We start from the raw sequence: 136,674 nt of genomic DNA on the forward strand, positions 1-136,674 counted from the left end.
GGGGGGGGGCTCAGGGGAGACCTTATCGCTCCCTACAACTCCCTGACAGGAGGTTGTAGCCAGGTGGGGATCGGCTTCTTCTCCCAGGTAAAAAGTGACAAGAGAACATAGTCTTAAGCTGCTCTAGGGGAGGTTTAGTTCGGACATTCGGAAGGATTTCTTCACAGAAAGGGTGATTAGACACTGGAATGGGCTGCCCAGGGAGGTGGTGGAGTCACCGTCCCTGGAGGTGTTTAAGGAAAGACTGGACGTGCCACTCAGTCCCACGGTATAGCTGACATAGTGGGCTTTGGTTGCGGATTGGACTCGATGATCTCGGGGCTCTCTCCCAGCCTGACTCGCTCCGTGTATATGTGAAAATGGCGACGATCTCCGCTCACCGCCACCTCCCACCGCGTTCGCCAGCGGCGCGCCCGCGCCTCCAGCGCGCGGCCGCGAGGCGCGCCCGCGTTTCTCGCGAGATCGGGAGAGGCTCCCGCGCCTGGTTTGAAGCCCCGCGCGCGCGGGCGCTGCGGCCGTTGTGTGTGAGGGGCCGGTCCTGGGGCCTCCGCCCGGAGCCTCCACCCGGCCATGGGCGTGAGAAAGAAGTCGCTGCAGGTCCGGGAGGCCTTCCAGCTGGCCCAGAAGCCTCACCAGAACCACGCGAAGCTCGTGGTGGCTCTGAAGGGCACCTATACTCAGGTACGGCTGCCCTGGGGCGGCCCCGAGCCGGGGGGAGCTGGGGGCGCTCCGCGGCTGCTCCGCTGCTCCCTCGGGGTGGGGGCCTCCTCCGCAGTGCTCCCCTGAAACTGAAGCCCGTGTGCCTAAGGAGAGCCCCGCCACTTAAAAAAAACGGAATAACCTCCCACCCCCCTCCCCCCAATCCTCACAAAAAAACCCCACCCAAACCAAGCCGCTCAATTATTCTACGCATTTGCCTCCCGCGAACGCGGCTGTGACAATTGCCTGCGGCAGGAATTGATGGTGTTTGGATCCTCGAGATGCGGATGTGACCCCCGAGATGTGGGTGGTACTAGATGGGGGTGTCGATTGCCATCCCGAAACCTGTCTGCAGGTAAATGTAAGCTCCAGGGTGGAGCCCAGTGGTCGGGACGTGCCTGCTGTGCACTTAAAGAAAAATCATCAGTGAGGGGTGCACGGCAGCGGGTGTGCCCTAACTGCTGGCTGCAACCCTTTAAAAATTTAAGTGAAAGCTGTCAGTTATATGCACATTTATTTTATTTTTCTGTGATACAGCTTTTGAAAGATGAAGTGGGTAGTTATCTTTTGTTGTGGTTTGATTTTTTTTTTCCCCCAGGTGGACGATAAAGAAGACTTTCATGAAAAATTCATTCATTTCCTCAAGTATGCTATGATAATCTACAGAAGGGAACCAGCAGTGGAGCAAGTGATCAATTTTGTGGCTAAATTTGTTACTTCATTCTATCAGACTGAGAAAGAAGATGATAGTGAGGAGGGAGAAGAAGATAATTTACTTCTGAATTATGTGTTTAAATTTCTGCTTGAGGTACAGTAATGGTTATTATTAAATCTTTGACGTAGCAAACAAACTTTCTGCAGTAGGGAAAATTTGCTGGTGCTCGAGATGATACTTACAAACTAGAACTTAGAAAGTGAAAGCAAGGCAAAGATAGTGCTATATGAGTAACACCACCTCCGCTCCCCCAACCCTAAAAAATCCACCACATCCTACACAATAACCCAACAACTGGATTTCAAAAGTTAGGCTTTTGAGCAAATGTGAACTGTTCTCTTATTTGGCTGTCAGATGTGTCACTGTAGGCTTTACTATAGGTGCATTTATAAGCATGAAATTGGGGAGGTGGTGTGGAAACGAATTTATACTGTTTCTTTGATAACAAAAAAATCTTAAAAGATCTTCCATGCAAGTAGGCTGACATGTATTAATTCCTTTCTGCTTACTGGAAGTGTTACATAGAAAAATCAATGGTTCCAATAGCATGAACACAGAAATACAAAAATTAAGAAATGTGGGAAATAGAAATGTAATTAAGAAAATTACGTTTTCTTAAACTAATGTTTTGTCATGGAAAGATTACTGATCGGGCCAAGTTCACTAGTTACCATTGCAAATGTCTTTTTTCCTTGTAATGTTTATGGAGGCAAAGCAGTAAGTTGGCTAATACACTACAGGTTTCGTGGAATGGTAAACATACTGGTTCCTTTGTGATTTTCTAAAGAGCCACTGATACAGGCGATGTGCCATAATTTTTTTCCAGTTCTGTGACTTTAATCTTATTAAATACGAATAGGAAAAGCTTTTGAAACATAGAAGTCCATATTTCATTTACTCTATTAAAATATTAGCTACATACATGTGTGTATTAAGAGCTTCACGTTGGAAGTGAGAAAGAGTGATTATAAGAATACTTTTTTTTTCTTTTCCTAAGTCTCATGATGCGAACAGCCACGCAGTTAGATTTCGAACATGTCAGCTTGTTAGTAAGATTTTGGGAAATATGCCAGAAAATGCCCAGATTGATGATGACCTATTTGATAAAATTAATGAAGCTATGCTGATTAGACTTAAAGATAAATTTTCAAATGTGAGAATTCAAGCTGTCTTGGCCCTGGCGAGACTTCAAGATCCTAAGGATGAAGACTGTCCTGTTGTTAATAGTAAGTAGTAATGGTCTTTTTCTTTTCTCTAAGAACATTTGTTTATTTACATTACTTTAAAGCATTTTTAAGCTTCTTTTTTTAAAGCATCAAGTAAATGAATATTAGAGAGTATTCTTGTGATAATTCATAAACTGGAACTCTTTGCCAAAGGAGGTTGTACATGCAAGAGTTGCATACATTCAAGGGGAAAAGACAGAACTGCTTGAAGGAGACATTTTCTAGACAATCATATTGGGCTTGGGCTGCTCTGTGAACTAAATGTAGAAGTAGGATAGTGATAATAATGTGTTCAGTCCTCTAAGGACCCTTTGGTACTATTAATTGAACTGAATTAGTAAGGAAACTCTAAGAAACAGTAGGGATGGTAAAGAAAAACTATTATTACCTTGAATTATGATACTTTCTATAAGAGATCAGCACCTCTGCAGCACAGGTGTCTTGATGCTATGTGTGGGTTTCTTTGTATATGGTGTGATTCTTGACTAAGCTTCTACTTCTGTTGCCTCCAGGCAGACAGAGTGTAGGTTTGTACCAGCACAGCTGTTATGTAAATTGTGCCCCCAATAAACTTTACACACTGTCTTTTGTGACGATATAGTTAGATGGGGCTTTCTGTTCTTAAGGTACCTTCTTTGAAATTTTATTTTCTAAGTGTTTATTTATAGGTTGCTTATTTAGGAGTACCTAAATTTCATAGTCAGTCATTGTCTCACAGAGCAAGAAGATGAATTCATATATACTCTGAGTAAATTAATTTTATACTTTTAATTTTGAGGAAGGGTCAAGAATATAGTAAAAAAAAGGTGCAAGGGGGATTTACTCTATGAGTTTTGGTAGGCTTAATGGAGGTTGCAGTTTTCCATTTATAGGAAAATTTGAGCATCTACCTCAAAGGTAATGAGGATATACAGCTAATCAGTAGAGATCTTAAAGGGCTAACATTTGGAAAATTTTTTTCCCCAGTAAATGACAAAACGGTTATTTATGAATGGGATCTAGAGTAGCAATTTTTGGCGTTATTAACTGAGGTTCCTACTTACGATTGTAAACATTATTTCTTTTGAGATCATAGCTCAGCATGTAATTGCCCTGAAATCTTGAGGTTGTGACCCTGAACTGTTTCCTAAATTATCAGCTCTGCAGGGGCAGGAGAGGGATTTTAATAACAGCTGCTGATTTTTTGTTTTGTTAGTATTTTCTGTTTTCCTATAATGTTTCAAACTCTTAGGAAAACATTATTATTACTATTTTGTTTTCAGTTTACACCGCATTGCTTGAAAATGATTCAAACTCAGAAGTGAGACGTGCGGTGCTGTCGTGTATTGCTCCCTCAGCAAGGACTTTGCCAGTAATTGTAGGCCGCACTATGGATGTAAAGGAAGCTGTCAGGAAGCTGGCATATGAGGTAAATTGGATCACTTAACATTTATTTCAAGGGCTGACTTAATATAAGATTTAAAGCCTTTTTTTGTATTTCACTGTTTAAACACTAAGAACAGTTAGATAACTTATTTTCATTTACAAAAATTTGGAGGGACAGTGATCTAATACAAGTTTTCTAGTTAAAACCCCTGAACTTGACTGCAGAACTTGCTTGATAGAAATTACTTTTGTGATAGAACTCGTCTCTCGAGGATCAAACAGTAAAAGTATAAATTATGTATGCAATCTGTTGTTTTCTATCTATGCTTTTTGTGATGTTTATGAAACAAATTTTCTTCTCTGTTATTACATAATAGATATTAAGTAAAGATAAGGTCACAGCAGTAGTAAAAAATTACATATTTTTGCTATTCCAATTTTGAGAAGTATGTAGAGTAAGGGCAAGAAGGTGTGCTAACTTGTCTGTTTCTTGTGCAGGCATCTTAGGCAAGATCTTGAAACAAAATGTTCAACTTTTTCACGCAGAACAATCTTCTGCTCTTTCTTAATTTAGGTTAAATTATGTTTTTTAACTGAATCTGTCTTATTAGGATTTAAGAAAAGTACATACTTCAGTAATTTATTGCAGGTATTTATTGCACTTGGTGCTTTAAAGAGAGAGGATAGTTTTCATATGCAGTTGTTGCATTCAAACAGAGCTGACAAGCTTCTAAGCTGTGTGTTAACTTTATTTTATTTTACATTTTCTTCCATGCACAAGGGTCTGCTTGTTAATGTATTGTTACAGTGCTGATGGTATAGGTATTACAGACTTTTATTGACTTAGGATTTCTGTGAATGGATAAGTGAGAATATAAAACAACATGTAGTTAATGGATTCAGTTGTTATCATTCGTAGAAATGTATTTTCGTGTCTTAATTCTTTTTAAGGTTTTGGCAGAAAAAGTTCACATGAGAGCTCTGTCAATAGCACAGAGAGTAAAATTGTTGCAACAAGGACTTAATGACAGATCTGGTAAGAGATCATCTTTTTCAACATCTTGATACAAATGTTTGAGAGAATACTTTCTAATGTTTTTGGGCAATTTATGTGGAAACTGTGATGGCAATAATAGGAGCTCAAAGGGAGTAGTGAGATACCAGGAAATGTTTAAGCACATGAAATCTGCTTGCTGCTTTGATTTTCTGGTCCCCTTATAGTGGACAAACCAGAAAAGGATTGCACTTTTAAAAAACCTGATAGCCACTGAGCTTTAAAATAGGGCAAAGTGCTATTAAAATTAAAAAACAATGTAATTAAACACAGAATTAGAAAAATGTAATTAATTTGGTGTATTTGAAAGCTTTTAATTATAGATATTTTTGTAACTAATACATTAACGAATTTAAATCAATATGTTTCCTGTTTGCTTTCAGAGAGAAAGCTCAGCTGGTTGGTTTTTCCTTTAACTAGCTTGAATTTTCTTTTAATGAATCTTCGATTGACCCTTATGCATTTCATCACGATGCAGCTTCATTCCTTTTAACGTCTTTTGTATTGTATCGTTCAGAATGTACCTATAATTGGGTGTGGTATTGTTGCCAAAAGATCAAAGGTCATATGCATCTGAGCTAGACAATTTTGGCCTGCCTACATAGAAGGAGCAATTATATAGATGAACTTCACAGTAAAGCTGCCAGTTTTGCTAAATGCTGATGTGTAATCCATATACTTTTTTTGAGAAGTCTGTACTAAGCCCTGTTGAATTTTACTCTGAGAAAGTTACTTGCTGAGTGATGTGCTGCTTGGGAATGGTAAGAATTATGATCTATGTGGATATTCACTTAGAAAACAAGAATATGTTTATTAGTAACTAGAGCTCTTCAAGGTATGTTATGCATGCATGTGTTTTTGTTGATCTACCTTATTTTTTTGTTGGCTACTTGGAGAACATGTTAGTAGGTTCTTGATGGGAAAGGGAGAGAATCAGCTGAGTGCTTTCTTATGCTGTGTAGACCTACACTTAAGAAGAAGCTCTCATTCTGTATGTTTGAGTTAGCACTTTGCCCACCTACTCTAAATTGTTCTTTAGTAGTCTTATGAAGTTTGTCCTGTTCTGTTTTTCAAGTCTAACCCTCAAAAACCAAGTTATGACTTACTATTTCTTATCAGTATATTAGTTTGTTGTTTGGCCTAACTAGTTGCTGGTTGCCACCTCACTCAGTAATGCTTGGTCTTGACAAATACTTCTTTTTCTTAGGGTGAATGTGCTCCTGTTTTAGTAATCTTTCCAAAGTGGGGAGGAAGCTACCTGCACTAATTTTTCCTGTGATCCTTCATGTGTCAGGAACAAGGATTTGTTTTATTCCCTTAAAAGAGAAAGTACAGCCTTTCTGCATGGCCTGTTTTTCAGTGACATTGAGGTGTTCAACCTTAAAAAAGTGCTGCCTTTTATGATCCAGGAGAGATACTTTCTGTGTTAGTGTCAGTCTCTTCCTTAGGATGATTCTGCATCCCAGCTATTGAGAACTTGCTCTTTTTGTTGACACCTAGAATCACAGGGAAAAACATCTGCCAGGGTATGTAGTTTGACTGGTGTAATGGATATCATGTGCTCTTTGCTGGGTAAAATGGGTTTATGCTCCAGAGTGGCTATTCTTTATTACAGATATGGCACATCCTATAGCTTTGATTATGTGTATCTTTATTGAATTTGCTTATCTGAGTAACTCCCAAGCTAAGAAGTGAGGAACCTGCTCATTCAAAGTTTCTATATTGAAATTTTGAATGTCTTTCCATATTGACTTCAGAACGGGGGCTTATAATTATGATCTGGAATACATACTCCAGATTCTGCTTAGTTCTACTTTTCAGGGCGCATTCAGCTGGCAATTCTCCACTCTCGTTCTACTGTGTTCTACTAGTTTATGCTTTTCACTTTTTCTTGGAGCAGTTTCTCCTTCTTAGGATCTTAATTTAGCTCTTTCAAGGCCTTTTTGCAGCTCTTTTTGAACTCTTGACTATATTTAAGTGCTGTATTTATTATCATAAGTTACATATAAGGGAAAGATGAATCTTGTCAGTGTATGTGGACTTTGTTTCCCTTATATTGGCTATTGTTTTCTAAAAGATCCTTAGAACATAGTTGTATTGTTCCTGAGTTATGTTTTTACTTCTACCAGACTATTAGCCTTTCAACTTCCCTGCTTAAGTCTCTGTGAATGTAGTAATGGTGTGTATTCTGGATGTTCCCATAAATACTTTTTGCCTTGATTAAGTAGTACTTCATTGATCCAGGAACTGTTTGTTCCTTGTGGCAGTGGGGAGGAGGGAGTTGAAGTGTTATTATGTAAATTTCATAATCCAATTGCATAATTGAATTAGCGCAAGAATTCTGTGTCAATTCAGTTGTAGTATCCTGACTCCAAAAGCGGCCAATTCCTGAAATAGAGCAAATTTATAACAATGCTTACTTAGAATATTTGGGACTGGAGTATCTCTCCTACAAGGACAGGCTGAGAGAGCTGGGCCTATTCAGCCTCAAGAAAACTGAGAGCAGAGTCTATAAGTATCTGAAGGGAGGATGTCAAGAGGGTAGAGCCAGGCTCTTCTCAGTGGTGCCAAACAATAGGACAAGAGGCAATGGGCAGAAACTGATGCACAGGAAGTTCCACCTGAATATGAGGAAGAACTTCTTTTCTGTGCAGGTGACCGTGCACTGGAACAGACTGCCCAGAGAGGTTGTGGAGTCTCCCTCACTGGAGATATTCAAGAACCATCTGGATGCAATCCTGTGCAATGTGCTCTGGGATGACTCTGCTTGTACAGGGAGATTGGACCAGATGACCCAATGTGGTCTCTTCCAACCTGACCCATTTGATAGTTCTGATTCTGTGAATATTTCCTTGTTCTACAAGTGTTTGTGATTTGTAGGTTTTCTGAGTTGAGGTGCTGTCTTTAGGTGTACAAGTTTTTTTGAGAGGTTTTTTTAGTTCCCTGTGAGAGGGAAAATTATATTGCCTTAAAAATGTATTGTGCTGTAGGTAGTTCTTGTTAACCTCTTGTTTTTGTTTTGTTTTGGTTTTTTTAAGGTAATGTTACATTCAACTGTATAATAACTTCTTTGCAAAAGGACTTCTACAGAAAATTGTTTTGTGAAAATATGTTGAAAACTTGATATTTTTTGGTCTTTGTTTTAAACCATTTAAATTCCTGTATTATTAGATGCTGTTAAGGAGGTAATGAAGAAGCTACTTCAAGTCTGGTTACGAGTCACTGAAGGGGATGTTTTAGAATTGCTTCATCGGCTGGATGTAGAAAACTGCCCAGAAGTGGCCATCCCAGTACTAAATGCTCTGTTTTCATTATCTCCACTTCATGATGTTGTTCAGGACTGTAAATACCTTGACAGCAGGTATCCAAAAGATGAATATTTGGCATAACAATATAAAAGATTATATCTTAATGAGGAGCAGAGTAACTACTGCCTGTGATAAAGACTGATTCTGTGGTGTAAGCTCTGTTTGTATGCTCAAGTGTTTTGGATATGCTTTTTTTCTTTTAAAAAAAGATCTGTAAACACCAGCTGTGTTCACCAACTTAGCTGTGCCCAGATAAGCAAGAAGAAAAAAAAAAGAGAAAAATATATTTGACTTCTCATTTCCAGAATACCCCAAAAGTCACACTCTTAAATTCTAAAAGTAGGCAGTAAATTAATCAGTTAAAAAAGCTTTTATATCAGTAACAGCTTAGAGTCTAATTTGTTTTAAGTGCTCCAGTTTACACCTACAACTCTGATTTCCTCTCTTCATTTAGCATGGGATACTGAAAAGCTCCTTTTTTTCCTTTCTCCGTCTCAGTAATGCTTCTAGTCTTTCTCCCACATTTCCTACTCTTTGACTTCCCGCTATGCTTTTTGCTGAGCTAAGAGGCAGCACAGTTTGGGACTGGTTCACTTTCCATGACCTGTTTGGCGAATCAATCAGAATGGAATTACTGGACTTGTGTGTCAGTCTTGTTTTGGAGGTATTTTACTTGTTTTAAGAGCTTGACAGAATTTGCTTAGTCTTCTTTTCCTGTGTTAATCTTTGGTAGAATACTGAGTTCCTAAGCCTTGAAGAAGATAGTGTGATGAATATTAAGATCCATAAAGCAAAAATGAAGAGGGGAAGAAAACTAGAAATTTAAGGTGTAGGAAATTGCTAAGGGGGGCAAAAAGGTGTGAGAAGAAATGTGGCACATGATGTGTGAGATGATAAAATTAAATGAGAAATTGTCACTGATTAAAAAGTGATAACAAAATCTTTGTGCTTTGGGATTAAATGCATAATATGATTGTATGAAGTGTCTTGCATTCTAGTAGTGGCATGACAGATGTTTTGAAATCAGTAGATGCTATATGCATTGCACTCCAAAGCTATAGATGTGGGCCTGTTTGCCTTTAAAAGGATCAATAATGATGAAATAACTTTCTTGCAGCCTCTGGAAATGTGCCAATGTCTTAAGAGGTTAAAAGGAGAACTTACATATAGTTATGGGCTTCTCGGGCTGACTTTGATCCTGCACAAAATGAGGCTTCCATTCTGAAAAACTGGGCTGTCTGAGAATTTTAAGTTGTAGGTCTGTTAGACTATTGACAATTTGAGAAGTTAAATTATTCAGCTCATAATGAGGTTATTTAATTTATGGAAAATATTAGGGTTGTTCTTGTGTGATGTTCCTGACAATAGCTTGAGTGATGCAGTATCAGTATGATAAATGGTTAGATTTTTGAAGTTCTGTGATTTCTGTGTGTTAAATAAAGACCTCTCAGGTTAATGAGAAGCCATCAAATGATCAGTTTTCATCTACATGTTGCACGGGTTTGTTTGTATGTGAGGGACCTAAAACAAAACCAAAATTTTTGTTGATAGTTTGCCAGTAAAATGGGATTCAAGAGAGTGAAAAGTACCACTGCAGTGATACTGTACTTTCTGTTTTGAGGTAGAATTGGTGCACAACTTAATGCTCTGCTTCTGAAAATGAAGACTAATTGCCATTCTTGGCATGGAAAAGACTTGAATCTAAAGAGGAGCAGGGGTCCTGTGCCTAGTAAATGGAGGATGAGCTTAGAGATATGCTGAGAAGCACTTGTATTACTTTTTGCGTTTGACATACTATGTTTGCTACTCAAATATTGTGTGAAGGTCTTGTGTTAAGAATGGAAGACGCAATTCATAAACAGAAGCTGAAAAATATTTTAATGCAGTTGTTGCATTTCTGCAGATAAATGGTGTTCAGTTTTCCAGACTTGTACAGTGATAAAAATGTTTCCTAGAGTTAAAGTACTGGGTGGTTGCTCTAGGAGATCTGAAGGGTTGAGCAGAATGTTTATGCAAACTGATATGAATAGTCTTGAGTTAAAATACTGAGAAGGGCAATGTACTAAGAGGTTTGGGGAGCTCTGTGTCCTCACTTAAGAGAGGAAGTTTTTTGTCAATCTATAAGTAATTCTGTGGGAAATACCTTTGACAGGATTTTATTTTCATCTTAGGAAGTAATCTTTATTTCTAATTTTCTAATATTTCTGGACATTTGTTGTCCTTGACCCTATTTTATTTATCTCTTTGTATTTGTTTGTTGATTTTTGTTTAGAAAACTGATTCCACTGGAAGACTTAACAGCTGAGAATGTGTTACATTGGAGATGTCTTTGTGAAAATCTAAAATCAAAAGGTAAAGAAGGTGAAGATTTACTAGAGGAGATGTTGCCAGAACCAGCTATATACGCAGATTATTTATTAAGGTATGTTGCATTTAAAAATAAATTGCTTGCCACTAAAATTGATTTTTTTTTTAAGCAAAGAATATTTCTTTTATTCAAACTGTTCAGGTGTCCTCCAAACCCAAATTCATGCTTGAACAGTGATTTTAATTTTTCTTCCCTTTTTTAAAAAGACTTTTGAGAGGATTTACTTCTTTTAAACAAAACCTGTAAACATCAAATTTATAGCCTAAAACCAATGTTTGGAATGCCCTTTCTCCTGAATTATCAGCAAGATGGGACTGTTAGATCAATAGAACATAATTGTGTAATTTAAGATAATAAAATCATTGTTCTGAAATATGCAGCTATCCTTTGTGTACGTGTTATTATCAAGGTCACTGTGTATTTGCAGAAAGATTTTTAGAGGCTGCAGAAACTGATACTTTTTTCATTGTAATTTGTGAAAATAAAGTAAAATTTGGCTGCTGTCTCCAGGAGAAGTAGTTTTGTAATTGAAAGCTCCCTTCTTTTTTGCCTGCTCGGGCAGGAATGCTTCCCAAAAACTTATGTTTGAAGGCAGTGACAGAGCTGCTAAATGAACCAGTTACAGAACATTTATTTCATTGAGGAGTGTGTGTGTGGGGAAATGAATGTTTTGTGAAGTCAGTCTTTTCCTCAAAGTGAAGGATTGTATTTTTTTTTTCTTGGTGAGATTCTATAGTCTTAACATAAATTTTGAACAGAATTCACATTTGTGAGCATGGAGAATGCTGAGAAATCTTAACTGAGGTATTGTACTTGTGAAACGTAGAGTGAAGCTTCCTGAAATGATTAAAAATCGTATCTGCTGAAAAATGCATTGTATTGATAGGTGTTTGCAATTAAAAATATGCATATTCTTTTCTCACTTCACTGGGTGTAGTACACTAGTGGTACTTACAGAAATCATTACTACTTTTCAATGGGGAATGCGTTAACATGTTTCATAAATATTTAATAAATGAAGCATCTGTGCTTGCTTAATTTTGAAATGTGTGTCCAGTCTGGTGGGTGTAAATTCATTCATAATTAATTTAACAGTCTGTAAAATATTCGTTCTCCAAAAAATTTGTTCTTCAAGAGAGAACATTTGTTCTCTTTCCATCTGATCTTACTTAAAATGCCTTCAGTTACCTTCCTCTTTAGGGTGAGGCTGAGTAAGGTTAATTAGGTTTGCTAGAACTTGTTTGTGGTATCAACTGAAAAACTATTCATTGTTGAGCTTTGCTACTAGTTGTTTCAGGTAAGATTTGCAATTCTGCAGTCCTCTGGTGTCCAGTTGTGCAGTGCACTGTGAGTATCAGAAGGAGCAAGAAAATACAAGTCACTGGTACTTATAAAAAAAATGCAGTATTGCAAGCTGCTTTTAGGTATTTCAGTGTGATCTGGTGCAGGTGACGTTACTGTTAAGTGATCAGAAACACTTTCATTTCAGATGTCCTAACTCTGAAGAAATTTTTAAAATTTGTTAAGAATAATGAACTGCTGCTGAAAAGTATCTGTAAAGCTAGGGTAGAAAAAAGCATCTTTTTCTCAGCTCATATCAATACTTAAATTAGATTTTATTACATTCTATTCATTACTGAATTTTCTACATTATACGTTTCACTCCCGATTTTCTGACCGTGCGTAACTCAGATAGAATTTTGATAAGAGAACAATGATTCTAGAAAAATAAAGAAATGGAACAAACTGGTTACACTTCCATGCTATAAGGCTGAGTGCATAAGATAACAGATTGTTCTTCTGGGATGACATATTTGATCATGTACGCTTTCATGATTTTCTTGTATTTGGTCTTGCAGGCAATATAACACTTCTGAACTTGTAAAAAATACATAATATTTAAATACACAGAAAAATAATAAAAAAAATGCTACATCTATACATTTATTCCCAAGATGCTGGCTTTATGCATTTGTACAGAACTGAAATCACACTTAGAAGCATAACTTGTCATTTTATGTTTTTTACTGTTTAACATTGACAAAAGGAATTTCTTTTTAATGAAGTGCTTTATTTTTAAACTGTAAATTATTTGGTATAAATAGCTTTCTGAAAATAGTAATCTAGAAAAAGAACACAAACATTGAGTTTTAAGGTTTGTAACTAGTGTAACCACTTGTTTATACAGGACAAGAAAGTGGTGGGATTTTTTTGGGAGGGAGAGGAGTGGTTTTGGGTATTTGGTTTTGATTTGTTTGGGGTGGTTTTTTTTTTTAATTTTTTACTGTCCAACAGTGATTCTGAATGTAAGTATATCTATTCTGTTTGGATTCAGTTATCTTGAAAATATGCCAGTTCTTACTGAAGAACAAAAAGAAGACTTTAATTGTTTTGAAAACCTGATGACAAAAGAATTTATAGGCCAGCAACTGATTCTTATCATTGGCTGCATGGATACCATGGAAGAGGGAGGAAGGTAAACTTAAATATTGAATCTGTGTTATTAAGCTTATGACACTCATGCCTGTGTACAGGCATAGAACCTCTGGGAAATGAACCTGATCAGTCAGACAAAATACAGTTCTAATGCTAGCTGGAAAAAAAGCACAGTCTCTCTAATGGAATTAGTCAAAAAGTGTCTGCTTACTTTTATGGAAAAGTAAGTTTTAATGCAGATTCGACATTGTTTGTGGAGAACAAATTCAGTTGTTTTCATAAAGTGTTCGTGAGATTATGAAGTTACAAGACTGTTTATTTGGAGCATAGTATATAAAAAAATAAAGCATAAAAATGGATTACTTTGCAACAGATGACTTGTAGCAAGTATGTTTGTTTCATATGTTTTTAAGTTATATTCTGCTAAGGCCTAAAGGGTCTTAGATGCCACGCTAAATTGGACTGTGTTAACCGAGTCATTTCTATAATTGAACAGCCTTTTGCTGTGAAGTAAGAAGAGTGAATAAATTTGGAAATTCATACCATCACAGGCATTTTGTGAAAAATTGCAGTTATGATAGTATAAACACAGCAATAATTCCAAACTCTCAGTGGAATGCATATATGTGTGCCAGACTGGCAGGATAGTTAAACTTGTAATTTTTTTTGAGTTTTCAGACAGATAATTTCCATGAAAGCATTCTACAGTATTGATTCTGACTGTTTTCTGCTGTTTTTTTGAACAGTAAAAATCCAACATTTTCTAATCAAGAAAAATTGGGTAAAATCAGGAAAAGACAAACATTGCTAAGCAACAAAATATATTTAGCAGCTGATATAGCCATGGAGAAATTTCATAACATATTATAAAGTTTTCATCAGACTAGCTTGAAGTTGGTAAGCTTAACTCATGTCTTCCATTTTCTTGAATAAGCAAACATTGTTTGTGCTTTTTTTTCTCTAATGCAGAAAGCATCTGTTAGTTATTTTACAAAAGATTCTCATTCTACCTGCAACTTCAGCAGCACTTATACCTCTGCTTGTTGAAAGATTGCTCAGTATCGTTAAGGATGATGACACAAGGATTCAAATCGTAAGTAGTTCTAAAAGCTTATAGTGTTCTAGACTCTGTCTTCCCATATATCAAACAGCTTTTGTGAAGCATTGTAACAGAAGTATTGGGAGGTCAAATATTTTAGCTTGGAAAAGCATTTATGTCTCCCTCCCTCTTGTTGTTTTTTTTTTTTTTTTTTAGCATACCTACATTTTGTGGTTGTCAGAGATCTTTATCTTTGGAAATTTGACTGGTGTTGTAAATGTAATGCTCAAACTAGGAAAGTGTTACACTTCAACAACCTGTTCCATAATACTTTATCGTATTTAGATCCAAAGTGTTTTGACTAAAACGTTCAAAGTGAGGATAATTTGCATTTTCTGGTTTCATATTTCTCTTCCCTCCTGGTAGCTCAGATAGATACTAAAACCCATATAACAAAAGTATTTTATATAGTCGTCTCTTTAAATATAGTGCAATTATTTAAACTTGACCCTGGAAAAGTGGACCCTTGATTTTACTCAAATATTTTAAATGAACCTGGGACTTGAGGACAGAGATCATTTCTGGAAAAACCTCAGCCCAGTGGGTAAATCTGGATATAGGTCTGTTCCATGGTTGTGATGGAAGAACTATGGTAATTGTAGCATTATGATGCAATTGTAACGGTAAATGTGTGCATTTCTGATATCCTTGTGAAATACACTGATTTGATACATTCCATTGATTTAGTGCAGCTTGAGAGAAGGTTAAACTGAGGTGATCTGATACAAGATAAATTAAGACTATTCTGTCTCATTCAGTCTTTAGTTTTCATCATGTTTCATCTCATTTTGTATTTACATAATGGGACTGACTTTAAAGGAAGCCCCCAACCCACTGAAAAACTCTCAGCCTAGTTCTGCTTCTACTTCTGTGTGCGTATTTGGCTTGAAATTAAATAGCTCATGTTCCTTCTTCGACTTCAAGTGGTGGTTTATAGACCTTTAAATGATGGTGTTCTATTTTGGCTGATGAAAAGCCTTACTCTTGTTACCAGCAATTCTTTTTAAAGCTTGTGTTCATATCTAGAGGAGAAATGTAGTGCCAGGGAACTGTTGGTGTAGAAACAGCTGGACTTAATGGATAATGTGGTCTTCTCATTCTTTGCTTTCCCAGCTGATTGGAAGAAAACACCAGACTTATGGTCACACTATGTATTGTCAAATTGAGGGTTTATTTGCAGGGAATATGAGCTGTTAAGAGAAGCTGCACAGATGTGCAATACTTTTTCAGAAGGATAGTGTATTAAATTTGGAAAAGTTAGATGCTTGGTATATGACATCTGAGCTGAAATTAATGGCATTAATACACTGTACCAACAGATTGCAGAAATTATATCAGAAGTTCGTGAGCCAATTGTTGCAGTCGAGCAGCCTGTTGGTGCTGATGAAATAAGAAGGAGGGAGCTTAAGGTAAGCTAATTAATAAAAAAAGTATTCTTTTAAGCTTATGCATCTAGAGTTTTATATAGTAGTGTCAATAGAGTGTTGTTGGCTAATACCACAAAGGTTATTATATTAATTTTCTTTTTACTTTGTATTTCAGTTGGCTGAAATAAAAGTGAAGCTTTTTGAAGCAAAGCAAGCTTTGGAAGAATGCATTACTCTGCAGGATTTTAATAGAGCATCAGTATTAAAAGAGCAAATAACTGAGTTGGAACACACAAAAAATGATCTGATAAAAGCAGGAGAGCAATTTGAAATTAAAGAAATGCATGTGGAGAAGGTCTCTTCCCTTCCTGTATTCCTAAGTGCTGGTTATGTTTTAACATTTATTCTTAGTTTTAAATGAAAGTGTAGCTTGGCCTTATCTCATCTACATTTTTAATATTGAAAACAAACATTTATGGTATTAGTATTCTCTTTCTGCGAGTATAGAAGCTGATGGTATGCCCTAGCAAAAAAATTAATTGCAGTTAAACTGTTCTTTTGTCCTTAAATAACTAAAGCATTCTAAAAGGGTCATGTTCTTACTGCTTTTACTCTTGACTAGCTGAAAACATGAAAAAGGATCTATTTTCATCATCAGATGATGATTAATATTCTTGCACAACAAATGTGTAGTGGACATGTTTATTTAGGTAGGGACAAATTATGATTAATAGCCGCATTCTTCTTATTACACCCACCATTTGTATTGATAATGTTTCTCTTTTCCCTGACCCACTTGCAGAGTGATCCTGAAACACTGTTGAAGTGTCTGATGATGTGTTATGAGCTTCTGAAGGTCATGTCCCTTTCTAAAGGAATCGGTCCAACCATAAATGAAATCATTCAATCTTTGGTATGTAGGAATAAAAATACTGTTTACATTATAATGAAAATGGATACATTGTAGCTGGCCTTTGGATGCTGGCAGGATGGTTTGTGAGATTTCACAATCACTTTGCTGTATCTGTAGTGCTGTGCTTGGTGCTTTTAAGCCTTTTGAGAATCCAGTGTCTTGGAGGTGAGTGCAGATAATGCTGTTCTGAGCTCCTATGCCAGAACTGGTTGCGGCAGAGAGATACTAAAATACAATAAGAATATAATAAATATTTGACTAATGTGTATGACAATGCTGGACAGGGCTGAGGTATACTGTGCCTAGCAGAGTGCTTAGATGTCTGCTTACTGCCTCTAATTACTTGGATTTTCTATCAGCTGAAGTTATGAGAGCTCTAATAGAGAACTTCTAATGTTTTGACGGTTTTTTTGTTGTTGTTGTTTTGGCTTTTAGTTTGTTTCTAGTCAAAAGCTTTTTTATCTCAGAAAGACTGGAACTCATATAGACCTTTCTTTCTTTTCTTCCATGTACAAGAAAAGATTCCCCCCTCACCCCACTGTTTTCTTAGCACCTTTGAAAAGCAAAAGATTTTTGTATTGAAAAATAAAGCAGTGGCATTATTGGCCTCTTGTAGTCTACAAGATATACTTCCTAGTTTCCATTATGAAGACTATGGATTTGAAGACTAACATTTCTAAATATCACAGCCTTTTAACTGTTACTGAGAGTGCAAACAAAAAAATAGAAAAAAAGTAATACACCATTGTATGAATGATGTACCCACATGGGAATACTCTGTGCAATTCTTATCTATTTAGAAAGTTTATATTTGAAGTTTGTAATGGAATTAGTCAAGATCAACAAGGAAAAGTATGGAATGGCTTCCAATGAAGAATGTTTAAAGAGGTTACTGCTTTGTAACCTGGAGAGGACTTAAGGGTAGGGCTTGAGAGAGGGCAGAAGTTGTAAGACATTGGAGAAAGTGAGTAAGGATTGGTTGATCACCCCATAAACCTATTCATTAGCAAGCTCAAAACAAATGAAATGAGTTGCTTCGTCACCTAATGTGTGATCTGTGGAATTCCTTGTTGTGGGATGGTGAACACTTGTACAAATTTCAAGGAAGACTGAGCAAGTTCAAGAGAAATAAATATTATGGAATGATTCCGTTATTCCTATCTCAGCTGCAAATTCTTGGGACCTTGACAAGAATTCTTGGGACGTATCTATTTAGTTTTTTTACTTGGTCTTTCTTTAATTGTCACATTTGTTGTTTATTCCACTTTTCCTTGTCCAAGATCCTGCTTTTGTATTGATGTTCCTGCTGGATTTTCATATATTAAATGATTTGGGATACTTATTTGTGTTTTACTAAACACAAAAATATAAAAAGATGCCAATGTGGTGTTCCCACTGTATCTAGTCAGGCTTTTTTATTGTGTAGAGTTTTACAATTGTCTTCTCAAAACTATTCCAAGTACATCGAAGTGGCATCTGTATTTGATAACTTGGGTACTGTTTCTCTGCAAGAATGCTAATGTCTTTTATAAAGAAATATGTAGGTTTGTTGTTGTTGTGTGTTGTCTTTTTATCTCAGAGCGATCAACTCCATTTTGTTTGAAAACAAATATTTATTAAAAACACCCATAAAGGAAAACACTCATGTGACTTTTGCCATTATTTTATTGCTGATTTCAAACAGCATACCCAATCTGCTTCTGTTTATATCTAGATAAACAGAGTATTTGGTAGTTGCCACTTTCCAAACCTGTATCAAACTAAATTATTTTTATTTCCAGGGTAAACACATTTTATTAGTCAGTTTTTTATTTTCAGTTGATATACTTCAACCATAAAGTGTAATATTTTTCTTTCCAGATACTTCCTGGCATAACTAATGTTCATCCAGCTGTGAGAAATATGGCAGTTCTGTGTTTGGGTTGCTGTACCCTTCAGAACAAAGAATTTGCCCAAAACCATCTTCCACTGCTGTTACAGGTAAAATGTCTGATCGGAAACAGTATTTGTAACTTAGTAAATAAAACTAGTCTTATATCCATAACATATGAACTAATGGTCTTTGAGAACCAGTGGTTCCTGATTTTCTGGAGAGTGTGGTTTCATTTAGGTTTTTCTGATGTCTAATAATATTCAAGCTTATATTTTATCTTGGTAGTAGCATACCTTTCCTTTGTAAGGTCATCTGTTGTCTTGAAAGTTTCTTGGAATTCCTTATCTGAAAGGTCTCACTTTCTTTTCCAAATCTGGTTGTAATCAGTCATGTATTTGTTATTTGATATAGAAAAGAGAAGCTATAGTATTCTTTAAGCCTTCCTTGGGAAACCAAACTAAAAATGGGACTGTGATTGTCTTCACATTTCTGTTACACACCTGTGATCTTGGGTGTCTGATATAATTTCCGAATTACTATTTTTTTTTAACGGATTAAGGAAGAGTTGTTAAGTAGAGGATAAAGCAATATTAAATCCAAGAAACAATAGCATGGCCAAACATCTATGGATATAGAACATGTTGGATGCCATAATACCTGCATCTCCCACCCTTGTGGTACGTTCTGATGATGAGCTAATTGTATCAAAGATGACACTTGTTAACTTTTTTGACTCTGGCTTTGAGAGTCGTGTAGGTGGCCATTGTGCTTTATTAAAGGTGTGTTCATGTAGACACTTGAGAAATGTTAGCAGATGCTGAGCTGAGATGCTGGGCTCAGAAAAGATGGTAGAGCTGTCAGGCACCATAGTAGGAGAACTTTGGGTTCCTAAAAAGTTAGCGTATATTATTGTTTTTAATTTGCTTTTGAGTATGTCTCATTAGAAAACAAGTTTGTTTAGGAAGGATTACAGTTGTTTTAGTAACTTAGATTTTAGACTTGAGTCTTATTTCTGTAGGTACTAAACCCCCCAATCTTTCTGTAGGCTGCTATATGAAGCAGGGTGTGGGGGTAAACAGGATTAGAATCTCTAGGTTAACCAACCCATGATGTATGGTTTTACTTGAATGCTCATTTGAACTCTAATACATATAGTAACCTATGCAACTTTTTTGTTATCTTGCTTCCTGCTGTCTTTTTAAATACTGTTGATTTTAATTAAGCTGTACTTTTTTTAAGCTATGTTTCTGTAGTGCCTAACACTCTGGACTACTACAGGCAAACAGACTTTGTTTGTCCAGTGTCTCTTTACGAGTTGAACAGTAAAATTACATCTCACACATGCACGGTCACTCTGTGAGGGAAATTCAATTGATTTTATGTAATGCAAATTGCATAGATAACGTGATAAACTATTTCCCAGACTGTATTATAAATCCAGGTTTAAACTTGTATCACACCTTCCTAAAATCCGAAAGTTGTCTCAAATACAATAGAAAGTTTCCCAAATTAATAGTTGTCTTAGAGCAAAAAGTCTTATGCTGAATTTTAACATTGGTGATCTACTGGAAGATGATATGTGTATTTTCCTTATTAAACCTAGGTTTTACAAATAGATAATATAAAGATAAAGCTCAGTGCTTTAAAGGCAATCTTTGATCAACTAATGCTGTTTGGAATTGAGCCTTTTAAAAGCAGAAGAGACAATGACTCTCGAAGTGAAAGTGCACACATTAGAACTGAAAATGGCGAGGATGAAAGCAAAACAATAGAGGATGAAGAAGACGCTGCCACTGTTCACAGCCTTCTGAAGCTACTTTCTGGTTTCTTAGACAGTGAGGTAAGGAATACTATAAAATTTGCCTTAGTTTTGTTTTAAAGTTATTATTGCAGATGGCTTACCATCCCATTAGGTTGTATGTGAATACTATGTGATGTGTAACTGAAATTAATGGTCTTATGTTAAAATAGTTGTCCTAGAAAATGACTAAAAGTTTTTCACTGATACAGACTAATGATACTCTTGAGCTGGCTTTGAATTCTGTGCACGTGCAAATATATGAATGTAGAGAATTGATGGAAAAGATAGGATGTAGACTATTACTAGAAAGTATTAGTGCAAAACACTGTGGTTGGTGCGTTGTGTTTGTGATGAGTTCTTCCTTCAGTTTACAGAGCTTAGGACAGAAGCTGCAGAAGGCATTGCCAAACTGATGTTCTCTGGGAGGCTGATCAGTGCCAAGCTCCTTTCTCGCCTTGTTTTGTTGTGGTACAACCCCGTGACTGAAGAGGATACTCGGCTTCGACACTGTCTAGGAGTATTCTTCCCTTTATTTGCGTATGCAAACAGGTAATGGTCTTTGTAATTTGTTATGTGACAATATACATCCATCTAGCAGTTTTAGGAACCTTTTTTGGTCTTGCACAAGTAGAAATTGCAGAAATGCAAGTTAGACCTAAAGGTTTAATTCAGCCTCCTATGTCTATTGCTTTTGAAAGTACATAATCTCAACCTGTGACTATTCTGACGACTTTCCATTAATTCCCTTTTACCCCTGTGGCCTTCCACTTTTTTTTTTCTTTCCTAAGCCTATAATTGAAACTGTTCTCCAAGATACTGAATAAAATATTAATTTAAAAAGATGTGCTTTACTTATTTATGCTGTTGAGCACTACAGGTAGGCTTTGATGTGTCACTAAAAAGTAGCTAGCAGGAATGCTTCAAAAAAAAATAATCAGTGCCCAGCAGATATCAAAGCAGCAGGCTGGTGGGCTGTGGCTTGGGGTTTGGTTTTGTTTTTGAACCAAAGAATACTCCAATTTAAATTCACAGCAGATTCAAAATCTCCTGTTTATTTTGGTAGTGGACAAAGGAGGTAGAGAGCTTATGTAAACAGCAACTCTCATCTCCTTTCAACTGCTGAATGAAAAAATTGTTTAACTTTTTGTTAAATTTTGTTAAATTGTTTAACATTTGCTGGCAGTGGTTTGAGCGAGTTAGAACGATCTGAGTATTTATCTGGTTGTTTTTATGGTTAATTTACTTCTATTATGTGTTACCTTATCTATTTTTCCAGCCAAATTGAATTAAATTTTTGTGGCTAATACATTGCTACATTAAGGAGTGTAGTTCAAACGGGAGTTGTTGGAGATGCAAAAACCGCAACAAATGTATTTTTGCTATTGTCAGAAAAAAAAAAATAAATATAGTCTCCTCCAAAATGGGGTTTTCCCTACTTAAGTTCTTTTGAAAATAAGTAACAGAAAAACTAATTTCATATGCTTCCAGTATCTCTGATGTGAATTAATGAATTTAAGCTTTAAAACATTGATAATCTTTTACTTGTGAATGTCATCTTCTGATGCTGTGAATTTCTCTTTTGTAATTTTTTTTTAATGAGTTTTAATGATTGTCCACCTGAGTAATTCTGCGTATTTCCAAATCATTTGCAAATGAGGCAACTTCTGGCATCTCACAGATGATCTTTTTCTTGAAAGAATAACATGGTGTATGTTTTAAGGAAAAATCAGTGGAGAAAATAGTCCTAAGTCCTAGTCTGGCTCATTGATTGGGAATCTCTTTAGTTAGGAAATCTCATTTATTTTCTATCTCAAAACATTATCTGTGTCCTGGATAACAAATGGTCCATTTTAAGATGAATAATTTACTGTTTTCTGTTACCAATACTGTATTTTTAGAAGATAATTGTTAAATACCGTGTATAATTGAGACCTGTCTGCAAAGTTGCCATTCAGAAAAGGAGAACTCAGGTAATAAATGAGATTTGGCTGAGGTTCATACCTAATTTTGCCAGTGATCTCTTACCAAACCTTAAATTTCCATTTGTTTTCTAGGTGCTGCTCCATTAACTTCTCCATCTGGTCCCAGATGTAGTTGAGAGGCTTATTTTTGAAATTAAATATTTGAACTCTGAGGAAAAAATGTTAATGCTGACTTTTTAAAATAATCTGTCACATCAGGACAGTGTCATGCCTTGCTAGAACAGGGACAAGATCCTGTAACCAGTGAACAATTCTTATTCATGGAATGTTTTCTAAACAGTATTAAACTCTCGGGCAGCCTAAGAGGAGAAACTTCTGCCTGGTGCCTTTATGTTACTAGACTTTTTTTTTTTTTACTTTACTTTTAATTTACAGGAAATAATCTGAATGCTACTTCAGTTATGCTTAGCTAAAGCCTTAAAGCTGCTGGTGAAAGGGAGAGTTTTTGATTGGGTTCTTTTTTGTAGTGCTCAAAAGGTCTTTTGGGCAGTTGGTTTGGCTCAGTAATCCAGCAGCAAACAATCTGCTATTTTGACATTATTTACTTTGTTAGTTTTCTCCTGTAGTTATTTTGGTTTCAAATAGGAAGTTAATAAATATCAGAAACAGCAAAGGCTTCACTTCAATTAGTACCCTGTACTTTTCAGCACCTTGTCTTTCAAATTGTTTTGAAAAATCTTGTGGAACTACACTTTTAGACAATTTGCTGCAGAGGCGAGTGCAACGTGGTTTTTTTAGGCTTGCTTAGCAGGAATGATGAGAAAAAAGCATGAGTATTTCTTCCAAAAATCTTGTTAGCCACTGCATATTTTTTTTGCCAGGCTTCCTTGCTTTCTTGCACAATGAAAAGTACCCACAAAGAAAAAGGCTAGCAGGAAGGAGGAATGAGCAGAAGACAAGATTAATAAAAAAAAAAAAAAAGAGTGAAATGTATGTATGTAAATGTATTCTCTTGTCCCTTAAGAGCAAATTTGTCTGTATATATCAGACATATCAGTTAGGTTTTCAGTAGTAACGATGAATGTTCAAACTCTTCAGAGGCAAGAAGTGTTACTTAAAACTTGCTTGAAATACCATGTGCTAAAACTTTAATCAGTTCTGTGAAGCAAGTTTTGATATCTTGATCTTGCTGGCTGTGGCTACTAAGGTTGGCTGCTCCCACTTTGCTTTGACTGATGTGTTGCAATGGGTCGGGGAACTTTCATCCTGGAAGAGAAAACAGTTTTGTCTTGTTATGCTACTAATATTTGACACCACTGAAACAGGTCTAACCAGGAATGCTTTGAAGAAGCTTATCTTCCAACTCTGCAAACACTGTTAAATGCTCCTGCAACGTCACCTTTGTCTGAAGTAGATATCACTAATGTTTCTGAGCTGTTAGTGGACCTGACAAGACCAAGTGGACTGAAACTTCAGTCTAAAAAGTCTCAGGACTACCAGGTACAGTGTGTTAAACTGTAGGAAAATAGTATTTGTTTCTAGAGATTAAGAACTGCCCCTCCCCCTTGCTTACTGGGCCTCTGAGATTCCCAGTACCAGCAGTTGGATTAAATGAGGTAATAGCTTGACATTTTCCCTCCCACTTCCTTCCCCCCCAGTGTCCCCTCCCTCTTACAATTAAAAAGTGCTACTAGGACCTTGCACCATGGCTAATTGTCTATACTGGGAAAAGTATTTATAAAAATCATTTGGTGTACATACTAAAAGTACTGCATTTTAGGAAGATGTTTACTCTGTAAAATAAGACAATTAATGGCTTAAATCGGAATGTTCTCACTGCTGTCTCTTGTAAATAGTTCCCAACAAAATGTCTGATATCTAATTTCTTTCCTTTACAGGAGTTAACAGTGCATGATAGTTTAGCCATGAAAATTTGCAATGAAATCCTGACGGACCCAACTGCACCAGATGTCCGTATTTATGCAAAAGCTTTAAGTTCACTGGAACTCAGTAATTCTTCCACAGAGAATCTTCTGGTGTTGCTCAATGAGATTCTAGAGGTAGTACATAAATAACCTGGTTCTTACCTTTTTATTCATTAGCAATCTAATATTCTGATACGCTTAAAAATGATGTGCCTTTTGTTTACTATGATGATGTGACTGGAATTTCTCTTTTAACCAGGCTTTGAAAATTAATTTTTGAGTAATTTATAAAATTAGCTGATATCACTGCATAAACTGTAGACAGTATAACCAGGGTGCAACAGTGTGCCCAATTTGATATATTGCAGTACAGTGAGATCTTTGTGATGTAGTTAATTGTTTTAAGTTAAAATAAAATTCAGTATTAAGTCTTTTGCAGTTTGGATGGCTTTTCTCTAGTTAATTATTAAGAGCTGAAATTTTACACCTAAACTTATGATGTAATTGGAAGATCATTAGCCATGATCATGAAAAGGGTGCTTGATTTAAGATGAAGTGGGAAGGGATTGGTTGCAAGAGTTTTTACTTCGGTGCTTTTATTAATATGAAAAAAAATAAAATTTGGGAGTATGACAGATGAACACCATGGTATATAGAAATGTTGAAAAGAATACTGAATCCACTATGGGTATATCATCCAGAGGTAACTATACTTCACGTCCAGTTGCTTTAATGTTTTTCATGTTCCCTTTAAAAAAATTATTAAAAATTAAAAAATGTGGGATTTCAAGGCCTGGTGTTGATAGCTATAGAAAGTGTTTCTACTTTCAGCTTGACTGATCATTTTCATGTCACACATTGTGTCCTTTGTGCAGTAAATTTAAATAATCCTATTAGTAGGTAAGTTTAATGGATAAAATAAATAGTTGTAAAATTAAGTAGCATTTAACGTTAAATGTCTTTTCTCCAGAAAGTGGAAGATAAACTGTGTCAAAAAACTATTGAGAAGATCAAGATGAACTTGACCAAGGATCCTAATGTAGGCAAAAACCACTCTAGACAAACTGAGGAAACAGGTCTCTCTGGAAGGACACAGGATACTGACATCTCATTGCCTGAAAATACTGTTCACAATGAAGAAGGTAATTCAGAAGAGATGTAGTAGCAGGTGTACAATTCAGTGAATTGTTTGGATGTCATGAAAATGAGTTTTAGTTTTCCTTTATTAAATTAATCTACTTTTTGGAAAAAACAGGAAAAGGTAATATCTGGTAATAAATATGCACGCAGTTTAAAATATTTGTACTGAAGTATTTTCCATTTTGTAGTGCTGTTTGACCAAATTCTGTCATGTTACTCTGGCATGAATAGTGCTGTATTCTGCTTCTTAAGCTCTACCCTGCAGCTCTTTCTTTTTACCAGTATTAAGTATTAATACTGTATTAAACAAAAACAGTATTAAGATGTTTTGTTTTGTTTTAAATGTCTGGCACACTCCTGTGCCTGCGAAATACTGATGCTGACTAACTCATCTTTAGAACGAGAGTTGCTAACTTGGAGGAAGAAAGAAGTGCTGGGTGGGGTTCTTATACTGTGTTACAGCAGGATAGAGCTGATACCTTCAGTTTTCACACCAGTCTGTCCTTGCTGCCAACTCATCTGTGGGAGCCACATTTCCTTCTATTGCTATTTGAGAGCTTGAAGTGGAAGTAGCTGGAAGACTCTGCCCTGCTGGCAGAGCGGGCGCAGCTGCACGTGCCAAAGCAGCGTACAGTGTGCTGGGGGCTCACAAAGGAGAATATTTTATTCAACAGAAAAGCAGTTGGATGAAACTTACTAGGTTTGCTTGCAGCAGCAAAGCAAAAGTATTGACAAGCAGTTGTTTGAAGCAGATCATGTGCTCTTTTACATTCTTTTAATTTTTTATATTTTTAGTGGGTTATTTAAAGGCTTTAATCTGTTTTTTTCCAGAAGTGCCAAATAGTTTAATTTCTTTTATCTTCTATGTTTATGTCTTTAAATATTTCTTGGATGAGAAGTTGGAAGTATGCTTTTGAGCAAATAGTTGCAATGTTTTTGGCTAACATCTGATAATCCTTTTTGGTGTGAATTTGTCACGCAAAAGAATTTTTGAGCACTTTTTAAAAGCAGACTCTAGGAGAAAAGCATTGTTCCCTTTCCTTCTCCCACCCCTCCCTCAATACATTTGGGATCATTAAAAACTAAGCAGCATTTACCGCTTCAAATTTGTGGGATTTCAAATTTTCAAAGGGTCTGGAACATAAGTCCTATGAGGAGTGGCCGAGGGAGCTGGGGTTGTTCAACCTGGAGAAAAGGAGGCTCGGGGGGGACCTTATTGCTCTCTACAGCTCCCTGAAAGGCAAGGTGGGGGTTGGCCTCTTCTCCCAGAAGAGTGGGAGTGCATGCCTTAATATCTAGTTTCTGGTTTAAAGAAAAAGTGGGGTTAGATTGTGTGGCTTCTTTATATAACAGCCAAAATTTAAAATATTGGTACTTAAGATAATCAACTTTTAATTTATGACTTCTGTTTGTGCTATTCTGTTTAACAGAAAATAGCAAAGATGCTCTTCATACTCCAGTTAATGAAGTTAAAGAAACGGCAAAATTAAAATCCACAAGAAACAAAACTGGCAAAGGTACATGGGCTACAATATTAGTTGCTTTTAATAAAAGAATTTCGTGCTAACTTACTCCGTTGTAGTTTTTACAGTTTTATTTGTTAAAAGATTAAAGTAGTCTGTTCTGTGGAAATTTTTGTGCAGTTAGCCTCTCCCAATAACACAGATTTAAAAAAAAAGAAAGACTGACTACAGGATTTCCAGAGAACCTGGTCACAGCCATTGACAGTAACAAACAGGTGTTTCTGGGAGAAGTGGTAAATTGTGGGTTTTTTGTTGTTGCTTTTGTGTTGTGATCACATTCTGTCTGTGCTGACTGCGTATTTCTGTGTTTCAATGCAATATCAAACACTGAAGAAAGATACAAAACTAGCTTAAGAAAACAAATGGTATCATGATATGAAAAGAGACTTTTGCTTATACTTAGGACAGCGCAAAGCGGCAGAAGGGAGGTCTGTGAGCAGAAGAAAAGCTGGCACAAGTGTAAAACGTGGTAATGAAAGGTAAGTCCTTGACTCTTCATCATCAACACCATGATGTCCCTTCCACAAGGAAATTTAATTCAAATGTTTTTCTTTCCCAGAGTTTTACCTTTGATATCCTCTGTTCCTAAAACACAGATAAATATTTTAGAAAAAAAAATTTCTTTGAACTGGTACTTTTGAAACATTGGCAGATTTTGTCAGAGAGCTTGTAGCCTTTTACCTTTGGGGTGTAAAGTCAACATATATTCTAGCTGACAAAAGTTAGATTTTTGGTTTACATTATTGCTCTTCTTCCAATCACTTTTTCTGCTTTTTTTATCTGTTCTGTGGAGGAGTAAATTTTTTTTATTTCTTTTTCCCCCTCCACAGTTTTGTTGCTTTTTTCCCCACGTGTTGATAAGCTTCTGAGAAGTGAATATAGACAATGGATTTCTTCTCTTGTGATCTCATAGGTTATGAGCATTAAAACAACATTATCTTTGTAATTTTTAGCTGTGCTCACTCTTTCTCAAGCAAGTAATCCATGGACTTCAGGGTCACCAGGGTCAGTCCACTCCCTTTTGCCTATTTGGTGTATTTATTTTGATTTCACCTAATTTTTGGGAGTTATGCTTATTTTGCAACTGCTATATCACTTGGAAAACAATATATTCTTCTCAAAAAATAAAAAGTTTAAAATTGGTAAGACCTTTTTTTGCTCTTTAAGACCATGTTCCAAGTTTGTTAATATAAAAACTCTTGAGTTTGGTTAGTCTTTTTGGCCTTACTTTTAAATATTCTGCATTTCAGTTGTGATGAAGTTCCAGAATCAGTCCCAGTGTCAAGTTCAAGGCCTCCAAGACGAGCAAAAACATTGGCACTTGAAAAAACTAGAATGAATCTTTCAAGACTTTTGAATGAGGAAGTGGAGAATTGAAGACAAAAGGAAAGAAAGTGCCCTTTGCCAATGCTGGTAGTTAACATCAGACTTGAAAAATGAGATTTTTTTTTTCTTGTTAGTAATTTTTTCACTCCTTTGATAATTTTAGATTTCTAGATTAGTTTTTTTTAAACAATGCTTCTTATTATTTTCCCAATATGAAGTCCCTCATTCATGTATTAAAAACATAATAAAGTATTACCTGAACAAAACTTGGAGTTTTTTTCTTTTACATTATAGAGAATGCTGCTTCTTATCTCCAGATAAAATTGCTGTTGGTGCTAAGTACTCAACAGTTAAAGCTGTTTTGGTGTTTAACATTAGCAGAGGGTTTGACCTGTAGTGGTTGCTTGTGATGGCAGCAATTTTGAATGTACGTACCTCTGTGGCACCGACTTTCTTAATTTTTATAAGGTTTTATAACAATAAAACCTGGTCAGCAGATGCACATATTTACTGTTCACGTTAATGTAAGATAGAGTTGATCTTAGTTGTGAATTCTGCTTCCTGCAGATACGTGTCCACTTTTTTGAAAAATGTAAAAGTGGTAAAACTGAGTAACTGATTTTATAAACTGAACTCTGGAAGTCTCCTACTGATCTTCACCTTGTTATATAAAATCAGTGGTGTACTTTTAAAAAAGCATAAAAACATCTGTTGTACAAAATAAGATCCAATAAGGAAAGGAATATTTAAGTACAGAAAGGTGTAAAAAATGAAATACTTTTAAGGTCCATGTTCTGTCTTTTTAAAGTAGCATCCAATTATGGGTTCTTTGTAGCTTTGAAGTTCAAAATCTTTTTCTAAGGACACATCTAGGAATGGTCGTGAGTTTTACAGGACAACAGAAGATTACACTGCACGTAGTAGTTGCTGGTGGCTGAGCAGATTCACTCTGGAGATGGAAACACTTGGTCAGTCATGTCTGTCTGTGTTCCATTATGGATAATTTCAGAGGCAGTGGGAGAAATCCTGATTTGCTTGACAGGTACATCTCAACTATTGATGCCAAATGCAGCTTTCCATGGAACTTGCATTTGAAATAGGTAAATATACTATAAATGATCTTTGGTAATTCTCAAAAATTACTAAGGAACACAAGTGAAAAGTAGCGTTCCCAAAGTGTAATGCCCAAAGTATTATGCTATTTCCAAGCTTGCTTATAGGAAACAGACAGGATTGTGTTGCTTTTCCTCCTTTGCAGTTTTTGCTGGAAACTTGTCAACTTGCAAAATGCCACGACATGCTTTTCTGCTGATATTTGCTATTCAGAAGCTTCTGTAAATGTGATAAATTATTTATATTTGTAATTTTAAACAGAATTTTGAGGCCCTGAACTCCCTGATAATTCTGTTCAAATCCCCAAATTGTGTTGTAGGGTGTTTGTGTACATGCAAGCACTTGAGATCAGAGATGCTCTCTCTCCCCTTGAATGCTGCCTGAACATAGTTCAAAGGGGCAAAGTATATAGTTCAGTTTTTCTCAGTTGATTGTCAGTCAGTTTCCCTGGGGCTTTCAAGTGTTGTTGGTTGGTTTTTTGTTTGCTTGTTTTGGGGTTTTTGTTTGTTTTGGTTTTTTTCAGTTACAAGTTCTCTCTCATCCTCCTTCTCTTGAGTGGTTTGCTCTTCAACCACTAATACACTTTCAACAACTGGTGCCTGCATTATCCATAGGTGCTGTGGATGTGGCTTCACTGGTGCGTGTTAATAGGAAACAGACTTTGCCTTTGGCAAACAGCAAATACCTGGGCTGGTGTGGGGCTGTAATGCCTGCCCTATGGGGAGAGGCTGAGGGAGCTGGGCTTGTTCAGTCTGCAGGTGTTGGGACGATCCTCAGTTACTTGCAAGGAGTCTGATGAAGAGATGGAATTGGGCTCTGTTGCATATGGCGGGAGGATCAAAAAAACAATGGGTATAGACTGAAACTCTGACCAGAATATAAGGTGAAAAAGGCAGTGGAACAGGTTGAGAACTGCTGGAACAGGTTGCCTGGAAAGGCCATGTCGGCTCTGTCCTAGTTTAAGACATGACTGAATGAAGTCTTCACAACTGTCTGCCTTTTTAGCAGGATCTTTGTGATGTCCTTTTATGCCTGAATTACCCTGTGATCCTTTTAGGCTGGAAACCTGACCAGCAACTGGCACTGAATTTCCAGCCCCTCTGGGTGATTCACCTGCCCAGCTCCCTGTAAAGGGAAGGGATTTCTGTGCGATAGAAAATGTGGTGTGCTCTGCAAAATTACTTCACTTATTGAGGAGAGGGTAGCTGCATAATTGCACCATGGGATGATCAGATGTTTGCTGTCTTCTTCAAAGCTCACAATTACTGATAATCACAGTTTAAATGCATGCAGCTGACTTTCTGAGAAAGTCACATGGTAGCAAAAGTACATCCAAAGGTGACAAGAACCCAAGTCGGGAAGTATCTTACTACTTGCAGTGAAAAAATCTTGACTTGGTATGCATTACTCCTTCTACTAAAATAATATTATTTACTTTAATTCTATGGGTTGAGTACCTAACTTCCTGGCTGCTTAATTAAGGAGTAAAATTTTAATCCCTAAAATATTCTAATTGGTTTAAAAACAGCCTCTTTGTTGCTCTGGACCAATTACGGTGTGACTTCTCTCTTTTGCTGGCTAAACACAACAGGTTGTGAAACATGGCCACACTAGGCTTAGACTTGATTCCCTATTAATGATAAAATAGTAGCGGTCACTTGTCAAACCAAAAGCAATCCCCTGTTAATTCCCACAATGGTTTCTGTTTCTTAAAACCAGTTTTGTGATTGTCTCTTCAGACTACACCCTAAAACACTTTCTCTTGAGAACAGGCCTTTGGCTGGTCACTCTCCCAAGCTGAAGGGTGAGGGCTGCACCAAGAACATTTCTTTTTCTAGTGGTGGTGGTTTTTGTCTGACTTCCAGCAGTGCCTGGGGAGCTTGGGTTGTGCCTGAACCGACTCCCCTCTGACCGCTTTTGCGTCATCAGCCAATTAAAAGTCAGTGTGATTCAAATAATAATAATTGCTGATAGTTAACAAAACCAGGCTGCTGCTTGGAGCTAAGGGAGACATGTCCAAAACAGAAAAGTTCTGGTATTTACTGGGTCTTTGAAATGAGAAAATCCACATGGCATCTCTTCCCGTGGGCACATGAATAAGATACTGGCTGCATTGGCTCTGATGTCCCTCCTCACTCCTTACTGTTCCTTGTGCTTTGGTGGGGCTGCACTGAGTCAGTGCCTCTCCCCTGGGAAGTTTAATTCCCCTTTTGGCTTTCTTGCCACATAGAATCCACACGCATTAAATAGCTGAGATACATGAAGACCCGCTAGATGGTGCAGTGTGATGATGAATGTTTATTCTTTTAATCATTTTCTGCGCTGTGTGATACTTCAGTGCCTCAATATCCTATTAGGCTCTTCGGGAGACTTACCAGAATTTGTAACAATCTTTTTATTTCAGTTACTGGATTGTACCTGCAAACCAAGAAATCTCTGTAAAGAGGAACTGCATCTTCACTTTCAGGTGAATCCTTAAAATCCTTGTTTTATAAAATATAGTGTCTTCCAAGGAAATTTCCTTCTGGAAGATTAGTTCTTGGCAAGCAAAGGACAGAGAACTTATGAAGTTGAATTAAGAAACCTCTACTCTAGCTATTGAATGTATGACTCCAGAAAAGAGAAATATATCATATGGTTTTATTCTAACACTTTTGTTATAGCTCTATTAATAATAAAGTTTTGATGAATGAAGTACATGAACCTTGCTAAAGATCATCTAAGCATGGAATGTCTACAATGTAGTCAGCTACAACCATTTACTACTTCTTTGAGTAGAGTTTAAAACTTTGATTTTACATTGCATTTCCAAAGTACACAGAAAAAATGAAATAGGAAGAGCATTTACATCCATTTTAATTGGTGGCAGGCATGAATTCATAAAAACAAATGGGGAAGAAAGACCATTTAGCAGAAACCTCAAAAAGTGCAGATACAGATTTGTTGAATGACAATCTCATGAGATTCTCCAGCAGGCTTGGTCTTTTAGACATTATGGTCATTAAACACTGTCACACAGAAGTTCTCAAGGTAAGTGAAGATGAAAGCAGAAACAAACTGGTGCTTCCATACATTTCAATCCATTGGTAAAGGAGATCTCCTCAGATAATTTACCTTTGTACTGCTTTGCTTCGAGGTAGTCGGTCTCCACCTGTTACAGATTTGTTTGAATTAATACCATAAATCTTTACATGGTGACCTATGCCACAAATTACATAATATATTAACTTTCGTGCACAAAAATAAAATTGGGAAATAATTAACTTTAAAGAACATAGAAAAATCACAATACTATTAAAGGGGAACATCCGATTCTGATATAAATTTGTACTGCAAGAATTTCATGATGGTCAGATGTGAAACTTTGTATTTAAAAAAAGAAAAAGTACATCAAACTGAATAATGCTAGTAGTATATAAAGCCAAATCACACAAGATCATTTCAAGATCAATGTAATAAACGCTTATTATTTTGCAGAAAAAAAAATCAGGAACAATGTACAAAATAATAGTGCAAGAACAGCTGCAATCTATTTGTTCTCATCAGTTTTGAGATTTTGGTTAAAAACTTTACAGCTGGCGAGAGATGCTGCTGAAAAACTCAGATTCCACTCAGTGGGCTGATTAAGGCACATCTTTATGGACTTCAAATGTTCATTTTCTGTGTTCATGTCTATTGAATTCTGCGGCTCCGAGACTTTCACTTGTAGTGTGCTGTGAGAAAAGAAGCGGGGGTAAGAGAGGGGGGGAAAAAAATGACAAAAAGTTTAGTACACTTTCCTCTTCCCCTGCAAACAAGCTGATAAAAGGTAAGATGAGGTGGTGGCAGATTGTGCATTCTGGTGGGGTTTTTTTGTTGTTTTACTGCACTATGTTCCAGAAACACTGAGATTAGAACCTGACTGTGCTGTGCTCTGTGTTGTAAAGTAGACTGGGCTTGTTTGTGTTGGGATCTCAGAGCCCCTCCCACGTCAGTCTTCTGCTCACACTGTTCCTTTGCAGAAGTGCAATAACAGGATTCTGTTGCTTAAATTATCTCCAGCTGGCACTGTAAAGGCATAGAGCAGGACCTGGGCAAAAGTTTGGGGCTTGTTTCTTTCGCTGACAATGTTCATTTGGTACAGCCATGAAAGGTCTAACACATAGACAGTATTTTGTTTCAAATCTAGGAAAATAAGTAATACAAGAAGGGAAAGAAACCCAACCCTTTGTAGGGGTCACTAAACAGACTAGGACAGACATGTGGATTGAATCACTGAATAGTTTGGGTTGGAAGAGACCTTTAAAGGCCATCCAGTCCAACCTCCCCCTGCAATGAGCAGGGACATCTTCAACTAGATAAGGATGCTCAGACCCCTCCCAGCCTGACCTTGAATGTTTCTGGGCAGCCTGTTCCAGTGTTTCACCATCTTCATCATAAAGAATATCCTTCTTCACATATAAAGCACAATAAGAAGACAATTTCAATCCTAATTTCAAACCCCTCCATCCCTACTTTTTTTTTTATTGTCTACCTCCTGCAGTGATTTACCTGCTGGGTGCAATTCATTGTTTTTCACCATCCTTTTCAAAGATTTCAAGAATGATACAAAGTTGAAAATATTTCTAATTACTGAGATACTAAAAAATAATGTCCTAAGTACTGTAATTAGGAGTAGGAGGTAAGCACCATGCTAAAAACTATCCAAACACAGTTTCCTATCAAAGGAATATTTAAACAGAAAAAATATCTCTTAATGGTTTTTATGTGCTGCTTTTAAGGAAACAGGACTCGAGTGCAAATTCTGAAAGATTGAATCTGCTGTAGTGTAGTGCTCACATGAGTGTGCAGGGTGGCTGAGGACAGACAGTCAGTATAGGGCTATAACCTATAACATATTGGCTTGCATTGCTAAATACCATGGACTGACTGACTAAATCTTTTCCTCTGTCCTGGCAAGAGGGAAAGACAGCTTATGTAACAGCTAAAGTGACAATTCACTGATATTTTTCACAGATTATCTGAAACACGGTTTTAATTCTTTTACATTTTGATGTGTGCTCTCCAGAAGGCTTGTGTCCTTGCCTTTCTGACATGGCAGTGAAAGAGGCATTTCTCATTTCCTAACCCTTTCCCAACACTCCGTAAGTGGTGTATGGCTCCTATTCCTTGCCTTTCCTTGTGTTGTTCTTCAGCCTCTATCTTTTTTCTCGTTTTTGCCTTGTACTCTTTTCCTCTGGTTGCTCTGATCTTTTCCTTCCTGTAGGAAATGGAATGCAAGCGTAAGCGATGGACATGACTTCAGCCAGCAAGGTTGCTTTCTTGAACTTGCAACCTCTTCAGACTTGAATATTTGCCCTCAGAAGCTCAAAGCCTTTTGTTAAGACCGTGGGATTGAGTGCATATGTGAGATGGTGTTTAGGCTGACTTCTCAAGTTTGCAGCTTTGCTCATCCCTACTGATTTTGTGCTTTCCAGCAAAATGTAAACTCCTAACAACTAATCAGTAGCTAAATGGAGAGAGGAGCAGAAATGGTGTTGTTTGGTTTGGGGTTTTTTGAGGGTTGGGGTGGTTTTGGTATGTGGTGTTCTTTGGTTTTATTTCTGTCTTTAAAGCAGCAGGCAGATAATCCCTGTTTAATGCTGGGAAAATGCCAGACAGAAAAACCTAAAGGTTTGGGCTTCTCATATGATCTGGCATGTTACTTCTGTATATAAACTAGGAATTGAACCAACTTGGTATACACCAGGATATGGTGGAATTTGGACCATCATTCCTTCCCAAGAAAATGCTGAGTGCTATAATAGTACCAAACAGCACTTTCGAAGTAGTCAACTCTGTGAAGGACTGTCCTACTCTCCATCTTTTAGAGTTTTTTACAGGTTTCTGTACAAGGTGTAAAAGGCTGGACTGAATTTGCAAAAGTAAAACTGAAGTATGTGCTGATAATTGTCATGCAGTGATTTATTTACCTCTCACAGAAGAACTCTTTTGACTTTGCTTTTGAAAAGAATGCATAAAAACAGGAATAGAAAAATGTTATTTTTTTTCAGTTCCCAGTACAATACAAAAAGCTTAAGTGTTTTAGAAAATTTTACCTTGATAAAAATGAAGTGGAAAATATGGTCAAGAGATCTGCATTAAGATATTTGTTAACTGAGAAGAACCTAGTTTTTCATTTTGCTTTTCATTCTTTTACCTGTAGTGATTTATTTTCTACTTGTTGATGTAACAAGGTAAGAAAACCTTTTTGAAATCAGAGAATGTAATTAAAGGAATAAAGTTAAACAGAAGCACTTAAATTTCTCCAGCCAAACCATCAATAGATTCTACTCTAAATTTTATTCCACTCTGCTTGCAAAAGCTCCACAGTGCACGAAGCGTTCCTTGTAAAAGAAAGAGATGTTACACACAGCAACCTTCCTCTCAGGAAGAACTGCAGGTTACAGCTTGATGCTACCAGAAGCCGTGAAGCCTATTTCAGTAGAGCTTGGAATAAGGCTGTAGAGTATCCCTACTCTACCTCTCCCTGGAGTTCTCTTTACCAAAGCTTGTACCAGTAAGAGGATGGAGGTCTCTAACTTCCAATTCAGCAGGCATTTACTGATCTTACATAATGGTCTCTGAAAAGGTTAGAATTTCCAATTCTGAAGCCATCTGTTTACTATTCCAGCAATGATTATCTTTTTTGGTTTTATTCACTTGGGACTGACTCAGTTAATCAGCTTCCATGCATGTGATTTTTGGAAGTCAGCTACAGGTGCTCCTGTGACATGGAACATCAACTCCAGCCATGGCATATCCAATAGCTTTGTTTTCACTAAGGAATTTGAAGACAGGCCAACTGAGCTAAAAGCCCAGTAAAAAAGAAGAAAACAGGCTCAATTTTTTCATAAATCTTTGTATGACAAACTAGTGAGGTTTCTTGAAAATTCACATGTTTTTCTCCATCTTTAGTTACACTATCCTCTACTAGCCCTTGCCTCTACTCTTGAAGTGCTGGTCACATATTTACTGCTTTATTTAAAAGATTTCGTATTTCACCATGTATAATAATTGATCCTGATCATTCTTGTCTCTTCTTAGAAAGTAAAGAGAAAAAAGAATATGGAAATGTGACTATACTTTTTGATCTGAAAGAAGAACAATCTAAAAAATGCAAGCTAAGGATGCCCTCCTGTGCCCTTGGCTCTCTTTGGATGGTGCTGCACACTAAACCAGTGGGTCTAGAAAACTGTCATTGATGACTCCATGGGGTTTTTTTTTATTGTGTTCCAACTGTAAGTTCCCATATCACCAGAGCCAAATCACCTCTAAATTTACTCTGTTTCAACAGTGCTAAAGAAAGAGTTAATTGCCTGTCACTCTAACAAATCACAGCAGCCAGATCAGAGTAATGCCAATGGACTCTGAAGTCCTATCCAGTCTCCCTGGCTAAGCAGACAACCCTGTCTCTGGTTATGTTTCCAGGCCCGCTATGGCCTTAAAGGATCATCTCTCCCTTCAAAAATTTTCTGCTATCATTAAAGCAAAAAGAATTTAATAGAAAGGTCTTTGAATTCAACCTTCTACTAAAGCAAGCAACAAGTGGCCTTCCCAGGCTCCTAAGTGCAAAAGAAAACTCTGCTCTTTTCTACACTTCCTGCTAAAGCTGTACAAATACAAATATTTCTTTCGGAAATTTTGCATTTCTTTCTTTAGTTTTACCCAAAACATCACGCTAACAGAAACAGATTTTTAATACAGGATGGGAGAGCAACACAGGAGAATGAAAATAATTTTCTTTGAGCTGTGTATTTTCTGTGCAGTTTGGAGCCACGTTGTTCAGGAAAACCAGGAATTTGACACCTGTTGCATGCAAATAACAAAAGTTTAAAAAAATCTGGCTAGCTCGAATCCGTACAGTTGCTGAGTTAATCTGTGTCTACGACATGTCACAGCATGTCAAAAAAAAAAAAAGGAAAAAGTAGGAAAAATAAAAAGTAGGAATAGGGAAAAATGTCTCTTATCTGTTAGGTGACCCCTCAGCATTTCCCATCAGAGATTACCATTATTGCTGTGTCTTTGTATGCTGTAAAACGGCTATGAAAGTATCACTGTAGGGTTCTGTTTCTCTAAATCTTTTGCAACACTTACAGATAAAAACATCTCCTGCTGAACCAGCTGAAAGCAAGGTCAAACTGGTTCTTATACCCTCCTGTCTGACAAAAATTCTGCAAACTGCACTTGTTAAACGCCACCAACAGTGATGCGTAAATCGATAGCTTGGAAAGCGTAAGAGCATCCATGATACACAGCACTGATTTGAGGCTTTTACAGGTTTCAAAATACTGAGTAGAAATAGTAAAACTTTAGGAGCATAAAAAAAATTTTCTCTGTAGAGTACTCAAACATTTTCCAAAACCAGAAATAGTGGAATACATCAGGTAAAAACCTAGAATGACTAGAGTAGTCTCAGCATGATTTCTAACAGAGATTGATTTGATAATGCAACATATATTGAAATGAAAGTAAACCAAGCACGCAGAGTCTGATTGATTGTCTCTAAAATTTAAGCTCCTCTTTCCACAACGGCAAAATGCAATAACAAAACAATCTACAAAGGAAAATTTTAGTGTCTCATTTCCATTTACCAAATGGATTCTCATTGTAATAAGAAATAATATATTTCAGCTGAGTGGATGGAATCCCATTTGGAAATCTGAGAGAGAGAGAGAAATGCCCTGGAAATCGATCAAAGCAAGCTGGGCAGATAAGCAAGATTCTGGGAGTCTTAAAAATTAGACATAAGAGCTGGGTTTAACAAAAAGACAAATAAAACAGCAGACTACCAAGACAGGTGGTGAACTAAATGGAGACAAAAACACGGGGATGGAAGTCAGAACCAGCCATAATCCCAGACTGAAATTATGGTGGAAAGTTTATTTTGCTCTTCAGACTAACTCAGAAGTGTTTTCTTGGTCTGAGGAAAAATAAAAGGGATAGGAAGAAAAAAAATAGGAATGAAATACAAAACATATGAGAAAGAGAGCTAAATGAGGCAAGTAGGAATTGGAGAGTGCTTGTGGCACGTCAGTGAAAGAGGATTACTTAGTGGTTGCTATTTTCTGAATCTATATATTGAGATATCCACACACTGTTCAAGCTTTAAGTTTAACTTGCACAGAGACAAAATTATAAACCAACCAGCAGATGGTTGCATTTTCAGGTAAACTTTTGGCAAGTGGAATGGAGGGCAACAGTTTCAGAGTGCAGTTACAGAAATAACATGACTTTCTGCCCAAAACCAGTCAGCTTCAAAAAATGTTCTCACTTCCTTACATGTAACAGATCATAGAGAACATAAAAGGTTTAAATTCCAATTTAATTGCAAAAATTGGGAACTAAAACTTTTTTACAAAAGAAATTTATCAGACTTGCATAGCCATGGAAGTACAAAGCTCGGACCGGATGGCTCCATGAAATACAGGACAGATTGGAATACGCTGACAAGTTTAAATATAGTCAACACTGCTTCCCCCATTTAAAGTTATAATTATTTGAAGCAGCCGGAGAAAGTTATATGGAACAGTGATCTTTTTGACAAGAATCACCCATGTTTTGTGTTAATATAGATTATTTAGCAGTCCACAGAAGGCACAGGCTTCTTGAAGAACAAGGAAGTAAAATACTGTAAACTGTCACTGAAGTGGGCATGAAGAAGCCATAAAATTCTGAAGCATAATTTACTAGTGATGATAGTATATAATCTGATAAAGAAAATAATAATTCTATCCCTCAAATCATTCATAGTACTCTGTCTTAAAAGATCTTGGCAACAGAAAGCAGCTAAGAGTCTAAAGTTGAAAGGAAGCATCATCATTTATTTTATGATAGACATAATGAATTCTTAGCATCTAGTGAAACAAGTCTGCCCCTGACCATCAGTTCCATGAAAGGAAACTACCTAATTTCCAGTCATTACTAGAAGTTAGCAGCATGCAAACAAATTAAAAATCCCCTAAACACCTGTAGTGCAGATGAGTACTGCTGTATTAGCATTAGAAACATACCACAACAGAAAAAAAGGTTTTGCTATCTTTATTCTACTTAGTCATAATTAAAAATGGTTTTGAATGAGGCACAGTAAGACAAAGGTTGGAGGTTCAGAACTACATATGCTGCTGGTTCAGGCTGCTCTCAGAGGAAGCAGAATGCCACCATCTCAGTGCTGTGATGAATGCAGCTATGGAAATCTTGTCATTTAAGCTCAAATGTTTAATTCATAATAGTTTTTTGACATTATAAATTCAATTATGTTATGGAGAGAGATCATCTCAGAAATATGATGAGACAGTCCCTGGGTGGTTTATAACCCACCAGACTTCTGAATTAAGGAAGGTCAAACAGCAATTTGCAAATAAGTAATTTCCTTTTCTGAGATTTCTACTACTTAAATAAAATTTAAAACCAGCTGTGAGTAGTAAACTGATAAATAGGAAATGTCAGCAACAAATATGATACACAAGGGAGTTTCTTCAAACACACATCTCTAGAACTTTAAACTAGAAAGACAGGTAACAAAACCCACAATTTTAAGAATTGATACTTCGAGTATAGCTCTTAACTATTTACTTGCAATTTCTTAAATTTTAAAACTAAATTATTGTTACTGAACTGTTTGAAATTTATGCTAAGTTCCCCAATAAAAATACTGAAACCTAATTTTAAGTCCCTTCTTTTCCCCTTAAAATTTACCCTCTATTCCAAATGGAAAACTTCACACATAGATAAGAGAGCACAACCTAAGTGAGAACAAGAATTTTTTTTAATTAAGAAAAGCATCTTAAGGCATTCTTACAGCTTCTAGACAAGAATTTTTCAGCTCTGCTTCCATTTCATGTACAGAGAAATAATCCATTGTTTGAACAAAGAGTTCAACATTTGTAAACAAGAGAACTTTGAGGGCAAACCTGTGTCAGTAAAACATCAAGTATAACCTCTGCATATTTGTGAAATCCACACCTTAGGTAATAGGAACCTGTGACAAGATCCATCTGAAAAGACTGACTTCTCTAAGCATCTGAATTTTCATGTATGCATGTATTTTAATATGAAATGTAAGTCTCATTATTCTAATTCCTAGCAGGACCTCAATTTAGAAATATTATTCCCTGAGCTACAAAGTGAAAACAAAGAATAAGAACACCTACATAAGACCTGCTTGGAAAAACATGAAATACATGAAAAACATGAATATAGTCACATTACTCACTGATGGCTTGACAACCGACATAAAACATTCCAAACCAAGTAGAAATGCATAGACTTATGCTTTTGAAAGGATAAGTTAATGTTGAGGCCATTTCTACCAGTAAGCATCACGCAGATCTAAAGCTGATCACTGAAGAAAGAGCTACAGCCAAGTTAAGATACCTGCCCCCTTACAGACAAACCACAATAAAAGACAGAAGCACTGATTCCTTTTATGGATGCCTAGAAGTGGAGAAAAAAAGGAGAATGTGGCAGTAAGTGGAGGACGGAGAGTTGGTGAGCTGGCACAGCCACTGAAAGAAAAGTTTGTGGAATGCCTGTCTAAGTTTAATTTGTGGTAAGGAACCAATAAATCTGAATGCAGACATAAGTCAGGTGAATTTCTGCTGCTGAAAGAAAAAAATCAAACAGTATAATCTGTCGGACTGACAAAACTAAACAAAAGAATACAGCAAAAAGTGCCTCACCTAGATCTCCATAAATCAGGAAGTTTCTCACTAAAGGTTTACATCCTCTTGACACAGCAAGAGAAATCCTTATTTGTACTTTAAATAAGTTGAAGAATAATCTAAGCAGTCTTTAATGATGCCTAGAACATGAGAGGAATCAGCATCAGAAAATGGTCATGAAAACCATTTTTGAGTTATGAAAAAAATGCAAAGAAACAAAAATTGCTTGACCTGTTTCACAAGAACAGAATGCGTAAGTTGCCATATGGGAGAAGAAACAGTAACTTGTCTAGAGTTATAAAGCATCCAGAGCTGCCGGCCCAAAAGCATGGAGCTGGGAAGACAAAATCTGTTTAAACATCCTGATCTTGGAAAAAACATTGTAGGAAAAAAACTGAGTTACCTGCTCTTCAGTAAGAAAAAGAGGATTGCAAAGTAGGTATGGCTACTTACAAAGGATTTTCCACATCTGGGTTTGAAGAAATCTGACAAAGGCTCATTGACATGCTCACGGTATTATAAATTTCTTATCAGGTGTAAGAGATAGTATGGACCACCAATAGTACACAATGGGAAATATGCAGTAAAAACCAAAACAGGAATAAAACTAGGCTGCACTCACTTTCTGCAGAGCGTCCTCTGGCACTCACAAACTTATACTTGGAATAAAAGGAAAGCTGATGAGTGATTTGAGAATTAGTTACAATTTGGTACTAAGGGAGAACAATGTATGAAGAGAGGATGCAGATAAATGTGCAACAACCAGAGTGTAATGGTTTGAATGGTCTGAACAGTGGTTCAGACATGGCTCTGAATAAACTAAAAGAATAAAAGCAATGGTGTGGAATAAAGGGCAGCTCTGCAGGACTGCAGTGCTGCACCAGGGCAAGTTGGGCACTTCTGTAACAAAGGGTGGGCAGCTACTGGGGATCACAGATGAAGCACAAGTTAATGCTATACTGCTGTAAAAATACAAGTATCATGATATACAAAAAGCAGTGGGATAGTTAACAGTGGAAGAGACAGCCAATGGCAATGGTGTGATTTTCATTACAGGAGTTAAGCCGATATGAAGTGGCTTGACATCCTGTTTGGGCTCATCAAAAAGTGTGCACACCTCCTATGCTTCTGTGAGAAAGGAAAAAAGGTAGGAAACTGCAGGGACAACATAGATCATCTGACTTATTAAAGTGAGTAATTAATAAAGTTCATGAAAAATCACACATTGAGAATGAAATATAAAGTGAGCATTTAGATGAGAAAACAAGTAATTCAGCTGAAAACTGGCAATCCAACAAGGGGAAAAAAGAAATAACAGACAGAGGAGATATGAAAACTGCAGCAATTCAAGGTGATACCTTATGCATTAAAATAAGAAGATGGAGAGAGATGTGTCTCAAAAACGGCATTATTTTATCGAGGTATAGTGCAACTAATCAAAAACATCAAGTCATAACCTGGTTAGGAATAAAATGTGTGGAGCACATTTTAATTATTGCTCAGTTACAGTAACTTCAATCTTTTCTTTTACTAGCAGTGAAATAATTAATATTTTCTTATCTAGCTTTTTATAAAGCACTATTAAAAAACTCCTGTGAACAACGAAGTAATTAAAAAATTCCAAATAACTTCTCAATTGGGATCTCAATCTCAGTTCTATTTGCAGGATTTCAAAGAAGTGATTTTCTCTTAAGGTTGTACCTTAGAAAGGTTCACAGTTCACGGTAGCACATATCCCTTACAAATATATTCAGGTACAGGTCTATAAATCACACATTTCCATAAAGTTGTATTTGGTAAAAACCATAATTTTGATTTCCAAAAATTTTCTTCTTATTTATTTTAAAATATCTAATAAAATCTTTTAAATAAGTACGAAGTAAACATTGTTAATGAGGACTCCATAAACTTGCTTTACTGCATTACACACCAAGAACACTATCATATTTTATATTTCATTGAAAACATGAAGCACCAAGCTGTGATGTTGTGCTGTGTGCACGTGAATGCAAAATGCTGCTCTTAAAATCTTGAGCTTCCCATATAAAGCAATTTCCATTCAGATACATCCATCTAATTAGTTGTTGATTACTGCAAAAATATCTGTCTTGATTAGAACCTGAAGGCTGTCAACAGCTTTCAGAAACACTCAGTTATGCTTGGGAACACCCAAGGCTCAAGGCCATTTTAGAGAGCCTTTCATTTTTATGTTGACCACAGGAAACACCAGAGAAAAAAAGGCTTATGATAAGAAAATGGTGCCCTTAAAACATGACAAAACCTTATTTCTATTAAATTAATATACAGTTACCAAATGAACACAAGGAAAAAGGAACATAAAACATGAAATATGATTTCTAAGAGCCACCAAATGTTAACCTACATTTGAAACAGAATTTCAGGTAGCTTAGTAAGAATCAGCACCACTCTGTAATGCCCTACAAACAAATGTTTAGGCTTTTTCCTAGAATACTTTAAAATAACAAAACCCATTTATATTAGTCTAAAAGCTTATTTAAACAATACCTTTAAGGCACAACTGTGTAATCATAGCAAACTTAAAGGACCCTGCTAGTGTAAGCATAAACAGTGAATAAATACACAGTACTATATTTGGCTCGAAAATCTGTAGAAGATTTCAAATCATCAAAGGTCAGACTAAAACTATCCTTTCAAGGAGGAATTAGGGACGGAAAATCTACCCAAGAATACATGCAAACAACAGCTCAGTCACTTAAATTTCCCCCCTCGATTCTGGAATCAGAATCTGCACTTTTTGAATGTAACTAACTGAAGATTCTAGCGTAAGACACTGACAAATATGTGATGAAAGAAAAAAAGCAGCATTAGCTTTAGTATATAAACAACAGAGGAGTGCAAACTAAGGCACAGTACACAGGCCTCTATGAATTAAAGCACCTTTCTTGAATAGGACTATTCTCCCAGAGCTCAACACCAAAATGAGGAAGTGTGTCAGCATAATTAACCTGCTCTGTGACAGTCAGACTACATTAATACTTAATTTACAAGTTACATCTTCACAGGCTGTGTTGATTGACCTCTATCCTTTTCTATCTAACAGCAACCAAAGCTCCGCTTTAAGGCTGTAAACTCTTAAGAGAAGAGAGGATTTTAAAAAGGATATGTATTGTCAGATTTTCAAAAGTGCTGAGTAGGCCTTGAAAAACTGCTATTTTCTCTTCTAGAGAAAGACTTAAGCAGAAAGATGGAAGCTAGTCTTTATTTATATAGTATTACCAGTTCCCTAAAGAAAGCTGAAAATTTTGCTCATTTCCTCAGGACTGAGGACAAATAGGAAAGTGTGAGTATGAGCTCCTCAGTTTTTGAAGAGAAAAAATTAAAAGATGATAACAAAACAATACATAAACAATACATAAAATGACAAAAAAGCCCCAACTTGGGTATAAAACTAGGTATATAAATGCTACACAAAGGCTTACCGATCATGGTACTAAACTACAGACAGTTCCTAGCAGGCAAAGGAAATTAAAGATTTCAGAGTTGAGTTCTTTGAAAGAAGACTATCATTCAAAGAAGCAAAAGTAAAAATCCTTAGCTCAGGACCCTCAAAAGAACATAAGAAAGAGCATAGCCTAAGGCAATATGTAAATAACTACAGTTTAAAAGTAAATAGCACCTAAAACTTTTACACTCTACTCTAGATCACATGATGTGAGAAAAAGGGAAGAAAAAAACTGTATGTAATTGCATTTGGCAAGTAGAATTCCAGAGTGTGAAACAAAATGGAGCATTAAGCTGTGATACTGAAGCTGCTGTTGTTGCATTATGGGGAATAAGGCAATAGACCATTAAGTTCATTAAATGAGTCAGGATTTATTGTACATGTATAGTCAACTATTTATCAAGTCTACCTCTCTGCTTTTATACATCTGCATTAAAAATGGCCCACTTATGAGAACAGTTATTCATTTCATACTCTTCCCACATTTCTATGAATGTTCTTACTTCATTTAATGTCTGCCTGTGAAAAAGTAACCTCTTGCCTGGCAACTACAGTTCTGAAAATTTCTATTTGCTTACTCTGCATCACAGGTGAAACTTATTTTAGAGCCAAGTAACCCTCCAATGAAGAGCCTTTGTGAAAAGAGCTTTCTCAAAATCAGCAGATTTAAAGACTGTTACAATACGTCTCTTTTGCACTTTACCTATTATTTTAAATTGTTCTTAATTAGGAGTGTAGAACATGCTCCTTCATGAAAGAGAAAGCTGAACAGCCCTGCTAAAGACAATCAATTTTGTCACAAGATCATTGGTGTGAGGCTGTCTTCCACAGTAGTAGAGAAGCAATTCCCATTTGTAGCCTTATCACTACTGGATTGCACTACCCTATGACAAATAATCAACAATACTGGAATATTAAAGCTATACTAATACAGATGTGTAAAAAAGAGTTCACAAAATTTTCCCTCCCAATTTTAAGAAAATTTATGGTAATGGAAGCCAAGCTTAAGAAAAAGTTTGTCTGTAATATTAATATAATTGCTATTTTATGTGCACAACGAAGAGACCAATTAGACTCACAAAGTTTCATAGTTAAGATTCTTAACTCTTGCAGTCAACTATAAAAATTAGCAAATTCTCATTTCAAGTACTGCACTAACTTGATTTCATTAAGATAGCATTTAAAAACCACATTCACACGTGATGAAAAATTAAAATTGAAAATTCATATTCTCTGCCAACAGATCTGACAGGTTTCTGTTCTAAAACTCCAGACTACTTGAAGAAAAGCCAAAATATAAGGGAGAAAATTTTAGATGAAGAAAATAGCCTAACTTCAAGTGAATGGAATTATTTTTAGAAGCTTTTCTATGCAAAACTCCCACCCTGATATGAAGGGCAAGAGAACAGGTAGGTGATGTCAGCACAGCACTGCCTGCTACCACAGGTCCACAGCCTCCTGTGCATCTGTTTTAAGTCCACATCCCCTGAAGCAGATTTTTAAACTATTCATTACATTGTAAGATCATAAAATGAAGTATTTTAGTGTCCCAGTTTTATTGTTGGATAACAGTTTCTTTTATTTTAGTTTGGCTTTCTTGAAGCCTTTTGGCCCAGTCCAAAGCACATGAATGTGACCTTTAGTGTTACAAGGAAAAAGAGTGAACTGCTCTCATGAAAAGAAGACGTAAATGCTTTCCTAAAAACATGCTTATGTAATTTTCTTTGCCACCACAAAAAATAATAGTGTTTCAGTGTTGCTGAAGAGATTAAAATGGCCAGAACATAGATTTACAGTAAAAGGGAACTGCTCCTCAACATATCAAATGCATTGTTGAAGCAACAGTTCAGAAGTCAAGTAGTAACAAATATCATGTGTATCTACCAGCCACCTTATCTTGAACACAACAGGCAATGTGAAAAAGTGATTAACTCTCTTTTGTTGCTACAATGAGTACATGGTTGCTTGATACTGCCCTGACCTGTAAGAACTCAATTGCTTTATTCCCACTTGTACATGACAATGAAAACTGAGTATACATAAAAATTTGGTAACAACATTCTGCCTACCCGCTACAATGCTTCATAGTAAAACAGCATCACAAACCCTCTCTTTTTCAAGAACATTTGGTAAGACCCCAAAATCAGTAAAACTTGAAGAAAAACTTCAAATATTGACCATAAATGTGTATATAACAACATTTCAAGCATGACAACAGAACAGTGATATAGTTTATGGTACCACATCAACAAAAATACAATCCAAAGAACATATGAACAAATAATGATGTTTTCATATGCATTAAACTTCCAGATGCAGGAATTATGTTTAAAGTCACATGCATGCACAGCTAGAAATCATGTTCCTTCTTTTTGGGCAGTAGCTGTACTCCAACTAAAAATGGTTGTATCATTTCCTTGGCTGGTGTGGAGAATACACAATGTCGAATCAACATGCCAAAACAAGACATCATTTCTGTATCAGACAATCCCCTGGTAATGCAGCAGTACCCGTAAAAAAGATTTGGGGTTACAAGCGTGGAGAAAATCATCACTCTTTGTATTTTAACATTTCCTTTATCAATGAACTTTCTGTCATACCTTTTCTAAAGACAATGATAGATATGAGAAACTATGAGCAAAAGGGAAAATAACAAAAACTGTACATGAAATAATGTAAAATATCAAAATAGTTATCAGATTTCCTAAAGATCCAAAACTAAAGGAGGAAAGTTATCAGGTAAATAAAATTGAGTCCCAATTAAAACTAACATGAGACCAATCACAGTAATAGGTCTTACACTGCTGTAGAAACAAAATGTTTACAGATAAATAGAATTGGAATGTAACATTTTCTCAATGAGTTACAAGTATGAGAGAGCTCTTTCTTCATTTGCAAAATGGAAACAGATACATGCTACCCCTTTCTTTTTGTAGTTCTTTTTTTTTTTTACAGCAATCTTGTGTCAAGGCTTGATCTTCTTCAAAACAAGTTATTTATGTTGAGCTTGGCCCCGAATCAGTGAATTAAAATACAAAATAGTAGTCTAAAGATAAAAGAATGCTGTACTTAGGAAAAGCAGGGTTATACCAAATGAGCTAAATATGAAGAATTCTATATTATTACATGAAGTACAAAAGAAATAATGCATACAAGAGCCGTAATACTGTTTATATTACAACTTAAATTAACTTTTCCATTTATTATCAGAGATCCTTTTCTACAATATAGAATACAAAGGGGGATTTATATTTTGAATAGGGTTTTTTTTTGGGCAGTGTATCAGATTAGCTAATACAATATTGTTTCTACAAATGAAAACTTCTGCAGTCATTTACATCACATTGCAAAAGTTTTACTTTGTGAATATTCCACACCTTAGTTATTTTGCTGAAATGAGTTGAGACTTCTGTTTAAGATCTCTTCACCCAACAGAAGAAATAATAGTACCCTCTTTCTGAGTAACATAATGGCCTTTCTGAGATCACAGTTGTATTACAACGTATTATAAATATCTAGCTTTAAAAATTGATTTAATTTCACACTAGCCTAAAAAGATTCCAAGCCAAGGTATTCAGTATTGTAACTGTATATTGTACTTGTCAAGAATAATTTTGCATTTGAAATCATTCTGTAAGGATTCAATGTGCAAACCCCTTAGAGTCAGCAGATTTCATCTGGCATTGAATAGATGCTAAAACGGATCTCTGAACGAATAATTCTCAAAAGTAAAAAGTACTATCTTTTACTGTATAATTATAAAACCATTACAGATTTGCAATTGAAATCATTCAATGACAATTTTTTAAAAAACAGCTATATGTTAATAACACTGAATTTATGCTTCATTTTAGAATTTACCCTTCCTCACAATATGAGAAATGACACAATGGAATGAAATTCTGTTCCTTTTGAAACCAATAGCCAGTTTTGACTGACTTCAGAATGTCAGAGTTTGATTTCTTGTCTGTCTGAACTATATTAGTTAGCTTATTGGAACTGAAAGAGTGGTATAAAATACTATGCACATTTTAAAATTGCACTTTCTGCATGATTCTGATGTTATATAATGTTTAATTTCATGGCTTATCTGAAATTAAAATGAATGACATGCAATAAAAAAAAAATTCAAAGTGCTTAGTTGTTTGACTTCTCCAATTCTTTAAGATTTCAATTTCAAGATGAAGCGGGGAACAGGAACTTACCTACTTGGTACTTTGGGTAATAAGGTGCCATTTGTCCACTATTGCATGATTGTCTCTTATGCCTTTTTCTTAAATTTGTATCAGTGGTTTCCCATTGTGGACTTTTTCTTTTGTTTATTCTGATAAGAACTTCAGAACTACCAGCAGGATTATCGTCCTGGTTTACACTACTAGTTAACTTTCTGCTGTGAAACTGGTCATCCAGCCTTTCAGTCACTTTAGAAGAATTAGATCCTTTAGATGTTTCCATTTCATTTTCTTGTTTCTTTAATGCATTTTGCTTAGTAGAATGGGACCTTAAAAGAGGATGCCTTTTTTCTTCCATATAGGCCTGAGTGCTTTTACTGTCAACAGCTTCGGGAGAATAAATGACATTATTTAGCTTAAATGAATTGTGCTGCTCAATATGGTTGATTTTTCTCAGAAATATCCTACAGTCTTTAAAGGTTTTGGCTTTCCAAGTATTTTGAAACAGTTTATCTTGGCTTTGTTCTTTTCTAACATTTTGCTGGCAACAAATTGTTCCATTCGTCTCTGGATGTGACTTCAGTATATTTGCTATACCAGGATGTGGGTTAAAGTCAGAAGATCCCATCATCTGCTGAACAAATGTATCTCTGGCTTCATTTTCAGTTGGCAAGAGGCTTTTCTGAGGCTCTAACAAAGTCTGAGTGGGCTGGATTTCTAGCATATTTTTTTCCTGGAGCTTGGGTGTTTCATCATTGGTTTCCCCACTTGTACTTTTAAACAATTGGCTTTGGCAAAATAACTGCAAATTTTTCTTTTTTGATTTCCAGCCTCCAGGAGCTGCATTATAGAGCTTTTTCGTTTGTCCCCACATATCACGCTGCAACTTTTTAAATTCATTTCTTTTTAATCTGGCTAATGTGAAATTACTTTTCATGCTTAAGACTGGAGACCTCACTATGTTATGCAATATTTGCAACTTCCCTGCTGGTTTTGAAGGGGAGGATAGTGCAAACTTTTTAAAGTGCTTTCTGAAAGGGCAAGTACTAAGATCAGATTGTTTAGTTTCTGTCTTTGTCTCTCTAGTACTGACTACTTCTAAGGGATTGCGAGCATTTGCCTTTCTCACTAGAGAGAGAGACTGTGTTTCTGTAGTTTGCATAAACCAGGTGCAGAGTTCATTCATATTACACTTTTTCTGGAAAAGCATTTTTACAGGTGATGTTTCAAGTTCTACAAGGCAGGAGTCTAAAGGGTTTGACATTTCAGTATTACAGTCTTGTTCAATGGGATCCCTTTTTTCACATAGACATTTATCAGACTCACTTCCCCCCACGCGCAACCAGGTATTAGTTATCTGTTCAAATCTATTATTTAGTTCTTCCAACAAAGTGTCACTTGAAGTGGAAGTAGGCCACCACCTGAGAGAGGGATTTGATGAAAATATGGGATCTGATGATACTTCATTAATGCATCTGAATTCACCATCCTTAAGATCCTTTTTAGCATTTCCCGAATTTCTCAGCTGTGAGGTATCTTTGGATGCTGTGCTCTGATTTGATTGCGCATGTTTTTCCTTTCGCTCTTTAGCTTTTTTCAAATGGAGTTTATAAGACTTATGTAGTAAGGCACTTCTACAAGTAAATGCACTAGAAGATGCTAATGAATGTAAAAAATGCAGTGAGGGTTTTCTGTCTCTAGCAGAATGTCTTGATGGAATTTCATGTTTTCTTGACATTGCTGCAGTAACATTGGGTGATCCATCCTCTCTAGAATCTTTCTGCATGTTCTTTACTTGACCCATATTATTGCACAGTTGATTTTTTCTCTCCTGTGGTATGTTTTTTTCTAACACATTCTGCTGTTGTAAAGGAGGCAAACCGTTGCTAATGCTGACTTTTCTTTCCTGAGGTGAAAGTCTACTAACAGTCACTGATATGCCAGAAATTTTTACTTTTGCTGGCCTACCAGGTTTTCGAACGGTGGTTAATGGTTTCTTAATCTGCCGAATGACATTGCTGCAAGGATGTGGCGATGCTGGGTTACTCTTGATAGGTCTGACATAGTCATAACCAGAGACATCCTCCTTTTCAGTAGCAGGATTCTGAAAGGCTTTTACTATTTCAGTCAAAGCATTTCCAGTTTCTGTATTGTGCCTACCTCTGTTGGGGTCATTGGCAAAATTAGAATCAATATGTTGTGTGGGCAGCATGCTAATCACATTGAGATTACCTTCAGAAACATGTCTCTTAGTTCTTCTTGACCTTCCAAAAACAACTGTCACAGTAATATTTTTGTTGCTGTTAGCTTCTTCCAATACTGCTGCATCAGATTTGATGCTTTTACCACCACTGCTATGTTCAGGTCTAACTTTTGTGCTTTCATTCATATCCATTTTTGGTTTTGGAGGCCGTCCAATAGGTCTCTTAACCTGCTTAACTACTTGAGGACCTATTTTCTTTGGTCTACCGGGTTTTCTTTTTAAAACCAATTCACTGCTACTGCTTGATTTCTCCACAACTTCATCATTTTTTTTCAAGTCATTTACGTTAGTCTGACCAACTGGACAAGAGCTTGTAATTGCTTCTGCATAAACACAACTTGACTCCTCCTTGGTATCATTTTCACTGCAATCACAGTCCTTGACACAGACTGCATGAGAAAGGTCTCCTGTGGCCTGTTTGTCTAACAAAGTGTTCGTGTGCCCTTGAAACAAACAGAGATCTGTGCTTCCTTTAGGAGATGCAGCTGCAGATGTCAAAGTGTATTTGACTCCTTCATGACTATTGACCTCTGAGACAAACATAAGCTTAACAGGACTAGAGTAGTTTAAGGGAGATGAGATCTCCCCAGCTTCAGGTGTTGCATCCAAGTCCCCATTATTGGAATTTGAGCTGGATGAATTAAAGGTCAGAGATTTCAAAAGGCCATCATTAATTTCTTGATCTATAAGCATTTCTTGTTTGTTTGTTGTGACACAAATTGCTCTGATTTTACTGCTGCTTGGCACATGTGAATGTGAAAGGAAGCTTTGTCCCGTGCATCCCATTTCACTCAGAGTGAAGGGTAAGCCCCTTCTAGCATCTGGGTTCATAACCTGTTCGTAAGCATTATCTTTTAATTTTTGGCTTATTTTGTAACTATCCAATAATGAGTTGTTACTCTTTCTGGCTAAGTTTAATGTATCTTCTAAACGCTCCACAACAACTTGCAGATTTGTGTCTCTCACAATTTTGCTTATATTTATGTCACTGCATCTTTCAGCATCTTTATTTATTTTGATGTTTTCCAAACTTTCTAAGGACTTTTTTGCACTGGATGACTTTCTAAACATGATATTGTTTGTTACATACACAGAGTACCATCCAGGAGGCACAATGTTACGTTTAGTCCTGCCCAAGATTTCATTACTCTCATCCTTTAGAGGAATCTGACCAGTCTCTTGTAAGGGTGCACCATCTCCTTGTGTATTTGGGAGTTTTGCCTGGCTGGCTGCAGTAGCACTGTTTTCTGAAAGAACTAAAAAGCCAGAGCTGGTTTGAAAATTAGTAAGAGGTAGTTTGAAAGACTCTGTTTGGTGTCCTGGAAAGCACATTGGTTTGGTTTGGCAATTCACACATGGGTTACTTTCAAGATGTTGCAAAGCCTCATCTTCTATCACAGTAAAACTATGTCTTTTATTTGGATGTATTTTATCGATTTTTTTTGTAGATTTCTTTGCATTTCTTTCAGAAATTGACTTTTTTCTTACAAGAGTTTCATCAAGGCTTGCAAGCTCTCTCTTGATTTGCAAAGACTGTCGTCGAATGACTGGTGAATCAGGAGAATTATATGTTGCAAATAAAGTTTCCTGACGCTTGCGAAATCTTGTCTGGATGATTTTATTTTCCATTTGTTTATCGTGTTGGCGAAGTAATTCCATAAAGCTGTAATCACTTGCCTTAGCATTATGCAAAAGAGATGTTACAAAGTCTCCCAATTTGACATCATTTTCTGGTGCCCTGTCACTGCTAGGAAGTTTTACAAGATTTGTTGCTATATCTGTAGTGTCTATTGATTTCAGTTTTTCATTAATGCGGTCCATTAAACCTTGAAAAATGGCAGAATGTTCACCCTGCTCAGACTTCTCAGAACTAATGTAATCATCACTGCTTTGGGGGTCTGTTGATATCCATGTTCCATCTGAACATTCAGTCTCTTTCCCTTTGCCTCCATATTCAAAATCTTCTTTGCTTCCTTCAGCTGGCAGGAGGGATGGAGGCTGGTTGATGCATATTTCAAGCTTGTTGTTGTCTAAAGTTGGAAAATCCATGACCGATCCTTCCGATGATTCAAATTCTTCGCTGTGTACAGGTGACAGTGGAGGCGGTGATGGGCTCCGAGATCTATTTGCATTTTTAATGCTGCTTAAGAGATCACAGTCCTTAGCTGAGTATGTACATGCTGCTGCTTTCACAGAATGCCTGTTATAATTTTGCAATTGGTCAGCACAATACTTAGGAGAACTACATGCTTTGTTCACCATTGTCTTAATACATCCAATCGTTACAGCTTGGCATGACAAAGAATGGAAATCTTTAATACAAACAGACAGAGGTGGTAAACAAGTGTTTGGCCTTTGATTTTGTAAACAGCACCTTTTCGTCAGCACATGTCCATCACAACTGCAAAATGAAACGTGAACATCCTCTTCAGTGAGGGAACTGGGAGTTTCAGAGTGGACCAAATGTGTTTGCTTGCAACTGCAAACTATAGGAACATTTTCATCTTGTATTAAGAATTTTAACATAGCCAGAGTCTGTTGCCAGTGATATGAACAAAAAGACTCCAAAACTTTGTTTAATGTTGATTTTCCTTTCTCCAAATTAGCTGTTTCCTCTGAATTTGCATCAGCTGTTGAGCTTGAACTGAAAATGAAAACAAATCAAAACAAAATATAAATTACAGTAAAACACCACATCTAATGGTTTTTATAATGGTTAAACTTAAACCTAAAACCCTGAAGTTTACAAAACAGTTCTGCTCTACTTGCACTATTCAATCACACTTGCAAGTGTCACTAGCAATGATGTGCACCTTATCAGTGACAGCACTACCATTAAGAAAAATAAGTGGGAAGAAATTAGGGGCAAAAAGAACTACATATATAATTATGATAATGTTAACTTTCTGATATTTTAAACTATTTTAGCCATTAATGAAGGAAAACCTTATCAAGAACCTGGTGAGCTTCGTATTGCTCCCATTTCACTAACTGAGGCACAGAGAAGGTAAATGACTAAGGTCAAGGTTGTTGCAGAAGAAAGAATGGATCCATCTCTCCCAAATCCCACTTTCAGATATTTAAATATCCAAGTGTATTGAGTGCTTTTCAGGATACACTTGAAGATATTTCTAAGGACATTTTTATTTCTATATTTATTTTTAAAGAATACCTAATGAGCTAACAGAAAATGGGAAAAAACAGCCACTTGCTACTGTTATTGTTCTTTGAAGGTAAAAGTTTGACTTCCAGTTTTCAAATAAATTGCAGTGGTGCATCACAGGCTCTTCATTGTAATATATTACACACACACACACACACGCGTGTGCACACACACACACACACACAGAGATTCCTTCGTTAAACAAAAACAGAGATAATTACCACTGGAATAAGTAACTTCTGTGATAAAGGTTAATATCCTTTAAATCTCAAATACAGGGTAGGCCTATATCTAGACAGGACTTTTGAGCAGTTGTTCTCAAAGATATTAACTAAAAATAAAATAACTTATAAAATACTATCTTAACTATTTAATCAATTTCTTATAAATTATTAAAACTAATGTCACTACTTACCTAATCAATCATTTATATTGAAAAGCTGAAAATTTTCCATGGTAGAAATTAATACAGGTATTTCTTCAATTAAATACAAAATCCTTATGCTGGATAGCAACTATCAACAGATAGTTAACACCTAGTTCAAATGTTTTACTGAAATCAATTGCATGAGCAGAAAATGTTAGAAGAATTCTGTTTTAGAAAAGTATATATTATTTAAACATATCACCAAACTCTGAACATGACACTAACTTTTTTCCCTATTATCCCCTGTAATGTTTTTGCATTTAAGCCTATACTTTGAAAAAATTTCATTTTGATTTGGTTTACAACTATATTGATCAATGAACAAACGTATTTAAAATTTAATGTGCTGTATTTATATAAAGTTACCTATTCATTAATTAACACATAACCAGAATTATTACATCAATAATAACTTTTAGCTTCAAGTATCTTAATAGAAATTATTACATACAAATTTGTATTTTTATTGTCCTACACAGATTTTAAAGTTTAAAGCTTAAAACCAGCCAACTCTACATAATAATTCTTTGTGTTTTTTCCTTCTCCTGTAATATTCTGTATGAAATGGTATATATTCAAAATCAAGCATCTAGGTGATACTAACTCATAAAAGTGCAAGATAATTGTGCTGGTATTAGTTGAAACTGCGATTATGTTTAAACTGAAATCATTAAGTCTTAAAATCCTCTTTGCACCTGCAATCTAAAGTAGAAACAGCATTATTCAAGGGAATGTCATTGTCAGGATTTAACTGGTTTTGAAATACCACTACTCTGACAAGAGTCTGACTTACTCTAACTAATTCAGGAGTCACAAGGTGCTGAAATGTATCAACACTTGTGAAAACAAAGCTTATTCTAGTAATTTAATAAAGGATAAAAAGGATTGCCCTCCCCACCACCATGACTTTAATTAAACAACATTTTGAAAGGCCAACTAGAAAAATTAACATGGCATCAGGTCTTCATCTTCAATATTTTGTTTGTATATCAAGAGTAAATTTTTTAAGTACTAATTTGCTAAAAAGACTGCTACAGTACAGTCTTTTTTAGACTGAATCTTTAAACAGGTACCTTTCTGTCTGTCTAGACTTGTAAGGTAGGTCTACAGTTTCACTGGAGAGCTTTAATCGTAGAGAACCTGTGTCCATAACTGCTACTTAAATCTGTTCAGTGGTGAAAGAAACTTCTGGAACCCTACAACCTTCTCAAAGTCAGTAACCAAAATTTCCACAGGCCTCAAAACTGTTTTGCATTTGCTATGTGAAGACCAACTTGTTGTATAAAGGAATATCCCGGTTATCACAGACATACTGGACATTTCTCTAAAACAAATTCTTTCCTGGTTATCTACCCCTGTGTGACGTCTATGACCTGCTTTCCCTTAACGTGAGTTAGTTTCTAAAGCTGACAGACAACTTCACCTGTTCTATTGCAATAGTACCCCACTCCACATGATCTTCCAAGTTTGTGAAAACACATCAAGCCCTTACTCAATCACCATCTGGGAGCAGAGCTTACTACACAAACAAGTTCAAGCATTAAAGCAATACACTTTCCTTGAAGTGTCTTTCTGAAGAGATGTCAATATGTTTAAACAAACTAATTATCAGTAGCTTTTCAATAAAACTATGGAATTATACTTCAGTCTCCTGTAATTCCTTCCTACAGCGCTTTAAATTTGCGTTGTCACACAGTAGTTTAGACTATCCTCAGGATAAAAGGCTTAAACAAAAACTTCATAGAAGGAAGAGCTATCACTTTCACAACTGCATGCTTCCTTCACGGTACTGTCTTACACCTCCTCCAAATCACAGATAGAAAGATGGCTGGAGAGAGTGGGAAGGAAACGGAGGGCTTGAGGTGAGAGGACCAATATGCACTGCTCCCCCCATACCTTTGCGCAAGGCATCACTGCAGACAAGGGTTAACATGGAATGACACTATTTCCTTTCTGGAGGACAGGGGCAGTTAGTGACACGGAGCAGGGACTGGCTGGAGTCCAAAACTGGCACAAAGGCGGCGACATGACAAGGTTCATTACCAGTCTTTCAACGTATTATTTTACATGTAAAAAAAGTAAAACTTTGCCTGCTCCACAAAAACTATCAGGAAAGAGCTCTATCAGAGGACTCCCAAAAGAGGTCCTTCCCTAGAGGTCTGTATTCTGTCATCTCAAGCCAGAGATAAGATAGATCAATCTAGCAAGTTCTTTACAGACTGGGAACAGGAACAAAACTGGAACAGAAAACATACTTTCAAGTACTCATACGAACGGCATAAACTATTATAGAACTATAAATCTGTCTTACAGAAATGTTTGTTTTCTGACTTTACTAAGTAAATAAATACCTCAAAAAAGCTATATGTTATCCATAATGTAAAATTTTTAGCTGCAAACTAAAGGGGGTAACTGTTACAAAATTAGTTCTCTGAATTTCTTCTCCTTAATAAGCAATGAATCAATATGAGAAAAGAAACCATCTTTCCTTAAAGCTACTATTTCTGATAAAATTCTCATAGTAAATTAGTCATTATGTGCTTAATTTGTACAGTTCTTGATCTTATGCCACTGCTAATAAACTTGTGCCTCAGGAATAAGTCAAATAAGTCAGTGTACAGGTTTTTGTTTCTTTCTTTTTTTTACTGAATGAGCAAATCAATCACACATCAGTGTTGTAAATTTATGTGCAAAAGCATTGAAGTGCTTTACTACAAATTACAACGTAGAAACACGTTAACTAAACAATTAAATTCATACAATCAGATTTAGGAATATAACAACACAAAGAAGAAACAGAATTACAGTACATTTACAACACAAGACAAATACATGGAATTCATTAGAAAATATTGTAATAAATAATTCATGAATTATAGTGCAATTGATTTATGCATAAATATAACTAATTGCCTAAAAATCAGTTGTTAACAAAAATCTGTCAAAAATCAAGGCAGCCACAGAGTTTTACTAAATTACTGCGACAATGGAAATACTGCAATTAAAAAACAAATACAAGTATTTGTACTGTAAACAACTAAAAAAATCAGTCTCACTAAAGTTAATATACAATTTAATATAAAATTGTCATTAGCTACCAGAAATGGTTTAAACAGCTTTACTGAGCAGTAGTTCTAAAAACAGAGGCACTGTTTTTTAATATAAAATACTTGAGAAACATTCAAATAAGTAGAAAGCATGTAGGGCTTGCTTTCGCCTTCATTTAAAAGTCTGCTGAAACAGGAATTTTCAGAAATTGTCAATTACTAAGTAGTGACTGGTAACTGAATTTATAAAACAGTTCAAAATGTATAATTTAAATGACAATTAATGAAATACATAGGGGTTGGGGAAGGAGAATTTACACATTTCCCTGCCTTTCCTTAGTTGTGTAATTAAAGGTTAGCCTAACAATTAGAAACAAATAATTCTGTTCCTTTAAACACTTACAGGTTGAGTATCATCTATAAACTATCAAAAAATATTTTAATTACTATTTCTGACCAAAAAATAAATACAAGTACTAAAATGTTGAAAATTAATTATAATATTACATACAAAACTACTGAGTACTGTTAAGTCAATAGTAAAATGATCCCTGATTTTATGAATCCTGTTAAATTTTTGGTCAGGTCATCTTTTAAATGATATAAAAAGAGTACTGTTACTTGCCTTCAATATAAAGTTCTGACTCAAATTTCTAACATTGTCTGAGGAGTAGAAAACATCAGTATGGTACAAATAGTAGGCAATGTATTGAAGCCCCAGATTTTTGCAAGTAGAACTGTATAAAGACAGATGTTGAAACATTTACGTTTTTTCAACTGCATTTTTCAGTGGGGGTATATTCACAAATTATTCCTTCTGGTCCTCACAAAATATGGCTTAATTCTTTTAAAATGAAAGATGACCCTGACACCTGCTCTTCTGCAAACTCTTTATCAGGTATGCTTTTGCTTAAAATCTTAGAATCATAGAATCTGCTGAGTTGGAAGGGACCCATCAGGATCATCGAGTCCAACTCCTGGCCCTGCACAGGACACCCCAAGAATCACACCATGTGCCTGAGAGATTCATTCTGTAAAATGCAAGTAAACCTTAATGACTGAAGGAGATTCAGTGTAGATCTGAGAGACCAAAGAACTGAGATATTGGTTGTGCAGTTTCAAAGGATTATTCTGTTTTAAAATGGAAGTTGTTATTTTTTAGTAGCGTTAATAGATATGGGCTAGATTTTACCGTCAGTATTGCAGTATGCTCTCCACTGAATTTAATGGCAAGTTTATCTATAAATAAAATTACCTGATGTGGCCCATATGTATCCAATGTACCAATTCATTTATATAATTAATCCATACACATGCAAATTTAAGTGGGGAAAAAAATATATGCATGTGTACCACATGTATAAAAGTTGGAGAAAAGTCTTTTTCTATGCCAAATTAGATGCATACAGAAAAAAAATACATGTTGAGAGGAAAAGGGCATTGATGTTCAGTAGTGAATATATGAAGCAAGCCCCCATTCATATGTAGACATATGCTTTTGATATTACATAAAAAAATTAAGTGTGATAAAAAGTCCAATGTAAATACTTTGAAATTTATGTAAAAACTGCAATATGAAGGTAATTGGTCTCCCTTAAATTCTATTAAAAGTTATGTATTTAAAATGAACTAACTTCTAACTACCAAATTTATAAAGACTTTATATTATTGAAAGTTCAAAACAGCTTCACTGTTTAATATTTGTATTTCTATCAAGACCCTGAACTGCAAATTTGGTTATTAGCAAAATGATAATGTAACTTGGTATTCATTTTGATAAACTGAAAACGTTTTGAAATGTCACAGCAGCAAATACATTACAGTTACAGTGAGGTTTTTCAATAGGAGTGTGACACAATCCTTAAATAAATTTTAAGTAGTCATAACATCAACTAACCAGCACGTTTAAACAAAAAAACAAACAAACCCAAACCATTCTTAAGCTCATTCTGTGCACATTATGAACATGCTCTAAGTTGCATTCCAACTTTCTTTTTAAACCTTACAAGTTACCTTAATTGTCAAACTAAAAAGGAAAATTATGTTAAAGTTTAAATTATTTTATGCTCTTAGTATTCCATCTTATTTCATATTTAATAATTCTATAACTACAGTAATTTCTCAGATTTCATAAGTGTACACTTTGTAAACACCAATTTCTTTCTAAACAAACAACAAAATTTTCTTAAAATGATAAAAAAATGCAGTTTATGCCTGCTAAACACACATTTTTAGTAATGAAATGTTTTTCTTACTTGTATTGGATATTTAAGTAATGATAAACTTTTTTCTTTCACAGAATGTACTATATCCTACTAATACTTCACAAATCCACTTCCTTGTAAGGAACTAGCCTTTTTTTTTTAAATCCACTGCTTTGTATAATCTGAGTTACTTACAATTTATTGCAAGTATTCTGTGAACTATAAAAGTCTGCTAACCCTTGGTTGTGTATTTCCATAATAAGATGGATAATTGAATGGGTAAAGTGGTTCTCCACCAATTAAAAATTATGCTTCACATGACAAATACTTCTTTTCCCAAAACATCTTTATGCTATTGACTACTAAATAAAACCTGAATCTTTTCATCTATTTATACAAGGATTATATTAAATACACACTATCAGAATTAAGTGAGCAACTCTATAATTCTGTCCACAGTGAAAACCCTGAATAAAACTATTTTTCAAAAGGCATGTATGTGGTTTTTGAACTGTATAGTTTCATGTCTTCTGTCAGAGTGAGTATATGTATTTCTCACGTAGTGTGTGTATACAGACATACATACACACACACACAACAATTCGCTAACAATTATTCTACACAGGCTTGCTACTATTTTTGCAGCTGCCAGTCCCTGAATCTGTCATATTAAATAAGCCAGTATCTGGTAATCGGAGTTTCTTCTTCGGTGGAGTCTTCAATGTTCCAGATCTTTCTTTTACTTTATATTCTAAAGTGCTGTGAGGTACCCCATAAATTCCTTGTGCTTTGGAAACACTCATTTTCCCACTCATTACCATTGCAATTGCTTCTTCCATTATTTCGTGATCATACTGCCGATATCGGCCACGTTTTTTTCTTGGTTGCTTATTATCTTTACGATCCAAACTATCTTCTGTGTTTTCTGAGGTTCCATCTACTGTCCCATTCTTAGCATTAAGACACAAAGGAGAGAGGTCCCCATGCAGAAAGTAGGAGTCAACACTTGAGTGAGTTACAGGTCCAGAACATTCAATTTTGTTCTGTTTAGGGAGGATATTTTTCAATTTTTGAAGAGCTGATCCTTCTAAGACTGAGGAGGTTTTAGAAACGTGGTACATAACATCCAGAAGACCAGCAGTATCAGACTGTGGTTTGGACACAGAACTTATTCTTAGCTGAGGAATTTTTAATTGTACAGTAGGACTTGAAGTTTCATATTGTAGATTTTCATTTTTTTCTTTAAATTGAGTGACCATTCTCTGTAGAGTTAACTGGTGGAGGTAACTGGAAGCTGTTGGGAATTTTAATTCTGAGGTTTCAAGTAGACTGAGTTTACTTTTTTCTGTGCGCTCTGCTTGAGCTCTTGCCCACAAGGCTACTTTTTGTAGGACTGCACAAGTTTCTTTACTGTCTTTAAATGAATAACTATCATTGAAATCTCGAGTTTTATTTTTAAAAGGTGCAGGCTTTCCTGCTGGTAAGGCTTCTAAGTGGAGAAGTAAAGTTTTTTGAGGTATGCCATAAAGTATGCCTGCTTTATTTATGTCCAGTGCTCCAGACTGAATGTCTTTCAAAGCTTTTGAGAGCAAACCATCTGCAAACTCAGCACTTCTTTCCACATAGTCCTCTCTGTTTCTGTGTAGTCTCCTGGATGGATGGAATGAAACGATGGTAAACTGATGTATGAGAGACTCTCACACAGCTATGGAAGGGAAGGGTCCACTCCTTTATTATACTCCTTGCTTCGGTAACATCACTGCTTCTGATACTTTTTAGCCTTTGAGATGTGGTAGTTAAATGATTATCCTAGCAAACTGTTACAGTTCTGGTAGGACAGTGTGTCAAAAATCATACGGTGGCTTCTACAGCAGCCCTTCCAAGAACTTTATATCCTAGCTCAGTATTTGATAATAGTCTCATGTGCTTGTTATATTCCCTTGTTCACATGCTTGCAGAGCAACACTGTTATAATTTTAGTTAAACAATTAACGTTCCATTAAATCCCCAAATCCTGAAGGAGTTTTTGTTAGTAGAAACGTGACGTTACCGCTAAACAAGTAATAAAAGAGTCAACCCCCTCATAGAAAATTTGCAGCAATAAGTACATAACTACACACAAACATCCCAGACTTACACAAAACTAGGCTTTCTACAACAGTAAGATAAAAGTGCTGTTGTTAACAATCAAGTCCATTTTCGCAAAATAAGACACAGTTTAAAAAACTTCTAGTCACTACTTACAGCTCACTAGTTACAAAGTCATACTCATTTTCAAACTTCTTCGTATGAGCAAATTAATAAAATGCACTTCTACATCATTCAACAAATACTGCTACTGTAGTCCTATTTGTAATAAGTTATTTGGTAAGACGTACAGGTGACAAAAAGGGTCCTGCTATGGCTAGTGGATGGGAGGATGCCAAGATCATAAAATCCAACAAAACAATGCATTTCACTAATTTTGTGGTAGCTTTCATGGTAGCTTTCAGCAGATGCAATAACATTTTCTGTGCTGAATAAAGACATTTAACCATTTGCCACCACACACCATAGTCAGAACCATGATGTAAGTTTAAGTATGATGATTAAGAGCTCTCTCTCACGCGCTTGCTCTCTCTCTTATTAAGGAATTTTATAGATAATAGTCATTTAACTTGTTCATGTTAGTTGAAGAACATTTTACATCTAATTATTAATATGGTCATTTTTGTCCAAAATTGAAGTTTCCTAAATAAACTCTAAAAGAATTATTTGCATTTTCTTCTACTATTCTATTACTTTTAATGTGTTATGTAATCAATTTCAGGTAATTTTTAGTAACATGAACTAAAGTTTGGTGATTGTTCTGATAACTTTTCTTTAAACAGAAAAAAAGGAAAAAGACAAATGAAACATATGATATATACATAGACACACACTTATGAGTGACAAAAATTCTTTTGAAAGCAAAATAGGAACCACATGTGTGTGCCAGTATATACAAGTATGTTATGAACATAAAACCTGACCAGAGAAGAGAAACCCGGATTGTCTTTTAGATAAGCCAAAGAGAGTCCTAAACGTTGCTTACCCAGACACTGAGTTTTCAGAACACAATGGATCATATTTTGGTTCTTCCAACCTTGCGCTTTTCTTTGTAGAGAGATCTAGCACTCCATCCCCTGCAAAGAATGAGCAGTGATGATAACAGTGGTTTAAGGATCTCAAAGATTTCATTAGCAAATATCTTTTACCTATGGTACAATTTTCAAGCAGCTACTTTATCTTTTAAAATTTCTGACACCATATTCCATTAACAATGTCAGCCATCAGCAAATGATTTTGTACACTTCATTTGGAAAAACACTTTTTTAAAATATGGAAAAAAATAAAAAATAAACCCATTCAGAGAGAATAAAATCTAAAAGAATCTGTATTAAACAGAAACTTGACTGCTTTCCTTAAAATCACGTATGCATCTATATTGCAGTGTTTACTTTCAAGGCAACGAAAACAATGCACTTGACATTACTATTATTATTATTCATATTTACATACTGTAAACAAAAAAGTCAGATGCTGAAAAATTCACCTAAGTAAATCCTAGGCTTACAGGACAATTCAGGTTAATAAGGATCTCAGGAAGCCTCTCGACCAACCTCCTGCTCAGAGTAGGGTCAGCTATGAGACCAGACCAGGTAACTGGATAAGCAGGTAGTACTCCAGCAACCGGGAAGCAAGCTTGAGCCCAGTACAGGGTTTTAAGAAAATGAGACCTACGCCACTAAAGGTTTTAACAGTTTATTTATAGATATTCCTCCTGCTGCCTCCACATATATGCAATAATGAAATTGGAGAAATAGGAAGAGGTGGGAGTCTGGGGTGGAAGTCTGCTCTGTTAAGTCACTCGTAAATGCTAAATTCAAGATTTATAGCTGGCTGTTGAAGTCTATGAAGTACTGAAATAGGAAAACATACTTTTTAAAAATCAGTATTTAAAACCATTGAAAACTAAAGAAACTAATTAGCACTTGAAATACTACTTTTAGCTTAAAGGTTTTTATTTAAAAAAAAAAATCACATTTTAATTACAGTTAAATCCCCTGAATATATTTAATTTCATACCTTTCTTCCTTGGTTCTCTGTTTCAAACTTGGGCTGTTTTGTATGCCTGAGCTCTGCGAATTCAATTTTGAGTTTCAACATGTAGCTCAACATTCAGCTCTACAATCATCCTTATACTACCCCTTATTACATTTACAGTGTCATTTTCATGTTACTGCCTTTTATTTCTAAAGCATCAATCAACTGTATATATTTTCCCACAGCCTCAGATGCAGACATGAAGCACTAGCTGAAGAATCCAAATGCGAACAGTAGAATAAGGTGTCAGGAAAATTGTTTGGGTACCTCTCCTTTTTACTAATAATGCAAAGAAATAGAGTTCTGTGTAATAATCAAAGCCAACTATTTGTTTTGGACTGCTTTCTGACTGTTCTTCTGCAACTATTTTGCAGAAGAAGGGTAGAGAAAGTAATATCATGACAGCATTAGGAGGAAAATATTTATAAATATGTCACTTGTCAAAGATGCTCCTTTTCTCCTGAACACATTCCTTTCAAAGTCTTCCTTAGCTCTAAGAATGTTAAAGGAAGGACTAATGTTAATCAACCTCCCTGATGCAGCGATATTAAAGAAGAAAAAGCCAATTAAAAACACTACAGAAATACTCTACAGGGACTATTTGGCCCACCACTCAAGCTTGCAGTGTCCCCAAGTCCTGTGCAAGACAGATTTTATCTGCTGTGTTCTGTCAGTCATACAAAATACATCTCCCTTTCTTAAGCATTTGTGTGTTCCCTTTCACAACAGTTTTCCCATCTGCAATTGATATTCATAGGCAATATGATAAAGTTTAGAAGAGATCACTGGAGAAAGTCACTGGAGAAAAAACTACTTCAAAGTTGACAACTCATAAAGTAATGAAGAGCTAATCATCTCTAACCAATTTACAAAAAAAATTTCTAGCTAACTTGATTTTTAGGAAAAAAAAAGCCCCAACAAACAAAACACAAAGGCTATTGTAAGATTCCATAATGAAATCTAACCAAAATAATTTTAATTTCCAATCTTTCAGAATTGGCTGTGACAATACAAGGCTAGCAATAAGTTGAAAAATGACTTAAAAGAAAACAGTACTGAAAATGCAGACTTCTGAAACCAAAAATTAGATACATTTTCGGCCTCTAAAGGGTAAGCAGAACTGAAGTCATTTCAGATTCAAGACAGTTCCTCCAACTCAGCAAATGCATTAATTAAGTACATGACACTTCCCTGAAAACAATGCTTTATGGGAAGATGATACTCAGTAAAAAGAACCATGCAAGAAATTTGGTATTCATACAAAATACCAGATAAAGTCACTGCACTCCAGATTTTTATTCAGTGATTTCACTTGAATTAAAAAAAACCCAAAAACAAACAGAAAGCAAAAACCAAACCAAACCAAAAAATAACCCTCACAAAAAACCACCTCCAATTGGTAGGAAAGTGACAGCATTTGCTATAAAGCCTTAAGATACAATAAAATCAAATGAAAGGAACGTATGTATATATACACAGTAATATTCTTATTATTTCTTATCAAATCACTCAAAACAGGTATTTAAGCAAGAATTCTGGATAGGAACTGAATGACACCAGGAACAGAAAAACCACTCTCTAAAGTGGTTTTAATAAAAGACATGAAATTACTTCCACTCTTAGCTAAAGCCATGACTACTAAGATGACAGTCTTCATAAACAATACCAGGTAACACTGGATAATACAGAAAAATTCTTAGATTTTTCAGGTGTGCTACTCATGGTCTTCTAATGAAACTATTTCTGTGCAAATTAAATCATTTTGATCTTCAAAGAAATGGCTCAACCTCTGCCCTTTGCTTCTTATCACCAGATTATCAGGTAACTAAGACATAACTAAGTGTGATCAAAGCTCATCTTCAAAATAATCAGGACCACAATCACTTGAAACTCCTCCAGACTAGTGATGTTAAGAGAAACAGGGAGGGGAAGTGGAAGCAACAGAAACCACAGGGGTCAACCTTGAGTTCTTACAAGTGGTATTTCTGCACTGATTTTTAGCAAATTTCTGGGTTTCAGGAGATCTTTCACTAGCTATTATGAACTTTCTTATTGGATCAGATAACCTATTCTAGTGAGTTCTCAGTATCCAGAGATGGCAAGCACTCTACTCCTAGTGTGGCCACCACTCTAGCTCCAGCCACTCTAGTGTGGCTCCTTCCTCTCCTACTCTTCTAGTAGCTGCTGTCACTGGCTTAGGGATCTCAGAGATACATCCTTGCCTACTCTAGCCTTGGTTTCTGCCCTTGGTTCTGTTAGCTGTGAACTTGTTTAAGGCTCTTTGTGAACCCACTGACACTGTCCGTCTTCACAGCCTCCTGTCACAGCAGTTCCTGGTGTTTACAAACTGCTGTGCAAAAGCTGCCCCTTACCTGCTTCCTCCTCTAAGAAGTTTCAGCAAGCCTTCCTTAGTTCTAATATAGTGGGATTTAGTAAATAACAACTCTCCCTTTACCTTGCCCATACACACCATAAGGGTTTTTGTAGCAACAAAACAACAGTCTTGCCTTCCATACCTTTCCTGATGGTGTCTTGTCTTTTGCTGGCTATTTCCTGTGCTGCTGCACACAGAAACTCTTTTCATGGAACTGTCAGTAAGAACATCAAAGCCTTTTATTAATTCTTAACTAAAGCTTTGACTAGCACCTTTTTGCTGACTTGATGTGATATTTTGTAACATGAAAAACTGCTAGATGAAAAGTGTATGGCCAAGTATTGGGTGTCCACAGCACAGTCTTGGCAGCATCTGTCAGGACAGGTGAGGGGCTGCCCTGTGCTGGACATAGATGGTCCTGGCTGGCTCCAACAGACCCATTGCAGGGCACAGCTGAGCCCAGCAGCCATTTGGGCTGAATCTCTAGGAAATCACATTTAAGAAAGGGGAAAAAGTGCCAGATGGACAGAGAAAACAGGAACAAAAAGAAGGAAGAAATAGCAGAGGAAAGCCCAAAGGCAGAGAGAAACCATCAGGTACAGACTGTGAACACTGCACACTCACTACCCTTGCACCACAGGGGCGGGGGGTGGTGGTCACAAGGGAACCTGGAGTGATGCTGAGCCTGGGAGAGGAAAGGCAGTGTTGTAATGTATCTTTTTGTTTCTACCTGAATTAATAGTTAAATATTTATTTTAACAAGCAATAATTTGAGTTATTTTACCCAAACAGAGTCTGTTTTGCCCACGATGGCAAATGGTAAGCAATGGTCATGTTCTTAACTCATACACTCTCCTTTCTGTTCTTCCCATTTTCTCCCCTGTGCCATTGTGTGGGAAGCAAGTGAGCATCTGACAAGGAATTTGGCTGTTAGACGCTCTGGCAGCCAAAGAATATACACCTATTTGCCTCAAAAATGTACCTTTTTATGGTGGCCTTTTTGTGCAGAAGTATTAAACTGTTTCTTGAATGTATTTACAGCTCATACAATTTATCTTTGTGAACATAGCATGTATATCTTCAAAACCAGAGTATTTTCCCCAATACATATGGCAAAACCAGGATCTTAAGAAAATAAAAGGTTATTTTCAGTAATGTTTGGAATTCTTTCAATACACTGCCAGCTTTGATGTCTTCCAAACTATGATGGGTCAATGAAACATGGGAATTATGAAAATTTTCTTGCATTTTTTGGCTATGTTTATACACTATCATTGGTTCTAGAAGACCTAGAAGCAAGAACAAGCTTGTACAGCTAAACTAACAGATTATACATTTGTACTGCTTCTACTTCTGACTCTTGTAAGTCACCTTGCTTAGAAGCTTGAGAGCTATCAACTCTCCCCTATCTATATCAAGGGAAAGAAGCCTCTGCATCAAAGTTAGCTGCTGTTGGGAACATTCCTGAAAGAGCTCAGCACCATGACTGCATGATGAAATAAGTTGCTGCAGGATATTCGAAGACTGTTCCTCACTCACCGTTTTACTCTGCAAGGATGCTCCTTCTTCATTGGTTTAGTTTGGAGGACAAGCAATGTTGCAATAGTACACAATTTTGGTTTTTTGTTAGGAGCAGTGCATGAAAAACATATTTTCTTTCACTGTACAGAATACTCTTTTCAAGGCCTGGACAGTCTTACGAGTTACATAGATTAGGAAAAAAAGAGCAAGATACAGGTATTTCTGGAGAAAGTTGCTGCTAATTTACAGATGATTGCCTGATTATTTACCAGTAAGGTGCACAGGAATTAAAGCATCCTGCTAAATTACCACTTCCATATGCAGAGAAAAGCAGAGGATAATCGGACACTCCAATACAAGTCAGGTGCCAGCTGGACATACCTGGATACCAGTGCTTAAATACTAGTACTCAGTACTAAATGCTTCAGTTCCAGGAGTGCAATGGGTTGATCTTGGCCAGTAGCTAGTCCCCAGCTCAGCTCCTCTCTGTCCCCCTCCTCAGTGGAGGGAGAAATAAGATGAAGGTCATCAAGATAAATACGGGAGATCATTTGCCAATTACCATTATAGGCAAAATGGACTTGGGGAAAATTAATTTATTGCAGATTAAAATTAATTTGGATAGTGAGAAAAAGACAAAAATTAAAGTGCTTCCCCACTCCACCTTTTCCCAGGCTCAACTTAACTCCCAATTCCTCTATCTCCCTAACCCCCCAGGTGGCATAGGCAGGATTGGTAATGGGTATGATTCCTCTCTACAGCTTCTTCCTCCTCACACTTTTCCCCTCCTCCATTGTGGGTTCTCCACAGGCCACAGATCCTTCAGGAAATATCCAGCTGCTCCAATGTGAAGTCTTCCACAGGCTGCAATGTGAACGAATACCTGCTCCATAAGCTGCAGAGGAACACCCGTTTCACTGTGGCCTTCTCCCTATGCTCCATGGAAATACCCACCCCGATTTCTGGAGCACCTCCCTTCCCCACCCCGATTTCTGGAGCACCTCCCTTCCCCTTTCTCTAATCTTGTTGTTCACTGTGCTGTTTCTCACTTCTCTGCCTGTCCAGCATTTTTGCACTTTCTTAAGTGCACTTCCACAGTGGCATGAGCCTCCCTGATGTGCTCCACTTGGGTCTCTGTTGCAGAGCTGGTTGTGCCTTGCACAGGGAAGCCCTGACACATTCTTGTAGATGCCACCCTACAGTGCTCCCCAACTACTAAAACTTTGTCATGTAAGCCCAACATATAGGGGTATCAGATCTGGAAGTGACAGATGTGAGGTTTTTTTTGGAGTGCTTCAGAGATGGCCTGTAAGTACTGAAGGAAAGTAAAAAGCTTTCTTCAATGGTGAACTTCGGTGGCAGAACCTTTTGTCAGTGTTGAGCTAGCACTTAGCTTGGGTTTGCTCAGTGCAAAAGTGACTGCTTCGAGTAATCTGGAAAATAGTTTACACCTTCCTCTCAAGCGCAAGAATCACTGCCATAGTAAAGAAACAAGACTGTCTGTTTTACTATTTAGATCATTGATTTCAAAGACAACTACTGTAAATACAAAGCAGATGCCTAAACAGAAAATGAATCTAAAGCATTTATATTTAAGTCATTATCTGCTTAACAAGATTTGAATTGAAAAGACTTTAACTTTGAGGATCCATCAAATCTGAACAAATTTAAACTTCCTATTCTGTTATTGCCACTTCATTTGGAAATCCTAACAGGAATTACAGCAAATGGTAGGAAGAGTTGCATGACAGTTAAACGATACTACTAAGAAGGGAACCCTGGTATAACTTTTATAAGTCTCCAGACTGAAGAAGTATACTAAGTTGGATACAGAACTATATATTTTTAAAAATATATCCAATTAAAAAACCTTCATAATTTCCTACTGTAAGCATGTGACACTTCATTATAAACAAGCTTCCTTCAGGCAAATACAGAAGTGAGAGATAGAATAACACACAGTCTCTGACAAAAGCTAATTGAAATACCTTTTTCTTTAATCTTTACAAATAAAACACAATGCAAATAAAATGAGGAAGCTGACTTTTTTCATCTTGATCTTATTTGCTTGTGCTGCCATCACTACTAAAATAGCTCAAAATTGGTATGTTAATAGGAAACAGGATGCACAAAACAACTTTCCTGATAGGTATAATGTTCAAGACACCCTTCTCCAACTACAGTCTTAATTCATCAGTAGCTCTAAATTTCACAGCAAGACCAGCACCTTTAACATCTGCAAAGCGCTCCAGCAAACACGGCAGTTTAAGTCCTGAAAATCTACAGTATCTTATATAGTTTACTGTGTAAGTTGTATACTATGTGTGCTGAGCAACTATTTTAGTCTAAGCTGTTTCACTGAAGGTGCACATTTCTAAACTTGTTATTTAGCCTCATTGTAAAAAAACCTCCAAAGATATAAAAAAAAAAAAGATTTAGATATCTTAATTTCTCTACATTTCAGGTTTTTCTTAGACAAAAGATTAATGGATTTTCAAACAGCTGAGGGTGGCAGCAAAACCTTCTTCCTGTCCCTGCCCTGTTCACCCTCTGCCTTCCCTTTCATTCCTCAAAGATTTATTTGGGCTCAGCAACAACCAGAATCTGTCATTGGGGACTTTGCTCCCTCATGGACATTTAAAACCAGTTATTTATAAGCAGCTGTTGAAGCAAGCAAAAGGCAATAGCGCTGGTATCAGGAAAGTATTTTTTCGCTATCCTTGCAAAAGAAACATGCCTCAACCTGGCCAATTATAAATCTCTAAAATCTGTAATTCATCCATAGCAGAAAGCACAACAGATATTTTCTCAGAATTTAATCTGCATAAGGTATTTACTAAACCCTGGCATTAACTGGTTTCTGCCAACCACACAGAATAAAAGCAGGAATTCCACTATTTCTTAATGCTTTTGCTGTCAAAGAGAAAGGATGTTTGAAATTTAATCTAGAATAGGTATACTTAGCATGAGAAATCCATGTCAGAGTTCCCTGCCCCCAAGGATGTCATCCAATTAAAGACTGCATCATTAGGCACACACATACCAGATCTGCTCTCATTCTGACAATGTATACTAAAAAAAAAAAAAACAAACCCAAACCCAAATGAAACCCAAAACACTTAGTTCTGCCTTCTTTCAACTTTTTTAGTATGGTACGTGACAAAAGGTCAACTTTTCCTTTTGGTTAGCAGTGTTACAAGATGAACACAGACCTTTATATCTGTAAAAGACAAAAGCTGCTTTTGCCACTGCTTTCAGTTGCACGTGACAGTCACAACCATTCCTGAAAACTGCTGCTAATCCAAATCTAGTTCAAAGTCCAAAACACTCTTGTGATTATACTGTTATCAGTTTTGGATAGCAATACTCCTTGAGGCAAAGAAATAATTTCCTTTATGAAAATGATAGTGAGACAGACTTTATTTCTCTAGCTTTACTCTCAATAAAGAAAGCTGCACTCATCTATAATGATTAAAGTATGAAGTGTGAAAATTTCCTTCCAAATTAATCTTCTATTTCCATCATTCTAACCAGCCTGTATTTAAGAATCAAAGTGTCCAAGGGTTGATGCAGACTGAGTGACATTTGCTCTCTGAAATTCTAGTATCCTTCTTGCTTTTCTCAGGCTTCTAACAGAATCACTGTCACCTATGACAGCCACAGGTGAGCTGACTTGGATTCAGTATTGCAAAGCTGTGAAATTCCAATATCACTTATTTAACCCAGGCACTCACTATGAAAAATGTTTCTAGAAAGAATGTGGAGTTTTTTGTAGTGTGGTTTGTTTTTTTTTTTTTTAACATAGTTCTCTTCTAACACTTTTCCTGGTGTTTAAGGGAAAAATGTATGAATTTTCTTTCAGCATTAAGTTGATGCAATACCAATTTTCCTTCAACCTTTTTTTAAACACATAGGATAATTTTTTTTCTCCTGTATACTGATTACTACTTTGGAAAGGTAGAACACGTATTAGACGCCATTTAGATGCCATAAAGTAACAAATGACAGCAAAACACAGATTAGCAGATACAGAAATTTACCTTGCTGAGTATTCTGTTCTTGAGTTCGATTCACAGTGAGGTCTAGAGGGCTATCCTGTTCTTCCTGAAGGGAGTTTTCCGTTTGGTTCATTTGGACACTTTTACACATCAGACTTGGTTCAAACGATGAACCATTTCTGTTCTCTTGAATTTTGCTACTTTTTGAAATGTACTCAATCGCAAACTGACGGATCATTTTTTTCATTAATTCCTGAGCAACTAGGGGAATGTTAGGATCACAGTTCTGAGGAAGATCTAGGAATAAAAAAAACACAGGCAACAGATATATTAAGAGTCAAACTTAATTACTTTTCTTGTAATAAACACTTCCCATAAGCACACAAATGTGCGTAATAAGTACATGTGTCATGAACATAATAATTCAGATGCCCAATAAATTTTTCTTATGAGCATTCCTAACTGGAGGTCACTTGGAAGAACATATTTAGCACAGATCAGTAATTTTTACCATATTCCTTTATCATAGCATGCAAGTAAGACTATGTAGGTTGCATTATTTATGGGAGTCAGAATGTGCATTTGCTGTTGGCAATAAGTTGAATTTTCATTTGCAGACTGTTTCCTGTTTTGAAAATAAAGAATTTTGAATAAAACCAGTGAAAGTTAAATGAGCTGTGAATTAATACAGAAAGAAGGTACTTTCAAAGAACAACCATAACAAAATAATGTGTAGCAAAGTCTAGTTCTGTAGAGTAACATAACATAGAACACTTGGACTTTTAAGGAACTGACCTTAAAAAGAAAAAAAAGAAGAGAGATTTATCTCACCTTCTTATTAGATTATAATACCTACTGTAGGTTCAGGATTGAAATGTCAAAACTGATATGATGCTACTTAAAATGTCCTATACAATTTAAAGTAATGCAAGCAATTGAATACAAAAATAAAGCTGTAAATTTTTGTTGTAAAATCTTACAGGATTTTCAGGATATTTCCTAAGTGCTATCAATGAAAACACTTGTAAGAAAAGTTTTATTTCCTCTTCTGCACTGGGTGTACTCTATTTTTTGCTTGTGTATGTAACAGTCCCATGGAAAGTAGTATTTCATTTTAGAAACAACATCAACAAAACAATTAAAGGATCAAACATGAGATACCTCTGACTTTATTTTAATGTTATCTATCAGGTAGAAAACAGTTAAACCTCTTATTAAGAAACATAGCTGAAACTACATTTGTGAATCAGCGAAAAGAATCCTAACAGAAGCACCAGATAGAACAAAACAAAGATGTGTAACTTAACATAAATAAGCTGTGTTACTACACTGATGACTGCAATTCATTTCCCAAGACAAGCAAAACTGCCCATACTCAGAGAACTGCATCTTCCTTGAAGTGGCAGTAGTAGTACTCACTTCACTATCCCACTCTTCCTTCTTTCCTTCAACTCTACACACATACACACCCCTCCACACCAAATATCCTTTTCAATGTTTCAACCCTGTCCATCCTTGAGTTCAGGTAATGAGTGAAGCAGTTTTGAATCAAGAAGGGACAGGGATTTAAAGATTTAAAAGTGTGAATGTGATACAGGAGAATTAGCTCTTAGGTCCATCTTGATTGCCTGAAAGGAATATCAAAGGACATGGTTCTGTAGTTACTGGGATACTAAAGTTAGTCTGAAACAGATAAGACAGATGGTAAGTTGAGTTTTGTTTTCATGGAAATGGAGAAACTGAAAGGCCTGGACTGGGGAGATGTTTGCATGCAAAGTGTACGTTTCCTAATAGATAGTTTGGAGGATCATTTTCACCAACAGAGCATTGCAAGGAATTACAAACACACACCTATGAGATCTGCTGTGTGAAGCACATGAGAGGGCAGCTGACTGTTCAGATGCTTCCTCTCAAGACCTTTTGGTTGGTCTCTCAGTAGTGCTTTATGAGGTAAAAGTGAAGGTCCAAGATTCCCAAAGACTGAGTACATGCTAGACATCTTGGGTTCAAGAGAACTTACCCAAGACATAACAAAACAAGTCTGCTTATGGTTAAAGCTCTATCTTCTGACAACCTTTCAACAAGATCTCTACCACAATATCTAAAATTGACAGGCATTTCTAGAAGAGAGGTATGAGGTAAAATTCAAAATGATGGAGAAAAGAGAAAGATCTCTCCCTGCCATGTAACATCCAGGCTTTAGTATTCTTTGTTTATATTGTTATTTCCTGATCCTAAATAATGAATACAGAAAATGTTCAACTGGAATTTTATCATCCTAGAGACACACTTACAAGTAAAGAAAAAAATTCAACAGATATCGAAGCAGTAAGGCAATAGGTATAAAAGTGCTAATGTATATATAAAATATAAGAACAAGGAAAGTTAAGAGATAAAACTGAATAACTGAATTATCTAGGAACAAAAGTGTTTGCATGACAAGGGAACAGTAGTTCTAGACAATGAAAACTACTGATCAATAGCTTAGCTTAAAAAAACCCCACCAAAACAAACCCAAACAAAAATCTGACAGTCTGTATTCAAGAAACTCATACAGAATTATTATACAAAACATTATATATTATAATATTTTATATATTATATATTTATATTATATTGTATATTATTTTATATATATATATAATATTATATATTGTATAGAATAATATAATCACACTATTATACTGAATAGTCTACCAGGTATCTGGTCTGGAATGACCCTGCTTATATCAGAAACTAGTTTTTTGCATGCACCCAAGAAAAACTACTTTGATGGCTTCTGGATAACAGGGGACCATCACTGCAAATGGGAGAGAAGAGTTATTTTAAAGGCATAGATCACACCAGGATGTAACAAGCAAAAGACCACGGAGTGCAAGGGACTGCCATTAGCTGGAAAACACAAAAGCCTGGAACAAATTTCTCCTTATTAATCACCATCCCCTGCATCAGTTATTATAAAACTGCACAACAAAACTCATTCAGAACTGTCAAATTTCTACTGCCTTCCTATTCCAGTTTAGACTATTGACACTGGTAATAGCCAAGCATATATTGCTTTTAGACACTTGAAGGAGAAATCAGCTTTTCCATTAGGAGTAAGGTCATCTTTTGACCTAGTTGGAATAACAAAGGATTTTTTTTTTGTTCTTATAACTAGTTCTTTAGCGTTAGTTTTTATTTTTTTTTAACTTCCAAATATTCCCTATGGAAAAATAAATGCAGCAGAATTTCTCATATATTCAGCTGCTACAGCTATTGGTAGTTTACAGATTCTAAGTTAATTTGCTCTAAAAAGGTAATACAGAAGTTGGGGTGTGTGTATATCTCTGAGCATATGATCCAAAAGATGTGCTCCAGGGATGCAACTGAAGTGCTCTTGCTGTTAATGCAAATTCAATCCATAGGGAGAGACTCAGGTAGTCTAAGATTAACTGCCATAAATGCAAATGGTGTTGCTATCACATTGACTGTTCTATAATGTAAATCATTAAATGGTAAATCATGTTGGAATTACCTTGGGAGATCTCTAGTAAAACTGCTTGTTCAAAGCAGGTTCAACTATGAGGTCAAATCAGGTTTCTCTGGATTTTATGTAGTTAGGTCAGGATTACTTCCATGGATGGAAACTGTACAACCTCTCTGGGTGGCATGTTACACTGCTTGCCTGGTCTCATTTTTCCTTACATAAAAAAGAACTTCTAATTTCAACTTGTCTGTAATCTGTCACTATCCTGCTATGCACCATTGTAAAGGCTTTCGCCCTGTCTTAGAATCATTCAATACTCTATGTTGGAAGGGACCCAGGAGGATCATCGAGTCCAACTCCTAGCCCTGCACAGGACACCCCAAGAATCACATGAGCCCGAGAGTTTGTCCAAATGCTTCTTGAACTCTGACAGCCTTGGTGCTGTGATCACTTCACTGTTCCAGTGCCCAACCACCCTTTGGGTAAAAAATCTTTTTCTAATATCCAAACTAAACCTCCCCTGACACAACTTCAGGCCATTCCCTCAGGTCCTGTCACTGGTCACCACAGAGAAAAGATTAGTGTCTGCCCCTCCTCTTCCCCTCAGGAGGAAGCTGTAACTGCAGTGAGGTCTCCCCTCAGTCTCCTCCAGGCTGAACAGACCAAGTGAACTCAGGTGCTCCTCATAGAGCTTCCCCTCAAGGTCCTTCACCATCTTTGTTGCCCTCCTTTGGAAGCTCTCTAGAGACTTAATGTCTTTTTTTATATTGTGGCACCCAAAACTGCACACAATATTCAAGGTGAGGCCACACCAGTGCAGAGCAGAGCGGGACAATCCCTTCCCTTGACCAGCTGGCGATGCTTTTCCTGATGCCCCCCAGGACACGGTTGGCCCTCCTGGCTGCCAGGGCACTGCTGAATCATATTCAACTTGCTGTTGACCAGGGCTCCTGGGTCCCTTTACGTGGCACTGCTTTCCAGCATCTCATTCCTCAGCCTGCATATATATTCAGAGTTGCTGGAAATCTGCTCTTGATCCATTACTATTAATGCTAGTTTGCTTCCTGATGGAGAATGAAGCTGTGGATACTTAACTTGTATTATGAGGAAGAAGCAACTTAGAGCAGTTTGAAGTTAGAAATAATTTCCTGCAGCTCTCCAAATTTATAGAACACAAACGAGTGCTGTAAGATCTCAAAGGAAAGAAGAAAGTTACACAGTTTCATAACTATATTCTTTTTATACACTGTACATACCTGAAAAAAAAAGAAGACTAAGGTAAAGGCAACTTTTATATATTTTACCAATGTAACACTCAAGTTATCAAAAGATACACACTTGATGTAGGTTATATAAAGCCTAATTACTCGCCTTCAATGGCTGTAAGTCTGCAATGAAAACAGACCTGGACCATCTTCTTACAAGGACATGGAGCTGGGCCTGTTCAGCCTGAGGAAGAGATGACTCAGAGGGGATCTCATCACTATCTATAGTGTCTGTAGGGAGGGTGTAAAGAGGATTGAGCCAGGCTCTTCTCAGTGATGCCAAGCAGAAGGACAATAGGTAATGGGCAGAAACTGACGCACAGGAAGTTCCACCTGAATATGAGGAAGAACTTCTTTTCTGTGCAGGTGACCAAGCACTGGAACAGACTGCCCAGAGAGGTTGTGGAGTCTCCCTCACTGGAGATATTCAAGTACCATCAAGTACCATTGCAACCTGGGCAATGTGCTCTAGGATGGTCCGGTTTGAGCAGGGAAGTTGGACCAGATGACCCACTGTAGTCTTTTTTAACCATACCCATTCTGTGATTCACAATGGCAAAGTTCCACTACACGTGAGAAATTTGTAATAAGTCATATAAAATTTTTAAATGCAATGAAGCATATTCTGGGGCAAGAGAGGCATTAGATCTCTGGCCTTCGTATCACTACCAAATATTTCTTTATTATTATCAGCAGATGGCACCAGATATACTTTGTACGACCTAAAGAGTCTTTACTCTAAGATGTTTCATTAGGAGTCATGATTATAGCACCTTAAAAAGTTTTAAATCTACATGCCTACATCTGTTTAAACTCCCATTTTTCACAGTTGATTTAAAACACAAGGTATCTCTATTTAGTCCATCGATCTTTAAAGATTTGGAGTAAAAAGTAGCTCCGATGTTCCTCCATTTTCTCTTAGATCACTGTAACCTGATGTTATTAGGATAAAAGAAGGCTAAATGACACATTTGTACACTATAATATTTTTTGCTTGTGATTTTCAAGATTACAGTCAGAATGCAAGAGAAGACAGTAATAAACATCATGTAATTATGACTAATTGCAATGAGTTATTTTAATTCAAAGCTCACGTTTAGGATTAATACTTACTCAGTTTATGTGCTGCAACAGCTTGTAACTATTTAAATTCATACTCTTAACTACTCTGCACATTATGTGTGATTATTAGACTGTAATGTACAAGATAATGACTGATGTGACTCACAGTTCAGAGTTACACATGTATTTGGCAGGACAATGAACAAGGAGTTAAAAGCTCCCAAAATAGTGTTCCGCAATAGTATTCTATTTCTTGAAAATGAGTAATTTTTCATTAAAAAGTCAAACTAATGACTTTATTTGTTTCCTGATACAACACCAAAAGGTAGTGAAAAGCAGCAGGGAATCACAATCCTCTTTGTACCTTACAAGGCTATTGTGCGAGTAGCAGGACTAAGAACACCTGGTTGTTTATCAGCGTGTTCCCCGCATTCACTCCACCTTTCCTCTTTTCCGAAAAAGGCCATGTTTTCTAGAACAACCCCACCTCAACAGCCACTAAACTGTCCCAGCAATATTCTTAGCTGTACTCATAAAATTGTTCATGTCACTGTCAGATCACTGACAAGTTAAAACCAGAACACAACAATTTATTCTGAGCCATGTATCACAATTAGTTAACTTGACTGATCAACAAACAGAAGGAATAAAGGCCAAGTCTACTCTAGTTTTCTGCTCTTGTAAACAATCCACGATTTTCCTTCCTCTACTCAGGTTGCAATTCTCATTACTCTATATATAGTCGTATCTCTTAAGAATATTCTTAAATATAGTTGAAAATGACCAAGAAATTCAGAGTCAGTGAAGACAGTAACAGCGGCAGGCAGGTGGTCAACACAAAAAGTATGCTTTACTTCCTTATGAAAGCAGTTGAAACCCTGCTATGCATTCTTTCCTGATGGACTTTAAGAGGAATAGCAAGGCTGTCATATAAGCTTACTGCACAAGCTATGTCAGAGCTCTCAGAGATTACAGAACACCCTCCAGATTTTGAAAGGACAAATTAGATTTCTTAAAATTATTAATAAAAAGGAACTGCGGGCATTGGATGAAGCAGTGTGTACATCTCAAAACTCCAACTCAGAAAGTAACACTTTTTTCTAAATCTGAGATTATGTGTGCAAAATTACATTCTCATAAGTTTGTCAAATTATATATACATTGTCCAAGAAGCATAACCAGTTTATGACATCTATGCAACTAAGACAGAACTATGCAAAGAACAGGAGGACTCAAAGTTAAATTCAGGGATATGGTATGACGTATGAAAGTCATATTTATGAACGGAAATATTTTGCAACATGAAACAGATAGCTGGAAACTATTAATAAAGAACTTCTATAAAGCTTACAGGGAAATTACTTTGATATGGGAAATGTGGCAATGAAGATACTTGACAGAGCAGCCCAGAGAATCTGGAAAGATTCAAGTAATCCCAAACATTCTCCCTGTAATTTTGTGCCATAATTCCTTAACTTCTTCAAGAGCTTCTCATATTTCAGTCTTCTCTTGGTGGATCATGTCCTGAAGGTAGAACCTGATTCACCACCATGAATGCATGCAAATAACCCTTTCTTTTTAATTTGTTTTTGTTTAAAGAGGTCACATTAATACTGCATGGAAAAATGAGCTTCTAAGAATACACAATGCGGAATAGTAGAAACCCAGAAAATTAATAGTCCACGAACAAAATGTCTGATTAAGTACTTAAACAACCAAGGTTCTGCTATATAACAATGACCACGTCACATTCTATAATATTCATGATTAAAAAAAAGGCTAATACATATTCCTTAACAAAAGAAAACAGTTGTATTTTAACATCATTTAAGTGGAAAAGTATCACAGTCTACTCTGCTTACATGACCAAAAGGGTAAAGAGATATGTTATACTTGGGAAGAAAGCATCTGGGTTTCAGATACATTTTTTAATGGGAACAATCAATGTTTGACGACAAGAATCATTCTGGCTTTGCTGAGGTGTCTGCTGAGCATAGGACTTTTCTACAGACAACTAACTACCAAACTGGACTTTCACTAACACACAGTGAAGTTAGGTTCCTAACAGGAAGACACTGTCACTTACAGCATCTCTGGAGTTTACACGTCTTGGCAGTAATTCTATCATCCCTTGTCCCAGATTCTACAGACAAGTTGTCATCTAGGAATGTCTGAAGCCTATATGCTGCAGACAATCATATAACATGGCTGCATGTTCTGAGATCTTCTGAACTACTTTCCTGATATAAAAAAAACCCCAAACCTAAACCAAGACCACAACCAAATGCCCCAAAACTAGTCTGCAAATGAAAAAAATCCAGTCATATACTAATTTGTTCTAAAATAAAAGGTTAATGAGACCAACAAATCCAACTCTTAAATTTGCTCACTAGTCTTAGAAGTTGTTCACAGAGGCCTAAATGAAACTGTGGTAGTTATAATAGTAAGAGGGTAGATCATCTTGAAGAGTTTGCAATCCAAACAAGTGTCACTCCATTTTAAAGACAGCCAACCAAGAATTCTGAATTTTTTTGACAATGAAAGCACATCTGGTTTAGTAGCAGCTATAAGATCTGTTCCTTAGCTAAGCAATTACTGGAAATTTTTCGATTCCTCTTTTCCTAAGTTGATAGCTGAACTCAAAAACCTACAGAAATTCAGAAAGTAGACGTGAGATTTTCTCAAGTAAAAATCTTCATCTTCCTTCCTAAAATCCAGAACAGTTACTTGAATACCTCATAAATTGGTTTCACATGCCCTTTACAATATTTTTTGCTTTTCACTTCCTGTAATTTAAACAACTTAAAAGACTTTACTAAGATCTGAACTAAAGCAATATTCTTGGAAAATTCCTACCCAAGAATACAGAAGTCCTTCAGAGAATCACAAAAACAACTGGAAAAGACTGGTTTTGTTTTTTAATAGACAAAACCTTTTTCATGTAGCATGATTGACCTGGCAGATCAAAACACCTAAGGAAGATGCTAAAAGCCAAATGTTATTTGTGAAAAAGTTCACTAAGGCAAGGTCATGCCAAGTTTCACTTCTCTTATGATAAAAGTTCCTCTCAAGGAGTATCAAAAGGCAGCATCTCCAGCAGAAGCATAAAGCAGGCAAACGTTTGAAAACACCGTACACATCAAGACCAAGAAGAGATCTGAGAAAGCAGAAATATGAAGGAAATAAAATACCTGCCTAGGGAGATGCCATGCAACTGGGTCTGTGATGAAAATATAATAAGAATTTCAGAAGTAATGAGGTGCCATCTTCACTGAACATTTTCTTTCAAATGGAAAATAGTTTGTTTTAAAGAAAAGCAAGGAACAAAGATAGACTCAAAATGCTGTTGCACTCCACATAAAGTTCTTTAAAATGCAAAAAAGTGAAATGTAGACCGAATAGACACACAGTACATACACCCCAGGTTCAAGGGCATAATAATCTCTCCTGCTGCAGTACAGTAAAAGGGAGAAAACCAACTTTGTTTTTTTCTCCCACCTATGTGAAGGAAGAGAATGTGTGTAATTCTTTGTTAAAAGCAAGAGAGGGCTGTCACCCTAGCCATACTTAGCTATTCTGACATCCAAGTACACCCACTAACCCCAAGAAAAACCTGTGAAAATTGTAGTTACTGAGTAAAGCTTCATTCACCTTTCTTCATTCACAGGAAGCTAAGGAAGAAAATGAGTATTTCTGCTGCCGTTGATGGTGAATAACCAAGTAACTTTCATGAACCAAGCTGACTTGTCAGTCACTCATGTACTGCTATAACTTTTTGAGTTCTAAAGAACAAGAACAGCCAAAGAATTGATGAGCTACTAAAAACTATATTTTGACAAGAAGTTTCAACCTCCAACTTGGATGTATTTGAAGGAGCAGCTTTTGTACAAGAAGATCCCAAATTCCATTTTGCAATCTGCAAAACACATTTTCTCACCTAAAACTGTTTTCCTGCTGAAAACCAGAAGTGAGAATTTAGGAACAGAAAATGTTTAAATATTTAAAATTCCAGGGAATGGCACCTGAAGTTGGCATGAAGACAAAGTAGCAGCTCATGGTAAAAAAACCCAAACCAATACAATTTGATGAACATGGATTCAAGAGAATAACATAATGCAACAGGACCAATAGGAATGGCAAGTAGGAAGACTAGTATTTAATCTGGTGATTATAGTAAGCAAAGAAAAAGATTAGGGAAAACCAAAGGAATAAGGAAAAGAAACAGCAGAAACATTTATTTCAATAGATAAATAAAACAATACTTAAGAATCAAAATCAACCCTGAATAATTCGATTCTTCTAGATTTTTCGCCATATTTCTTAATATAAAAGACATGTTTTTATTACCTTTCTTTCGAAAGAGTGCATTTAGATAGTTTTCTGCTTGGCATTCAATCTTATCAGTGTTGGACTGGCCCTGAGATGACAGTTCCTCTGTAGGCGTTGACTGTGAAGAACCGATAACTGATGCACGATCCTAGAAAAGATATGAAGATCATAACATCTCTCAGAAGTTAGTCTGCTGGTAGTGCAACATACGATGAAATTATTGAGCTATTGAATTAAATAGTTTGATTTTACTGGTTCTATCTTGAGTCAAAATGCAGAATTAACTTATCTGCAAAATTAAATTCTCTGATTCTTACTTTCATACCAAAAAATGGGTGTTAGGGAATAATGTTTAATATCATGTTCATACTTACACTGGCTGTTTCTTTGTGTAAATTACAAAAGGAACATTTCTCATCCATAGACCAGTCAGTTAGCTCTTCTGGCTCACAGTCTTAAAGGAAGAAAAGAAAGCTAGATGTTTTAAACAAGTAAAAATGTATTTTGAAAACAAAATACACATCCTATAATTCATTCAAGTAAATTCCGTCAATAATCTGGTATGTGTTTATTGGTACAAGGCATTCAGTAGTATTCTATTCTTCAGATATTTCCAAAGTCTTGTCTGACTTGTACAGCTCAACTTACAAATAGCAGAGAGCACCTTTCTTAAAAGGAAAGGCAAACTCATGCAATTCAACTGATTACCTGTCATAATTACTGGAGGCATCTGAATACTGTAAATAAAGGGCTGAATTGCAGACATTATTCTTTTTAACAAAATGTGCAAACTTGTAGTACACTAAGCTAGGAATTAGGATATGAACTCCTCACCATTTGAGCTACATGAATTTTACTTACAATATTTTAATTGATTTGATACCATCACCATAGGTAAACCCAAGCCATATACTCACTTCTAGCACTTGATTTATCTAGAAAAAATAACTTTATATGTTTTGTCAGAAAATGTACTTTGGGCTAGAGGGAATATAGGACTTAAATCTACATCACCTATATCAGGTCCAGTCTTCTACTGAATTGAAACACACCATCTACTTTCTTTAAACAAGTTATTGAGCTTCATTTCAAAATTAAGAAGTTTTCCACCTATACTCTTCTCTTCCCAATCAGGAATTGCTTCATAGCTTTTCCCAAATGAACGGTGCTAATAGTTAAAATTAAGTTTCTAATTTCTTGTTTAAAATTAACACACATGGTAGTTCAGTTTTGTGGCAACATTATTCTTATACCCATGAACCAATAACTTTAGGCATTTAGCACCTTGATGTATTTCCAGAGAATACCATTATCCCCCTTACATTTCATTTTGCAGCTAATCTAGTCCATCTGGTTTTCTCTCATGAGATTCAACTCCATATTTTCTGCACCAGTCTCACTTGAAAACCTGTTTCCTGAACAGGGGTGACCAAGATCTCAAGATGATGTCTTTTACATTTACACCAGACTTCCTTAAACTGTAGGCAGTACTTTTCCCACAGTATCCTAGTTATGCAGCAGTCTATCACTGCTGCAGAGTCTTGGCAGGTGAATACAAATATGATTAACTAATATACCAAGGTCCTCTCCATCCTGCTCATTTCCAGTTCATGCACTTACAACCTAAACTTTTTCACCCTCCATTATTAATTACCAAGTATGTTTCCTCCTTTTCTCTGTACCACTAAATTACAATCACAGTTTTGTTAGGCAGGTTCTTGAGATTATCTGCTTTCAATAGCATATGATGGTAGGCTGACCTTGGCCGGCTGCCAACCCCCAACCTAGTGATGCTGTCACTCCCCCTCCTCAACAGGGCAGGGGTGGGGAAATAAGATGGTAGGGGAGAAAACGAGGAAGAAAATAAGACGAAAAAAACTTGTGGGTCAAGATAAAGACAGGGAGATTACACTTACCAATTACTGTCACAGGCAAGTCAGACTCAACTTGGGGAAAATCCATTTCATTTATTGCCCATAAAAATAGATTTGCATAATGAGAAAGGGAAAACACTAAACCACCTAACCACCCCTTCTTCCCAGGTTTCAGCTTCACTTCTTCATTTCTGAGTCTTCTCCTTCCTCCCCCACCCCAAACAGTGCAAGGAGGACGTTTGGGGTCCTTCCCACAGACTCTTCATGAACTGCTCTAGCATGTCTTTTCCACAGGGCACAGTCCTTCAGGAAGAGATCACTCTGCAGGCCCACAGTTCCTACCAGAAAACCTGCACCTGCATGGCCTTCTCTCTATGGGCTGCAATTCCCAACAGAAGCCTTCTCCATAGGCTGTAGCTTCCTTCATGGCATCTCCACCTGCTCCAGTGTGGGGTCCTCCATGGGCTGCAGTGTAGATATCTGTTCTGACATGGTCCTCCATGGGCTGCAAGCTCTACCTGCTTCACCATGGTGCTCTCCATGGGTCGCAAGGGAATCTCTGCTCCAGTGTCTGGAGCACATTCTCTCCCCTCTTCCTTCTCTGACCTTGCTGTTGGTAGGGTGGTTTCCCACTGCTCATCATCCCCCACCTTCCCCCACAACTGCTGAGCTTTTACTTTTTCCTAAAGATATTATTACAGAGGCACCATCAGAAATAAAATGAGTCTGAAAAAAGTAGGTTCTTCAGCTGAGTATGAACACAACTCAAGTAACTCCATATTATTATTTAAATCTATTTTACTCAACTCTAAAATACTAATTAAGAACAGAATTTTGCATTAACATGTTATATGCTTCCAGGGATGCAAGCCATCAGTTTCTACAGGTTGGACAGCTGATGATCAAGAAACAGACATGGGATTTTTCTTGACTGGACAGTAACAAGAAATACTGAGTTATTTTTGCTGAATTAATCTATCTGTGGCAGCCTGTTAGAGTTATTCCTTTAAGATGTACACAGATGAAAAGAACAGCACTATTTCTTCATACAAAGTTCAGGGGTTTCCTTGCAACCATGACAAATCTATTTACGAACCTTGGGATTCTACACATAACTCTAAGACAGGTTTCATATTTTCAGAGAAATTCTTCTGCCTTGGAATCCTGAATTTCCACTGTTAAAAGTCAAACTAAAGAGTGATCCTTGTGTACTGCCAAAAAAGCAAACCTTGAGAAACATCAGCTCTACATAACATTAAACTTATTCAAAGTAGTATAAATCATGTAGGACATATTAAGTATGCCAGTGAGCTAAGCAAAACTGACATCAGACAGCAGATGTATACAAGATATATCAAATGCCAGACATCCAACAGTCTCACGTCACCATCACAGGAAACATACAGAGATCAGTATTAAGTTTTTAACTACAGATAGGCATCTTCGAAAGATCAGAGGTACAGACAGAACTTGAAGCAGAACAAACTTTCCTTGGCTGCATTCAATTTAGGGTGAGGATCATCCTGCCCCATTTTATCTTGCTTGGGGTCAGATGATGCAAGATCTGCAGACAACCTACAGTGCTTGTCAGCCCACAAGAAAAAGTTGTTAACACTGTGCAAAGAGCATTTTAATACTAAACACAGCACAGATTATTACCTGAAACCAAAGTCACTTAGTACAAAGCTGTTTCCGTTTCTTAAGAATAAAACGGTGAACTTTGACAAAAAAATATTACCTTTTTACGATTCTTAGGGCACTCAAATCTTTGTTTCCCCAAACCATTTCTCCCAAGGAGTCATGCCAAATTAAGCAAATTAATTCAGACATCTGTAATGCTGAACAGATTCCATGTTTACCTCTTAAAATGTGAAAATAGTTGTCTAGCGAATCTGAATACAAGATAGCTTAAAAAATTCAACCGTTACTTTCCAGTAGTTTCTGTTTATAATCATATCCCAAGAATTTTTCCAGCTATTTGTGACAATTCTGAACAAAATACCCTCTTTCTTTTTATATAGCACTACTGCTTTCCAGTAAGTACATTAAAACATCTGAGGTGTTTACCATGTTCCTTCATATTTTTAATTTCATAAATACTCAAATTATATTAGATTTGTGTTTCTAACATAATTGTTCACTACTATAAATACTCCAGAACAACGTATGAAAAAATAAAACACACTCTTGAACCTTTCATCCTGCATAAAGAGAAAGAACAATGAGAGCTGCTTTTCTCCCACTAGACACTGCTTCTACTCTGTGGTTAAGAGAAGAGAATCCCAGCACCTAATCCCCAAAAAAAGAAAGTACATACATACCAGCTGATTAGAGGAAAAGCTTTCTAACAGTTTAGCTAAATATCCATAAGTAGAATGTAAAGAATAACAATTTACATGTGAATCTACTTAGCTGAAAATGGGTATAAGCAAAGGATTAGAAAGCCCTAAAGATTCAATAACATAAGAAACCTCAGTTCAGAGCATGACCAAGGTCAGATGCCAAGATATAGAACTTGACACCTCTGCAACCAGAAGCTGCACTATCAAAGCAGTCAGGAGACAAACCCGGTGCTGAATAATGGTGACAACGAGAACCATTTAAGCAAGACCAAAATAAATCCTACATATACAAGAATTTCAAGATATGAAAAAAGGTTATTTTCTTTGAAAAGCATAAAAACCTAGTAAAACTGAAGTGTACCTTTTACCACTTAAATTTGTCATTAAAATTTATTATTCGCTCAAGTAACTTTGAGAAAATACAATACAATAATTTAATCTATAGAGCAAATACTATTTCAAGACAAAACTAAGAAATATATCAATCATGTTACATTTTATACACATTATTGATTTTTTTTCATGTCACAATTGATAAAGCGAACAATTTAAGAGAAAAAAATGCTATTGTAGCTAAGCAGCATGTATTTCAGCTGATTCTCACACACTTCTGCACAAGAAAGCCACATAATTTCTTGAGGTATGTTTGAGGAAACATACTCTTGCCAATGAGCCACAACATTGCACGTTGACAGCATTAGTTTAGTGGTTATGATGAGGAAAAATGAACACCTTAAAAGATGCAGTGATTCAGGCACATTGCTAAGAGTCTAAAACCTTGGGTTCTGATTCTACCAGCTGTATTTTTTAACCAAGGCAAATTATTTACTTTGTACCTTAGTTTCATTATCTGTAAAGTGAAAAGTGGCACTTATGACAGTGGAAAGATTTGTACAAATTTTACTTGAGAGTTCTATACTAATTTTTATATGAAAAGTTAGACCTCAAATCAGAAATAGCATTGCATCCTATACTGATGATAAAGTTGACCTCTACTGTGCCGTGTTTTGTACAAACAATTTCACACAGCATTACTGAAGTTACAGATACTGTATCCATAAAAATGAACCAAAAATAGTAAAGTAAGGAGGGCATCCCAACCTAACATGCCATCTACCTCCTCTGTAGTTGCTTTAGAAGTAAAATCGATTTTACAGATGCATCAAACACGGAAATAGGCTTTAACTGTTGAAAAACTCTTGCACATTACTGACACATTCTCAGAAATTGGAAGAAAAAAGCTTTGAAACTTCACATTTTAGATAAACATGAATTTAATTTGCAGGATAAAGTCACAGGGGCATCAAATATCAAAGATCTGCAAGCAATGGAAATATCAGATTTTAAATAGGTAAGAAATCTTCAACAGTGTGAGACAAATAAGTTAAAACTTTTCCCAAAAGACAGCTCAAATACATGCATTCATGAGCTCTGAAGGAGCAATATAACACTTCACTGTGTAGTGTATCAGGCTCCTTTAGCTGTAGCAGTTAGATTTTGCAAAACAAAAAAAAAAAAATCAGCACACTATTTTAAAAAATGTGAAACCTCTGATGCAAAAAAACCCCCAAAACTTTAATCACTAATCACTGTAAAGCCCAATACATACAACTAGAAAAAAAAAGATAAAAGATAGTGCACACATAACAATATTCTGTTCCCTTTTCAAATGTGCTTGCTTGTCACAGCAGATGGGAGTACTATTCATGAAAACAAGCTTTAATCCAAATTTATACATTTGTTAAATATTTTTATGTCTTACTAGTAGCATGCTTAGCTAGAGACAGGAAAAAAATATTCTGAAAACATCAGGAAAGTAGTATTTCAAATTCTCCACTTTCCCCTTGAAAATACTGTGTTATGTATATGATACAGGCCAAGGAACTTGCACATTATGAAGAGGACAAAACTATAACCAAGCTAAAGCAATCATTCCAAAACTCTTCTAAGGAAAGATATACAGTACATGCCACTCTGCCTCATGTACTAGCACTACATAAGTTACATGCTTTACAAATTACATTATCAGATAATGAATTGTAAAGAAATGAGAACATTCTGAAGGTATGAACACAGAAAGAACTTTTTTTTAAGCCAAAAAACTAACTTGACAAAACACTTCTTTCAACACTTCAAAGCAATTTTTTGCTGGATAGTCCTCATCTTGTCAAAGAGAGATAAATCATTTCATACTTAACCAAGGATTCAGATGTTATTGACAGTTATTCCAGCAATATCAAACCCATTTAGCCTAAGACTAGGTCTTATAAGGGTAATAGTAAAGGTATATATATAAATACACTACAGTATAGATAAGACTTCATATATATGTAAAATATATAAAAATAAAAAGTTTGATTTATATGTAACAAAGATGTTTTATACACACACACACATACATATATATATATATATGAAAAGCCTAGACTTTCTTGACCACTAAAAGATCAAACTAGCATCCACTACCTTCCTTTTCACAGTTAATGTCAATAGGAAGCTGAACAGCTTGTCTTCCCTTTCTAAAAGATGTTCAAAAACAAAGTAGGAGAAGCAATATTCCAGAAGACTAAATCTTTCTCATGAGAACTTCTCAGGAAAACTTAGCTAATCTTAAATTTCCCTATACAGGAACAAAACCTAGGTATAATTTTACCGAGTGTTTTGCTTATGCACAGTACTGACAAGAACATCATGAAATGAACATTGGACAGAAAAGCACATAAAGAGTTCCTTTTTAGAATTCAATTTCTACTTTAAACTACCTTTAGCCAAAAGAAAAACCAGTAAGTTAAGGTCATTGCACTAAAAGCTGACTCATTTACCTTCAAATAAACTGAGGTCTCTTCGTAGCCTTGGTCCATAAAGCCCTTCTAAAATACTTTCAAAACCTGGAGACAAAAGAAACATTTAAAACAGTCAATCAAAATTTCTTCAAATAAAGCAAATTTGAGAGCACTGGCAACAAACATTCTCAAATTCTGAGAGCAATCCCAAAAATTGTTAAATTTATGACACAAATATTTACTTCTTCCACTATAGTACTACTCAACAGAATTAGGAGATAAAAATAAGACAAGGCAACTGCCATCTGCCCACAATCAGCCTATTAAGCCGTGCCCCAACAACCTCATTAGACTTAAAATAACTACCATAGAATCTTAAAGGTGGAAGGATTAGCCTCATAGCTCTATACAAGTGAAGTAGTCTCTCTCTTACACTGAGAATCAGAGTCATGCATGGAGAGGTGAAAGAGAAAAAAAGAAGGAAACCTTCAATATCAGAAACTTCTCATTTATGACCTCCTGAAAATACACAATCTGAGTAGGCTAATATTCCTACAAATATAAAAAAGCAAGCTTATTTTGCTTCTGATACCATGACAGTACTCCCTAGTCCTCTGTATCCATACAAAAACATTTTAAAACTGAGGATTAGATAAATCCAATTATTTTCCAGATTTACCAGCTAGTCTGTTTAGGTATTTGGTAAAAATCACATACTGCAATAAGGGAGAAGAGACACAGAGGAAATCAAGTGATTGGAAAAAATCAACGAAAAACAACCAAAAAACCAAAAAAAGAGATGCATGACAACTAATGAAATATGGTGAGAATTTACATCATCAATATAACAGAAGTTTTGTTCAATACAGAAATAGTTTCCAAGTGCCCCCCTTTCTCCTTCCAAATAATAAGCTTACTTGAAAATAAGAGGATAATTCAAAGCAGCATTTGAAGGTTCTCATTCCTTATATTAAAGGCCTGTCTGTATTATATATATGTAGCTATTTTACAGAACTTTGCAAGACTGTTTTATCATCACACCACATAAAAGACACCAAAATCTTCAGGAAACAACTACCATCAACAGAGAACATTTAGAATCACAAAATTTATTCATTATGTGATGCCTTTTAAGACAACACAACATCCTGCTCTCTTGTCAAAAGTTACATTTACTTTTGGTTTAGACCGTATGCATACTAGTATAAGAAAAATAAGTATGTACCATATCTTGAGTAGAAAAGGGAAGCTATCTTAATACATTGGAGCTGCTCAGCTTGACAAGTCACATTTTGTTAAAATTTGCATTATAAAATAATTTTAACATAGGGACTATATATTATGAAATTCAATCAATTACAATTATACTCAATTATACAATTATATTCATACGAGAGGACACAAATTAAATGTTAAACCTGTTGTCCACTCACAAATATATATGCACACATTTTTTAAACAGTAAAAAAACCACAAAGCAAAAATCCAAGACCCAAGCATATACTAAAATTTACCTTAAAGCATTATCCACCGACTCTTAGAATCAATGTAATACAAATTCACATCATATTAGCATTGCACAAATTCCTCTCTCTTCTGAATTCAAAGTGTTATGGACAAAAAAAAGCAAGAGAGGTGAAGTCTGAAGTTAAGATAGCAATTCTCCAGACATAACAAATTGGAAATATAATACACACTATTATGCATTGCTATGATCAATAATGTTATAAACTACAAGCCACTTCAGGTCAGTAGCTAGTTAGGTTCTGGCAAATTACTGTCACTGGGTAAAGAAATGAATGAAGCATCTCTCAGAGACAATTCTGCTTATTTCAAAAGAGCAAATGCCAACACCTATTTCTTAGTACTTTGTCAATCAAACAACAGGAAGGTTGTTTACCATCCCAAAACCTTCTTGCTTGTTGGACACCTACCACCCCCCCCCATTTGGTTCTGCCTTTACTTTTGTCCTTATTTGCCTGCCTTACTGCCTGCTCCTGTCCATGCAAAAACATTATTTTTTTATTACCCTGAGCAAAGGACACACCAACCCATTTCTCTGTTAGTTCACCAAACTTAGTTCCATCCTACCCAACTGCTTCTCTTCCAAGTCTTACAGAACTTCTCCATGAAGCCACAATATATTTACTCTGCATGATCATTTGCTTCCTCACCTTTGGATACTGGACGCCTTCTTTTAAAAGAACATTTAGTTTTACAATCTAACAACATCGAGAGAATCTTCCACACCTTATTCTAAAATTTTCCCTGAAAACACCTGTATTACTTCCACACTCCACAAAGTACTTCTACTGCCTTTCAGTAGGATTGATACAAGTTTAATTTAGCCTAAGCATGAAGATACAATCTTAGTTTCTAGAACAGTTACTGATAAATGTGTGCTGGCACTGCTTCATAAAATGTAACCACCTCAACACAGGCATTTCAATAAACCTTTGTTCTCCTTGAGTCAATATGCATATGCAAACAGTAGTAGCAGTTCTGTAACTCTCCAGAACCTGAGGAGCCTACAGAAACCAGTCAGAAATACATTTTGCTTATACCTCTCATGATTCACTAACTGAAAAAAATCTGCTCCAAAGTAATTTCACAGAATTTTCTGTCTCTTGGTGGTTGATTGCCTCTCTGATTCCAAATTGCCTTTCAAAAGTGTTACTTGAGATCTGACACTTCCTGGCTCTGAACTGAAAAGCAACACTGTTGGCTCTATTAACTCGCAATATTCCAATCTGTCCAACTCTTATCTCTAATAAATTTCTTCTGTTGTCTCACTTCTCATATCTTCATATAGAAAGAATATCAGTTTTCTTCATTATCTCACACCCTTTAAGATCCAAGACAGGTTCCTCCAACAGTCTTCATAAGCAGAAATTTGTGATACAGCTAGTCTCTTAACCCAGTTACAAGTTTCCATAGTTTGCTTCTCTGAACAAAGTTGTGAACAGGTTTTTATCCTCTACATTAACGCTCACCCTGCCCCACCACCCCCTCTACCAACTCTACTCTTTCCTCAGAGGGACTCCCAGAAGCTGGGAGGACGAAGCTATGATCTCCAGCAACAGGAAGGGGGCTCTCTTTTTCCATAGGTAGTTATTCAGGTGCCGAAAAGGCGAACAGCCCAGGAACAAGTTCCCTCAGGTTTGGCATCTAAGCCTGATCCATGGGTCAACAGCTAAGGTCACTAAAAGGAAGCAACACATGACAGTAATTGCAGAATCCCATGGGGCTTCTGCACAGCAGCTGGACTGGATGTCTTACAAATTCAGCTGTTTGCCTGTGGTCCAAACATGGAATGTTGCAGAGAAACTTTTATGGCTCATCTGGCTATTGCAGTATTATCATTTGTTGCCCAACTACGTGGGCACTGTGATACTGCCAAAGGTGATCTTCAGCAGATCAGAGCTAACTACAGGAGCACACTGACAATAGTGAATGACACCACGTGTCAATATAATAAATAACAGAGCCCAAGTGCTGATTCAGGGGGAACACTTTGTTAGGGCAAACATATTCTGTGGATCAACATCTGACTATGTGGCTGCAGGCAGGACTTCATCTCTTAAGACAGCTCTCAGAAACAGAAAGTTTGAGAAAGACAGGATCCATTTGACTGTGCAAATCACTGCTAACATGCTTGCCTCATAATTAGGTCTTCAACCTAGGTTTGCCAGGAAAGTGGAGACTGAAGCCTAGAAAGGAAGAGAACGGCAGAAAGGGTAAATGTACAGGACAAGACACAATGAGGACCTTACAGTCCCCCTGAACAAGTGGTATAAGCAGGGACACACCTTAAGCAGCTCTATATGAATGCATTCAGCACAGGAAGCAAGCATGAGGGATTATAAAACTGAGCACATAATGATCTTACTGGGAGTACACAGTACAGCGAGACAGTTCACACAACTGCTCAACTGCAGTTTAAGAAAGAAGAAGTGAGAAAGTCAAGGACAGTGCTTAGACTTTATACAAAGAACTCGAACAAATGGAGCCTTAGTGTGGAATGGGCTACAGGACAGTTGAAAACCTACCGGTCAGGATTCAACCAGGCAAACATCATGGTGAACATCTCTTACAGACTTTACAGACTGCCAATCAAGGGTAAAGAAGAAAAAAGGTTGCACAACCCCCAGCCTTAGCTCCCATGAAAAATCAATCACAAAGACACATGCTGGAAATGCAACATGGTAGTGCACCAGCAACACAGAAGATTCTCTGGTGCTTGGAGGACAAACCTGCCTGAGAGGGTGGACAAGCTTAGCAGGGGATGCACTCTGCTAGCTGCTACTCATCATTAAGGAAGAGTTAATCAGTGATGAGACAGTTAACAGTGGTCTTGGTCACAGCAGCCATGAGATGGAATTTAAGATCCCAAGGGAAGTGAGGAACCTGAGTAGCTGAATAATTTCCCTGGGCTTAGCGGTCACTGATCTACAACCCTCTCCCAGGACAGGGGGACTGCAGTGGAACTAGAAGTAGGATGCTGTACAATCTTGTCTAAACCAGGGAAGCCTTAAATGGGCCAAGGGCCTATGGCAACATTTTTGCTGAGTTATCCTACTAACTATTTTATAAAGTCAGAGAAATTGCAAAGTGAAGAGCAATTACCACTGCTGAGTAATTAAAAAAACAATACTTTGTGAATTAATTCCAGTATGTTATTTTAAATGTCTCTACAAGTTTACTTAGATTTAAAACATGATTATTAAATCCAAAGGAAGCCTTCACAACTTTAAAATAAAATCTTCTTAAAGAGAAGCTACCTTTCAGCTGCTCACAGAACTTTATGATTTAAGTTTCCCCTAATGTTTTATCACAGTAAACTGCTTAGTGTCTGAAACATCCTAAAAGCCTGTCTACATTAGAGAGTGTATGCTGCCATGTATAAACAGTACAGGCTGTAAAATTCATTGTAATGAATAAAACAGAGTAATAATTAAATGGATACATTCCATGGAAGCTTCCCAGATTGTGCACGTTATACACACTTAGAGGTACTCAAGGAACACACAAGGACTCTTTTCTCACTGCATGACCAGATAGTGCCATTCTTCATTCTACTCCTCAGCAGCAGCAGCAGTGTGGCAGTTTATTATGAAGCCTCTTCCATTCAGAAACTAGTAAATAGCCCAGTGGTCCCTGTCTCCACGGAAGCTATCGATATTCTACGTTGCACTGAGCCTAGAGAAAATCATGAGGTACACTTAGAAATTTTAATACAAGGTTGGTCTAAGTTAATTTTGGACAGATGGAGCAACTGAACAATTACAAAATACAAATTGAGGTCAGACAGGTTTAGCTATACAGTGGCTACTGTTTTTCCAAATGCTTTATCTCCATAACGTTTCTGAGACGAAATAGTTACTTCAGCCTCAGAGTTGAATTCAACACCTTCTCAAACTGCCTGTCTCCTCCTTCCCTCCCCACATCCTCTAGGTGATCACAACTGAGACTGCAAGTATGTTTTCAACAAATTTGAATGACTCAAATTGTGTGTTAGGAGAACAGCCAAAAAAGGAATAAATAACACCATGTAATAAGTGTAAGCTGACATTTGAGTACTGCTTTCAAATGCACCACTTGGTGGGTCTGAAGATAGGAGAGGTAATTACTATACAGCTGGGAAAGAGAAGAGTAGTATATGCATAGGTTGTATTAAAAAGCTTTTGATAGGCTCAGTACACTCTACGTCATACTAATTTCTTGATTCTCCTAGTCTTGTATATGGCCATATTAACTCCAGTATTTGCATGTTCTTTTCAAATGCATGTCCATTTCATAAAAGGAAATATATTTTCATTAACCTTTGAGTCTTCATTCTTTCACTAGTAATCTTTTCTTTCCTTTCCCATTTCCATGTTTCTATTTCAGAAGTAATTCAATTCTCAGACTTTTTAAGTCTACTGTATTCAAGACATTTTACTAAAATTTAGTAATTTTTAGGTGGTTTTTTTTTTAAAAAGCTGTTTACTTGTTCTTTAACTCAGGCTAGAATACAATAATACTAAATCTCAGGGAGGGGCCTCACAAGACTTAGGCAAACTATAATAATGACAACTGTTGCAAGGGCCATATTGAGTACTTGCCGAGGCACTTGTAACAGGATAACTGGGAATTCATGTAACCACTGAGTTTAAAATAAGAAAAAAAAAGGTGATGGGAAATCCTATTAAAAGCACTGTAATTCAGATTGTCATCACGTCAATGACCTCACAATAAGCCACCTAGAAAAACCTTTCACTTATACCTGCTCTCCCTTCCTCTGATCTGCTGCAGTTTTTTCCAGTTCAGGAAAGTATGAGCAGATGAACTGATAAAAGCTTTCAGTGAAAATACTTCTAAATAAATTCACTTTTGATTCGATATTTTTCTGAGCCATAATGACTGTTTTATTCATACCTCTGGATGCATACCAGAAATTGTAGATGAATGCTCCTTACACAGATAGAAAAAATTGAAATGGAAGAGGCAAATGCTTAACAATACTGCTCATCTTATTCATATTTACTGCTCTAGTTTTCATCTCAATGCTGAAAGGTTACCTTTTAGATGAGATCCTACTGTTCTCTCTAACTACATTTTGGAGACTTGTTAAAGAACTTGGAAAATTCTGAGTTCTGCTTCTTCCCTTCTTTTCCAGCATATCCTGAGTTAGGCACAGGGTAAGACTGCTGCATGCCACTTGGAAGGACAGGGCACGCAGGTGTATTTTTGCTACAATGAAACAACACATAAGCTTTAAGCACTACAGCCTCTGGAGGCAAGGTATGAAGAAAAGGATCTTGAGACTCTGTAAAACGTACCTTTGTTAACTTACCTAACAAAGTTAGCAGAAGTGTATGTTGAAATCTTCATAACTTCTGCATGTCTAAAAATTAACCTATCCCAGAAATTTTCATCACCCTCCAGTTTGTGGCTTACTATACCAGCAATCACATCTGAATTATGGTAGTTCAAGTTTTTCTACTGAAGTCCAAAACACTTGTTATTTAGCTTCTTAAGTAAAATTAGGCCTCACTCCTATTCCTATTTGAGATGTTGGTAAGTAACAAGCATCAGCAAGGAAGTTGTACGTATCTTCCTTGCTTTTAGAGTTTATTCAATAATCTTAGCAGAGAAAACAATGCAAAGTTAAATAGAAAAAATCTGCACATTCTAAGTAGTATAGAGTTTAGCCCATTAAGGCTGCTTTTAAAATCAAAACTAATATGAAAGTCAGTTCAGAACTGCTAAGAATTGAAATCAGAAGGTTGTAAAATTTAACAAATGGTCTTTAAAATGTAATTAGGAAAATCCAAAGAACAGGATTACATTTAATGAGATTGGGCAGAGTACTGCCAGACACAGCATTAAAATGAAACTACCTTCTTTTATTTTTTGGTGTGATAATAGTTACTGCTACTTTACTTAATTGTTAGACTTGATAAGAACTAAGAGTTCCTGTTTCTGCATTTGCCTCTGAACACAGGAACACTTACTTAGTTCTCATATAAACTCTGTTTCCATTCTGAAGTCATATAACCCATATTTTGAGGTGGTATTTCTTAATCTATGAGGGCTATTACATAAATTGTATGAGGAGTTTCAGAAACCAAAATCACATTGGGTTATGGACCAGTAAAGACAGAAAGACAGATCCTGCACACTGGTTTATGCCCTAACCAGTGGGCTAACCTCCTCAATGACTAGCATCCTTTGCCCCATACACTTTTATTTGTTTCATGCCAAGGTACAACACACAACCACACAGTTCTGACCTAAAACTCACTGACATAATTGACAATACCATGAGAAGTAAAAATTTCCCTTCATATATATATGTATATATATATATATATATATATGAAAATATATAAGCAACTAAAAACATTAAGCTTGGTTCTTCCACACCAGAGCAACAACTTACAAGATTTCCCCCTCTTGCCTTGGCAGCTTGCTCTCCTTCACTTACCTAAAAAGTGATCCCTTCTGAAAACAACACGTAATTCAAAAAACGTACTATATCTAAATGACAAACTTCAGTTCTCCTTCTCTCCATTCTATAAATTTTCATTATTGCATTATTAAGTTTGGCCCAGTACAAGAGTACTTCTGAAGGAAGTTTTGTAGTTTGCACTACTACTAAGTCAGCTATCTTGAATTAAAACAATCATACCACAGAAAAAATTCAGCTTCATTAGGTTCATCAAGTATTAGGATGGCTTTTAGTTTTTTTTTAACAAGTACCCCAGGCAGATAAAGCACCAGTCGCAGTTTCTCTGAAAGAAAAACTGCTTTTCTTCAAGTGCTTGGGTAAAGTTATGAAGAAGATTATTCTGGGAGGTATTGAAAAACATCTGAAAGAAAACACAGTCATTGGTCACAGTCAGCATGGCTTCATGAGAGGAAAGTCCTGCTTATCAAACTGGATTGCCTTTTATGACAAGGTAGCCCAACTAGTTGATCAAGGGAAGACAGTTGTAATCTTTCTGGATTTCAGTAGAGGTTTTGATACTTTCTCTCACAGGATCCTTCTGGACAAAGTGTCCAGCACACAGCTGGATAAACACACCATGTGGTGAGTGAGCCATTGGCTCATGGGTCGAGCACAGAGGGTAATAGTGAATGGGGTAATATCAGACTGGCCACCTGTCACTAGTGGGGTTCCACAGGGCTCCATCTTGGGCCCTGTGCTCTTCAACATCTTCATAAATAACTTGGATGCAGGACTGGAAAGGATACTAAGCAAGTTTGCAGACAACACAAAACTGGGAGGAGCTGCTGACTCCCCTGAAGGCAGGAAGGCCCTGCAGAGGGACCTCGATAAATCAGAGGACTGGGCAATCACCAACCACCATATGAAGTTTAACAAAGGAAGGTGCCGGATTCTGCAGCTGGGATGGGGCAGCCCTGGATGTTCATATGGACTGGGGAATGAGAGGCTGCAAAGCAGTGCCACGTAAAGGGACCCAGGAGCCCTGGTCAACAGCAAGTTGAATATGATTCAGTAGTGCCCTGGCAGCCAGGAGGGCCACCCATGTCCTGGGGGGCATCAGACAAAGCATCACCAGCCGGTCAAGGGAAGGGATTGTCCCGCTCTGCTCTGCACTGGTGTGGCCTCACCTTGAATATTGTGTGCAGATTCGAGTGCCACAATATAAAAAAGACATTAGGTCTCTAGAGAGCTTCCAAAGGAGGGCAACAAAGATGGTGAAGGGCCTTGAGGGGAAGCCATATGAGGAGCACCTGAGTTCACTTGGTCTGTTCAGCCTGGAGGAGACTGAGGGGAGACCTCACTGCATTACAACTTCCTCCTGAGGGGAAGAGGAGGGACAGGCACTGATCTTTTCTCTATGGTGACCAGAACCTCAGGGAATGGCCTGAAGTTGTGTCAGAGGAGGTTTAGTTTGGATATTAGAAAAAGGTTCTTCACCCAAAGGGTGGTTGAGCACTAAAAGAGGCTGCCCTGGGAAGTGGTCACAGCACCAAGCCTTGAAGTGGCAGAGTTCAAGAAGGGCTTGGACAATACTCTCAGGTACATGGCGTGACTCTTGGGGACGGTACTGTGCAGGGCTAAGGGTTGGACTCAATGAGCCTCGTGGGTATCTTCCAACTTGCATATTCTGTGATTCTGTGAATAGTACTTCAATATTTATTGATAAATACTATATATCATTAATACAGGGGCAAGAGTAAGAAGCAGTATTTTGTCTTACTTAAAAAGGCAAAAGTCATCTGCCTTTCTTACAAGTTATATCCCTTTTGTAGGAAAAGGACTTGGAGCTAGTGTTCAGTCATCTTTCAGTTTCTAATCATACTAATTTACAACCTTCTGAAGTATACACCTTCATTTTACAGGTGTTGCTTGCACTCTGTTGTCCATCGTATCTGCCACTACAGAAGGCAATTGGTTTTCCTGAAAAATTATTTTCTGCTCTGAACTGCATTTCTTTGTCTCCAAATAAAGACATGGTCTTCTGCCTCCAAGCGACAGGAAAATAAAATTATTTGCATCAGAAACTCAAAACCCTTAAAAGACCTGTGTTTATTACTCAGTCATCACCAAGTTTCTTTGATACAACAGATCACTCAATTGATTTAGAAAATATTTTATGAGCTTTCTGTAGCACTGAATAAAACTCTGAAAAGTATTAAATAATTACTTCCTTTTTTTTAACTACACCTAGTCACCTTTATCCCATCATTACGATACAAGCAGCAACTCCTGTACAACTTGTTAGAGGAGAATATTCTGTAGAGAAGACAATTATTTTAATATTTTATAAGAGTGGAGCAGTGTGTTTAACAGAGAAAATTTAAGTGTTAACATCTCTAGCTGTTTCTTCTGCCTCTCCCTTCCTTCCACAGTTCAGCAGCTGTCCTCTCTGCCCCCCACCCATAGATGGATTAATAATTTTAGTCTTGACATATTGACATAATTCTCCAGGTCACAGAGTTTTTGCTATTGCTGTGGTCTGTTTTGGTTTGGTTCTATTAATTTTTTAAAAAAATCTACTGTCACAACAATCTGGAAAGGATTGACCATGGTATGAAACAAATGAAGCACTGAGATTAAAAAACAAAACTAAACCCAAAAAAATATACAAAACAATAAGGAAACACTCAATCACCTTTTTGCCATTTATAGAAGTGGCAAGAAAAAAAATAAACTATCTTGCTAGACAGAATACTCAAGACATGAAGCATGACAACAGAAGCAAAAATTAATATATATTTATTCAAAGATTTTATTTTTCCTGTTTGTAATGTCACTACAGAATATCTATTCCTAAAATTCATTATTTGACAGAATCTTGGCCAGATTCTCAGGTAAGAAGCAGCCAATTTTCCTTGCAGAAAAATTCTTGAGACTTAATTTAAGAAAATTTTGCATACGAGTAGAGTAAGGCGGGGGCTTCTATTGAATATGTTGTCTAACTTGAATCCATTTCTTGCTTACAGGACTAAAAAGAAAAGTATTCTTATAATAGAAAGTTCTAAACATTTAACTTAAAACACTCATTTTCTTTACCATATCGATTCAGTTCCCTAAGCAAACAGGAACCAACATACCAGAGATTCCAAAATGAAAGGGAGGAAATCCTCTATTTAGACTCCAATACAAATTCCAAACCATAGCTAAAAAAGATGCTTGTCCTTCTCTGCAAATCTTGACTCCAAGAACTAATGTAGTTGAGGACACTGCTGCTGCCAATGAGACGGGAGGATCAAAACTTGAAATGAGACTATAGAACAACTTCAGTTTTAACTGGTTACTTTTCACTTAGGATAAAAATCTTTGGTTTCAACCCTTTATGCTGTGCTTTATTGTGTGGATGAAGAGAGTTATTAAATACAGTTTCCAAAAACTAATAGCTACATCAAAAGAACCTGCTATAACATTAAGCAGTTAAAAGTATTAAGCAGAATACAAAGAGGGAGACTGACACTGGCCATACCTCAGAAGCAAAACAAAATGAGGAAATGTCGTGCCTCCCCCCCAGTTGTTCACAAATTTAAAGAAAAGGGTGGCAGCCACCAGGGAAAAAAAATTTGTGGGTTAAATAAAGATTGCAATTGGCATCAACTCTGCATTCAGGTACTATATATCACAGCAAGAAAAATGAGGTTGAATAAGAAAGGAAGCATCTCCACGTTTCAAAGTAATCTTCTATGCCAATAAGAATGTGTCCTTGCAGACCTGTAAATAGGAAGGCTCACATGACACCTCTTACTGCACCTGTAGTAGTGGCAAGATAGTTTGAGAGATTTGTGTTGTTTATAATTTAAAAGGCATAAGAAAAACACTTCAGAAATGACTATGCTGCTCTGTGGCAGGGGGAGAGAAAAACACTTCCAAGAGACAGTTACCAGAACTTCATTTCTGTTCTCAAAAAATTCTTTCTTTGAACAGTGGTCCAATCCCAGCTGCCACACGGGGACAATGCAATATGGAGTTGGTGTGAAAATCAGTGTTCTTCAGGCTCTTAAGCTTATTCTACCGCCTTTCTTTTTTCAAGACTCTTACATCAGAGCTAGCTAGATACCAACTGTTACTCAGGAAAGTGCTGGCAATAATTTGACCAGTTTGGACCCTTAGAGAAGAAAATTCAGGGAGAAGAAGTCACAGTAAAAGAGAATTACATCCAGCTTGGAAAAATGCTCATGACTTCCTCATTTGATATCAATTTAAGTGTTTTGCAACATGAGGAGAATAATGCCCAACAGTAAAACATAGGAACAACTGTCACTTTCAGAAGACCATGTGCCTGAAGCATGTTCTTGTTTCTTAATCATAATTTTAAGATGTACAAGAGGACTGAAAATTTGGACTATTTTATCTAAAAAGTTTAGAATTGCTAGACAATGACTTCTTTTCTACATGAAGGTCTAGTCAGATGTTCACTAAATCATCATGGAAAAGTGAAGTCCACAGTGGATCTGTAGCAACGAATAGGTCACAACACTGCTTTACTACAATGCAGTATCAGACATCTATGTATCAGACATCTAACCAGCATCTGGGAGAAAGTCTAGCAGTCAATTAACAAATGAAGTTGGTCTGACACACTTCCTGGGTTATCAGAATTGAAGAACATTTACCTTTCTGCACAGAAAAGCTGTTGGAGAAAAATACAGTTATCAGAAAACACCAGTTCATTAAGCCAAAAAAAAAAAAAATTCAAAACATACCTACCCTGATGGGCTTTTGAGAAACTGAAGCTTAGGATTCTCTACTACATTATGTGTCTACTGCAAGCTAATGAAGTTGCAAGCCTTCAAAGCATTCCACGAAACCGATGCCTGACACTAAGTTTTACAAGTATGAGAAATTTCGAAGAGAATCAGAGTTTCATGGGAATTTTCAGAAGGCTTCTTTTCAATTATAATTTCTACATCACTATTTCAGTTTGACTGAAATCCTGCAACTAGACTTCACTAATATCAGGGTTCCTGAAATTAATCTATACTTCTCTTATCTGCTGAAGCTACAGAAGGAAAGCCATCTTGTGTCTAGATGTCAAATAATAACACTATCAACCCTATAAATCTCAATGCTGCATTCTTCAAAATATTTATTTATAAACATATCATTAACACAAATGCTGAAGTCATATTATTAAAAAACATTTTAATAACCCTAGAAATACCACAGTTTTACCATTAAATGAGTGGAACATACCTTTATACTAGTAGGTAATTTCTTAAATTTGTCATAAGTTCACTTTTAAGCACTTTATAATACCTACACCATGTATTTTCACCTTTAATTTACAGTTTATTTTTACAAATACCTAGTTTTAAAAAATAAACAATCCCCCAAACTCCTCTAACAGCCATCATTTTTGAATCCATTTGGCTTGGCGTATTAGACAAAATTTAGAGCTAGCAACATGTTAACAATAAATGCACTATCTATGTAAAAACTTCAAATAAAAATTATTAACTATGCCTACTTTCTCTAAAAGATTTTCCGGTACTCAAGGTTAAAATTGCAAGTGCCTCAGATGCTCCAGTTAGGTTCAAAGAACTCTAAATTCAGATAAACTGTGATTTCAAATCAGTTCTTAAACATGGTCAGTGCTTAAAAGAAAATATGACATTGCTCAAGGTAGGCAGGCAATGTATCTCAGCTTCTACGTCATGGACAAACAACCTGGAATCTGCATCATTAAATGAACATCTGTTGAACCTGCATAATATACTGGAAAGAACAGACACAGGTTTCTAATTGTTTAACATCTGATTAAGGCTGAATTCCCTCATTTCCCATTGGAGATTGGAAAAACAGAAGTATAGAAATGAAGACTTTATATACGAATTTTAGCCTCACGTTAGACACTTTCATCAGATAAAAAATGTCACATATAAGAAGAGAACAAGAAAAAGTTAGTCTCTGGCTTTTGCTTTCAGCATTTGTCACAATTCAAAGATTAAGAAAGTGTTTTTGGGTGGGGTTTTTCTTTGTTTGGCTAGTTTGTCAAGGGGTGCTTTTTTGGTTGAGTTTTTTCTTTTTTTGGGGGGGGAGGGTTTGGGGAAGTTAAATCAATTAGCATGCATCTGTAAAAACTTTTGATAAACTTTCTCCCAATCATTAAAAGGCCCAACATAAAGCACAAAATGGTAAGATTCAAAGTGTGGGACTCAGACTCTCATCTGCTGTGAAAAAGAACTCATACAGTACTCAACTGAAATCATATACTAGATCTGAGAATTTACGGGGAGATTTTTGTAACAGTTTTGTAATGAATTTCTGATTAGCCTCTACAAAGCTCACATTGCTATCAACTTTCCAACCTGAGCTGGTAAGCAGGACATAGAACACCACAAAGGAAAACCAGATACGTTCTTTTAAGTAGTGGCAAGTTTCTGAATACTTGAATCATGTGGAGAACAGACAAGAGCTCTTACGCAAGGCGGAAGGGTTTAAACAGTAGCTATCCTGTCTTAGAAACACTCTGTTCCTTCTGTATTCCAGCAGTCTCTTCCTTAGCAGAAGCAAACATTCATTATTTCCAGACAGACAGTGATTCTCACTTCTAAATTTGTTAGTCTGCTTTAAAAACAATGAGATACCTCTTCACTTTATAATGTGCAAAAAAGAAAAAAGTTAATGTCCCTAATTTGCGCCTTAAAACAAACAACTCCTCAGCAAAATTCTGTACTAAGTTTAAACAGAAAAAAAAAGGCATTTGAACCTGTTGGTTTGGGTTTGTTCTTTTTTTTCTCACAAGAACCATGAATTATAAGATAAACAGAAAAGGCAGAGTCTTTACCAGAGTTCACTATTCCATTCACATTTTAGTGAGTTTCTTTGACCCAAGACAGCCATATTCCATTGCTTCCCACAAATTTCAAGCAAGACAAAACAGGAAACTTCAGTACTTTGAGCTGATCTCTAACTAGGGTATTTTTTTCCTCCTAATGAACCAATTTAAAAAGACAACAGCAACCACTTAGGGAAGCCAAGTGAACTGCAAGGTCAAGAATACATGAATTGAATTTCTTAAAAGAAAGGTGTGATTACAGTCTGCATTTCCAGCAAGAGGGAAACTTCTGCAGGAACCAGATAAATCTCAGTTCCAGTATTCTGGAAAACTTCATGTAAAGTTACTTATCTGGTAAGCTTCTTTATCAGTCTCATAGGTCAAGATCACTCATATCTCACACAAAGAGCAAAACAGCACTTATTACTTATCAGCAAGGTTGAGAAGGAAAGAGGAGAAAATGCCTGATTACCACTTGATATGTACGACTGATGAAGCTGTCGAATAACCAGTTTGCAACTATCCTGCACACCACGTAATCAGGTCAATTAAGGGCAAGGTGGAGAAGTGCAGCAGCACATAGAGCGAAGGACAGTTAACAGCTCTTCAAAAACACCACCCAAATCACTACCAAGTAACTATTGCTCTCATAACATAACTGCTCAACAGTACAAGAGGCTGTTCTGGCTCTTCAGAGTTTGTGATGCTGGTGGTTGAATGAGGCAGGTAAGGTAAGCAATTTATTGTCCCTACCTAGGAAATTAATAAAAAAGGCCTTGAGAAAACAAGCAGTCACCCTAGGTCCTTTCAGATACTCTGTTAATATTGGTCTCCTCAAAAGTGACTCGACTCCTCAGAAGACAGATTCTGAAAAGATGTCAGGCTCTCTTCAGACATGGAAGAGCCAGAAATGACTTCAAGTTACATCAAGTAGCAGCAACCAAACTGTTACTATATATGACAACCTGAAGTAAAGGCCTTACAAAGTCAGGCTTGGGCCAGCAAACCCCCTTCCTGGACCACTGGACAAGTATTCTTAAAGTCACCAATTAACAGCAAGTAACACCACAGACTTCAATAATCTAAATCTTCACACAAGTTTCCTCAAGATACACTACAGTGGATTTTGGCTTTTTATCCTGCAGTGTAACTGCAGAAAGCATTGACTAGTTTAATAAGAAATCGATGATGTCTTAAATTTTCACTTCACTCTTCGAAGGTTTGTGGGACAGAGTGCTTGCCAGAGATGTCAACAGTAATTCAGACATAAATGATTTACAAATGCTTCCTAAAAAAAAGTCTGGTATTTTAGGATTTACTAAAGAGTTTCTCCAATGTGAATTCTCAAGTGAAACTCATGTTTTGTCGAAGCCCTAGCTTTAAGAAAACACCCCGTTCTGTGCAAGTGACATAGTGAGGTACTAAGTATCCAGGATTCAACTGTCTACCATTGCTTTTGAGGACTGTGCACAGAAGTTGATCTAGGATCAGTGCTGAAGTGCAGTTTTTCACATCAGCACTAAGCTCAGGGCACTCGGGATACTTCCAACATTTCAAGATAAGAACCCACATCACAAATTCTAAACTGAGCATTTCTTATCAAATACTATTTCATTGGGGCAGAACACATTTGTTCAGGAGTTAGTAGACTTTGACAAGGGTGCAGATGGGAAATAAAGATAATTTTCACTACATCCTAACCCGTCTGATGGTGTTGCTGAAGAAACTCTTTCTGAGATATTAACATCTGGCATTCCAAAAGAGAAGGTCAGTATCAGTTTAGGGAGATTTTGTTGTTGCTATTTAAAAAAGCAGTAAGGGATTAAAACAAACTACAGTAAGGCACCCAAGGAAAAAGGGAAAGGCCAAAAATCAAAAGCCACCTCACATTTCTGGGCTCCTCATTAGAAAGCTGTGAGGACCCGGTGACATGGAATAGGAGTGCATGTTTCAGGACACTGCTATAGCGGACTGGTATTAAATGCCTATAGCACATTTATCAGTTAGAGTTAGGACAGATGTATTGTGATGGTTTAACCGATTTAAACATGAATTGGCATCTCAAGACAAAACTTTGTCAAGCCCGAGGGGAATTTGCACAACTCATGTCAAATAGGCGTGGAACCGACAAAAAGGGAGGAAGTCAACAGGTAATGTTGAAGGAGATGGTCAAGCCTGGAGAACAAAATTTCTTTAAGAGTATGTTCTACTTTGCTAAATATATTTAACCAACAATTAAAAGAAGCGTACAAGTACACTTGAAGTTCTGACTGATGGCAGCAGCAGAGAATATGATATAGGCCTCAAAGATAAACACATGACATTTCATTTCACATCTAATTAAATGACGTGCAGGAACACACCTGTAAACAAGTAAAGAACCCATCAGGAGCTGCACAGTTGAAATTACTTTGACCAAAGGATCTTGTTTTCTGACAGATCACAGGACAACTGCAACTGAACTCAGATTTAGGCATCAACAGAAATAGGTATGGCAAGACTTCAATCAGGAGAGCTTTGAAACAAAGCCTTCTGAATCTCTTCCTTATGGTAAAGCTCTCTAAACATCACCAGAAGATCCTGAACCTCACAAGCCAGGTACCACAACTGAGTGGAACATACAACAGGTGGTGAAATTCCAAAGTAAATAGGTAAGATCATAGAATGGCTTGGGTTGAAAGGGACCTTAAAGCTCACCTAGTTCCAGTCCCCCTGCCGTGGGCAGGCACACCTTTCAAGATGGCAGAAGTGAGTTTATAAACCATATTTCCACAACAGCCATTGTACTTTATCACTTTAAAGTTCTTTTTTTAGTCAGTTAAATACTACTTATCAAAGTTGAAGGATGGAGAGAGGGATGAAGATGGTCCAGGAAGAATAAGAAAATTGAAGGAGTATGTACCAGAATCACAGGTAAGTCCACCATCACTGCATTATTCAGTTGGTAGCACAGCAAACGTTTGAAACAGTTTGTCACAGTTAGCACTGAACCCTTACACAGAACAGTTTAAGACAGAAGTACAACCTAAGTCGATCCTGTTTTTCTTCCCCTGCTCATCAGATGGCTAACACCAGAATGACCTACATCTGAACTATAGGTCACAAAACAGTAGCCATTTGATAATCCTCCCCCATTTTCAGATTAGGGGGCTTAATAGCTACACTTAGGTAAAGTCAGATCTTTGCATTTAACTGGGCCTTGCTGTGGCACAGTCTCTGTCCTGTGAGCCAAACTGACAGCTGCAATCACAAGCAGGAGTCCTTTAAAGCAGTCTTCTATAACCTACATTATATATGGCAGCAATACTAATCATTGTTAGTCAAAAGACATCCAGTAGTTTTGCATGAGGAATATTTTAACCTGGCATTACTAAATGTCGTAGTGCTTTTAGAATGGAAAGTAAAACTCGTAAAGAAGATGTGCAAAGCTTTTTGACAATAATTATGAAAAGCAGTAGCATATTCAACCCTAGATTAATTACACTGCTCTCTGATCTATTAGTGGCTCAGCAGACTAGAAATGCACTATAGCTTGTTTATAAAGCAGTGAAATTATAACGGTGAGAACTATTATTCATAAGTAAGACTGTAGTTAAGATGATTTGAAAAAAGTTGAGAATTGTGGAAGAAGGAAGATAAATATTTTTAATCTGAAAATTAAGCATTTTTAAAAGAAGTTACTAGCATTTTAGAATAAAGTGCTGAAAACAAAAATTGTTTTTCCACTGAACAGCACTTTGAACATAGAATAATCAATTCCCAGGTGCCACAAAAGTTAGGATGTCTCATAACTGGATACCAGGACCCTAGCAAGTTATACAGAAACTGAAAGCAAGGAGTATAGTTAAAGAGGTCACAAATTCAGCAAGCTTTCATTAACCAACGAATTTAAAAACAAAACAACCCCAAAGAAATCACATTTAGTAACATTCACCCAATACTCACTCCTGCAATACAACACATGCTTCAATGGAGATATAAGCCTGGATGGATGTTGAGAATCAAACACAAGAGCAGTAGCTGAGACTCCACAAGAATTTTGTGAAGAATAGGATGTTTATCTAAGGAGTTAACCCAGCTTTTCAAGATACTACGCAGGAACCTGGTCTGTGCCAAAATGGAAACAAAAAAAAGCCTGACACGTGGCTCTTTGATCAGCAGAGCGACATGCCACAGACCACACCCCATAAAAAGGCATTCAATCTCTACCACTCAAGGCATTTCTACAGATTCAGAGTTCCCTGCTCTTTGCAATACATCTTCTGCCCTCTTACAGGGGGGTAGTGGCTTGTCAAACAGAGGAGCCACTACCATCCATCTTCCCTTCCCTACTCTCTCCTCCCTTCTTCCTGTCTTCTTTACACCTTTAGAGAATGGGAGGATAAAGTGATAGATTAGCAGTGGTAAAAGAAGAGATGTATCACCTCCCCAACAAGGTTGTGCTTGGTTTTGGTTTTGTTTGCTTTTGTGCTCTCTGAGTTTTTTTCCTAATGTATGGAAGCTAAATTTATAATGCCACCCTACTTTTCAGAAGTTTGATACTAGACATATGAGTCATACTAATTCAGTTCTGTTCCAACCTCTATTAATGTTCCAACCTATCTTATCAAAGTTCCCACCAAGCACATTGAAGAGAGCAAGGTTCAAGAATAATATAAAAGACATGGTTTTAACTGGGACAAAGAATTTTAAGTTAGTGAAGTCTATAAAAGCTCTGGCTGACCTCTACACTTTACATAAACACACTGAACTCTAAAGGTTAGAATAATAACTTTGTTTGAAGCCCTGATACTTGAGTCATATTCAAGAAGAAGGGATTCATTGTAACTATCTATTCAAAACACCCATATAATACGGCTGAAAAATAAAGGCAAGCATGGAAAAGGGGAAAAGGCACTAATTTTTCCCATTTTAGCTGTAGGCAGCACAAGCCCCATCTATTTGCTAGTAGCTGGAATATAGCTCTTCAACTGCTTACACTGATCTGATAAATTGATCAGCATGACACATTCATATTGTTATTTCCCTTACACAGCAAGACAGTTCAACTAACAGAAAACCAACCCGGAGCAACAACAACAAAAAAATTCACAGTAGGTCTCCCAGACTAACTTAAAACAGAAGGGCAGTTCACTGTTACATCAGACAAGTTCCACTACAAAGGGAGATCAAGTGGAAAGATCTTGTTAGTGGTACTGTAATCTCTCATCAACAGTTTTGTTGGTTAGGACACTCTTCAGCCAACTTAGTTTTGCAGCTCACTTCAAACCCACAAAAATTGTTGCTAAAATAAGGAATTGCTAAAAATCAGTAATGCTACTTACATTTGATTTAGGAGAAAAAGCAGGTATGTAGTAAATCTGGTTAGAAAAGTGATCCAAGTTAGACTAGATCTGACCTTTTCTTTCCTATTCATCCTTCTGCCACGTCTCCTCTCCTATTTTCTAGGTTAGTGTTAAGCTAGATTAGTTTTACAGTCTAGTTTATTGAACTGTTTAATAAATGAATGCTTATACCAGTCCACATAAATCGTGAAGGTAGGTACAGTGAGTCCAGAAAGAAAAATAAAATTGTGTTGTGCATCAACAACAACAACAAATCCCCTGAAAGTTACCACCCTCAAGCATTAAACAGTTACTGAATGCCAAACCAAGGGAAGAACTGAGATGGAGTTGCAGTGACTTTATCTGCACTCCATGGTTTTGGTTTACACAAGTTCCAGTTTAGGAAACTCTCAGTGTAGAAAGACTATCAGAGTTTAAATTTCTCAGCTCACTATCAGCCACATAAAAAGTAAACAGCTACTATATAAGAACACACAATAAGAAAGTTCAAGCTATGCCTAAAAACACTGACAAAGATTACAGTAGTTCCTGGAACACTTAAAAATTGAACTGCTTCCACATACCAGTATCTAGACATGAGGAGCACCAAAAACAGTCACAGGTTTTATCAACACTACTGAATATGTGTATCTATTTGCATGCTCTGCAACATGTTTCTGTTCCAAGTGCAAAGAATTCAAATAAAGCACTGCTTGCATCTGGCACAATCCATGGATTAGTCTGTGTAGCAGGTACAGTTTTGTCTTTCATAAAAAATATGCTCCATACATCCTTGCAACTGCAGGTTCACAAGGGATCAGTGAACTAGTGCTGCATCTACTGCTAAATACACAGCACTTCCTCCCTCTGCCTTTTAAACTGAAGCCTCTGGGTGTCATTTATCTAACTTTTCTTGTACTGTTTCCCACATAAAAATTTCTCTCAAAAGTCAATTTTAAGACATCCCTCCAAAAACACATGACAGCAGTAGGCAATTACTTCTTTATGAGAGAAAAGCTAATGAGTTGAAACGGACTGAGAGAGAATATGGAAAAGAAGCCGATTTAACACTACATATTTGAAACAACGATAGTCCATCGCACCAAAACAAACTCCATGTGTTTTCTCTTATTTCAATCTAAAAACAGTTAATGCGATACATACACCACATCAACTTCCACTGACCTATATACACACACTGACCATTTTTTCCTCTTTTGTTAACCTGCTTAGTTCAGGGGAAATTGAGATTGTATGTTTAAGGCTGTGTTCCATTCCTGGCAGCTGACAGTGCCACAGGCAGTTAAACCAATCCAATGGTTCCTTTCTGCTATCACCCATCCTGCTTCCTTTACACAGTCCTACCCTTATCCTTGTGCTTACAGCAGCATCCAGATTTTTTTTCTGCAATCCCCCAACTTCTCAACAGCCCGTTGACCAGCTATTGAGTTATAACAGATCAGACAGGGGACCAATGAGTGCTGATACAAGCATCCAAAGAGTATGAACATATAGTCAGAATTGCAATTTCTCCATTCTGGTAACAGTTCCATGGGACTTGATGATGCAAAATGGCACTTCATTGCATTCTTAAACTGTGGATTCATAATAAGTGTTCAATGCTAATGCTGACTTGCACACTTGCCTCTGTAATACTAGTTTGAGCTGTTCCCTTACATGATACCATCTTCCCTCATTGCATCAAAAACTGCCTGTGAACCTGTGTTGTGATTCTGATCTAGATTTAACGCCCATTCTTCTTCCAACATTTGCAGTAACACTGAGATTACTTCCTTGATCTTTTTCATGCTGGAATAACTCAAAGTACAACAGATCCACAGGAACACCTTACACCAGTATTACTGTCCATCACATGGATGACGGCACTACAGCAGGCTTGTTCACTGTTTAAAGATGCTGGAGTGACAGGGAAGCAAAAGAGTTCAAAGCAGGTATCCTACTGAAATCATTCTTGCACAGTCTGTTAGTAGCCTGACAAGTAACAGAGCATTAAGCCACCAGAAAGAGCATTAGCAGATACACATGAACATTACAGATGTCTAGTAAAATAAATAGTTCTCCCACTACTACTGTGGCAACTATAGAAAATCACCTAAAACTGCAGCAGTGTTACCAAAAAAAAAAAAAAGTGACACTAACCTGCTGCAAAGTACTTACAGCCACACTGAAAGTGAGAACACTGAAGCATGTTGTGGGAATAAAGATACAAAGTACTTAATGCAGGAGTGTTGCAAGAGTGGAGATGCACCAAATGCAGTTGCTACAAATCTTTTTCTAGGGGGAAATTCCTCTTCTTTGGAAGTGCACCTGGAAGACAGCTTGTTCAAAAATAGTCAGCTGGAGCAGAAGTTCAAACACTTCAAAAAAAATTTAAGGTCTAGACCTATCAAAATAGAATTAGATGCACTAATATCCTAGTTTTGAAGGAAAAAAAGCCTGAAAAAATGTAACAAGAGTAAAGGAGTATATTTCAAAAACATACAAAAATGGATTTTTGCTTTGATCAAATTTCAGTTTTCATAAGAAAGCAATACCAAGGCTATTTCCTGTCAAATGTGTGCCCTTGAGCTGCAGCAGAAGAACAGTAAGACTTCTGCCCTTCCCCCAAATAGCGATGTATTTTTTTTCCAAAAAGTAGTTGCAATAATAATCTAATCTTTCACTGAAAATTTTACTGTTATATTTTCATGACACACTGCAAGGCCCTAGCAAGATTTCAACATCCATGACTGGAGTTACCTGGCACTTCGCATTAAAAAGCCTTGTGTTACTGCCCCAAACTTCACCCCTAGGATACTCTGATAATATAGTAAAAGCACAACCTTATGCTTGAAGCTTTTTCTTGCAGCCCAGCAATTACTTGGTCTCTCCTCTGTGCCTATTCATGAAAGTAATGGGAACTCAATGTACTTGCCAACACTCTACCTGTAAAGTTCAAATGAAACTGGGCAGTAGGATCAATGATTGCTGGAAAAAATGGCACAAATCCTTTTTCTTAAGGCTGACCACAAAGCTAGACTTACAAAAGACTCAGACTTGCCAAAGCCTCTCAATCCAATGGAATAGAATTAACCGACTCACATTACAAAGTTTAAATCAAAGAGCACCAAAGAGCAATTCTTAATCATTCTGATATCACCTCTACAAAATACCTTGCAATTTAAACCACCACAGAACTCAGTTACTGGCTAAGTCAGGTACTTCAAATCTGAGCTTTCTGTCACTTTTCTATAAACTCAGAACTTTAGATGTTATGTCACAATGACTGACCCTAGGACAAAACATAGCAGTGAGCACCGCTATAAACAATACTTGTTAGCTTGTATTATGCATGCTGTAAGAACATCAAGAGAATGGAGATCTCTAGGTGCCTTTAAAGAGCATCTAGTTTTGAACTCTGATTGAGTCATGCAAGAGTTAGGAACATCCAATAAGCACAAGTCTAGGCATCTTAGGAATGTTAGCGCTCAACATAACACACACAAAGATTACCAGCTCAACAGACATTTTGTACTGAACACTTATTTCGAATTTCTGTTAATATATTCCATTCATTTACAATGTGAAGTCTTCTGTACCTTCAAATATGTTTAGATATCAAATAAGCCAATTTTCAGTAACGTCAGTGAAATTTTATCACTATTTTTCTTCTCAAATTCTTCAAATGCTTGAACATTTTGACATGAGACTTTAAATTATATTCTGCAGGACACAAATTAACATATTAGGTTGGCAAAACCCAAGCTTTTAAATATATGCCTGGGCTTTAGAGTTAAGTCTGCAACCAGGTTTTGACCAACAAACAATTCAGCAATTAAGCCCTTTGAGCAGAGGTCCCTAACCACCACTGGCCCTCCACTGAATATTATTTCAGTCTCACTGTTGTGGATATAAATGTCAACTGTGAGCCTCAATCACTCGCTTGGAGGTATTATCCCTGACTCAGTTTACCACTTCCATAAAGAAAGTCGGTGAGGAATCCTTGACAGATAAAGGATTTCAAAGTGCTCAACTGATTATATTACTGAAATGCAAATATAAAATTTAATATCAATATGGTAAATGACACAATACATCAAAATACTGCTGAATATCTGAAGAATGTAGCAGAAACAGTATGGCTTGTTAAAGGAGTCTGTACTTTCTTGCTCTGCTCTCTGATCATAATGCTTCACAAATGATAGTCCACAGAATCATATAATCAGCTTTCTACATTTTTAAAAAGAATTTTAAGGGTAGAATGATCTGTTGTTGGTGATGCTTTTTTTTTGTTGTTTTTTGTTTGTTAGGATTGACAGTAAGCTAGTTCAAGAATTGGGCGGCTACTGCCTTACCACATTGTTTTTCTCACCTTACTACAAACATGATTCTAGAGAAGAAGTGGAGAAAGAAAAAGTAAGTTATGCCAAATCCATCATACTCACCACTCCTCCTTTCACCATGTTGCCATTTCAGCCATCAACCCAGTAATTGTTCAGACCTTCCCATTAATACTTTGTTAGACTCCTCAAATCCTTGGGAATACTCGGGTGAGTGAGAACAATGAACCATTTTTACTTTAGGAGTTATTTTGGGCTATTGTAGGAGGGTTTTTAACAGAACTTAACGCAATAGGATTTCAAAGAACTAAAGGGGGTAAAAAAAAAAAACAACAAACAAAAAACCCAGCCCAAACCTGTTAGGCATACTCTACCTCCACTATCCGGACTACTCACTTGCCACTTTTTTGACACTTTCTGATAAGGGCTGCTCAACAGGCATGCCAAGTAACAGTTATTAACTGAGACAGCTCTTGACTAACTATTAAACCATAATCAGTGTCCTTCCTCCTTAGGAGTTGCTAATCATGTCAGGGTTCCCTTCTGAATTAACTGAATTCTACATCATGAACACACAAAGAAATCATACCCTAAATAAGTTTTATTCCAATGAAGAGAAACCTGAATGAGAAGCACCACTACAGTGCAATCAGTGTAAAATATAAGTAATTATGAGACAGTTTTGCACTTTACAATTCTCAGTAAAAGGACAACCAAAGAAGCAACTCTGAAGAAGTTCCCCAAACACTGTAGATCTGCCCAGCAGAGGACCCAAGGTGTGATATTTCTTTGCATTCTTTCTCATTGTTGGTCGTGCTGCGCAACTGCGATTCCTGAACAAATCTAGCAGTATGCAATTACTGCCTCAATGTTTCTTCAGTCATCCACTGTGTCAAGCAGACTTTTGAGATTTAATTTAAATTTATAAGAGAAATGCTATTAAGTAACAGGTAACCACCGAAATTGCCACTTACATACTGGCAGAGATATCTGTCCATGAGATTTAACAGTTTATCACAGCATCTATGCCAATGAACTGGCTCTCCCTGTATATTCCAATTAAACTGCATTCTTTCAGCAAGAATTATAATCTAGTGTAGTTGTGTATGGAAATACATAAACACTGCTTTCCTATACAATATTATACTTGGAGGATTAAACTTGGAGGATTAAAAGGCCAGTGCAAGCATACACAAGTACGATATCATACACACAGGTGTTATAACAGGTGTTTAGAAGAGTTATTAGGGCAACACAGCAAGATCGAGAAGCTTGTGTGTATGAAGCAGCCACGAGGTTATTGAAAAATGTAAAAAAAACCCCACTCGAACATAGCTAACTGCCTGTAAGTGTACCTATTTAGATATTCACTTCTTACTTTGATCTCAAGTGCACTCTGCAGCACTGAATGAACCCTCCCAGCCACACTGGATGTGCTTCCCCGCTCAGCTATCGGGGAGGATAGGCACTGACACTAACGCGCTACTTGGGAGACCGAGGATCTTATCTACTTCCCCGAGAAGGGAAACGTCTGTTGAAACAATACAAATAAAGCAGTTCCTGGCATCAGTGTTCACCATCCCCCCCCCCCACACGCACAAAAAAACAAACAAAGAAAGAAACAAACAAAACCCTCCCCAATCGAGGCGGCACACGTACGGAGTGCCAGCGCTTACAGGGGCAGAGGCGGGGAGGGGAGGCTGCCTTATCCCGGGCGGAGCGGAGCGGGAGCAGACCCGCTCCCGAAGCTGCTCCGGGCGGGAAAGCCGCCGGTGCCCGCGCGCCCCCACCCGCTGGACACGCGCGGGGGGAGTCACGTGAGCCCGGGAAGCTCCCGGCACGAGAGCGACCGGGACAGCCCCGGGGCGGGGAGGGCGGGGGGGGAGAGCTGCCGTCGCCATGACAACTTCCAGGGGGAGGGAAAACTTCAAATCCCAACCGTCAGTGCAGGAGCGGCTCCCTCTTAAAGGCGCACGCACACACACAGACAGACACACAGAGGCGGGCTCCCTTCCCCCCTCCGCCCCCCAGGCATTGGCGATGGAGGAGGAGAGGAGGGGGGCAGCCACCGGCGCTCGCCGCGCCAAGGACGAGGAGCCGAGACAAAAGGACCCGAGCCGAGAACGGGTCTCGGTCGGCGGCGAAAGAAGAGACTCAGCGGCCGCAGCCAAAGCCGTAACACCCACCCTCCGCTGCCCGGGGGCGGCTTAGGACCTTCGTTCCCCCTAGCAGCCCCTGTCTCCGCTCCCGCCCTCCAAGAAAGCCGCTGGGGCCGCTCCTCCATCCCCGCTCCCCCCCCTCCGCCCACCCGGCAGCCCCGGGCTCGGGGCGCCTCGCCCGTCCCCGCTCCCCGTCCCTCTCTCGGAGCCCGCTCGCCGCCCCGTCCGCCGCCCCCCGGTCCCGCCGGGCAGCCGGGACTCCGCCGCCGCCCCCTCTCTTACCCACACAGTGCATGAGCCGGTGCCGCCAGGAGTCGAGTTCTCGGCGGACTCCCCTGCGCTCCGCCGTGCAGCGGGGGCTCCGGCACTGGGAGGCGGCGGCAGGAGGAGCGGGAGCCGCGGCGGCCATTCCTTCTGTTCCCTTTTCCATCTGCCTCTGACCTCACGCCCGCTCATTTACATACGAGCGCGCGCTCCCCCGGCTCCTCTCCCTCCCCCCCACCCCCCTCTGCCTCGCTGAGCGCGCGCCCGCGCCCCCCCGTCCCCCCCGCTCAGCATCCGGCGCGGGGAGCGCGCGCGCCGCCTGGCGGGGGGACTGACGCGCGTCCCCGCGGCGCCCCCGCCCCGCCCGGGACCCGCTTCTCCCCCGCGGACCGCGGGCCGGGCCGGTCGCCGGGCCGAGAACGGACACCCGCTCCCTGCCCGCCACCGCCCCGCTGACCATCGATGTCCCCCGGCCTACAGTTCCCGCAGGGTAGCGCGCCACCCGCTCCCGCCCGGGCAGGGCGGGCGGCGGCGAGGCACGCCGGGAACTGTAGTTCGTAAGGAAGGGGAGCGGCGCCACCCCCGAGGCTGCTCCCCGGGGAAAGCGGCGCGGCGGCCCTGCCGGAGGCCCCGGCGCTGCAGGGCCGCCCTCGCCCTGCGCCTCACAGCCCCGCGCTTAGAGCATCGCAAAAAGCGGCGCAGGTCTCTTCTTCATCCCCTGGGCTGCCCCGGACGCTGCTTCGAGCAGGGCTTATTCCTGGCTCAGATCTCTCCTCGCCCACCCTGCCCCCGGGGCTGCTTCCAGCCCGATCCCCCTCCGGCCCTGCCGCCACCGCACAGCGTTGTGCCTCCTGAACCAGCTTCTCAGATTCACTCTGTGCAGAGATTTTCAAAGTTCTCCGAGCTCCTGCTCGGTTCACCAGGTTGTTTTCCACGGCTTTGCCTTCAACCTACTTTTTATGGGGGTGTTGATCGTGTAGAGCGGGACAGGGAGGTTTGCTGGGGACTGGCGTCACACAGCGTTATCCCCCACCCTCCCTTTGGAAAAGACTAGCGTAGAAAGTGGGAGCCAAGTCGGTTTAGTTCAGTATCTGGGAACACGCCTGAGAAGACTTATTGTCAACCTACGAATGACTTCAGAACTTAAGTCAGATTAAGGTAACTGCAAGAAAGTTAACACACAAACGTCACATTGGATTACTTGGAGCACTTGACAACCCCTTGGACGGTTGGTTGTGCTGCTCTGCACACAGTTACCCTTCGGGTTGTACCTCCAGCACAAGACAGACATCCCTCCACATCAGTCTAAGGTGACAATTGCTACCTATGCCTTTCAAAAGAGCAATTAGCAGACTTTAATTGCCCAGACAGATAACCCAAAATCTTGCTGTTTTCTCACATCCTGGTGCATCTTTGAGTGCCTCCTCCTCCTCCACGCTCCCCTTCTGATAACAATCTTTGTAAGCAGTGTTACTTCAGCAAGAAATTACGTTTTGTGTGCTTATTTGCAGGTTGTGATAGAAAACAGGATTTAATAAGGCCATAGAAAAGACAAGACAATGTTGCTTCTCCCCTTACTACCCCATATGGGTTGAAGGAACAATAGTGGAAAGAACCATGTCACACCATATATATCCATTTTTTTCTTGTTCTAGCGTATGAGCAGAATTAACAGCAGCAATACTGTGTCAAAGCTGCAGAAGAGCTTCAACTTTAAACAATGAATGGGAAGCCATTCCCCACTCATTCATCCCTCTGTGTATCTGTGTAGACTGTCACAGGCAGGGCTGTTTGGGAATGGAGCCCTTACCACCTTTCACTGGAGAATTTTGGGAGAATGGCAAGACTGGAAGTGCAGGTAAAAAGACAGCCTATTGCTTCCTTTAGCTTTTCAGCATGGTAGCCAGCAATAAATAGCAAGCATAGATTACTGGTCTCCTGGCTGCCTCCTTCTTCACCTCAAATCTGCTGCAAGTACCTTGGGTCTCTTACTTGCACTGGCCTTCCAAAAAGCCACAGAAATGGTCAACTGTGCCTCAAAGAAATGGCAAAACCCAAGACAACTCTGGGAAGTCATTGTCAAAACCCACACAAACCAAAATGTAACCTTATTTGGATAGAATGCATCGGTTTCAAACTGATAATACCATCCAGTGATTTTTTTTTTTTGGCCATAAAACTGGCTTAAAAAAATAATCTGTCATGCATTGGCTTCTACTGCAAGCCTTACATGGTGGATATTTCCTTCTGAACTTCATAAAGATGTTCTTTTATTTTGTGGGTGACAGATATATTCATGGATTGCTTGTAGAGCACAGCCCTGAAGATCAGTTCTGCTTCCACTGTAATGAACAAAACTTTGGTAACAGATGGCAGATCACATCTTTTTTCGTGAAGAAATATCATAAAAATAAACTATGTGACTTCTGTAAAACAGCTAATTGAGCTTAATGAATTCAACACACAGGAATTTTAAATGAATAGTGTTTAACTGAATCCCTGAGGTTATGTGACATGAATCAGTTTTGTAGGGACAGAAATGCCCTGAGTCTGCAGAGTTTTATTTTGAGATGTCTATGATTAAATAAAGAGTAGAGAAATAACTTTCCACCCTCCTCCATTTTGCAAATTTAGGATACTTTTCGTTGCAATTTTAAGGTTCCTCCTATTTGAGAGACTTCTCCAGGCATGAAAGAAAAAAGAAGTAACAAAACTAACAGAGCTGGCGGGCAGATTTCAGAGACCAGGTGGAGGAAAGGGGGAAGAAAGCATTTCCCACTGAATTTTTATACTTGCCTAGATTTTGAACTCCTAGTCCTTCTGAAAATACTACCTAGAAATCAGATATGCTGTAGAGACTAGTTTTGAACCACTCCCTCCCTTTTGAGATGCTTCATTTTTCCAAACATCAAACTGAAACAGGTAACCAAAGGATCCTGCTTCAGAGATGTTATTTTTACATTAACGGTACTGGTTTTTCTTCTCTATGAAAATTACTTCCCAGAAAAGAGGTTACTTCTGATGTGGATTTGTACTTGATTTTATAGAAACGTTTCCACTTTTCTGAACAAGGGTTGGATCAAAACCCCAAAGCTTATTGAGGGCAGAAGCTGGAGCAGCGAGGGATAGTTTTGATTTAGTTAATCTTAGCTGCCTGTCCTAGCTAATTTTTATGGGATCAGAGCATCAGTTACTTAGAAATGGCTCTGGAGGCCAAGTCCAGTACAATTTTGTTTCAAGCTACAGGAATTATTAGTGCTGTTCTTCCTGTATGTTTTATCTCAGTTTGTGGGTAAAGAGAAATTAAAATAGACATGGATGCTTATGGTTTGATACCACAACCCATCAAAATCTGACATTTTGAATTAATTTTTTGAACACTTTGGGGACATTTAACTGTCTTATTGAAACATTGCAAAATTGTTCATCACAAAAACCTCTTTATAATTAATCCCCAAAGGTGAAATTCACTCCAGTACAGACCGCTTTGCATGGCTCTTTGTCACATAAGTACCGCTTTGTGGAAACTGGGGGCAAGGATAAAGTGTAATTAAAGCAGTCTAACTTGAACAGAACCCTGTAGCAAGACTTCTGCAGATGCTATCTGGAAGTGAATATATCCTGAGGTAATGAGCTCCTCTCACAAAAATGCAATTTGTAAACCTTGAAATTGTCAGTGCCTTGGTAAAACAGAAAGGGTTAAATGATGAATTGTGTGATAACTTTATGAATGAGTATTGCAGGTAATGATTGATACTTGAAAAATATACTGCAAGAGAAAACAGAGGCATAAAATTAATGACATTAGAGGAGATTTCACCATAAACACTAACATGGTCGTTTAGATGCAGGATCTAACAAACTAAGTAAGGGTTATTTAGTAACTAGTGTGAATATTAGATTGCAAATACAAACACAGACAGAAGATACCTCTGCTATTCCAAGTTTGATATACAACTTATTCTTTTTCCTTCAGCAGAAGCAGCTGGACCAGCTGTATTGTGGTATGGCAAGAACGCTGTAAGAAGTGGGCCAGCCCTGCCTGTGGTGGCAAGCACAGCCCGGGGAAAAAGCTTATCCAAAAGTTTAGACTTTGAATTTTCATTACAACCTCAATCAGTGTGAAGATACACAAAAATATGTTTAAAATCCAGATGTTGCTGACATCTACAGTAGGGGCCCTGTGAGCCTGGAAACTTAACCCCCAAACGTCTCCTTGCATTGTCATAATCTCTAAATGAAAATGAAGGGAAATGAAGGGAAAATGAAAGCTGAAACTAATAGAAACAGTTGGAAATGTTTCCCTTTCAAACACAGGTGAAAGAATGAGCTTTTCAACAGGCTAGAAGAGTCAGGCAGCTTCAGGTCTGCTCATTAGCTTTTGGATCACCAGGAAGAAGTAAGATTTGCAAGCGTTCCAGGTTTAGACTTTTTATCTCCCTGTGCTCATAAAAAATTCAAAACAGTTTACAAATGGTGATGTGGGGAGAGACTATAATTTAATGTCTAATATCTTACAGATGAAGAAAGAAACAGCACTTGTTTACATCTGAAATCTCAGCGTACATAGAATATCATGAATGGGAAGGGACCCACAGGATATTTGAGTCCAATCCCTTGCCATGCACAGGACAACACCAAAAATCACACCACACATATAGAGTATATATTTAGTGTTCAGTGACTACGTATTTCAGCAGAATATACAATTAAAAGTACTGCTGTCTCCTAATTAGAGGGGCTGCTTTTATGAATCTCATCAGCATTAGCTAATACTAGTACCCTTCAACACAGGTGTAAAACTGTATCTTTCTACAACTTAATAGAAAGTAAGCAAAGTGAATTTCTAAGTGCACAATAACATTTTTTAGCCAAAACCTCCTTTAATCTCTCTACCTAGAGAAAAGTATCTGGAAATTCATGAAATGAAGCTGTCCTCAGATAGAAAGGCAGTACTAAGCCGACCAAGCCAGTGCTGTGCCCCTGTTATTGACCTAATTCTAAGTATATGAAACACAATTATTAGAGGCAGATGACCATTTTTTACAAATATCGTTGTCCTTTGTATAGGAAGGTAAAAGGAGAATGATTCTTGTGTTGCATTAGTGCTCTTAAATCTGTGAACATCTAAATAGGTAAAACAAAGTTTGTATCTGAGCGGAAGCGTTCTTATCACATCATCAAATTAACTTAGCGAAAAGCAGGCAGGCTTTCAAGAACACCAATATTCTTCATGTCCTGTCTACTTATATCAGTGAGTATAGTTAAATAGAGATGTCACTTCCATGCATCAAACTAGCCTTGTCTGTAGCAAGCAAGCATTATAATGAAACTCTACAGTGTTTATAAAATAGATGCACTTGGTTTAACATGGATAACTAAAACATAAATAGAGCTCTCAGTTTATACCATTTCAGAATACACAGGGAAGTTGTCATAGGTTGTTTTCAGGTCTTTGTTTATCACTACTGTTTGGAGACCAAGACTCTGGTGATACTGGGGCCGAAGGGCCACGGTCTCATCACATGTGTTGTGCTGTGCAAGAGGACACATGTATGAAGGCTACATTAAATTTAGACAAACCCTTAGAGCTAGAAAACCAATCACAACTTTTATGGTGAGCTGAGCACATCTGATCAGAGTAAAATTGTGTTGCTTAACAGAATCACTCCTCAAAGCAGAGCTACATTTCGGTGAGGTAGAAAAAAATGGGGCTTTAAACAATACAGGCTTGTAAGGTGAAATTAAATGTCAATATGCAACTATCTGAAAGACTCTGTGGTTTTATCTTATAAAAAACAAGTAGAATATCAACTTTTGTTCAGTACTAATTTAAAACATTTATTTTTCTCAAAGTGTTCTTAGGAGGGTGATATATCCTATGTTACACTACTAGCCTGGCAGAAAAAGGTGTGTAAGTGAAAGGAGTCAGCTTGAAATGCCAAAAAATAACAAATTACTCTTGTATAGATTAGACCACTGTTTTAACATGTCATTATTTCACTATTAAAATTAAATTTCGAGGGAAGGTAAAATCCAGTATATACTCCTAAGTGATTCCTGCACAGTGCTATCTATCAAATATGGCTGTGTTTTTCCTTCCATTTAAACTGTTATCCTATATTCCACAAAGCTGAGTAATGTCACTCACTCTCTCTAAAGTTTCCCATGTGGCCAAGTAATTTAAGTATGCCATCACCAGAGCAACTCTGCAGCTGAAAATATACTGCTATTAAACCCAGAGAGAATAGATCACTAATTGCAGCTTAATATTAGAGATAGACATGAGATACTGAGCCAGCCATCAGAGCATGCGCTGGTAATCCAAAATTATGTTATTATTGAAAAGACAAAGAACTGTTTATTGTCTTCATGAATGACTTTTACAATTACACTAGCTAAGAACTTTCTAAAGCTAAGACAAGGACTGCTACTTCTTCTCTCCAAGAGAGTCACTGCCTAAGAAGCAGAGCATAGTGTACCACCTCCTAGATCTCTAGCATCTCCCCAGGAGAGGATGTGCGTGTGATTCTCTGAGGAGGAAGGTATATGCCTGTAACAGGTTTTCGTTTTTACTGCAGAAATTCATATTTTTGAGTCCTTTGCGCCTCTTTCCAGCTGCAGTTTCCAGTATAGACTGCAATTTTTTAACCAACCTAAGCAGTATCCATCATGGGTGGTGGGAAATAAGACTGAACAGCTCATTGGTCACTTGGGTAGAGCAGTTTATTTCCTGCAACATCACTTGCAGAATTATTGCCTCTTGAAGTAGAACTTTTCGTGGTTTGATTTAGAACAACTATTTTTATTACATGTTATCAATTTATATATAACTTTCTTTTAGCTGAATTGCACTTGGTTTAGGTTATGTTCTGAATCCCCCATTCAGCTCCTCTTCCCCTCCTTTCCTACAATTCCATATCTTCCATGTTCAAGCTAAATATCTTGAATTGAAAAAAAGTAGAAGAAAGAGAAAAGAGGAAACATTGTGGATGAAATTCATCACCCTTTTCGCAAAATAGAGAGCAACATGATTTCTCAGACACAAAATAATTTGAAAAAAAGGACCTGGTTATTACTGAAATGCAACTCTTTTACTAGCTAGATCAGTGTTGTGGGGTTTAATTTGCTGTGGCGTTATGTTGCTTCATATAACTGCATTCTTAAAATGTTTGGGTTTTGTCTTCTGGTTCTCAATAGGTATCTTTTCCCATGATTTTAATCAATTTCAGTAGTGCTGCAAAAGTACTGAAAATAACATTTCTATTTCGCAAAGGCAGTTAATTCAACATAACCAAGACATTCCTGTATTGTCCCTTTTTTTCATACTTAGATTTTAAAATCAAACACATGGAATTTTTTTTGGTCATGTTATTTCTCAAGTCATTTTTTTAACTTTATTTTATTATTTTCTTACATTGTCTGACCATTTTCGCATTAATTTTTAAAGACTATTTTTGTATTAGGTCAATTCAAACAAATTAACAAAACAGTTATAGATTCATATTAAGTATTCCTTTTTAGGACTACATGAAGTAATCTCTCAGCTAATAAAAAAATGAAGTCACACTAGGCTGAATACGACAGACTGAACAATTCCCCATTGGACTCCTGCTGAGAAAAGGAGACAGAGAAGATCTACTGCAGATCATCATAAGAAAATGCATAACATTGCTCTTGTCCTTTCCCTTAATTTGATCATCCTTGGAAAAGCCTTTTTCATTCCAAGTATTCATGGGTTCAGATGCAAATAAAATTAATCTTTTCCTTGTCTACCTTAAGCAAGGCAACTTCCTCTAAAACCCCAAATATTTGTTTCTTCCTTTTCCTCCTCTTGTTTAAAAATTTAAGTGTTTAAGTTCCTACCATTTGCCTTGAAGGATGTTTCCACAACTGGATATCTATATTCCCTGGCAATACCTCCCCCCAGTGCAGAGCAAGATGGCTAAGAAACTGGTGTGGAGCAATTCAGAGCAATGCTGGGATCCTGCTCCTTCTGGTTTGGGCATAGTGTCACAGTCATTCACATCTGTTCCTTCTTCATTCAGTCTATCCTATTACTTTCCATTTTGCATTTTTTCTTGCCCTTCTGCTTAGGTTTGAATCAAGGTATGTTTTCAATGTTTTCTGCACTTTTATGTTTGTAATTTCTTTCAAAGAAAAGCCAAGAGGCTCCTGTCTTCAGGGGTTCTACAGTCTTGGACTTAAAGACACAGCAAAATTTGTAATGCAAGTCTGAGAGCTGGCAATGTTTTGTTTTTTAAGATAGAAATTCTATCTTAACAGTAGTGTTTTACTATTAAAAATAAAAAAAAATTAACCACAGACTTAAGTGTTACACAAATATTGTTATAAGCCAAGGCTGTACCATCACTTCATTGTCATTTGGCTGACAAGGTTTCATAGTGATTACTTTTCAAACTCTTGTAATAAGCCCATCCTATTTAGATTATTTCTCATATTGTTAGCCTTTTATGTATTTGCACAACCAGCTTTTCCTCAACATTTATCAGTCAGGTGTTGCTACCTTAATATAGATTCCAGTGATATTCAACTAGTCATTTAGACTGGAGGGTCAAAGGAGGTGCTAGGAATGTCTTAAACCAACAGCATCAGTTGCTGATGATTTAGGTGGGCTCTAATCTTTTACCACTGTACCTACAGGACTATGAAGCTGGAGTAGCTTTAGCTACAGAATCATTTTAGAAATGGCATAAGCTTTTATGATCCAAAGTAATTTTGATCTTGATTTAGGGCTGGTGGTGGTTTTGGTGTTTTGTTTGTTTGTTTTGATTTTCCCAATTTTTATTTATTTCGAAGATACCATCTGTGCTGGTTTAAAAGTTAACCAGCAAGGGAAAATGAACTCAATTCAAAAGAGAGATTTATAAGTCAGAATAACAATTTATTAAAATAATGCAATAAGTACAAGTATACAGACAGACAATTGGTTTTAACCCACAAAACCCAAATGTACAAACCCAGCACCCTGGGGTATGAACAAAAGTGGTGTACCTTGGCCCACCCCCGAGTCCAAAGCAAAGGGAGAGGGGATAAACCTGCTGGTGGGAGAGCTGCTGCAGTCTGGTCAGAAGTGGTGATTGCAGTCCAGTTGAAGGCAGTGGTCTGCAGTCTAGTTGAAGGCAGTGGTCTGCAATCTTCCTCTGGATCCCACGAGAGGTGGCAAGGTTCTGAAACTCCCAGTTATATACTCTCCAGTTCAGGTGGGAGTGCTCAGTCCCTCCCTCAGAGTAGGGAATTCCATAAAAGGGCATGCGGATGCTCAGTCCCTCCTCCATAAAAGGGTATCAGAGCGGGGAATTCCATAAAAGGGCATCAGAGCGGGGAATTCCATAAAAGGGTATCACAGTGGGGAATTCCATAGAAGGGTACAGGAACATCTTCCCACCTTGCAGGCCTCTACTGACAACAGTTTTTGGGAAATGGCATGGAGGCTATAGAATACACAGTTTTGGGTTGCACCCATCCAGGGATGAATTGGTCCTAGCCGTTCTAACCAGGACACCATCCCTAGAGATCTTCTACATTAGGTTCCAAAAAACTGTAAGAGCTCATGCACTTCCACTAGTAATTGAGCTACTTCGATCTGGAATTCTTTTAAAACTCAAATACTCAGGTCATGATGATTTATTTTTAGTGTTTATTTTAGCAACTTGTTCCATAGCTGCTTTGATTTCAGACAATGCCTCTGCCAAGTTCCCTCCTCCCAGAAATAAGGGGCTCAGCATAAGGATCTCCCTGTCTTCTCCCACCTCCAACACTGATGCAAAGAACTCATTAATCTCCTTAGCAGTGGCCTTGTCCTCTGTGAATGCTCCTTTTATGCATGGAGAGCTACTTCTAAAATAAATCTCAGCTCCATTTCAACATTGACCTTGTACAACTGTTTTGCATGGTTATTAGCAACAGATTATTGGAAATAACATCTTTTTACTGCTAGGATCAATATTTCTTATCAGTGAAAATATTATATTTTAAAACATCTTGCATTTCCTTTCTAGGAAAGGAAAGTGTAAGAAGAATATACTAACTAGAATGAAGTAGAGTCTAAGTATCAGAATTTTCATTGCGCATTCAGGGATACTAGGACTTTTAGTGGAGATGTTTTATGTTTGGTATAGCCTTACCAGGTCTGACCTGGAATGCAGGAGCTTCATCAGCTGCTGGGAAATTCCTGTGTAGCTCTGTATGGCTCTGTAGGTTGATAGACAGAAACTGGTGCATATGTGAAAAATTATCTCCCCAAAACTACCTGATGAGCTAAGACAGACTTGGCCCATCAGGTGAAACCAGTCCAGGTCAGCACAATTTGCTATGATGCACAAGTATCTTTATGTATAGAGTGGTATGCTAGTGTACAAAGTCACCAGTGCAAAATTCCCACTCACTGGTATCCTGGTACTTATCAGATTTCCCTTACCACAGCTATCATGTTTTCACCCCAGTTATCACCATTCTCCCCACAAATGGTCCCGGGGTAGATGTGTCAGAGCTTCAATAAGACTTGCGCACGCCAACACAAGAAATGTTGTGCATTTACAAACTAAAACTCCTCCTCCCCTTTTTTTCATATGTGGACAATCAGTTGGTTCAATGTAGGGGAAACTGATAAAACGTTCTCTCTCAAACACTTAAGCTAATTCTGTGCCCAGTGAAGGGATAACAGTAACAAGGTTACTACCTCTGTGCAGTTAAAAAACATTTTTCAAATTTAACCAAACATGCCAATTTTCATCTTGCTGGTTTTTGTCTCTGCAGAGCAAAATACAGTCACAACATTCTATTTTATTTCCCTATGATGCGCACTCTCCTGTTATTCTCAGCTTCTCAAAGCATTTGGTTAAAACAGCCATACATTTTCTTGTGCAAGATACCTCAGGAGCCCTGTGCTTAATGTTTAAAGAGCTCCATGTGTACCCAATTATGAAATGAATTAATATAGTCAAAGGCTAGATTAACTACCAACTGTGGCCTGATTGTTTCTTAATTTGAGTACTTCTGGTCAAAGTTGTCATAAACTCTTACACAACATGTGACAAATGAATGTTACCCAAGGATGTCTTGATATGAAGAGAGTTCAACACTGTCTCCAATATTATTGCATGATGGCATCATTTCAGGAACATCATCACACTTGGGCCAAAAATACTCAATGGATGTGATCAACATTTGTGAGATTTTTCAGATAGTCCTCAAAATCACGTTTTTTAAACGAGTAAACAATGGCAACTTTCTTTTAAGAAATGTACTTCACAATGAAATATATTTTTTTATATTTGAAGTCATGTTTATTAAGTGAATGAGAGGAAAAAAGTCAGGGTTGATAGGCACCTCAGAAATACTTTGAGTGTAATACTAGCCTGTCATAAGTGAGAGAGGAAACAAAGAGATATTTCTACGTTGCAGTCACAAATTCATCCATATTCCAGAGTTCGATTTTGATTTTATTATGATTCTTGCTGGCCTGTTTTCTGGATTGTCAATGCACTTAAAAAGGAAAAACAAGAACAGGCAGCAGAATGTTTTTAAAATCTCAAAAATGAGATATTGGAAGTGAAACCACTTTGAAATCACTTCCAAGCATGCTAATTGCTTCTCTGTTTGAACATAACTTTCTGAACCGCATTAGCCTTTCTAGAGGAATTCATTGGGCCTGTGCTGTTGTCTCTGGATTTTTTTGACAATTGACACCTAGAATATGGTATTTTGTAGGAAATGCCTGTTTCTTTTTCCTATAAATGCTTTCCATTTGGCTACACTAAGACCCATATTTTATGTAGTCAACTGAATGCAATGCAATAAGCTCATTCTCACTGCCCTTGACAAATGGAGTGATTTTTGCATTAGATTCAGTGTTTCGTATTTTGGATTTTCTGTTTACTTTCAGATCATTAAAGAAAACTACAAAATAGTAAACCATTTTTTAGAAGTACCAAATACTGTTGGAGTCTTCTGTCAACATTTTCTGATGCATGCTAAACAAACTTATTCAGCAAGGATTCCCTATTGACCACTACATTGTCATCTTCGAATGAGGATTAAAAATATTTAGTTATATTTCTAATAAAATAATGTCACTCAAGACAAAGTCAAATACAGAAGTATAGAATGCCACAATTTATAAATTATTCCCTCGTTGTTTCCGCAGTCAGTAACTTTTTATGTGGCTCAATGTAGAGAGAACAGTAATTAAAAAAAATTAAGTAATTTCCAAAATGTAAAAGAGACCAAAAATACTTTAACATAAAACACACGAAATTTCAGTCACCATTGAAAGTCTGGGCTTCTGGAGGTAAATTAATTCAATATCTGTCAAGATCTTCTGCTGTAAAGATATATAAAGTTTCTTCTTCCCTTTATTTCCTTTACCACTTATCAAAAAGTTTTGGTATACTTGAGGTGTTTAAGGCACCACTTTTAATTTGATTTTGTTTTTCTCTTGTACACCTCATAGTGACTTTTACCATATAGTATCTAATGTTCAGACAATTCCAACATGGGAATTAGCTATATCATCTACACTAGAATTTACTCTTGGAAGCACATCTGTGCTTTGACTAGAGGCAGAAAAGATGATGTAGGTTTATCTAAAGGCAGAAACTTAAACGATGGTGGAGATTCTAAACATGAGAAGATGATCACCCTTTTGATTATCTGGAAAGACATTTCCTCTTAGTTACAGAGATATTCAGCCAAGAAATAACATGCAGGGAAATGCACATAAACCAAACCTTTTAGAGCCAATATGCTTCCTTAAAATGCCAGTTTATAGCATTGAAAACAAACAAACCTTAAAAGTGAAGAAACAGTTCAATTCTGTGCAGAATCTAGATCACCTGCAACAGATTTCCCTCTCTGAACCAAAGCCACATATATATACAAAACCCAGTAGCAGTTCCTTGTCATGCAGGCAAAGCTCAATATGAACATTAAAGTCAATAGAAAGGAATACTGAAACATATTCTTACACATTTTTCTTCCTTCACATTGCTTCTTATATAAATACGGCAGAATTAGAGAGATGGGTGAATGTGGTCTCACCAATGAGGCAAAAGTATGTGAAGAAAGGGCCATTACAACAAATTTTTCCTACTGCATATTGAGAAGAAATGTTGATTCTATGTATATGTGACAGGCAAGAGTCGCTAGAGGAAGAGGTTGTAAGGAAATCCGCTTGGTACAAGTTATACAAACCTCTGAGCTACATAAGATTCTAGAAGTTTCATTTTAGAGAGCTTTCATTTAATTTTGATATAGCTTGCTTAAGAAATGATGACTTAGAAATCATCTTTCCTCAAAATATTAACTGATCTGGTAGTCATCTTGCATCTCTCCCTGAGGAGATAATGGAGTTTTTGGAAAGGTTCGTAGAAGATCTGCTGACTTGCCTCTAACATAACCAATGCTTCTATCTTCAGTACATACTGTGGGCTTTGTTGGCAGTACCAGCAGATCTTTTATTTAAAAAAAACCTCACTCCAAAAAAACCCAAAAAACAATGAAGCAAACCCAAAACAGAATTAAAAAAACCTGTAATGTGCCATCTTCAAAAGAATCAGAGTAAAGGAAAGTGTATTCAAATAATTACACAGCACAAGAACTGAGAAATGCAAAACACAAGCTAATCACTCCCTAAATGAGGGCTATAAATCAACATCTTTTTTTTTCCTTTCTTCTACAAGAGATGCATTTCAGATTAGAAAATAAAACACAAAGGCTATTTTTAGCTAACCTAATCACCCAAGCTTAGAGCTATAACCAGGCCTATCAGATAGTCAACTGAAGTTTTTGTACATAGTTTACTCAGTGTTATGCTTTGTCAATAAAGCTGTGACTGGGCACAGAGAGAACAACTACCTGTGTGTACTGCTCTGGGTGTTGCACTCTGCTCAGGTGAAGTTCACAGGGAAGAGGGACGTAATTGCCCTAGGAACAGTTAACCACGTTCACCTGGGAGAAGGTGTTGGTGTAAAATAATAGGATTATTACAATAATTACAATAAGTGATTTCTTACATGATGAGAAATACTCTTGCCTTTTTAGGAGATTGAGAAAGAGTCTGAGGAAGAGGATATAGTGAATTTCTACAGGAAACAAATTTATAAAAGAGGATTAAGTTACAGTGCCATTAATGCTCAAAGAGTTAAGTCTCAGAGGGAATAGAAAAGTTGTCTTTGTTGAGGAAGTTGTACAGAGTGTATTCAGTTTGGGAAATTTCGGGGTAAGAAAAAAGAACTGCAAGGAAGGTCACAACCTCTAGGGACTTAGCAGGTAGGGGACAGATTTGTTCTCAGGTCATTTTATAAACATATGTCTCAATATTTCTGAATTTGCCCTAGTTACAGGCATAGTTTATTCTACTTAATTATTTATCCAAAAGTAGTTCTTTCGAGGGATTATGAATCTATAGCATCTTTGGGTGAACTGATCTTTTACAAAAGGGGAAAGTGAACTAATGTCAAGCTTCTGGCTGAATTTGAGTTCTTTTTTTTTTTGTGCAACTTAAAGCCTTGATGCTGTAAGAAAATTCATGTGGACAAGTTTTGGCTGGTCCAAATATTCCATCCTAGAATTAAAAAATTCCATTTTTTTTACTTGACTGCAGGTAAAAAATGAAGATGTATGTATTCTTGTTTCATTACTCATCTCTGTATCTGCAAAATAATTATTTCTGTAACATTCTGTAACCATTTTTTGTCACTTTTCACAGGTGAATTTTTAGTAAAGCTTGGTTTAAACTATGCAGGACTGAAGCTGTATAAAGTATCTTTTTGTTCTGGAGAAAAGTGTAACACCAAATCTGAAATATTATATGCACAGGGATAGTTTCCTACCCCTGAAATGAAATGCAGTGAGTATTTAAAAACCTGAACAACAATTTTCAGAACGCAAAGATCAAACTTTTGACTGATTGATGCCCTTGCTGATGTTATAACTGCATCTGGCTCAATTCTTGTGTGAGCAGAATAAATTACATTTATGAAAACCTGGGAGTTTTTCAGAATAGCTAACAATATTTTTTCCACTTTTTATGATATATGTTGGAAAATGTTTAGTAAACACAAAGGTGTGGAACTGTTTTCGTCTGAATTCAGTGAACATAAAATATTCTGTGCTGAATGATTGTTTCCAAGAATAAATGTCCTGTTGTTTACAATTAGCAACAGGATTATACTAATTCTAGCTCGTTTTCTTATTTGTTTTGATTTTTTAAAATTGCTTCAATAATATCAACTTTATATATTTCCAATTCTGTAAAAATGAGCACTTTAATTAAACTGCACTGAAATTATTTCTTTGTAAATATTTACTCAGATATGCTGTTCACCAGGGTGAGGGACAGGAAACAGCTCTCTGCCGTATACACTGAACAGTTATGGTTGGAATTACTGCAAACCTAACAACCGTATCTATTTAGCAATAGAGGTAAGAAATGGTACAAATTGTTATAATATGAGGGAAAACAAAAAGTAAGGGGGAAATGAGGAAATGTGTTTTTATAACTCGGCTATTGCTTAGAAACATATCAATCTCAAATTACAAAAATCTAACAGATTTCTAAATAAAGGTCAAACTGGTATGACAGCATTGAAAAAAGTCAACAAAACTAGCATGAATAGAATTTACTCAGCTTCATTCCCCTTCCTTTAACCTGAATACTTTCCTTCTCTGCTTCTGTATAGAATTATAAAATGAAGTCTACATAAAGATACAGTTATCGGCTATACCCGCATATGGCTCCAATTCAGGAAAGCACTTAAGTAGGTGATTAACTTCAAGCCACTTCACTTACCCACTTTTCCAAGTATGAACTTAAGTGCATACCAAAAGTTCTTTCCTGGGTTGGTTTTATGCTGTGCCTGTTGACTGCAGCAGAGCACAGAGCTATCTGAGCTAGTCTGAAAGGAGTATGCTCGGGGCTGGAAATGGTCTGTAACCGCAGCTGCCGGGCACTCGGGGTCAATTCACTGACTTGCCTCCAGTGCTCAAGCTGCCTTGGTAAAGCCTGTTGTGTTATGCAGTTTGCAGTATATATCATTCCTTCTTTTCGTCTGCTCTGGTTTCTGCAGAGCAGTTGCCTTTCTTTATTTTTCCAAGGTCTTGCTATTTCTTTTGTAGGAAAAGTACTAATAGACCTCAAAATCAGAGGAATCGCGTAGTAGATCAAATAAAAGGCTTACGATTGTGAAGCCTAAAGTATGATCCAAAAAGACCTTACTCAGTAGCTGTTTCATTCTAAATACTCTCTACTTTATTTGTTTCTTTGTCTTTAAATATGTAAATGTATCTAGACCATTGTTTTTGTCCAAGGCTGCTTGAAGTTTTCCTGTGTTCTGCCTCAGTCTGGCAGTGATCTGGGAATTATTTCTCTACCAAATCCTCTAAGTAACTTCATCTGGGAGGTATTCTCAGAGCATATAGGATTAGGCCCCTGACAAAATGCAGTTATAATGTTTTTTCTAAACCAGTGCTCAGGATCACTTTCTGCAATGGCAGCTACAACTACCTGCAGTGTGTTATTGAGTATTCTTAAACAGAAATGTTTCAATCAATAAGTTGAAGTTGGTCTCTCTTTCCTATCCAATTTATCACAAATCCCTTTCTTCATGATGTCACAATGTCAGTAGTATGGATAGAAGGCACCTTCTCCCCCAGATCACCTGGAGGTTCATGGTTATAGACATTTCTTGAGAGGGAGAGGTTTAAATCCCTGCAGATGGAGCCAAGAGTGGAGTCTGAATCATCTTGTTGAGTTTCTTATTTAAGAGGTGAAGATGCATTGTCAGGAGGGATTTGTTAGAGATAACCTGGAAGCTTAAGTCTCAAGGATGGCTTATCACTGGATATTTTGGGAAACACATAGGTGAACCACTGGCAAGGGCTAATGTTCCACTGAATTATTATATACCTCATAAGAAGAGAAAAACTTCCTGTCATCTGTTTCAGTCACCATAGTGCTTAGGATTTCTCTTAAAAATCTTGGTTTTGAGTGATTTGTGCATTTAAATATCAAACTTCCTATATAGCGCTTTTCTGGACAGAAAGGCTATGTTCACATCAGCAAGTGGCTTTGCTTGTTGAACCTATAGACTTATGCCCTGGTGATTGTGTCTTATGTTCCTATTTATAGTTTTTGGAGGTTTACTTTGGACTTGCTGTAGTCTGGCCCCTGGCCTAGTTGTCTGGCCAGGAGTGGACACTATTACCTGTGCTTCTGGAACCTTCTAGCTTAGTTTTGTCTGAAAATAATGCAGATTTTGCACTCTAAACCAGTTCCATAACGTGAAGAGGAGCGTAGTACATGGCAATGAGTGGGAGACACGCTTGAGAACAGTAACCTTTGATTGAACGAAAATGCTAATGTGATATAATATTCCTCCAGTAAAGATAATGATCCAATTTATGAATAGCAAAATACCTGATACGCTGATAGTGTTGAAACATGAGTATGATTTTACTCAGGACCTGATTCATTTTGATATATCTGAAAGAACTATGTAAATAAATATATGACAGTAACTCCATACTATCTCAGAGCAAGTAATGAAGTTGATGATTAGAGCAATAAGGGTTTTTTTGTTAAATGGATACTTATTTTCTAACAAAGGAGGAGGAAGAGGAGGAGGAGGAGGAGGAGGAGGAGATCGTCTTTTAGCATCTTTCAGCATATAAACACAAAAATGTTTAATAGATATTCCTGCAAGAAAAAGACAATCCCCTAAAACTTTTCGAAAGTCTTTTTAAAATCTTGCTTCTGTTACATGAGAGTTCTTTTGACCTACTGACCACACTACTTTTGATGCAACCCAGGATGTGGTTGGCTTTCTGGGCTGCAAGCCCATATTGCCAGGTCATGTTGAACTTCTCATCAGCCAACACCCCCAAGTCTTTCTCCTCAGAGCTGCTCTCAATCCATTATCCATCCAGCCTGTATTTGTGCTTGGGATTGGCCTGACCCAGTTGCAGTACCTTGCACTTGGTCTCATTGAATGTCATGATCTTATAACATATTAAAAAGCAGTTCAGAAATAGGATAAAATAAGACCAGTGGTGATCTGCTCATGATTATAAATACAAGCAGAGTTTTTGTGAGCTTAATTTTAACTATGTTATTTTTAATCTCTTATTTCTTGATTCCATATCCTTGCTGATTGGCAAGAGAGCTAGTTTCACTTAAGTTAACAGGATATTTCTTAGATATCCTTTTAGTGCAAACCCTTTGGCTTTTAAACCCCACATCTGCTGTTTGGAATTGTAATTAATTCATTTAAAAAGTTTGAAAGACATATAAAAAGTGAAGACATGATTTGAACAGAAAAAGACGTTCAAGTCTGCATAGAAGTCTGATGTGTGGACAGAGTGGCAGCATTAAATGTCAGCTGAGTTATTGAAGATTTTGAGCGTATAATTGGGATTGTTTGAGTGAATTTTATTGTAGTAAGTACACTGGGGCATACTCAAGTCAATATGAATCATCAGAAAGATATAAAGTAAATAAGTACTCACATAAGTAAAGCTATAACTCAGAAGAGACAGGTAATACATAAAAGTAACATTCTTGCTGCAAATTTGTCCCCTGATTGTATTTCCATTATCTCTCTCTCCAGGTTCTCACTAAAGTTACGATGGACATTAATTTTTCACATGCCGTGCTCAGTAATACTGTCATCTTCTTCACTAGTATCAGATAATTGATTTGATTTAGAAGATTTTTTTCTGCATTGTGCCTAAGAAATAGAAAGAACTTCACTTTCTATATTCTTGCTATTAAATTTATGCCACCATAGTATAGGGTTGCTTCATTACCTTTCTGTTCTGGTTCTCTACCACCTACTGTCTTTCCACACAAGCTATAAAGTCTTGTCAATCATCTTTCATGGACCTTGGTCACTCAATAACCCAATATATTTTTGTATAAACATGGGTAATTACATTTAAAACTTGTGGAATATTATTTCAGTGTTACAGGGTTGCATTTATTTGTAAACTATATCACAGGAAAATACATGCAATATTTTGGAATTTCAACTGTTAATGTCATAGTCTAACTAAATTTGCAGTTAAGATAAAAAGAAATCATTATTTAATAAGCATATGAATTGAGGATTTTGTTTGAGTTTTTGGGGTATCAGTGCTAAGTATAACTGAAACATTAAGAATATATTAAAATATTGAGTTGCACAATTTGTGTCTTAGAGCCATACTCTCACAGGGGTAAGTGGCAGGTTATGTCTGGTTTTCCAGTATGACTATAGTGCAATTTAGTATAGTGCTGTGGAGAAAGCAGCATATGAGTTGTTAGGGGCCAGGTATAAACTGGAGATTGCCAGTGGGCTATAGCACCCTCCATCAGTCTCCTGACATCACTTTCTATCCCTGACAAGACCTACACATTTTTGTAGTAGTGGTGGTAGAGACAGGAGGGGCTACGAGGGCTGAGTGGAGCTGACCTTATTGGCTTTGTGGTTCCCAAAACCTCTTCTATGCTCTCCTAGCATATACCAGGAAACTTAAACTATTTGCAAAATGGGGCTGAAAAAACCAAGACAGAGTATTGTGTGTTATTGTGTATTATATAAATTTATCTTAGTAATTCTTGCATGTTGTTAGAAACTAATTCACAACATTTTATTTTGCATACATCATTCTCATAGTTTAATCCACTAAATAATGAATGTTTGCAGAAATGAAATCTAATCTGGAGGTCAAAGCATTTTGTGTTGCGCCATAAACTATTTCTGTGGCTGGTAAAATAATTTTTAAAGATGTACAGTATTTCACAGCTATTGTGAAAGGAGGATCAGAATAAATTATTTATTTTATTCTTTAAAATAATTGTACCATATTTTGCTGTGAAAAGTCACCAAAAATTAAGCTTTGTAGATAGGATTTCATATGTAACATTCTTTGATAGCTACTTTAAATAAAGGAAAATAAATAAAAATTAATGTGGTATTTTGAGCTCCATATTTGCTCATTATATTCTAACAACATTTTAAAATTTTAAAGATGAAAACTGACATAAGATTTAAGTTGTTAAACACTTTAATTTTATCTGCATTTTTTGTGTCAAAAATAATTTTAATATTAAAGGACAACTGTAGACTCCTAATGACTTGAATACAGTTTGACTGTTTTCATGAAGTGCTCTGCGGGATGTCAGAATATTTAATTCAGGATGTTAAAAACATCCCAAAATGTCACAATAATTATATCACAGCAGGCAATTAAAACACTGGAAAATGCCAACTGACTAAGTGCGTTCTCTGTTATTTAGGAAACTAATGAGTGAGTGACACATAAAGCAGAAATACAAATTATAACCACAAAATCCAATATACATTATAATTGATTTTAATACACAATGTGTATTAAAATAAAGCAACCTGTCTTAACAAAAACAAAGAAATACTTATTTAAAGCTGTCGTTTGAGCTTTAGGCTCTGTAATTCCCCAGGCATCAGAAACTGTTTTTATGTTTCCCTTTCATTATTTAGTTAATTAGTTATATATTTGTGTTATGACACTATAATATGGACTTGTTCATGAAACCCTTACTAACTACAATGATTTCATTCACTGCACTGCAATAGTGTCTACCAAATTCTCCACGTGTCCTTAAATTAGTCTAAGGGCAGCGAGGGAAGATCTGTGTGCTTGTGGGGTGGAAAATACAACTCCCTTCACAGCAGGTCAGAGGCACTGTAAAATCTGCATGGACCCAGGGAAGTTACAGCACAAGTAAGGATGCTGATTCCTAGACAGAAAACAACAGGGGCTTGGAGTTCTTCTAGAAGAATTCCTGCATTTGAATGGCAATGGGTTAATTGAAGCGGCAATTCAATAAGAGAGATGCTTTTGATTTAATTTGTACAGAGATTTAATCCATAATTATTAAACCAACATCCTATTCTAGCAGACGCTATGGAAATAAACTCGTCCTATTCAACTTAGGGGAAAGAAGTACTGTAAGAAGCATGACTATTTAAAAAAAAAGAAAAAGAAAAAGAAAAAGAAAAAGAAAAAGAAAAAGAAAAAGAAAAA

General features: G+C 37.0%; 2 protein-coding genes across 11 annotated transcripts; one reads left to right on the forward strand and one right to left on the reverse strand.

The window, feature by feature from the left end:
- The first annotated feature begins 493 nt into the window (after positions 1-493).
- On the forward strand, positions 494-28,297 carry NCAPG (non-SMC condensin I complex subunit G). Its single transcript, XM_027686605.1, has 21 exons — positions 494-681; positions 1,298-1,507; positions 2,412-2,640; positions 3,903-4,048; positions 4,957-5,041; positions 8,231-8,420; positions 10,640-10,789; positions 13,071-13,211; positions 14,141-14,264; positions 15,590-15,679; positions 15,813-15,992; positions 16,440-16,550; positions 18,411-18,530; positions 20,027-20,263; positions 20,592-20,773; positions 23,472-23,646; positions 24,045-24,206; positions 25,042-25,213; positions 26,642-26,728; positions 27,138-27,213; positions 27,985-28,297. Exons 1-21 carry the CDS (start codon positions 571-573, stop codon positions 28,109-28,111), a joined length of 3,105 nt encoding a protein of 1,034 aa, XP_027542406.1. The 5' UTR covers positions 494-570; the 3' UTR covers positions 28,112-28,297.
- Positions 28,298-31,799: 3,502 nt separating this feature from the next.
- On the reverse strand, positions 31,800-115,845 carry LCORL (ligand dependent nuclear receptor corepressor like). 10 transcript variants are annotated; one of them, XM_027686393.1, is made up of 8 exons: positions 115,627-115,845; positions 88,796-88,861; positions 82,132-82,211; positions 81,776-81,905; positions 71,675-71,929; positions 62,688-62,778; positions 48,544-53,417; positions 31,800-32,886 (listed from the first exon to the last, which is right to left on the reverse strand). In XM_027686393.1, exons 1-8 carry the CDS (start codon positions 115,772-115,774, stop codon positions 32,873-32,875), a joined length of 5,658 nt encoding a protein of 1,885 aa, XP_027542194.1. In that variant the 5' UTR covers positions 115,775-115,845; the 3' UTR covers positions 31,800-32,872. The 10 variants fall into 10 exon arrangements, with proteins under 10 accessions (XP_027542194.1, XP_027542200.1, XP_027542192.1 ...); XM_027686391.1 differs by lacking the exon at positions 31,800-32,886 and adding an exon at positions 32,893-34,412; XM_027686395.1 differs by lacking the exon at positions 31,800-32,886 and adding an exon at positions 32,893-34,412 and having other exon boundaries at positions 115,631-115,687.
- Between the last annotated feature and the right edge of the window lie 20,829 nt (positions 115,846-136,674).

The sequence above is a fragment of the Neopelma chrysocephalum genome, unplaced genomic scaffold, assembly GCF_003984885.1.
Source record: "Neopelma chrysocephalum unplaced genomic scaffold, ASM398488v2 Primary Assembly neopelma1_71, whole genome shotgun sequence".
In the NCBI taxonomy this organism is placed as follows: domain Eukaryota; kingdom Metazoa; phylum Chordata; class Aves; order Passeriformes; family Pipridae; genus Neopelma; species Neopelma chrysocephalum.

Excerpts from the sequence above, each read along its gene's own strand:
- NCAPG (XM_027686605.1), top strand. The coding sequence starts at position 571 with ATGGGCGTGAGAAAGAAGTCGCTGCAGGTCCGGGAGGCCTTCCAGCTG. Across the intron at positions 15,680-15,812 it reads TAAGAAGGAGGGAGCTTAAG|TTGGCTGAAATAAAAGTGAA; the intron begins GTAAGCTAATTA and ends TTTGTATTTCAG. Across the intron at positions 20,774-23,471 it reads TTATTTGCGTATGCAAACAG|GTCTAACCAGGAATGCTTTG; the intron begins GTAATGGTCTTT and ends CCACTGAAACAG.
- LCORL (XM_027686391.1), bottom strand. The coding sequence starts at position 115,774 with ATGGAAAAGGGAACAGAAGGAATGGCCGCCGCGGCTCCCGCTCCTCCT. Across the intron at positions 71,930-81,775 it reads TGCACTCTTTCGAAAGAAAG|ATCTTCCTCAGAACTGTGAT; the intron begins GTAATAAAAACA and ends TTTTATTCCTAG. Across the intron at positions 62,779-71,674 it reads AGAACAGAATACTCAGCAAG|GGGATGGAGTGCTAGATCTC; the intron begins GTAAATTTCTGT and ends CATTCTTTGCAG.